Below are 129,808 nucleotides of genomic sequence, written 5' to 3' on the forward strand. Positions count from 1 at the left end.
TCCTGCATCCAGGTATTTTGGTGACATGTTTACTACTGTCTTTTTTTCCCCACATGATCGTTTTAAAGTTCTAACACAACATTCCACATTTAATTCTTGCAAATATAACTAAAAAATTTCTAACATGCAGCGTGTTAGGGTTTACAAATTGCCTTAAGGTCTATTATCTCATTTAAGGTGCTCAAGAGCTGCGTAATTTGCTCTTGAGAAGTTGCCTCCATTGTAACAGAGAAATTGTCACCTACTGTCAGTCTCACGGCTAGCCTAACCTGCGGCATGTTGGAATCCACGCCCAAGAGTTCCAACTCCAAATCCAATACATTTTCTCGAAGTAGTTGGCTGTGACAAAATGGCTTTGCTTTCCTTTGCCTCTGTCTGTGTCTGTCTCCTGCATCCACAGAGAGGTCATTAGCAGCCTGGAGAGCAAAAGCGATACCTGCTCCCATCCACCTGCCTCCCCCGCCAGACCTCACTTGCATTGACTTTTCTCCGCGTCTCGCTGTCAGCACACACGTTCCAGCCAGAGTGACTTAAGAGACTGACTTCATAAGCAAGTTGGTGCACAATTGACTAGGGATTCCTTCCAGCCTCCTCCTGACCTGGTCTTTCTATAAAGTTTGTCACTACAATCAGGAGGGCTGACTGGCCTACCTTGTCTATTGGGATATTTGTTCTTTGGTCTGAAATAAATTAACACAGCCCTGAAAGAAACCTTTTATCCCTTTGGTATCTCTCATCACCATCCTTTGAAGTGTTTGTGAAAGGAGCAGTTGAATCAGAACCTTTCATGCGATTGTCAGTCTGATTCCTTGCAGGTCCAGCCCTAAGGAGCGCATTCGGGAGCGCCCGCACACGTGACTCTCTGCCTCCGAGCCTTTCATCTTCAGCACACAGAGCTGTGCGCGGCCTCCTTCTTTGTACAAGGACACTGTTTTATTTTGGTCTGAGCCTCTGCAGCGTTAACTGATAATTTCATAAAAGGTTCTGATTCAACTGAATGAAGAGATAATTAAGCTACACCAGGTGCTCAGGATGTGGCCTGCTTCTTCTTCGTCTTCTTCTTTAGTTTGTAACTGTTCGTAGCTGATAATATTGGTGATTTGCAGTGAGCTCTCTTGACCACATCTCTGCGGATGTTTAAGAAACCCATCCTGCTGAGTAGCGAGTCGTGCTTTGTTATAAGTGAGCTGCTTGTGGAAAGCCAAGAAGAGAAAGACCTTGGGTCGATCAACTCCCTTACAGGTAACAAGCTGACCTCAGGTTCAGCAGGTATGGGAGGCGATGGAGACGCCGAAGTGATTCTGGAGAAGGCTTACAAACAGAGCACACTGAAGATGAAGTGGGAAAATGCCACCCCACTTCCATTTAACGCTTCCCAAAGAATTGACGCTCTTTCATTTAATAACAAATTCCCTTCCTACCGTGTTCACCTTCAGTTTCTTCTGTTTTTCACCTTTTCCTCCACAAAACTTACTTACTTTTTTCTCCGCTACCTCCTCTTACTTTGGTATCTCCAGAACTGAGAAAACACTCAGTGACTATTTGCCGAGTTAGTAAGCCAGCGGGTCTGAGGCCAAGGCATCTTTTCTGGCTCTGGTTCCTCTCCCGCCTCTTTCAGGTGCGTATCTTCTCTGTCCTATACTTTCCATCATTCTGTTTCTGCTGTTTTGACTCCTCCATTTTCAACGTTTAAAATGACTCATCTCTCTCCCACCTTGAGCAAAAGAAAGTGGAAGAGCTTTTGCTAATCGAATGAGCCCTCTGACTGTCACGCTACCACTCTCCTCTCCCTGTGGTCATATGTGCCCCAATGAACCCGACTGACCACTTGTCAATACTTACTGAACTTTTTTCTTTAGTAGCGCTTAACCCTGTGAGTCACTCCTTCAAACACTCTTTACCCAGTATCTTCTTACTTGCTTTTTTCCCTCTTCTGTTTCCTTTGACAGCTTAGCTCCTTTGCCCGATGATAGGCGTTGGTGCCCTCAAATACTGCTGTCCCTCACAGGTACCCTCCATACTCTCCCCAGCTAGCTTCCCTTACTCTCCTGGCTTCCGTGCTCTCTCTCCTGGAGAGCGCCCTGGACCTACTTATAGAACTGAATAGAAGTAGTGCCTAACGTCTGCACCCCAATGCCTGTCAGCCCTTCACTCTCAAAATGCTCAAATCTTATGTCATCTCTTCCAGAATTCAGTTTCTCATCCTTATTTCACAGCTTCAGTGAATGGTGCTATCATCCTTCTAATTCTCCATCCAAACCAGAAACGTAGGTGTCATCCATCACCGCTCCCTTGTCTTCGCCCCTCTACTGAATCACAAGGTCCTTTCATTTCTGGGAACATTTCTTCTTCCAGTTCCCACTAGCTCTGCGTAGTATGAGACACCATCACCTTTTGCCTTTGTTACAAAGACTTCCTCCCAATCTTCCCTCTCACGGGCCTCCAGTCCACTTCCACACAAGCCAGACTGATCTTCCTGTGATGCAGACTCCGTCACACCCCTCTCTGCTCAGAGTCCTTGGTTTCCCTTTTATTAAGTCAAGGCAAGCCCCAGCACCTGGTGCCGTTACACCCCTGGCACCTTACGCCTCAGACATGCTCATCTTCAGGTCCCTTAGCTGTTACTTCCTCCAGAAAGTCCTTCCTGACCACCAGAGGCTAAAATAAGAGTTTTCACTGTGATTTTCCGTAGCACACTGATAACCCATTTTCCTGTGCATTGCAATTGGTTCTTTATCCATAAACCCTCTGACGTACAGGTGCCTTGAGGGCAGACGTTGCTTTTATCTTGCTCATCACTTGTCCCCAGGATGTTTCCTGGCGTACACTAGAACTCGTTGAATATTTTTAAGACAAAAAGATGAGTCTGTCCAAATTGCCTGAAATAGGTCTGACTATTCAATAAAAGTCCGATACAACAATGTATGTATAAAATGATCAAGGTGGTCCACCAATACATATTATTTCTTTTCCCTTTCTTATTTGGCTCCTAGGAAATCTTTACTTAGAGCTGTGGAGTGGGTTAACTTAGTCTCACAGTGCTTTCAGTTTTTAGGCTAAAACCTATTGCTGTTTAGTGCCAACAGAAGTATAGAACTTAATGGCTGCAATTGTCTTATCTATAGTTCAATGCCCCGTGAAAGTCCTGGAATCCGATTTCTGGAATAAACTGAAGTCTATTGAGAATGAACAGAATGCACTAGTCGTAGGGTAACTGTTCCATAGAGTGACACTTGGATTGGTTCTCAGATTTCTCAGTTGGAAATTCAGTCAATTATCAGGTGATTTCACAAAAGAAAATAATAAGGATTGTTATTATCAACGATAAAAAATATCCCGTGGATGGATGCAGCTACACTCTTTACTGAACACGTGAATGCATGTGTAGATTCATTTCAATTAGTATTTACTGAGAGCCAGAGACCCAGTGTCAGATAATATGGCTATATAAACCATAGCAAAGCATATAGAAAATGCTGTTCTAAATAATACCTTTCTTTTTTCTTACGTTCACATTTTTAAATTGATGATAAAAATGACGCATATCTCTTGAAAAAGGATAACATTTATATAAGCCCTCTTTAGTTATCTTGTTTGATTCTTACAACAACCCTGAAAGGGCTGAGCAGGTATCATTGTCACTTCAGATATGAGGAAACAGAGGCAAAGTCTATTTATTCATCTGTTTATTTATTATGTCCTTTGTTTTAAATATTATGTCCTTTGTCCTCGATACCTTGCCAGACAGAGAGAGATGAAAACAAAAAACATTACTGCCTGCTTGATCACTTCTATTTTTTTTCTTTTTTGTTTTTTAATTGAAATATAGTTAGTTTACAATGCTGTGTCAATTACTGGTGTACAACATAATGTTTCAGTCATACATATACATGCATATATTCATTTTCATATTCTTTTTCATTCCTACAAGATATTGAATATAGTTTCCTGTGCTGTACAGGATAAACTTGTTTATCTGTTTTAGACATATAGAAGTTAGTGTTGGAAAATCTCAGAACCCAGTTTATTCCTTCCCACCCCATTCCCTGCCAGTAACCATAAGTTTGTTTTCTTTCCCTATGAGTCTGTTTCTGTTTTGCAGACATGTTCATTTGTATCTTTTTTTAAGATTCCACATGTAAATGGTATCATATGGTATTTTTCTCTTTTTGTCTTACTTCACTTAGAATGATGATCTCCAAGTCCATCCATGTTGCAGCAAATGGCATTATTTTATTCCTTTTTATGGCTGAGTAGTATTCCATTGTGTATGTACCACAACTTCTTTATCCACTTGTCTGTTGATGGACATCTAGGTTGTTTCCATGTCTTGACTATGAACATTGGGGTGCATGTATCTTTTCAAATTAGAGTTTCTTCCAGATGTATGTCCAGGAGTGGAATTGCTGAATCATACGGTGAGTCTATATTTAGGTTTTTAAGGAATCTCCATACTGTTGTCCATAATGACTGCACTAAACTACGTTCCCACCACTTCCACTTTTAAGATAATTTACCTCCTTCCCTCACCCTCACGTACCCCCATCCCCCAGTTGTCTAGTTTATGCTATAGAGATCCATGTCAGTGGGGGGGGGGGGGCGGCGGAGGGGAGAGATGAGGGGAAGAGCAGGAATGGGATAAAGCTGCACAGCTCTTGGGAAACAATGAGTGTCCCAAGGTCACTCACTGATGTTCCCTTTCCAGCCCTTACCTGCATCTGTCCAGCTACATCTTCCTCATTCCCTGTCCTTAAATGCCACAGAATTCTGAATCAACTGCCCCTGTCCATGCTCTCCAGTCTGGATGTGATGAATAGATGGCCACCTTCTCTTCTTTAACTCTCTCTGTGTGCCTTCTTAAATTAATTTCAGAGTCTGGAATCACCAAGTTCTACCCTTCTAGACTCTTGTGCAGCTCGTTCTGGCTGTTCTGGTATGAGGTTTAGAGGCCGGTAGCGAGGTGGATGCCTTCCCCCTTCTGCTGTGTCTGCTGGCAGTGTTGAGAAGCACTGTTTGGAAAAGCAGAGTGGTGTTGGAAGTGGGCGTCAGACTCTGAGCTCCTTTTCAGTCGCAGCCTTGGTGGGTGACAGGAGGCAGATGAGATGTTATGCGTTGGGGGGGGGGGGTGTCTGATCCCTGGAACAAAGCTATGGCTTAAAATTCTTGCACTCAATGGTTCCGTTGTCAGTCTCCTCATTATAGCTCTTTTGATGATTCTAGAGGCATTGAATTCCTGCATTAGATCCCTTTCTGTTTAAAATATCTATAGAGGTTTCTAGTTTCTCTATAGAACTGTGAAACATACACCCAAACTTTTGCATAAGTTAATACAAGGAATTCCTATTTTTCCAACCAAATTTGCCCTTGCTGAGACAGGGAAGAGATCAAGAAAATACCTGAAACAGAGACAGTCCTTAAAGAACGTGTGTTCCAGTGACTTGCGTGGGCTCATGCAGCTTGTAATAATGAACCCTGGGTTTGAATCCAGATCTTCTGATACCGGATCCCAGAGTCCTTTACTTATCTCACACTATCAATTTTCCAAAGCAGTTGGAATATTCCTTCTGTACATGGCAAAATGTAAAAACTCAGCGTATGGTTTTCCAATTGAGTTGAATTTTCAACATCTCACAGGACGTATTTTAAATACAAACACAGGGATCACCATGTAAAAAAACATTTTGTTCTTTTTTTGGAAACAAGTGAAGAAAATCCTCTATGTTTGGAAAAGCAGAGTAGAAGTGAGGAGAGAGTAGAAATGTAAGATTTTAACTATTAGAAAGTGGTGATAATCTATCCTATGAGAGTAAAATAAGTTTTGATTGTGAAATAAAACAATTCCATTTTCAAAGAGTTAAAATTCATGGGCATGTCATTCATGAAAATTACTTCGGACTCTTTATTTAAATTCCTTCTCATACCAGAGTTGATTGAATTGTTCAGCAAAACTTTTATTATTTCAGAGTGGTAAGGTCACTGGAATGACCAATGACCTGATAAAATTGTGTAAAATTGCTTTATGTACCCATTAGCCTTACAGAATTTCACTTATAGTTTGATATTTTATGCAATCTGAGAGCCCTAAATATAAAGATCTAAGATAAACTTTATCCAACACTTGTATGCAGTATAATACGGGTAATTTAAGTAAGTTGCTGTCAAAGATAGTAAGTGACATGGCGCAAGCACGAACAAATAACTGGATGGAGAAATGACAGATTCCACCCACAAGAGATGAGCAAAGCCTCTGTTCTAGGTTTCAAAATTAGGCAGGAGTGTGCCTGTCCTGGGGACTGGGAGCTGACGCATTCTAGTTAGAGTGACAGAAAACGGCTGTGCCCTGGGGAAGTGTTACACATAGGAAGGTTATGTGTCTGTTGATATGGCGTGAGGTCAAGGTGAACACATGGGGCCAAGTCCTGAGGGCGCAGAGTGGGTGCGTTTATCCCCTGGGTGTGGATGATCACAGAGACATAAATACGGGGAGTGCCACACGCACGTTTATGGCCAGAGGCAAATCTGGTGGCGATACTAAAGGCAGACAAGGAAGTTAAAAAGGAGGCCTGGGCAGAGACACCACTTTGTCATTAATGATAATGACAGCAATGGGTCTGGAGAGGAGGGGCTGAAGCTGAGAGAAACTTTGAAATAGATTTTACCAGCTTTTATGAATGGTTTAAGGTGTGTGTGTGTTTTGTGACGTCTGAAAGTTAATTCTGTGTCTCAGGTTTGTAGTTTGGAAGGATGAACAGATGGTGACACCATGGATCTGAGAACGAATGCAGGAGGGGGACCTGAGTTTCCGGAAACAATGACAGATTCACTTTTAATAAGTTGGATTTGAGGTGATTGTAGATGGTTAGGTTGGGCTTGTTCAGTAAGAAATTATATTTATTTATTTATATGATTTATATATATTCTACATATAAACTTGAAGCTTGACTTACAGACTGTGGGGGAAGCTAGATATTTGTTTTTAATCCACAGAAAGATACTGAAGAATTTGAACTCACCAGATTAAAGTGATTTCATTCAGGCCACAAAGGTATTTCATGACCGAGGGACAGACGTGGGTGAAGATCATAAAGGTTATTATACTTCTACACCTTGTTTTCCATGCTATCAAATCACTACAGGGAAGAAGCTGAACATATTCACTTCAATGAACAGAGTTGTTTTTGTCTTTCCTTTCATAAGATGTGTGTGCACACGTGTGTGTGTATTCACTGCTATTCTGCTATAATATTGATTGTAATGTCACTGGCATCAATCTGAAAACACACCTTAGGATATCGAACAAATATTGTCGTTTACCCATCACAGAGGTCAACAGTATTTGACTTCCTTGTTTGATTGGAATTTCATGATAAGGCATGTGCCACAAAACCTTTTAGCTCTACAGCTTTGTGATGTTTATCATCACTTAATAGATTTATGTTTGCAATTTTAGTTGGGAAAAAAAATGTTCTTTCTTTCATAGGTATAGTTAACTGCAATGTGAATAGCCAGAAGGGATGACTTGCAGTGAGTGAGTGTTATGTCTATCTTTGATTGCTCTGGGTGGACTGCAATCAGTGATCTAGCCAGGTGTGACCACAGGACCGTAGCAAGCTCTCTGTAGGGGGAGATGCTGGACTGACAAGGGGGGTAACATGGAAGGCAGCACAGTGAACAGTATGATCGGCCCCGGCTATGTTCTTACTAGAACGACTGCAACCAGGTTTATGTTCCCTCCTCCACTCCCAAGCCCAGGCGAGAGACACGTGTATCTGTTTCTGAGACCCTTAAGTGTCCCAAAGAAACATACTGCAGATTCTTAAATCTAAGATGATCAGCCTGGAGTAAAACCTACCAGTTAATGAGCTGTGTTCATGCAGACATATTTCTTAAGTAGCTTTTCAGAATGTCCTCAGTAAAAATGGACAGTGAAAGATCATGTGATATTTGAGGAAAGACTCTGATATAAAAAATAAGATACACTAAAACAAGTAAAAATAAACTCATAAGAAGTATTTAAACTTTTTTTATAGTAAACCAAAAAAGGGTAATCATTTATATCACTTATTCTATTATGCCTGAATTTGTTTTTTTTTTTTTCTATGTCATTGATTTGTTCAAAATAAGATATTAAAATGTACTTTAAATGCCTGAGGAATTTTTGCCATGCCATTTTCAAAAACTGAGACCAACTATACCTAACATAAAATGTACCATTTTAAGTGTGCAGATAAGACCATTCCCATTGCTGGGCAACCATTATCATCATCCATCTCCAGAACTCTATCATCTTCCAAAACCGAAGCTCTACACCCATTAAACACTAACTCTCCATTTTCCCCTCCTCCAGCCCATGGCAACCAACATTCTACTTTCTCTATGAATTTAACCACTCTAGGTACTGCACATAAGTGGAATTGTATAGGGTTCGTCCTTTTGTGTCTGGCTTATTTCACTTAACATAATGTCTTCAAGGTTTAACTATGTTGTAGCATGTGTCAGAATTATTTTCCTTTTTAAGGATGAATAATATTTCATACACACACACCCCACATTTTGTTTTTTCATTCATCCATCAGTGGACATTTGGGTTGCGTATTCCTTTTGGCTATTGTGAAAAATGCTGCTACGACCATGGATGAACAGATATCTGTTTGTGTCCCCGGTATATACCCCAAAGTGGGATTGCTGGATCACTTTTACTTTCTCAGGAAAACATCATACTGTTTCCATAGCAGCTGCACCATTTTACATTCCCATCAATAGAGCACAAGGGTTCTAAATTTTCTACATTCTTGCCAACATTTGTTATTTTCTGGGGTTTTTGATAGAAGTCACTCTAATGGGTATGAAGTAGTATCTGGTTATGGTTTTGATTTGCATTTAAATATAGAGAACATAAGAAAACTTCAAAGAAACTAAAATTAATATACTCAGAGAAATGGGAGGAGGTATTATAATAATTACACAACAAAGTATTTAATTATAAATCTACAAACCACTAGTCATAAAGATCCTAAGCAATATTTTTCAAAGAAAACAAACACGTCACATACCAAGGATCAAGAGTAAGAATAGCAGCAGACTTCTCATACGTTAGAAGCTGCAAAACAGTGGAAAAACAGCTTCAATTATGAGTGAAGATTATTGTCAATCTAGAATTCTGTCTCCAGCTAAAGTATCAACCTAGTGTGGAGACAGGATAAAGGTGTTTTCAGAGAAACATCATTGCAAAAAAAAAAAAAAAAAATTAGTCTCATGTACTTTTCTGAGAAATCTTCTCAAGAATGTGCTCCACCAAAGGCACAAAGAAAGAGAACGAAGATGCAGTTTACAGGATGCAAGAGAAGAAAAAGGCAAAGGGAATTCTCAGGATAAAAACTGCTCATTAGACCTAGAGAGCAGGTTGTAAAGATTAGAACAGAAGAAGGGAGTTCCAGTATGGACTCTTCCAGGACAAAGAACCAGCAGATCATCCAACAGGTCTGACTCCGTGGAAACGCTGTGTTCAGAGACATTTACAATGCTATTGGATGGTGTGGGAAACCTTAGCTGTAAGTTCAAAGAAAACTAAGAAAATGAAAATGGGTGTTGAGTCAAGGCTATTACTAGTTTGTCTGCAGGGATTTCATGTGTATTACGGTTGTCATTTAGCAGACACTTTTTTAAACAAAAGCCCTCCAACCTTTTGCCTGCGAGAAGGCTCAGCTGGTCACGGTGCTCCTTCACTCTCAGGGCTGTCCTGGCTTGGACAGTGAATTTTACAATCATTTGGTAAACAAGTTTTTTTTTCTTTTCGCTACTTGAACTGGTTCCTTAGACATTTCAGAACAGAATTAGCAACTCTTAACCATCAGTTATTGGAGAGGTTCACAGGTTATTGGAAAGAAGGCAGCTCCTTTGTACTTTTAACTCTGTATATCATCTCAAACTCTTTTGGAGGTGGAGGGAGTGGGTGGAGGTTTCTATGAGCAAAGGTCATATTTCATATTTGATCTTCCTAGATTAGCAGAAGAGTAAAATGGTCACAAGGGTAAAACTTTAATATCCTTCCCGATTACTTCCTCATGAGTCCTTTTCCAGAACTAGCAGAGATCCTTGGACCTCACCTCAATTGACTTGTGAGGTCCAGAATTACAGTAAACATTCATCTGCATAAAGATGACTATTCACTTAAAATCATAGCAACTCCTAACTCCTTTCAATTTTCTCATAGAGATTCCTCCTTTTTCTTTCTGAGCTATTTAAACAGACAGGACAGTTGCTTTTATTTCCCTCAAAATAGTAAATGATTACATCAAATAAGACTATGTATGGAAGGTCTTCTGAAACTTGAAGCTGTAAAGATATGTGTTATTACTTTATTATCTCTTCTCAAATACATGCAATAGAGCAGAGAGGAAAGGTCACTACCTCATCACATACTTTCCACGCCCTACACAAAAGGTTCATAGAGATTTCAGGGCAATCTGTGTACTGAGAAATCTGTTAAAGATTAATCTTTTAATCATTCACTACTATTAATTTGGTATTACTCATATGAATTCTGTGTGTTTGCCATATGAAAAAAATTGGTAGAAAAAGAAGACCATTGTCCAAAATGGGGAAAGAGAAAATATTTGATTTACTCTTAGAGGACGTCATAAATTAATGCGTTAAATCAGTGGAAATTTGGCAGTTAGCAGGATTTTTAGCAGACTATGATTTTAAGAAAATCTTTATGATCAAATACTAACAAAGAATAGTAATAAACAGATGGAATGTTTTTAGTTGAACGTCTCTCTCTCTCTCACAAGGTACATTTCATTATTTTTACATATGTGGTTCCTATTTACCAGTCACTTAAGAAGTTCAGCTGTCGTCTTTCAAACCAAATGTGAATTTTATTTTTGTAAATTTTATTGTATTGGCGATCTGATTTTTATTTTTAAAGTTCAAAAAATGTTCTCGTTTTATTTGAAAGGCATTTACAGAACTTCTTGTTTCTCTGAAAACGTACCCCTGTTCCTGTCACTTGGCTTAAAGCTCCACACATGTTTTCTCACTTAAACTTTGCCTCATTTGGCTGTGGTTTTTTTTATGTAGCCTTTGAAACCATCACTAATGGAAAAATGCAGCTGTGAGCAAGATTTCCTAAAATGTACATGGAATTAATTTTCCAGGCATTTCATGCAACGTCCCTGATGTATCTAAAGGAGATTTTGCCAAAAGGGGCTTTAACATAACCAAGTGAAACAGAAACAGCCAGAAAAGGGGTCAAGGAAGACACAAAGCCCTAATGCCAAAAGGAGAGAAGAAAAGGCAAGGAGGAAGAGAAGAGAAAAAGAAAAGAATGTGAATGATGGAGCAAAAAAGGAAAACAGCAAACCTGTTCTGTGGGAGGCAGGGAGACAGAGGAGGAATCGCACAAGCAAAGTGAGAGCTGGTGGGGCGGGATCTCGTCACGAGAAGGAAAACGGTATCTAGCACTTTCTAGAAACGAGAGCATTTGCTTAAGCTGATCAACATCTCAACCCTCTCACCCCACAATTATTTTACATCAGATCAGTACTTTTTACAGTCTCTGAATTTAAGTAAACTCATTTCAGCTAAAAGGACACATTGTTTAAAAATAACAATATTTTAAATATCACTGTTGAGAATTTTTTTTTCTATAAACAACCTCTCCCAGCCACATGTTGTGATTTTATTGACACTCTACGGTTAAAACCTGAAACTACAATGTTCGAATTTACTAAGGCACAGCCGGTGAGCTTTTCATGCCCAGGGGACTGTAAAAATGTAGAATTGTGTGGCTGACATCAGACTATAAACAAAGACTTGATTTTGTTGATTCTATCTCAGTTTCTTACCTCTTATTTACTCTAAGCTCCCAAGACAGATGACAAAAATCCAAAAATCACAGAAGAAACAAAATATATTTTTAATATGCATGTGAGTGTTTCAGTGATGTATTTTCCAGGATTGCTCCCAGGGAGAACATAAACTTCAAATGCATGTGTACCACATCTTCCTGGGTATAAAATATTTAACATATTAATATAATACAAAGAAACTAATAATTTGTAACCACGGGGACTGTAGGGGTCATTTATGCAAGTTTATAATCATTTAACACATACTCTGCTGATATAGACGGTTTTACGAATGACTAAATTAGCACAATTTCTTGGGTGCAGTGTGAGTAAAGAAATTATACGAATGAAAACAATATAATAGCTCCATAAAGAATGATTTCAGCATTCAAGGGTTTTTCATGCAGAACAGAGAATGAAGAGAACAGTGTGACATGACCTGTTTAATGTCAGACAAATAAAAAATATTAAATTTTCCAAATACGCTGAATCATTAAAACAAAGCATCACAAAAGCCTGAAAAAAAGAAAAAAAAAAACCTTAAAAATTTAACTAAGGTACAGCAGTATATTAATGTCAAATGTGAAACTATGATTCTATCATGTATGCACAGCAGTTAAAATAGGTTTTTAATAATCTAATATAATTAAATTACCATAAAATGTAATAGCCTGTCACTATATACAGTTTGAAAAAATTCAGAGATTGTGAAATTAGTTTGATGATCGTATGTAAAATAATCAGGCTGAAAACATCGTTTCCTTTACCATCTCTTTTCTTGTCTGTTACCGTGTTCTTCCTGAAACTTGACTGCGCAGTTATTTATTTCTCTTGGTGTGTGTGTATTTTCTTCTTGTTTGTTTGACTAGAATCTTGTTTTGTTTGGTTGTTTGCTTAGAAAACTGTAGTTTTTCTATGACAAAGGGATACATACAATCTTACCAGAAATGTGTGGAAACATCCTGGGCGTGACCCAGCCTCGTGAAGCACAGTATCCGATACTACAGGAAGAATCTGTGCTGTGCCCTTAGAAGATATCAATGCACCAGACACTATGTGGAGCCCTTTTTTATGTTTATTTTCACTTGGTAGAGAGAGTCAGAATAAGGGCAGGCCCCTGGGGCCACTGCTGAGTTTCCTTCTTCCAGGTTTACTGAGCTATAATCGACACGTAACACGGCAGTAGTTGAAGGTGGCCACTGTTGTTTACGGCCCTTGAAAGCCCACAACTGCTTTGCCAGACATCCTGGATATCTTGAGACGATGAGAAAACAGAAGGGACTCTTTTTTTTTTTTTAATTGAAGTATAGTCAGTTTACAATGTTGTGTCAACTTCTGGTGTACAGCAGAATGCTTCAGTCATACATATAAATATGCTGGTTTTCATATTCTTTTTCATTACAGGTTACTACAAGAGACGGACTCTTGATGGAAAGACAAGACACAGGGCTTTTATTCTACTTCTGCTATGTTGGTTAATTAGTTATTTTAGGAAAAATGAGAATAGGAGGATTTTTTGCCCTTAAAAAATTGTGCACATATTAAGAAATAAAAAAAGCAGAAAGAACACTGCTCCTATTAGAAGTGTATTTAATTTTCACTAGCCTCCAGCAAGATTGATGATCATAAAACGAACCTTTTAATTGCAAAAAGAAAATATCTAATATTAGAACAGTATTTGAATTCCTACACCAGTGGGCTCTCCTCTGAGCACCTTCTCAATTTCTGTGCTTAGGACTTGCCACCTGACATGGTAACAGCTTCATTCATTAGTTCATTGAATCATTCATTCACGTTCTCATTTGACTTCAGTGGCCTGCCAGGTTGTCCGTGGCCTGTCCTTCCTTACCTCTCTGACCTCCTCTCCTGCTGCTCGCTCTGGCCCCCGCCCACGAGGGCGCCTGCGGTTACTCCAATGCAGCAGCCACGCCCTGCCTCACTCCCCTTGCTCCAACTCCCCTCTTCCTGGGGGGCCCCTCCCGCAAGTATTTACTAGACACTTTCTCACCTCCTTCAAGTCCTTGCTCAAATGTCTTTTTCTCAAGGGTGCTGCTCTTGGTACCTTAATTAATACAGCTGACTGCCTTCTCTTAATTGTGTTTATTATTTCTCCCCCTCCCTCTTCCTGTATATAAACTGCATGAAAATGTTTTTTTTTTTTTTTCATCTAGAACAATATCTGGCTCATAGGAGGGACTCAAATACTTGTGGAATGCTTGAAGTTAGCAAATAAATAGGCACTGAGTATCTAGCCTGTCTCAGGATTTGTGCTTTCCACTGTGAATAAAATGAAGAACAAGACACAATCTCTAACCCACAGAAGTTTATGTGGTCTAATTCCCAGGACGCCCGGCATGGGTTCTGATTCAGCAGATCTTGGGTGGAGCCCAGACATCTGCAGCTCTGCTCCAAGCACCAGCGGCTTCAGAGGTCCTCTGTTCTCACTGTGTCCTCCTGGCAGGCAGTACAGTTGTCCTGTCATTGGCTCTTCCACACGTAATATGATGCCTGAAACATACTGGGTGTTGAATAACTCTTCTTCAGTGATGAAAGGAACATTGTGATAAGTAAGATGTACTTTTCTGCTTTCCAGAAACTCATAACATAGATGAAATTCCTACCCGGCGGTTGCTTATTGTTTTCCAAGAGCACTTCAGATTCAACGGGAAATGAACGCCCTACACACATACGAGTTAAATGATAGAGAGGTGAGTGAATATGGAAATTCAGAGGTAGCAACACACCACAGAAATACACCACTGAGAGCGCCACTGTTGTGACCTTCAGAGCCATATTTTAAAATTAATATCAATCTTATCTTTAGATATTATTCAAGAAGTCCATAAATTTGGTGTTTAATACATGTGGGAAAAATGATGACTTATTTGACAGTTTCACATTTATGTGGGGGCTGGGGCAGTGCCGGTGACACCGCAGGAAGAAGTGGTCAGCGGACAGGCTGGTATCACCAGATCCACAAATCACACATATTCATCACCAGATTCACATCTCTTCAAGAAAAATGTGCAGATGAGACTTATCTTGATTGACTGACAACAAATGCTTGAATTGCCCCCAACTGAGAACTCAAATCTCCCCTCTTATCGTTGGATACCTGAGCCAAGAATTACACTGATTGTCGCCGAAGGTTTGGAAAGGGACAGGTTTCACGCACCACTACAAAGTTTTACTATCACACAGAGCGTCATAGCACAGAATTCAGAATGAAGCTCATATTTATTATCGGGAGTAATGGAAAAGCCTTTTTGACGTAGCACAGATTCATTTATAATATGGTTGATGAGCATAACATGCTATTCAAAGACTAAAATCCCACAAGAATTGTCATATAGGGTAGTCTCTGAGACACAAAACGATTTTCAGACAAATAGTTAAAACAGATAAAACTCATTTTTGGTGGACCAGGTCTCCTCTATTTATGTATATCCTCCCCTCTACTTACTCTTTTCCTTCTTCAGACACTCAGTACCCTCATTTCTCTCCATGTCTTTTAATAAAGCACTTTTTTTTTTCTGGAAAGAGGCATCTATCACTAAATTATGCCTCAGTGTGAACTCCGTCTATGGGCTGCTTATCCCAAACGTAATTTAGCGCATGTGTGTTGCCTTGTAGGGTGTATCTCCACTTGTGGATTCAATGTTTTCCCCAAGTTAAGTGAATTTCAGTATCAGAGGTTGGAAACAATGCAGATTTTATAGAGTACGAGGAGTTGATTATGTACCAGGCCCTGTGCTGGACATTTGGTATTTGTTTTTCAACTTAATCATCATGAAGAGTCTTATGAGGTGGGTAATATTATGCCCTTTTTACAGATGAGAAAACTGAGCCTTAACAAGGTTAATCTCCTTGCCAAAGTTCATGGGATTCAACCCAAGTCTTCCTGACTCCAGAAATTCACAAGGTCCTGCCTTCCCAAACCCTACACAGCCATGGAGAGAGAAAGATGTGGGTGGCATATACTGATGGGAACTGGGAAAGAAAGCAAGAATTAAAGAGGAAGGGGAAACAGTGGAATGCATTACTTGACCGTGTACACTGTTAACTAAAGTTATGAGGCTTAAGTTAGTAGATCATTTGGAAGACCCTCTGTTGTTGTTAAAAGGGTATCTGGACGGTACGGCAGAAACATGAATGTTTGCCATGTATTATGCTCATTCTGGGCCTGACACTTTCCATATACTATCTGTAATCCTCATAATGAGCCGTTATCTCCATTTTGTCTTTTCAACTCACTGATTCCTTCTTCGACCACATCTGTCTTACTCTTTATCTCCTCTAACGCAGCCCTTATGTCAACGATCATATCTGGGATAACCACTCTCTCCACTTTGTTCCCCTGCATAATCTCTTACCTTTTTTCCACATTGCTGCCACTTCCTTTTACCTCCTTCAGCACGCTTGGCTTGATTAACATTCTGATCGGTCTGCTCTAATACCCGTGCTTCAGCTGGCACACACTGTTGAGCTGCTGGATTTCTTCTAGGTAGTGACACTCCTGAGGTGGTGAGCTACTTTAGCCTGTGAGTGTGTGCACCGGAGGCTCTCAGCTGCTTCGCAGGTAAGGGCCTCTCCTGTAATGTAAGTCAAAAACAGATAAATTTTTTAAAAAGCAAAATCTACCTTTTCTGGATAATTCCTTCTTATACTCACTTTCTAGACAATGAAAGTGGGATAGAAAATATCTTGAAATATTTTATGTTTTACATATAAGGAATGGTCTCAATGGTTTTGCAAAAGTCACACCTGAACTATTTTCATTGGATTTATTTTCAATGTTTAATAAGCACTAGAGTCTGAAGAAAAACACTTCCAGCTTTATTATTTTTTATGCTGTGCCAAATCTTGCTTCCATGTGCGTGTGCAGGAGCCACGTGCATGTGTACCTACACGTGTGTTTTAAGACCACTTGTTTCCTTAATAAGTTCTTTTTGAAGAGAAGGACTTTCAGTTCCATTAATGGACTCTCCCCCTTCCCTCAGGTTGTTAAACTTGATGGAGATGAATCAGTTCAAATGCAGGTGGCCATGAAAAATTTAAAAAAAGACTAAATCTTGAGGTCAATTCCCACCCAGGGTTGGCTGGCCCTTTGTTCAGAATTACAGGCTGAAAATGCTAAGATGATCTCATGCTCTTAAAGGTGGGCCAGAGTTCTCTAATGCAGGTGTAAAAAAGAATTCAGACAATCAGAGGGCTGTTGAAACCACACCTGTCCCCTTTGGTGCACACAGCTGTCTGAACATATATTGAAACTCTCAGGCCTTTTTTTTTTTTTTTGCAGTCACTTGCTTGAAATGATGGATGAACAAACCACACGTAGAATTCTGAGCTCCAGTAAACCTACTGAAATGGCTATTCAAGTCCAGGAAATCACCTTCAGAGTCCCCAGTGCCTTACACAGGCCTTGGTAATTACTGGGTGACCAGTAAATAATTGAAGAGTGAATAAAGCAAAACTTTCTAGGTCTACTAACTATGTGACTTTTCACAGATTCATCACTTTTTTGGTGTATCTTTTAGTGTAGTATGGAAATGAGGTAATCTTATGAGTATCTCATCACAAGACATCGAGAATCACAAGAAAGCAGAGATTAGAAACAATGCAGATTTTATAGAGGATGGAGGAGCTGATTATGTGCCAGGCCCTGTGCTGGACATCTGGTATTCGTTATTCAAGTTAATCATCATGAAGAGTCCTATGAGGTGGGTAATATTATGCCCTTTTTACAGATGAAAAAACTGAGCCTTAACAAGGTTAATCTCCTTGTCAAAGTTCATGGGTGAATCAAAAATTAGTTATTAATGTAAAAGGGTACTGAAATAATACAGAGGTTTTAAGTACAACATTGAAAATGGGGTGAGAATTCTAACATTATAAGTGACTCAATTCTGGCATGTCTCATTCCCTGAGTCCTTCATTTTATTTAATTGAACTTTTATAAATTCTCAGGAAGATGTCTTTACTTTGGATCTCAATGCATCCAACAGGTGAATCTTACAGGGTCTGTTTACAGAGCCGTAAGATGTTTCAAAGAAAATGAAATAAGGCGCCATCAGATCTTGGGCTCTTTATTTCATAACACTCAAACTTTACTTGGCAATAGGATCCTTGTTTCAACTTGGGTGGGAGGTAGAGGGAGTAAAAAGAGGCAGACTAAGAATAACAATTTAATTAGTTATAAATGTCTATGTCTAAGCGTTTCTCCTTGTGGTGAGTATTTCTCAACATCCTGCTCCGCCCACTGTCTATCCATTATTTGATTTTTCTCTCTTTGAGGGTAAGTTAGCTGATTGCTTGAAATATCCCCAGTGCTACAGGCTTAACAATAAAAATAAAAAGAACCACCACAGCATACCTTGGGCTGAATTCACTTCAGAGCAGGATGGTTGCCATGGCCACAGACACTGCTAATAATGGTCCTCGTCCTGGGTCAGTGTAGTGGTTGGGAGGAAGAGGGAGCTGCATGTTATTCACAGTCTTCAAGTCATTGATAATGCTGCTGCTTCTCTCTCGTTTCCATAATCTTACCTGGAAAATTAGAAAATCGTTCATTTCAGCATGTAGGTTCACCTGGGAATGACTGGGACTGGCAGCGCACTGTCCTTCATGATGGAAGGTGATGATGATGGGAGAAATAGTAATAATTATAATAGCTTTCCTTTCTTGAGGACTTATTATAAGCTGCTTATGAGTATTATTACTTGCTAGCACAATGTATGCCTTATATAATTTACATCCCAAACTTGCAAGAGTCGGGTACTAGACTGAGTTTCCCATAATTCTGTGATGCTAGCTTTGTGGCCACATCACGCTCATTATCACCATAGCGGTTACCAGCACTTCCCTCCCACTGCAGTCACCCCACCATTATATTCCTTTGAAGTTTATAATCCTATAAATTAGGAACTCTTATGCTTTTCTATCTGTAGCGCCCAGTGAACATCAGGGCCCTCAACACACGTTTGTTGACTGAACTATGCCAGTTCTGAACTACCCAGTAGCCAATTTTGAAGATTGTGGGTTTTCTGGCTATTTACTCTCTTAGTCACCAATTTATAGATATTATTCTACCATTTTAGTGCCTTGCATTGAATCTAAAAGAAACAAAAGATGAATATAAATCCAGTCCACTCAGGAAGCTAATAAAAAATACAGTTCTACATTATTTGTCAAGTTTTTTCTTCTGTGGGGGACAGAGGAGTGATATATAGATAATTCAAAATTTCTGTTTCAACTGTCAGAAATATTACCTTTATTTTGGTTCAAAAAGCATTTTTGAGCCAGTGCTTAATATTATGGTCTGGTATACAAAGATGAAGAAGCCATGGCCCCACGCCCTGGTGAGGTGAGTAATCTGATATTTGGTGATCACGAGAGATTGATGGCCATGTTTTCAAATCTCTTCTCTAGGTTTCCTTCCTTTAATGACATGCAAATTGTGATTATTAGCTGGACTTCCCAGCACTAATTAGTAGGCCAGAGTGATTTTTTTTTAGTATGATTTTATTCCTTTTCAGTTAACAACTTTCCAAGCCCTCCCTAACATCCTCCAAACCCCAGGCCTTCAGAGTAAATTCTCAGATAGATACCCTCCAGTCTCTTAAGGACCCTCTGTGTTGGCATCTACCAAATTTACTATTTGTCTGCCTTTCCAGATAATTATCTTGCAAAAGGAAGGAATCACATCTTTTATCTTTATATTCTCAGAACCTTAATGGCACTTAGAAGGTACTTAATAAATGTTTGCTGAATGAAAGATGGAATGAATTAAAAAACATAATATGCTGTAGATTATGAAAAGTCAGCCAAAATAGAATACTGTTGATGGGAGCAAGCAATACTGGTACATATAAGTGGTAATAGATGAGGCAGAAGTATTTTTGTTTTGGCCAGCTTTTTGGAAAATATTTACTAGGGGTGTAGGATACTTCCAGAAGACTGTCTTACTGAGTTGAAATATCAGTCAGCGGGGAATAGACTCATAGTCTGTGGTTAGACAGAGTATATTCAGAGCCCATTTGAAGTGCATTGTAAGGCACATGATGTGTTTATTTTCCCATCAAATAAATTCTAGGAATTCTGATGAAAAGAGTTTTACTAGCAGTGCCTAAGCAGACTATCTCAGATATTCAGAGGTACTGGACAATAGTATAGTTACACTTAATTGCCATGTGACACACATGCAACAAGGATAATCTGTTTTGTTATAGAGACTTCTCAACTATCTCTGGGTAGTTTTAGTTCATACAGTATAATATATACCTTTACAATATAATGTATTTTTAAATTTCTGTTTTAATACTAAAGAACAAGGAAATAGAATGCTACATAAACAGTGTGACTTAGTAGTAGTTGCTTAAATTTTACTTTTTGCAGGTGTTTGATTTCATTAAAATTCACTAACTTGTTCCTGGATGATTATTTACACAACCATTATTATATTTGTGTAATTAAAAGATCAAAGTGCAAATTTTTAGAAGGATACAAATAACACTGAACAAACTTTTTTTTTTCAGTCTTTCAGAAATTTGGAGAAAAAAAAACTTGTTTGCAAGATGGTTGTGAAACTAGCAGCTGGTTCTTACTTATCCTGGATTTTAAGAGAGATTTGGGATGGGGTACTTTTCCCAACAAGAAACAAGATCAACTCACTGAAGCTCACAAGACAAAAAAAAAAAAAAAAAAAAAAAAAAAAAAAGCAAATGGAAAGAGTAATATTTGAATACCTGAATTCAAGGGTCACTAAGAACCAGACACTCTGAAGCCAGGGATAGGATAATTTAAAAGTTCGCTATCTTTCAGCCCCTTTGTTTGATTTTTTTCCCCAGAAGAAAAATTCCAGAATATTTTATCAAATATAATAGAAATTTGTGGTGAGTTCACTGGCAGAGATATTTAGTAGAAATTTTTCAACTCAAGACATTTGAAAGCTGTTAGAAGAAACAGACAGTATTGCAATCTCTAGATTTATACTGACTTGGGTTTTTTATGAATCTCTCCCAAACTATCTTCCATACATCACTATCTATTGTTCTGAAGCCTTTCCTGTTAGCTTAGCAGCAGTCTTTCCAGAAATGGGAAAGAAGCCTGAGAAAGATTCCTTTATTTTAATTTTATCACCTTCAGTGTGGACATTTCCTTTTCCTTTGCATGTGGAGGAAGGAAATACAGAAAGAATTAGAGAGGGAAGGAACTGCAGATCTGGCCTGAGATCACTCACTCCCTTAATAGGAAGGAGGCACACCTCTGGGGGCAAGAAAAGACTAGTCTGTCTTCTTGTCAAATGGACGTCCAGGTACTAGTGAACCAGTGAGGTTTGCTAGGAGGAAGAGGTATGATGAGTGGGACATCTCTGGATAAAAGATTACTTGTAATAAATAAACTCATAATCTCCAAGGCACGACTTCCTAGAGAGCTTCCCCTAAGCTCTGTACCACATTCTGAGGTATACTATGGAAACATTTCATAAGTTAAATGTTCTGTGCAACGTGAAGAATGCCCCTGAAAATCATGGAGATGCGTCTGTCGTTCTTGTGTCCAGCATGGAAAAGATGGACTCACAGAGATGGGCGAGAGGCTCCAGACCTCTCTGCTCTGTCCGAGTCTCTTGATGGTCTTTATCCTTAAAGCTGTTAGTAAAGGTTACTACTGGGTAAAATCGCTGACTCTCGGGAGTGGATTGACAATGAACCCTTTGCATTAGTTCAGCAACAAAAATCACTCCAACTTTTTAGAAAATATCTACTACTATCTTTGATTTGATGTCATTTTCCAGAAGATCTTCAGAGACAAATAGGAAATTATTTTCCCTTCAGAAAGAATAACATGTTTAACTTTAATAAAATGTTTCTTCAAAATTAGCTTGTAATTTGAGAGTAATTCTAACAGCTCCAAAAATGTGCCGTCTGTAGACGACATCCTCTTTATGACCCCAGATGGGAAGGTGTTTGTAGCTAAGAACGTAGTATGTCAAAAAGATGACGTCAAATGTCTCCCCATTTTTCCTTTCCTTATATTTCCGTGTGATGGGTTTTAGCAACAATGTTTTGTGTTGGTTTTCACTGCTGATATCTTCCATATTTCTAAGTAGCAGAAATGTCCATGTGTCTCAAGTTCAGGGATTTGAGGTTTGAGTTTCCACTATGTTTTAAAGCTAGTTATAAAGCTGGATGTTTCAACTTTTGTCTCAGTCTGCAGTGAAAAAGGAAGCAAATAAATTTGGGCTTTTGAATAAATCAAGTTCTCAACTTGCTTTTGCCATTTGGTAAAGATTTTATAAAACCAGGAAGTTGCGATGTGTCAGTCACTTCCTCTGCTATTTTTTTCCTCCTCATTGGACTGGGAAGGTTCATCTCTAATCGGGAGACACCTCCTCTCTTAAACAAATCAACTCTCAAGTCATCTGGAACCAGTAGTCGCCAAGCGGCAATATCAGAATAAATTAGAATGCCATTAATTGTCCCCTCTGTATCGAATCTTGGTCTTAGTCTTCACTAGACTCTTTCTGTCTCTGTCTCTCTCTCTCTATATGATTTTCATTCTTACCAACATTTTCTCCTCATTGTCAGTGCTTGTAGATGATACATTGTTTAGTCCTGTCCTATTTGAATCCTGTTCTTTTTAGTATAGTTACTTAAGATACAGACATTTGCATTTCTACAGGATTTTTGTCTACACATAGTGGGGAAGGATATAATAATGTTGCAGCAGTGACTGATACTCTCACTGGTGTTCAGAGAAACAGTAAACAGTCCTACGTTCTCATTTGACATTATGAATAATCATTCTTGGAATCTTTGCAGAAATCATTCCAGTGGAACTATGTCTTCAGGTGTGTCTTTTTGGAGCCTTGAGGAAAAATTATTCATTCTTTTTCGTCTCACCTCATTACTGGAAAGTACTGCAGAATGGAAGTGTAACAGTGGAGAGACTTTCCCAGACAAGCTGGGATGTTCATTGTGAAGCTGTGCAGGTCACACAGGCACATTTTGAAAAGTTAATCCCAACCGTTGAAGTGCTGTGTGATCTAAGACGAAATATGGATCCACGAAGATAAGCTTATACTTTGCTCTCTAATGAATGGGATTTTTATTTCCTGAGTTATCTTTTTTCTAATTTGAAGTTTTAGATGAAGTCAATCAAGCACAAACATATTTGCAAACACCTGGAATCCGACCTGAACAATGTATGGTGAAATGCCAAGCTTTAGAGTGGTTCCTTGAAGATCGGCACCCAGATGTAAAGAAGTCATCAATGCAGCAAGAAAGTGTAAGAAAACTGATACTTATATTGAACAATAAAACAATTTTGAAGCATAATGCCAGGAGAAATTAGAAAAGATGATGATCTTTCACTGTCAGGAGAAATTTAAAAAGCGGTGATTGAATGCCTCAATTGTTTTCTCTAAAAATTGGCACTCGTTCTAAATCATTAGGTCCAATAAGTGGATGTTTGTATCTTTCAGCTGTTTTCTCTGATTTTTGCAGAAAGTCCCAGAAGCTTTTCCTAAATAGTCTATAGATTTATGATGAATGTCATTGTGAAAATAGTGGGGATTTTTCAAGTGTGGAGATACTTGGAAACTGATAGAAGAAACCAAAAAAAGGATAGAATTGAAATCTCTGAAACACATACCGCATAGGGTTTTTATGAATCGATACCAAACTTCTCATTATAGCTAGGTACTAGAAGGGACACAGGAGAAGATATATATAGGAGCTGGATTCAATAGGACTTATATGTGGAGAACCAGGGAAGGATCTAATATGACTCGTATTTATGACCTGGAAGATTGTCCGAACCTTAGAATCGCTGAGTGCTGAGTATACAAACAACTCAAGGGCATAAAGGAGGTAACAACGGAGGCTGAAGTGCTCGTCAGGCTTTACAGAGGACGTGAGCCTGACATCCTGGAGTCTGGGAGAGGACTAGCCTACAGGCGAGGATGTTGGATCACTGTGGGAAAGTGGGAGTTGAACCCACAGAAGCGTACGCGTTCACTGAACAGTGAGGAGGACGTGTGTGGGACCCTGAGTGAGGAAGGGCAGTCTTTATGGGGTGGGAGGAGCAAGCCATGCAAATAAAGATGATGTTCAACTGGATGCCAATGGAAGAAGCAGCCAAAACTGATTAAATGCCCCTGGAGGCTGGAGAAGTGACGCTGAGGAGGTCACTGCTGAACTGAATGGGACATGAGGAGGTAGGGACATAAGTGGCCATTACTCTTCCAAGAACTTAGCTTCAAAGGGAAGGAGAGAATAATTAGAGTAAGAAACAGATTCGGTCAGGGGTAGATTTGGTTTTTTTTTAATTGAAAAACTGTATCATACTTATTTTCTGATTATGAAAGTAGTACATGTTTCTCAATCCAAAAAAGTCTACATAAAAATGTGAGAATCATCAATCAGTCCAACTCCTAATAGTGCTATGAGTACTGGAAGCTACACCTTTTTCTTTAGCTTTTTGGCAGTTCTTTGAATGTCTAGGGTAACTTCACAGAAGAGGCAGAAAGGTTTATTCAAGGGGTTTTACTAAGGCATCTCTTGTGTCCAGTCTCAGCCAAGCCTGACTCAAGAGAGGAAAACTTTTACAAAGTTTCCAAAAGCACAAATGATACAACTCTCTGTCCACCACCTCTCAGTAATTGACACCTTCTGTCACCCTAAAGTCAATAGCAAGAGGTCCAGGAGAACAGCACTGTCCGGTGGTCTTGGCTCAGCCCTTGGAGAGTCAAGATTTAAGTCTGGATTTGTACTGGAATTTATTCCTACCTGAGAGCTACTATGGATGACAGGCACCAGAAGCCCTTTGACAGACCAAAGGCACAAAGCCAGCAGGCAGGGACAAGGGGCTTCCAGCGCAGCAGCCTGAACTTACTTAGCAAGAAGCATCTAACCCACACTGAGACACGCTCCACAAGACGACGGAGCAGCACTCTTACAAACGTCAGTGTCGTGGGGGAGCAGGGAGACTCTGGGACTGTTCAAGATAAAGGTGGGGCATAGGCACGCCACCTGACTAACAATGTGATCCAAGATCTCCTTTGGCTTTAAGGAACGTTACTGGGCCAATGAGGAGACCTGAAAAGGGTCTGCAGGTTAGATAATCAAGGCGTATCAGTGTTAATTTCCTGGTTTTGGAGATTACCCTGTGAATTGTGTAGATTTAGGGTTGGTCGTGATCACCCTGCCGACGGCCCCTCCCCCCGAGTTCTGTTTCAGCACGGAGGCGTATGATGCCATGCGCACCCGAAGAGGGGGTGAGACGGCTTACTGCTCACACAACTGATATATCTTGGGAGAACGGGGCAAGTCTCCTCAGCAGGTCCCAGGGAGCAAAGCTGGGAGGCTGGCTCAGGGTTTTCGTGGTGTCGGGGGTGGGGCCAGACTGGGGTTCCCACAGTCACGATGGGGCTTGCATGGTCTCAGTCTCCCCCAAGGCACTGAAGGAAGGCACCAGACTTTCCAATCAGATTGCTCAGAGGGGAGGAGGTGGGAGTGAGGTTTCAAAGCTGTCGACAGTCAATCAGAAAAATGGAGTTAGACCCTTTATCACAGGGTTAAAGAGGTATTATTTCTGCAGCTCACTCTCAAACAGAGCATGATACACACACACACCCACGCACACAGAGCGAAGAGAGGCCTTAATGTTTGGGTAATCTGGATAAAGGCTACATTTAGTTCTTTTCACTATTTTTGCAACTTCTCTATGAAATTATATCAAAATAAAAAGCTTTTTTGGAAGTAAGGGAACACTAGGCCATTTAAAAGTTTCTTCTCAAGAAAAAAATGACAGATCCCTAGTAGGGAAGAATCAACAGAGAGGCAAAGGAAGGGAGAAACTGGGAGTTAGAAACTTGCACCTCTTGGGCAGCGATGGAAATGTTAACTGATTGTGGTGGTGGTTTCATAGGTGTGTACGTCTATCAAAATTCATCCAGTTGTGTATCTGAGACATGTGTAGGTTACTGTACAGGAACACACTACAATAAAGCTGTTAAAAAAAAAAAAAAAGGAAAAGGCCTGCCCACCCATGGATATGGTCTCGGGGAGAGCATTTCTGTGCAGGTGCTGGCTGCCTGGCCCTGACGGAGAGCTGAGCCTCTCTCCTCTTCCCCCCTCCCCCAGTCTCTCTGTCCCTCTCCTACTCTTTCTTTCTTTCTCTCCCTCCTCCTCACTCTTTCTCCCTTCCTCATTCTCTTCTCTCTCCCCCTGTCTCTCTCTCCTCCCTCGCTCCTCTCTCCCTCCATCTCTCCTCACTCTCCCTGTCCTCTCCCTCCCTCCCTCTCCTTCTCTCTCTCCCTCTGCCTTTCTCACCCTCAATCTCTCCCCCCACCGTCTTTCCCACTGTCTGTCTCTCCCCCACCCCCCGCTCTGTCTGCTGTCTCTCCACTTGCCCTTTCTCTCCACCCCCTCCATCCCTCTCTCCTTTCCTTTCCAATCATTCTGTCTCCTTCATGCTCCCTCCTCCTTTCTGTCTCTCTCTCCTTCTGTCTGCTTGTCTTGGTCACTCTGCCTCCCACTCTCCCTTCTGTTTCTCTCTCTTCTATCTCCCCTCACTCCCTCTCTCGCTCTCTCCCAGTCTCTCTCTCTTTGCCTCTTTCTCTCTCTCCTTCCCTCACGCCCCCCTCCTCCCCATCTCTCTGCCTGTCTCTCCCTCCCTCATTCTGTCCTTTCTCTCCCCATCTGTCCCTCTGATTCTCCCTCCCTCTTACTCTCTCCTGCTTGTCTCTCTCCATCATGCTCCCCTCCATCTCCCCCTTTCTGTCTCTCTCCCCTCTCTCCCCATCCCTCTCTCTGCTTCTCCCTCTTTCTCTCCCTCATTCCTCTATCTCCCCATCTCCTGTCTCCCCCTCTCTTCTCTCTGCCTCTCTCCCTCTCCTCCTCCCTCACTCTCCCTCTGTCTCCTCCCCCTTCTGTCTGTCTGTCTCCCTCATTATCTACCCCCACTCCCATCTCTCTCCCTCTCACTCTTCCCCTCCTCTACCCACTCTGTCCCCCTTTCTCTCTCTCCCTCTCCCTCAACCTCTCCTCTCTTTTCTCTCCCTCCTTGTTCCTCTTTCTCTCTCCCGTCTCCTGTCTCTCCCTCTCTGACTCTCTCCCTCCTTCTCTCACACATACTCTCCCCCATATCTCTCCCTCACTCTCTCACACACAAAATATTAGAAGCATATTAATCTAATGCAGTGGTACCTTAAAAAGAACTGTATATCCATCTGTTTTCTTTCCTGGGTCAATAGAGTGCCTCTGGTTTTGACTTTAAAAAAAGATTAGTTCATTATCTTCCATGTCGATGGAACAATTCACTCATTTATTCATCTTTGCCATGGTCTACAGCCATAGACTGCAACCAAAGAAAGCTACCAGATACGGAGAATGCGTGAGGGAAGGAATAAATGAACTAACACACACCAAAGGAGGACACATCGTGTTTCACTAAAAAGTAGGTGATATACTACAATGTGGTTATAAAGGGAGGCTAAAAGTAAAAGTACAAATTAATTTAGAAATAAGATTTAGCTAACATTTTCCCCCCGTCTTTTAAAGGCCTTTGGTGTTCATGGAGTTAGAATGAGATTTTTTTGGCAGAAACTGATTTGCTGATTTAATTAGTAATTACTAATTAGTGTGAAGTTGCAGTTAATTTCAAGTTTGATGTTCCTCTGCAAAGGATGAAACCAATGCATACATTCGGATACCAATAATTAGCTTAAATATGCTAGCCAAGTGAAATATTAAATAGCTACAGCATTTTAAAACTTGAAATAATATTTAGATTCTCACAGTTCTTTCGTTCTATTCATATTTTATTTCCACAGTCAGAGAAACGTGAAGAAATGCTCATTTTGAAAGATGCTTCAACTTACTTCCGGCTCTAGATTTCCACGCTGAGGAAGGATTGCTGAAGTTAACCAATTCCAGCTGCAGTCCACTCGCATCAGTGGTATCCTTTTTTGCATAATACAAGTGGCACGTTTTCCTAACTTTGTGATTTTAGGGTAGATGACCTTCACTGAAAGGTTTACCATTATATCTGAACCATAATTTTAGAGACTGCCAGAGCAGAGTTCAGATATAAAATGTGTTGGCCAAACACATTTGCGGTGAACAAATTACTAGTCAGATGTGTGGGCCAAATCATGGTATCTGAAACGTAATGTACCCTCTACTTATCACACAGTTCCTGGCTGAAAGTGTGTGGGAAAAGTACAGAAACTTGTCGGGAAGCGCACTGAGGAAAGGAGACAAGGGCTGGCAGCGCTGCCTCACAGGCACTTTCTGAGGCAGAGATTAGGGGGCAAACAGCTGTCCACGCTGGATCTTGTTCCTTTCTCCTCTTACGGGCATTCGGCAAGGGGGTCTTACTTGCACGGTCATTTTTTTTTCCTCTACTGATTGCACTGCAACAGGTCCTAGAGAAAACAATCAAGGAGGCTCTGGCTCGCCTTTGCTCTGAGCTTCCATGAATCTTCCTAGAAACACAAGTGTTTGGATGATTATACTCTGCTACCTAAAATATTTCTGTTACTCAAGTTGATGAGGGAAAAGGAAGATACGTATTTCCTTATTGCTTTAGAATAAGTAAACTTGCTCCATCTCAAATCTTCCTAAACTGCCATATTTACACTGTGGGATATGAAGATTTTGAAAAACGAATTATCCCCTGTGATGTGGAAAAAGGATTTTCTAAGTTCAGTTTTAATACGTGTCTCTCTTGTATCTGACATGAATAATTCTAGTCATAATTTAATGCCTATAAGCCATGGTCAGTGTCTGTCCTTTTTATCAGATGAATGGTGTGTGTGGCGCATGTATGAAAAGGCATAAGTGTAATACAAAATGAAAGAATTGTCAGACTCGTTAAAAAGAACTTACAGTAAGACTAGATTTCCAGGCAAGATGGAGTGGTAGGACCAGGAGCTCGCCTCTCCTCGCAGCTACAACAAAACCACAACTGACTGCTAAACAACTATTGATAAAAAAAAAAAAAGACTGGAACCTAGGAAAAAAGATCTTCTTCAACTGGAGACATAAAGAGGGAACCACAGTGGGAGGAGGGGCATGCTTGTGATATAATCGGGCCCCACACTCCCCGCGTGGGCGACCCACAAGCTGAAGGATAATTAAGTTGCAGAGGCCCACCCACAGGAGAGAATTCTGAGCCCCATGTCAGGGTCCCCAGCCTGGGGTTCTGGCATTGGTTGGGGGAGACCCCAGGACATCTGGTTTTGAAGGACAGGGGGGCTTAACTCCAGGAGCCCCACAGGAGTGGGGGAAGCAGAGACTTCACCCTCTAGGGAAGTGTACACAGAATCCCTCAGGCACCAAGACCAAGGGGAGAGGCAGTGATTTCATAGGAACCTGGGCCAGACCTGCCTGCTGGTTTTGGAAGGTCTCCTGGGGAGGTAGGGGATGGCTGCAGGGGACATAAAAGCTAGTGGCAGACATTCCAGGAGTGTTAATCTACATGAGCTTTCTGGGAGGCTGATATCTTGATTGGATCATTAGCACCAAGACTAGCCCCACCCAACAGCCTGTAGGCTTAAGGACTGGGAAGCCTCAGGCCAAACAACAGACTGGGTGGGAACACAGCCACACCCATCAGCAGAGGTCCTGAGCCACAAAAATGCTTCTGGCCACAGCTCTACTCCCCAGAGGTCCAGGACCAAGCTTCACCCAGCAGTGGGCAGACACTGGCTCCTCCTACCAGGAAAGCTGCATAAGCCTCTATTCGAGCCTCATCCACCAGGGGGCGGATACCAGAAATAAAAAAACAACAATCCCAAAGCCTGTGGAAGGAATCCAAAAACACAGGCCAGATTCCATACTGGTACCAGCTAGACCCTGGCCCTTGAGTGACAAGAGAGGTGTGTACTGCTGGGACGCACAGGACGTCTCCCATAGACGACCACCTCTCCAAGGTCGAGAAATGTAACTAACCTACCTAAAAAATACAAATAGAAAGATAGACAGTTTGAGGCAGCAGAGGAATATCTCCCAGGCCAAGGCACAAGATAAAATCCCAGAAGAAGAAATAAGTGATGGGGAGATAGGCAATTTATCTGAGAAAGAGTTTAAAGTAATGATGGCAAAGATGTTCGGAGAACTCAAGAAGAGTATAGATGCACGGAGTGAAGTTTTTAGCAAAGAGTTGGAAAATATAAAGAATACCCAAACAGAGTTGAAGAATAAAATCACTGAAATGAATAACACACTAGAAGGAACCAAGAATGAGGCAGAAGAACAGATCAGTGAGCTAGAAGACAGATTAGTGGAAAGCACTACCATAGAACAAAGAAAAAAGAATGAAAAAAGGGATAATTTAAGAGACCTATGGGACAACATGAAGTGCACTAATATTCACATTATAGAGGTCTCAGAAGAGAGAGAAAGGAACTAAGAAAAATTTTGAAGAGATAATGATCGAAAACTTCCCTAACTTGGGAAAGAAAACACTCACCCAAGTCCAGGAAGCACAGAGAGTTCCACAGAGGATCAACCCAAAGAGGAACACACCAAGGCACATGGTAATAAAATTGACAAAAATTAAGGGTAAGGAGAAAATATTAAAATCAGCAAGAGAAAAGCAACAAATAACATACAAAGGAACTCCCATAAGGTTATCAGCTGATTTTTCAGCAGAAACTACAGGCCAGAAGGGAATGGCACAATGTATTTAATTTAGAGTGATGAAAGGGGAAAAATTACAACCAAGAATACTCTATCCAGCAAGGCTCTCATTCAGATTTGATGCAGAAACCAACAGCTTCATAGATAAACGCTAAAAGAATTTAGCATCATCAAACCAGCTTTACAACAAATGTTAAAGGAAATTCTCTAGTCATCAAACCACAAGAGAACAAAAAGAAAAAAAAAAACCTACAAAAACAAACCCAAAACAATTAACAAAATGGCAATAAGAACATACTTATTGATGGCAACCTTAAATGTAAATGGATTAAACGCTCCAACCAAAAGACATAGACTGGCTGAATGGATACCAAAGCAAGATCCACGTGTATGCTGTCTACAAGAGACCCACTTCAGAGCTAGAGACACATGCAGGCTGAAAGTAAGGGGACAGAAAAAGATATTCCATGCAAAAGGAAACCAAAAGAAAGCTGGAGTAACAATACTGATACCAGACAAAACGGATTTTAAAATAAAGACTGTTATAAGAGACAAAGAAAGACACTACACAATGCTCAAGGGATCAATCCAAGAAGATATAACAATTGTAAATATATATGCACCCAACATAGGAGCACCTCAATATATATGGCAACTTTTAACAGACATAAAAGGAGAAATGGACAATAACACAGTAATAGTGGGGGACCTTAGCACCCCACTTACACCAATGGACAGATCATCCAGAAGGAAAATCAATAAGGAAATACAGGCCCCAAATAACACATCAGACCAGATGGACTTAACTGATGTCTACAGAACATTCTGTCCAAAAGCAACAGACTACACATTCTTCTCAAGTGCACATGGAAGTCTCCAGAATTGCCCACATGCTGGCCCACAAAGCCAGCCTCTGTAAATTTAAGAAAACTGCAATAGTGCCAAGCATCTTTTCCAACCACAACTCTATAAGGTTAGACATCAACCACAAGAAAAAAAACAAACTGCAAACACGTGGAGGCTAAACAATATGCTACTAAACAACCAATGGATCACTGAATAAACCAAAGAGGAAATCAGAAAATAATTTGAGATAAATTAAAATGAAAACACAATGATCTAAAACCTCTGGGACGCAGCAAAAGTAGTTCTAAGAGGGAAGTTTATAGTGATACAAGCCTACCTCAGGAAACAAGAAAAATCTCGAGTAACCTAACCTGACACCTAGAGCAGCCAGAGAACAAACACACCCCAGAGCTGGTAGAAGAAAACAAATCCTAAAGATGAGAACAGAAATAAATGAAACAGAGACAAAAAAAAAAAAAAAAAAAGAAAGAAAGAAAAGAAAAGAAAAGAAAAGATCAGTGAAACTAGAAGCTTGTTCTTCAAAAAGATAAACAAAATTGATAAACCTTTAGTCAGACTCATCAAGAAAAAAGCAGAGAACCCAAATTAATAAAATCAGAAATGAAAAAGAAGTTACAACCAACCCCACAGAAATACAAGGGATCATAAGAGGCTACTATGAGCAGTTGTATACCAACAAAAAGGACAACCTAGAAGAAACGGACAATTTCTTAGAAAGGTACAATTTACCAAAACTGAACCAAGAAGAAGTAGAAAATACGAATAGAACAATTACCAGTTCTGAAATTGAATCAGTAATTTAAAAACTCCCAACAAACAGAAGTCCAGGACCAGACTGCTTCACAGGTGAATTCTACCAAACATTTAGAGAAGAATTAACACCTATCCTTCTGAAACTATTCCAAAAAATTGCAGAGGAAGGAACACTTCCAAACTCATTCTATGAGGCCATAATCACCCTGATGCCAAAACCAAACAAGGATATCACACAAAAAAGAAAATTACAGGCCAATATCACTTATGAATATAGATACAAAAAATCCTCAACAAAATACTAGCAAATCGACCCCAACAATGCATTAAAAGGATCATACACCGTGATCAAGCGGGATTTATCCCAGGGGTGCAAGGATTTTTCAATAACCACAAATCAATCGATGTGATACACCATGTTAACAAATTGAAGAATAAAAATCATATGATCATCTCAATGGATGCAGAAAAAGCTTTTGATAAAATTCAACATCCAGTTAAGATTAAAAACTCTTCAGAAAGTGGGCATAGATGGAAAATACCTCAACATAATAAAAGGCATATTTGAGAAACCCACAGCTAACATTGTACTTTATTAGAACACTTTCTAACACCATATACATAAATAAACTCAAACTGGATTAAAGACTTAAACGTAAGACCAGATACCATAAATCTCCTAGAGGAAAACATAGGCAGAACACTCTTGGACATAAATAGCAGCAATATATTTTTTGAACCAGCTCCTGGAGTAATAGAAATAAAAGCAAAACCAAACAAATGGGATCTAATTAAACTTAAAAGTTTTTGCACAGCTAAGGATGCTATTAACAAAATGAAAAGACAACCTATAGAATGGGAGAAAATATTTGCAAGTGATGCAGCCAACAAGGGACTAATTTCTAAAATATACAAACAGCTCATACATCTTAATATAAAAAAACAAGCAACCCAATCACAAAATGGGCAGAAGACCTAAACAGACATCTCTCCAAAGAAGACATACAGATGGCCAACAAGCATGTGAAAAGATGCTCAACATCACTCATTGTTAGAGAAATGCAAATCAAAACTACAATGAGATACCACTCACACCAGTCAGAATGGCCATCATTCAAAATGATAAATACTGGAAAGGGTGTGGAGGAAAAGGAACCCTCCTACACTGTTGGTGGGGATGTAAATCAGTGCAGTCACTATGAAGGACAGTATGGAGAGTCCTTAAAAAACTAAAAATAGACTTACCATATGATCCAACAATCCTACTCCTGAGCATATACCTGGAGAAAAATATAATTCAAAAAGACACATGCTCCCCAATGTTCACAGCAGCACTATTTACAAAAGCCAAGAAATGGGAACAACCCAAATGTCCATTAACAGATGACTGGATAAAGAAAATGTGGGGGGTGTGTGTGTGTACGTGTACATATATACACACCTATAGAAACACAATGGAATACTACTCAGCCATAAAAAGTAATAAAATAACACCATTTGCTGCAACATGTATGCACCTGGAGATCATCATTATAAGTGAAGTAAGCCAGAAAGAGAAAGAAAAATGCCATATGGTATCACTTATACATGGAATCTAAAAAAAGGACACAAATAAACTTATCTACAAAACAGAAACAGACTCACAGACATAGAGAACAAACTTATGGTTACCAGGGGGTAAGGGGGATAGGAAGGGATAAGTTGAGGATTAGAAAATTGCACCTCTTGGGGAGTGATGGAAATGTTAGCTGTCTTGATTTGGTAGTGGTTTCATTGGTGTATACATCTATCAAAATTCATCAAATGGTACATCTGAAATATGTGTAGTTTACTCTACAGGAACCATACCACAATAAAGGTGTTTAAAAAAAGATTAAAAAATAGCTTATGGCTATCATTTCTTGAACTCTTGCTGTGAATATATTATCTAATTGGATACTCATTTGATATTTACTTTCATCCTGCCCTCTGAGATTTGAGACCACCCCATCCTCCCCCTCCCCGGACCCACGCATCTGTTCTGCAGTTAGAAATCTCCAAGACTCACTCCGGATGTGCTGCAGTGGCTTCACAGACTCCAGACCATCCCTCAGAGTGCATGTTTCTTTTAATGCAACACTAAGGGTTAAAGGGGAAAACTTAGCTTTGTACCAACCCTTCAAAATTCACCTGGCCAGGATTTTCAAAGTCCTGCTCATATTTTCCCTTATTCCAAGAAATCAAAAGAAAATTATGAGCCCAATAAACTTGTGTTTACAAATCAAAGACATAAAACAATTAGCGCTGTCTCATACTAACTGATCTATAAAGGTTTTAACTGGATCGATCACCCGCATTCACCAATGCCATCTTTATCTTCACCTAAGTGTATTCACTATTCATTTTCATGTCGTATCTTTTATTCATGCATTCAACAAATATTTATTGAGTGCCTGCTGTGTTCTCAGCACCGCTCTCAATGCAGGGGATTCATTAGTGAAAAGTAAACGTACAAAAATTGCTTCTTTCATATACCTTACACGTCTTACCTGCCACCTAGCTGAAGAATGCTTAGGAAAATGAATTTTATTTAAGGTCATTCTTTAAAATGTAGAGGGTCTTCAAATGACAGGGAAGTTATAAAGTGTATTATGAAAGTTTATCTTTAGGTGATCATCAGAGTTAACTTCCCGCATGCATACACAATGTAAAATAATACAAGATCCTTTTACAATATAACCCATTAAAATGGAAAAGTTGATAAAATTGAATAATGAGAAATGTTTTAATACATATGTGTACTGGCTGAAGGTGTTCACAATAGGTTGAAACGTAAAGGAAGTGGACAGAAATACTTTAAAGACAGGAAAAGGACTTGGACACTTAACAGTCTTATGGTACTTAAATTGCTTGACTATGTCATTCTTACCTCACTTCTGAAAAGAGTGGAAGACAAATGAAGGTGAGAAGGAATAAACTATGGCAGAGCAACTGGAAGAAAAGCAGCAGAGACATGTAACGATCTGGAAGAGCAAAGGGAGGGAACTGAAGAGAGATGCTTCACTAAATTATCAATACCAGTCAAAAGCCATCATCATTAGCCAAAACCCTGGGTGGGTGGGTGGGTGACTGTAGTGGGACCGGATAAACAGCCTAGAACAATACCCGGAACATCGTGGGTCCTCAGTACGTATCTGTTGAATAAGCAAATGAATGAATCAATGACATTTTCACTTATTTACTGACTTAATGTTTATTGAACACCTACTGTGAGCCAAGAAGTATTTCAGATAAACATAAAAATTCTTGACCTCATGGGGTTTATATTCTAGCAAAGGGATGTAGACAATAAAGTTTTTCATTCACCCACTTGGCCTTTGTAGGAGTTGTGAACTTGGCATTTATTCATTCTTCCAACAAACAATTAATTATAAGCAGTTATTTTGGCCAGGCATTGTGCGAACCACTGTACATAGAGGTGAGGAAGACTTGAGTCCCAGTCCCCTGTCAACAAGTAAAGACATGAATCAACAGTCACAGTGCAACGGGGAAGTCCTGTGATAAAACAGGAGAGGCATCTGAACCACACGGGTGGACTCGAGGTCTTGAACCAAGAGAACATGACAGCTACATGAGGAAAGTAGAAACAGGAGTGCCTACGATTAGTTTCCGGTCTCTCTCGTTTGTTCCTTTGGTTTGAATATTTGTTCCTTTACTGGGATTAGTTTCCTTTGCTTTATTTAGTTGGTGATAGTTTTCCTCTCTTTTGTCGTGTTTGACTTTCACCTTGGTTATCTGATTCCAGTCAAGCAGCTTACACAACTATCTTTTAAGTTATTTTATAACTATGACATGTACTTTATTTCGGCCAATTTTTATAACTGAAAATTACCTTCATGTTCTTTCTAACCTTGCTTTTGTGACCTACTTCTTCCTCGGGAACTCCCTTCTAGTCTAGTCCATAGCTACGATACAAATAAAGGACGGTTCTGAGTTTAAAACTTTTAGGTAATTCCAAGAAATATGGTGATTTAGGTATCACGTGTTAAGCGATAAATTCCAAAAGTATGAAAATAGAAACAGTACCAGTGGAGAAAATTTTAAATATCACAGTTTTCTATGGACATGTTCACTTTCTCCAAAGCAGCCATGAGCCACTTGCCCAATCTATAGTTCAGGCAAATACGTGATCCCTGTATTTGGTGAATATATCTCACTCAGTTCTAACCTGTGGTCTTTGTTGTTTTTGCTTGTTTTAATACGCTTTGCAGTGAAACCTCCCACCGACAGGTGGCATTTGGACTCTAGAAAAATATCCAACATACCTGGATCCAGGAAACAGTCCTCTTTGAGTCGTTCAATTAATTTCCTCATTTCAACAGAAGCTTCAAGACATAATCTAATATGTGGCTGGTGGCGTCACTGTGGTTCATATCTGTCTGGTAAGCATTAATACATCCTACAATAGGAAAAAAATGATGGGGTAAATATTCTCATATCAGCTTCTTACATTAATAACTAACTTGTAATAAACTGGCCCCATATGGCTCCACCTTGTTGAAAAAAAAATAACTGATTTATTCACAGTGTTCTTCCAAACAATTTCATTTTCTACAGGGAGATGGAAAAAGGATGATCTAACATATGAGGTAACAAATACACAGACAAGCTGTCTGAATACGATTTTATGTGAAGCAGTTGAGACCGACGAGATCTGCTGGTCAACTCTAGGAAGGAACCTAATATTCTAAAAAGCCTCACACTACTGTACAATTAATTTTGCTCATATATTAAAATACTCTCCAAAGATACATAAATTGTTCGTGAAGTTGTCTCTGTTCTTTCAAGATTAAAGAAAAAATAATGGTATTACGGAGAGCTTCAAGAATGGTGTTTAGAAAGGGCCAGATGACTAAAGAAGAAGGTACATGCAGTGGAGAGTGGCAGTTCATGTGGATAAGAATTAGGTTGGCAAATCAAAGCTATTGCACGAGTGTTCTTTACTCAATGCAACCATAAAAATATAATTTTACTCACTATAACATTTTACAGAGAACAACAAAATTGTGATTCTAAGCCAACTGATGTGCTGTTTCACAGAAAATATTTTACTGCATAGAGAAGGCAGTTGATTTATTGTAAAATCATTGAATAAATTGAAAAGTTGATTTTAAACCTCCTTCTGTAAACCAACATATTGCTCTGAGATAATTTACCAATCTCCATATAAACTCGGTGTTTGGAAATGCCTTTGAGATAGGGAATCACTACTGGCCTTTGACAGAGGAGATTACAATTAATTTTGCTTTTTCCAGTAGGGAAAGCTGATATAAGAAGACTTAGCTCTATTACATTCTTAACGCATTCTTATCATTACTGAATGCAATGGACTGTTTTACAGTTTACGGACTACTATAAACATGAATAACTGGAGATATAATTCACTTCTAAAACAAGCAACTAGACATAAGTTTAGATCAGTTCATGTCTCCAAAATGTAGCTCTTCTGCACTATCTGTTGACCCCAAAGATGGACTATTTCCATATTTAGATTGATAATTTTTATTATCAATTAAAATGGTGGTGGTAGAGTCTTGCTCTAAAAAATGAATATATTTTGATAACTTTATGACTAGTGGGAAGTAAAAATGTGTTATTCAAAGACATTTTGTATTATATAATTATATGTATACATAGAATGTTATGTCACATTAACTTATGAAAGAGGAACAAGTTTGATAATTGAAAGATCTTGTTGATCTGATGATATCTAAAATATGCTTTGGTGCTAAATAAGATGCTGTTTTTACAGTGAATATGTATAGTGATCAGTAAATACTTATTTTTTTAAAATTCCCTAAAATTAGTACATTGCTATATTTGACATTCTGTGGTTTCGTTAATTTTATTAGCCATTTATTTACTGTACCAGATGGTATTACTGAGTTCTTGATTTAAATGTACAAGTATTTCATCATAATATGAATCACTATGCAATAAGTAATATCCACGTGCCATTAATAACCTTAAAGTATTTAATATATTTAAAGATTACCATGTAATGCTCCACAAAAACGATAGCTATTATTTGTTGTCACAAAAGAATTCCCTGATACAAAAATGAACTCCTAACAAAATTTAGCAATTTATTACATACATATATTAGTAATTTATGTAATTTACTTATAAATATTTTTGTTTTAAAATGCTAAACTGTTATTAGAAATTCAAAAAAGTTTTATTAAAAAATGGTCATCATCAAAAATCAGAAAGAAAACAAATTATTATAATTATTGAATAAAATTTTGGAAAAAAACAGATGGAAAGGTAGAAAAAATAAAATGTATTTCAGAGTTCCTAACCTGAGCAGAATGTGGCTAGTTAGGGCACAGATGAAACATGAGTAAATTTCCTGTATGTCTCCATGAAAGCTATTACTCCAGAATTTTAAGAAAAAACAGGAATAGAAAATCACAAAGAACTTATTATACTAAGCATGCTGTCTGCTGATCCAGGTTCATAGCCTAAATAAGACATTTCAGTTTTCCAAGAGATAGTATTAACATGATGTTTTCAGATGTTTATTGGACACAAATTCTTCAAAATGGTGGAAAACCCACTGCCCCCTATTTAGTTTATTATCTCTGATGACTATGTAATTTTCTTTTGTATATTTCAAACTCTTCAATTGATGGAAAAAGTAACTGGGGACTGAGACTGATTGTACAGTTATTGGCAGCACTTATAGCATTTTCACAAAGTACAATATTCATCAGTAGTAGCGTTTTTAAATTGAACTTATTTTTATGGACATAGTTATCACAATGATACAATGAAGACATTGTACACTGATGGTAAAAATACTGATGTGCTGTTTTTGAAGGCATGATACCCGATTCAGTTTTTGGCAAGGTGATACCCACCATCCAGAACATCATCCAAGAAATTTGATGTGCATGATAATGGGAATCTTCATTTAGCAGAAACCAAAGCCAAATTTGAAAGCATTATGGCAGAACTTACTTACATGCAGAATACAAACACTGACAATAAATAACTTTGCACATTATTTAGGGAATAAAAGACAAAACCAGATGCTGGCAAATTTTATATATATATTGGTAAACAAATCAATTTAATAGACTAAATTAAAAGAATAAATTTAAGTCAAAAACATTCTAGAAGCCTGGGACTCTAAAGTGTCCCAGTAACATGGAAAACAACGATTTGCTACAAAAAATCCTTAAAAAATATCTAAGGCATTCTAAAATGTTTGTCCTTTAACAATGAAGCAAAAAAACTCTTACTATCACTTCAGTTTTTTTTTTTTTCCTTTTTAAACATTATCCAAGAACTATATAATTACTACTCTTTGGCTTCAGTGAAATATTGGGATGTTTTGAAAACGCATTTGACAAACACAAATTTGAAACCACTGCAGGATCCACACTGAGAAATTCAAGTCATTGCAATCAGGCCATCTCAATTCAGTGAGATGCAGTTTGTGCTTACGGAAACTGCTGGTGATGTTACTAGTTTGGCTCAACATTTTAAGTGAAATGATGCATAAACCAAAATTTAATGTATGTATTGCCCTTGAAAGCATTTAAGTGATTCAGAATCTTTTATAAAGTTAGAAATGATGGTATTTGCAAAGTCCCTATTATTGACACCAAACAAATTGTGAGCATCTTTACATTAATGCCAATTTCTCCAATGTAGAAAAAGGCAGACTTATTTTGACCTCAAATCATATTGTCAGTTCAGGATTCAAAACTAAATTTCAAAATCAACTTTTAAAAAATTTTCTAGACAACAATATAATTTTGAAAAAATAGATATATGATCATAAAAATTTGTATGGCCTTTTAAATACTCTTATGATATTTAATGTGAAGAATTATGATGATACTAATCAAGAAAACATACCTCTGAGGCAGAGTGAGTGCTCTGCTGTGGTTTCTGTCTGACAGGACAGTGAAAATCTGACCAAATATGGAGACATCAGGTCGATAGGAAGAGGTCTTTGGATTAACCATCAAAGAATAACTGAGGCAATTAGTGTAAAACACTGAGGATTTATAGAGGGAAACACAAAATGAGGCAGAACCCATAAAAGCAAAAGCCACAAACTTCAGTAGGGAAAGTGATTTCTTGTTTTGAATAAAACCTCGGCATGTGATTTCAGAACTGGTTGGTTGCAGTGGTGCTTGGTGTGTGCCAAATGGCAAACCTCAAATCCTACTGTACATTTTTTAAGAACAATGCCATGAGACAGGCTGTCAAATCCCGTAGCCCTTTCTGTACAGAAATAGCGTAAGTGAGCACTAAAGCAGTGATGAAGGGTTTTGTTTCCTATGTAAGTAAGACGTATAATTATTTTATAGTTACATTTTATTGTAACTCCGAGTTCCTAATTATTGTGATTAAATTTTTAATTTTCTATAATTATATACTTCAATTTGTGTCATTTACAAAAGTCATTTTATGTTTTTTTATGTTATAGGTATATTAAACTATACCAACTTTAAAAATACTTAACTTCCAGGGAGCCCTCTTCTGATTCCCAAATGAAGCCCTGTTGGGGCCACAGTGGTCCTGCTGATGTGTCCTCCTTAGAAAACAGACCCCAGCACATTTTTAACATCCTTCTAAAACCGAGGTTCATCGTGTACTCACCTCAGCCTCCCATGTCGTCTACAATATGATTTCAAATTACTTTCCTATACATGAACTTTCAGATCACTGCCCTAAATATACCTTAAATTACTTGACATTTACGTATTGCTTCAGGTTTTGTCCATCATCTGGAATACCTCTGCTGCTTGCCCAAATCCTAACAGTCCCTTGGGACTTAACTCAAATCCCACCTTTTCCACGAAGCTTTCCCTGACCACTTCACTCACTGTGAACTCTCTTCTGATTCTTAAACTATTAATTACTATCATCAGTCACCTGGCACTTGTGCTGTTGTACAATATAACAACACAACTTGTGCTATTGGCCCTTAACTTGAACTGTGCCCAAGTAACTCTAGACAACCTCCTCAAAGGTAATGCTAAGGCTGAGTTGTCCAAGAGCACTTCCTTAGATGATGGAAACATTCTGTATCTGTGCTGTTCAATATGGTAGCCACTGGCCATGTTTGGCTATTAACACTTTAAATGTAATTTATTTAATTTTAATTAATTTAAGTTTATGTAGCCACATGTGCTGTCTTCCATAATGGATAATACAGCTCCAAGGCCTTTTGCAGTAATCCTACCCAACGGCTAGGGAAAGGGGTCCCCAGAACCCTGAGGAGAAGAAACTAAGACTTTAATGAGTAAGTTTACAGGAAAACATCGTAACTGTTAAGTTTTATTTTATTTCACTTAAAGGCTGCACATTAAACAATGAGTTGCAATGCATTTTAAGCATCTTAAATGAGTAATAATGGATCTTATGAAACTAATTTCTAACTGCCTTTGACCCTGAGGGGCTGCTGCTGCCTTATCCCCACGGTGGCCATAAAGACTAAGAGAGGAGAAAGAAAGGCCCAAAGGTCACAGAGTGGAGCAGTGGTCTCCTCTATATGTGTGCTCTATTGGCTAATTTCGTAGCCAGCCCATCTGTATGTTTCTACACAATGGTTCTGGTGTTCTTGAAATTATTTTCTATACTCTTTTGGTTAAAGAAAAACAAAAAATAGGCTTAAAGACTTAAACATAAGACACTATAACCCTCCTAGAAGAAAACATAGACAAAACATTCTCTGACATAAATCTTAGCAATGTTCTCCTAGGGCAGTCTACCCAGGCAATAGAAATAAAAGCAAAAATAAACAAATGGGACCTAATTAAACTTACAAGCTTTTGCACAGCAAAGGGAACCATCAGCAAAACAAAATGACAACCTACAGAGTGGGAGAAAATATTTGCAAATGATGTGACTGACAAAGGCTTAATTTCCAGAATATATAAACAGCTCATATAACTTAATAACAGACACAAAAAAACTCAATCCAAAAGTTGGCAGACCTAAACAAGCAATTCTCTAATGAAGACATACAAGTGGCCAATAGGCACATGAAAAAATGCTCAATATCACTAATTATCAGAGAAATGCAAATCAAAACTACAACAAGGTATCACCTCACACCAGTCAGAACGGCCATCATTAAAAAGTTCATAAACGATAAATGCTGGAGAGGATGTGGAGAAAAGCGAACCCTCCTACACTGCTTTGGAATGTAATTTGGTGCAGCCAGTACGGAAAACAGTATAGAGATTCCTCAAAAAATGAAAAACAGATTTACCATAAGATCCAGTAATCCCACTCCTGGGCATATATCCATAGGGAACTCAAATTCAAAAAGATACACGCACACCAATGTTTGTAGCATCACTATATACAATAGACAAGACACTGAAGCAACCTAAATGTCTATTGACAGATGACTGGATAAAGAAGCTGTGATATAGTTATACAATGGAATACTACTCAGCCATAAAAAGAATAAAATAATGCCATTTACAGCAACATGGATGGATCCAGAGATCCTCATTCTAAGTGAAGTAAGCCAGAAAGAGAAAGAAAAATACCATATGATATCACTCATCTGAGGAATCTAAAAGGAAAAACACAAATGAACTTATTTACAAAACAGAGAGACTCACAGACATAGTAAACAAACTTATGGTAACTGGGGGTAAAGGAGGTAGGAAGGGATAAACTGGGAGTTTGAGATTTGCAAATACTAACTACTATATATTAAATACGTAAAAAACAAATTTCTTCTGTATAGCATAGGGAACTATATTCAATATCTTACAGTAACCTATAATGAAAAAGAATATGCAAACAAACATACATATGTATATGTATGACTGAAACATTATGCTGTACACCAGAAACTGACACATTGCAACTGACTACTTCAATTAAAAAAAAAAGAAAAATAGAAAACAAAATATACATGATCTTTGCTAAAGCCTCCCTGCACATCTTTCTAAGACTGTAGTGAATCACCCAGCAACTAATAACTATGTGCCTGACACATGGGAGGTATTCAACAAATATTAGTTGCATAAATTCAAGTTTAATTTTTCTCTTGAAGAGAGATGAGTCTTCACTGTGACATCCTGTAGTTCTGAAGTTCAGACCAAAAACATTATGGCTTTTAGAATCTGCTTTATTTTAAATTTGCAGACGTCTTGATACTTTCCAGCACTGTTGGAAAATGCAACTTCTAACTCTTTGAGATTCACTGAGATTGATTTCAACTCTTCCAACTCTTTGAGACTGATTCGCTTCCAGTCCAAGAGATAAAGCCTAGTGTCTAATAATATCAGTTATTCTATACCGTTGACTTCTTCAGCCAAACATTTCATAAAGTTTTTTTTAAGTACCTATCAGAATAAAAGCTGTAAAATCAGTTATGATCTCATGCCAAAGTTTCCATAAGGCAGGTCAAAGATGAGTTATTTCATTTCTTCTATTGACTTTTATTATTGTGAAAATACAAGGAATTGTACAGCTATTCCACTATCCCTCTGTGTACATTAGGATTGTGTTTGCATCAGAACCAATAACTTTTGATGCTGGGAGACATTCTGGGAACAGGTGCATTAAGCACATGGATGTGGGAAGAGCTCTGGTCTCTGCTTCCTTGCTGGTCTGTGTCATCTGGGATGCACTCTCCTGTGAGCACATCTCTGCTGCTTGTCCCTGCAACTGCCCCCACCCAGAGCCGGCTCCCCACCTCCCGTCCCTGATCTGACAGATGTGGCTGCCCCAGCCCTGTGCTGACTCAAGGCTTCCTTTAGCCTTAATCTTTCAGAATATATGGAGCTAACAGTTTCTCAATTAGAGGAGTTCTCATGCAACACAAATCTTTGCTGAAACCCTTATATCTGCCCCTCAAGACTTTATTCCTCAAAAGTAAAATGATAGAGGGAGAAAGAGGAAAAAGAAAATAAAGAGAAAAAGGGAGGGGCAGCGAAATGTAACTTTCTCCATTCTCCAGCCGGGGCAGAGCAGCAGCAGCAGACCTGTGCAGCCCCAGTGAAAAGCAGCAGAAGTGACTCATCAAATCTCAGTGCACTTAAATTCAATGTAAGAGGAACTCACCATGGGGGAAGGATTACTGTAGGTCTTTGTAATTGCTCCAGATCTAACAGAGCGACTCACACACAGCAATTGTCAAATATTTGAGGATTAACTGGAGGGCAGGTATAGCATTGGTCCCCTCCAAGTCAGCATTCACAGGAATTCATAGTTCCATTTTTATATCTCAAACTGAATAGACATTTCAATAGAGTATTCTCCTAATAACTGATTTGATAGTGTCATTTAGAAATAATTTTAATCTTTTTGATTCAGTGAACTACTACCCAGGTAGCAATGCTGGTAAATGTGGGAGATGAACTTGTTTATATGGAGTGAGAGGAGGGGGCAGGTTTGTACACCTGGAAATTAGCATCAAGGCTCACTGCAATAAGACGTCTAATTCTAGATGAAAGCGGCATGTTCTTATTCACCCATCACCAATTTCAAAAGCATAAGAAAACTAAGTCTGTCTAAATGAAAGAGTTGAAAGGAGCACTTTGAAAGGAGGCTGCAAAATTTTTGATCAATTTTTTTTTAATCAAATGAAAGTTTGTTTCTTGTGTAAATGTTCCAAAGCAGGTGGCCATTTATCAAACTTCCAAGAGTTAATTTATATTGTCCCTGGTGTTCTGCTGTAACATTTCTCTATCTAAAGGAATGGACAGTGGTTTAATTCATGCTTCTAACTCATCAGTGCTTGCAAAAGCTCTATAAGGCACATCTAACCCTTTTCCTTCTTGCCTACACCTGCTGCAGAAAGGGAGCATTTATTTACCGGCTTTCATCTGTCATTGGTCCAAGGCTACCCCTTGGAGTATTAATTCTTATTCCATATGTTGTTCATGAACGAACGGGGACAGGTGTCCAAAGATGTCCCAGGTCACAGGGTTAGAGATGCCCAGGGGCTGATGACAAGTGACACATGATAAAGCAGAAGCAGCTGCTGTCAGATTAGACCTGTGCAGAACTGGCTGCCACCGAAAGGCCGGAGTAAAGAGTGGGCTGAGAGGTATCCGATACATTCATTTAGCATCTATGGAGAGTGAGACTGCAAAGAGACTACAGAGAGCACGAACACAAACAGGCCGTAACTAGAGTGTGGGGCATAATAATGAACTAACCTTCAGCATGAAGTTGTGTCTGCTACATGTGCTCTTGGACTTTGGCTGTAAAACAAAAACAAAAACAAAAACAAAAACAAGGACAGAGTAGTGGTGGGATGGAGGTGGGAGAGGAGCACAAACTAGCTGGAAAGAGAGTTCCAGTGGATGAGGCTGGGCTAGATTTGCAAAGAGGGAAACCCTAGCAGCAGAGCTGGGCTTGACCTGGGGACGGGAGTCGGGAGGGAACTGGCGGGGCTGATACATAGGAGCTCAGGGGAGAACTGGAGGAAGCTGATGCTCAGATGAGATACTAAGGAGGAGAGAAACAAGAAAGAGGATTTTAAGCGATTCTGCTATCTATGAATTGAAACCACATTTGGTGTTTTCAGGAAACTTTGGTAGCGATGCCATTTGTTTTTCTCAGTTTGAGTTGCCCAATTATTTAAAAAAAAGTTCCTACGCAACCCTGTACAGGGAAGAGTCCTAAGTTGAGGGCAGGAAGAATGGGAGTGAAATAATTAGACCAGGCCATAAGTCACCATCTCACCACTCTGTATTTGACCCCTTTAAGAGTGCTGGCAGCTGTGCTGGACTCTGCTGTGTTGTCCAGATGTTCCTCTGGGAATGGAGGACTTATTCCTCTAGGTGCTGAGACTGCTGCCAGAAGATAGCCCTCGCCGTCAGCTCCTTTCAGGTTAGAGAGCTTCCTTATCCAGCCACACTGCATTTCTATAGTGACCCATCTCCAAGGGTGGATCAGTGAGGGTAAAAAGGCCCGTCTATTATCCAAACGGGGACAACTCTAAAGGGTCATCCCAGGTTCAAAACTCTCTATAGGCTGGCTGAGTCTTCAGTAGAGACAGCATCACCACTCAACTCCATCCACTGTTCATCATGCCATAATTTGGTTTTAGTATTAACACGTGAAATATATATGCATTTTCCTTAAACATGATTTTTTATTCCATTGTTCTCCTCAATATGCAGTGACAACTTATTTTCATAGTAAATCGACATTTCTTCCTGTTTTTTTTTTAATCGTCTCCTCTACTGAGGATCAGCTTGCAGTTGAATAGGTCTCTGTCTGCTTCCCAAAAGAGCCCTCATGCCAGTCAGCCACCCATCACCTCGCCGCCCCGTCCACGCTGGGCTCTCTGCTTCCATGCTCTTGCTCACACTGGTCTTTCTTCCTTAACGCCTTTGCCTCGACCCAAACTTCTCCCTCAGTCCACGGAAATCCTGCTCACTGTTATGGCCCACTTCACCTCCTGCCTCCTCTGATTCCTTTTCTGATTCTATTTTCTTTGATCTTTCTCATCTCTGAAATTGGATAATAACTATTCCCTGTGCAGTGCAACAGCCCTGCCTCATTGTGGGTTTGGATTTTATTTACTTATGTGTACATCTTGCTTATTCAAACTAAATGGCAAAGTGCTGGGGGCAGAGCCCAAGATTGGTTCTACTCTGTATTCACCACCGTATCTCACTGTGCTGCTGGGTAATAACCATCACTTATTATGCATTTAGCCTTTGCCATGGCGTTTAGCACTGTATTAACCAACTTAATTTTTACAAGAACCTAGTAAGGCATATGCTATTATCATCCTCAGTTTGCATTTGAGGAAACTGAGTCTTGGAGAGATTGAGAGACTGCTAACGATCACACAGCTGGAAATGGCAGAGTTGTATCAATTTCACTGTAAGCCTTGGTTCTGAGCCACTCAATCACAGGCTTCCCATGCATTCAAGTGTAACAGACTGACAGAGATCTAAACTCCAAAGTATGGGATTTGTGAGGACCCAGAAGACAAGATGAAATGTCATCTTCCTAGGATACATCATTTGTTTTTTTCAATGACATGTTTAGTAGCACCAATGAGAAAACAGCTGTGAGGAATAATAGCTAATCATGACTTCTTTCAATCTCATCTTTGTACTGAGTTTGGTATCAAGTCATGCATTTACTCCCCGAGTATGATTTGGCATCACTACATGCATTTTAGTCATCATGAGGGACATCAAAATATTAGTCATGTCCCTCAAGGAGTTTGCATTACAAATAAAGGCACTATGGAGTGTGCAGTCGTCTGTGCTCTGTCGAGCTAATGTTTCCTAGCATAGATGTGATGCTGGGATCATGACTCATGCATACAGAAATCACAGATGGAATTAAATTCATCAGTGCTCTTTCACATTTGCTGTTTTTAACTGTTCAACAGAGATTTCCAGAGAATAAAATGCAACAAGCTGAAGAGAGCATTCAGAAACACATCATGCTCAAATTATCATATATCTGTGGACCACGTGTGATTTTGGGATTTATGTCATCTTAGCTTATAAAATAGATCTTGTCCTGTTCTAAATAATAGCTCAAGGCAGTCAAGACCAGAAAGAAAAAGTCTTTGAAAGCCCCATTTTACCTTAAAAATTCATATGAACTCTGCTTTCCATGTGTGTTCTTAAAAATAAACAAACAAACAAACAAACAAACAAACCACCACCAAAAATCAAACAAACAGACCCCAAATAAAAATTATACCCAAGTTATCATCTACTGGGTAATATGCTGTGTACTACATTGTGATCTATTTTGGAAAAATAAAACCCTAAAGAATAGAACGCAACTCACACTGCACATCATTAATACCTATGCAAATACTCTTTTTTTTACACTATGGTATCACAATATTTTTTAGATATATATGGATTTCAGTGGCAACATTAAAAAAAAAAATTGTACTCTTGTTAGCCACACCAGTTACCAGTGAGGAAGGAGTTCCAGCATGTCACAAATAGGTGGTAAGTTTCAAACTTTAGGGATACACTTGGTGGAAATTTTGATCATTACATCTCTTTGCTATGAGGTCACATCTCTTATCCATAGCAAGAACTGAAGGAGAGGGATCGATGGTGGAGTAGGAAGACCCTGAGCTCACCTCTCCCCATGAACACATCAAACCCACAACTACATGTGGAGCAACTCTCACTGACAACCACCTGAAGACTAGCAGAACACCTCTTCTAAAACCAGGGCTATAAATAACCACACAGAGTTTGGTAGGAAAGCAGGGGGAGAGCGGTCTCCTCAGAACCCACACCCCAACGAGTGACTCAGAGGAGAAGGGGTATATCAGTCGTCCCTTAGGAATGAAGGACTTGAGCCCCATAGTAGTCACTGCAGCCCTGGGGTCCGGCCCTGGGAAGATTAGCCCTCTCGGCTGACTTAAAAACCAGTGAGGCTTAACCAGAGGGCTGTGAGAAACTGAGACTCTCCTCTTGGAGAGTGCCCACACGAAGTAGCTTGCTCCCAGTCCCAGTGCAGAGGCAGCAGACTGAAAACTGACTGGTGTTCTGGCTGGCCTACCGGGACCACTCCAGCACAGTCCCAGCCCACCATGGGCTCCTACTCCAGCCCCTCCTCCTGCTCCAGCACTACTCCCTACTAAGGCAAAGACCACCCATCGTGTTCAATCAGAAAAAGTGGAGCCAGATGAGAAGTGCAGCTCCAGCCTCTCAGGCCCTGGACCCACTCTCAACCAAGGTGAAGCCTGAGATCACTCCTGGGAGAAGCCCAGCTCCCTCAGGGCTCCTTCTCCAGCTTATCCCCTCTGACATCAGCCCTACCTCCTACTGGGGCAGCTTCCAGCAGTGCCCCTGGCACAAGACATGTCCTGGGCTCACTTCACCAAAGCTGCTGGGCACACACACGCTGCAGAGGGATGCTCCCATACGAGGACATACCTTCAAAACCAGGATAGGTAACTGTTTCACCTAAGCTTGTAGGGAGAGTGAAAGTCAAACAAAATCAGAAAACAGAGCAAAATGTTCCAAACAAGAGGACAAGATAAAACCCCAGAAAAAACCCTAACACAACAGAGATAAATAATTTAACTGATAAGAGTCCAAAGCAATAATAATAAAAATGCTCACTGAGCTTGGGAAAAGAATAGAGGAACACAATGAGAACATCAACAAAGAACTAGAAAATATAAAAAAGAACCAATCAGAGCTGAAGAATAGAATAACTGAAACAAAAAATATAGCAGAAGGAATGAACAGCAGGTTAGGTGATACAGAAGAATGCACAAGTGGATACAGGCCTTCCTTAAAAAAGACAAGCAATCTCAAGTAACCTACCACCTAAAAGAATTAGAAAAAGAAGAACAAACAAAACCAAAAGTCAACAGAAGTAAGGAAATAGTAAAGATCAGGTAGGAAAGAAATAAAATAGAGATTAAAAAACAATAGAAAAATCAATCAAACCAAGAGCTGGTTTTTTTGAAAGAGTAAACAAAATTGGCAAACCTCTGGCCAGGCTCATCAAGAAGACAAGAGAGAGAACACAAATAAACAAAATAAGAAAGGAAAACAGAGAAATTACAACCAATACCAAGGAATACAAAATATCATACAAGAATACTATGAATGACTATATGGTATGACAAACCTACAGCCGGCATAGTACTCAATGGTGAAAAAATGAAAGCCTTTTCACTAAAATCTGCAACAAGACAAGGATGCCCACTCTCACCACTTCTATTCAACATACTCTTGGAAATTCTGATTTCCACAGAAATCAGGCAAGAAAAAGAAAAAAAAAAAGGGATTCAAATTGGAAGAGAAGAGGTAAAATTGTCACTATATGCAGACGACATGATACTATATATAGAAAATCCGAAAAGCTCCACACAAAAAAACTACTAGAGCTGATAAAAGAATTCAGCAAACTAACTACAAGGTTAACATACGAAAATCAGTTGCATTTCTTTACACTAACAATGAATTGGCAGGAAAAGAAAGTAAAGAAACAATCCCTTTTAAAATCACATCCAAAATAATAATACTTAGGAATAAATCTGACCAAGGAGGTGAAAGTCTTATACATGGAGAACTACAAAACACTGATTAAAGAAATTAAAGATGACTTAAAGAAATAGAAAGATACCCCATGCTCTTGGATATCCCATGCTCTTGGATTGGAATAATAAATATTGTTAAAATGGTCATATTGCCCAAGGCAATCTACAGATTTAATGCTATCCCTATCATAGTATCCAGGACATTTTTTCACAAAACTAGAACAAACCTAAAATTTATATGGAATCACAAAAGACCCAGAATTGCCAAAGCAATATTGAAGAAAAAGAATGAAGCTGGAGAAATAACCCTCCCAGACTTCAGACAATACTACAGAGCTACAGTAATCAAACAGCATAGTACTGGCATAAAAACAAGACATATGGATCAATGGAACAGAATAGAGAACTCAGAAATAAATACAGAGACCTATGGTCAATTAATCTTCAAAAAAGGACACAAGAAAATACAATGGAATAAAGACAGTCTCTTTAGCAAGTGGTGTTGGGAAAACTGGATAGCAGCATGTAAATCAATGAAGTTAGAACACTCCCTTACACCATCCACAGAAATAAACTCAAATGGCTTAAAGACTTAAATATAAGACAAGACACGATAAATCTCCTAAAAGAAAACATAGGTAAAACATTCTCTGACATAAATCTTAGGAATGTCCTCCTAGGGCAGTCTACCCAGGGAATAGAAATAAGAGCAAAAATAAACAAATGGGACCTAATTAAATTAATAAGCTTTTGCACAGCAAAGGAAACCATAAGCAAAACAAAATGACAACCTATGGAGTGGGAGAAAATATTTGCAAATGATGCAACTGACAAAGGCTTAACTTCCAGAATATATAAACAGCTCATACAACTTAACAAAAAAACAAACAATCCAATCCAAAAATGAGCAGAGAACCTAAACAAGCAATTCCCCAATGAACACATACAAATAGCCAATAGGCACATGAAAAACTGTTAAATATCACTAATTATAAGAGAAATACAAATCAAAACTACAGTGAGGTATCACCTCACACCAGTCAGAATGGCCATCATTCGAAAGTCCACAAATGACAAACGCTGGAGAGGGTGTAGAGAAAAGGGAACCCTCCTACACTGCTAGTGGGAATGTGGTTTGGTGCAGCCATTGTGCAAAACGGTATGGAGATTCCTCAAAAAAATGAAAAACAGACCTACCATATGATCCAGAAATCCCACTTCTGGATATACCCAAAGGGAATTCTAATTCAAAAGATACATGCACCCTAATGTTCACTGCAGCACTGTATACAATAGCCAAAACATGGAAGCAACCTAAATGTCCATCAACAGAAGACTGGATAAAGAAGTAGTGGTATATTTATACAATGGAATTGTATTCAGCCATAAAAAAGTAAAATAATGCCATTTGCAGCAACATGGATGGACCAAGACATTGTAATTCTAAGTGAAGTAAGCCAGGAAGAGAGAAAAATATGATGATATCACTCATATGTGGATTCTAAAAAGAAAAAAAGGACACTATGAACTCATCTACAAAACAGAAACAGACTTTCAGACATAGAAAACAATCTTACGGTTATTGGGGAAAGGGGGTGGGAAGGGATAAATCTGGGAGTTTGAGATTTACATATGTTAGCCACTATATCTAAAAATAGACTAAACAATTTTTTTAAGTTTATTCTGTATAGCACAGTGAACTATATTCAATATCTTTGATAAACTTTAATGAAAAAAATGAAAATTAATATATGTATGTATATGCATGACTGGGAGATTGTGCTGTACACCAGAAATTGACACATTGTAAGTGACTGTACTTCAATTTTAAAAAATATGTTAAGTGAACTGGATGACAGAATAATGGAAATCACTAAGTCAGAATAGCAAAAAAGGAAAAAAATTAAGATAGTAAGGGACCTTTACAACAGCATCAAGCATACTAACATTCTCATTATAGAGGTCCAGAAAGAGAAAACAGAGAAAAGAGCAGAAAAAGCATATGATAAAATTACAGCTGAAAACTTCCCTAACTTTAAGAAAATTATACCAAACATCTTTTCTGATCAAAAAGTATGAACCTAGAGATCAATTACAGGAAGAAAACTGGAAAAAACACAAAAATGTGGAGAATAAACAACATGCTACTAAAAAGCCAATGGATTAACAACAACAACAACAACAATAACAACAACAAATCAAAGAAGAAATCAGAAAATACCCTGAGATGAATGAAAATAGAAACACAGCTTAACAAAATCTTTGGGATGCAGCAAAAGCAGTTCTTAGGGGGAAGTTTAGAGCCATGTAGGCCTAACTCAAGAAATAAGAAAAATCTCAGATAAATAACCTAACTTTCCATCTAAAGGAATTAAAAGAGCAAACAAAGCCCAATATCAGCAGAAGAAAGTAAATAATAAAAATCAGAGTGGAAATATGTACCCAGAGACCAATCAACCAACCAACAAACAAAACAAAAAAAATCAATTAAACTAAGAGCCTTTAAAAAAAAAAAAAAGATAACCAAATTGATAAACGTTTAGCCAGACTCCTCAAGAAAACAAAAGAGAGGGCCCAAATACAATTAGAAATGAAAGAGGACAAGTTGTAGCTGATATCACAGAAGTATAAACAATCATAAGAAAATGCTATGAGCAGCTATATGCCAACAAATCGGACAACCTAAAGAAACAGATAAATTCCTAGAAACATACAATCTTCCAAAATTGAATCAGGAAGAAATAGATAATCTGAACAGACCAATCACTAATATGGAGAATGAATCAATAATTTAAAAACTCCTAATAAACAAAAGTCCAGAGAATTCTACTAAACATTTAAAGAGTTAATACCTATCCTTCTCCAACTAGTCCAGAAAAATTGAAGAGGAAGGAGCATTTCTAAACTCATTGTATGAGGCCAGCTGTACCCTGCTACCAAAACCAAAGATACCACAAAAAAAGAAAATTATAGGCCAACATTCCTGATGATGATAGATGCAAAAAAAATCCTCAACAAAATATGAGCAAACCAAATTCAGTAATACATAAAAAAGATCATACATCACGATCAAGTGGAATTTATTCCAAGGACATCAGAATGCAAATCAATCAATGTTATACACTACATTAAGAAAACAAATGATAAAAATCAGATGATCACATCAATAGATGTAGAAAAAGCATTTGACAACATTCAACGTCCATTCATGATAAAAATTCTCAACAATATAGAAGGAACAAATCTCAACACAAAAGGGCCATTTATGACAAAATGCACAGCTAACATCATATTCAATCGGTGACAAGCTGACAGCTTTTCCTCTAAGATCAGGAACAAGACAAGGATGGCCACTCTTGCCACTTCTGTTTAACAAAGGATTGGAAGTCCTAGCCACAGCAATCAGACAAGAGAGAAATAAAAAGCATCCAAATTGGAAGGGAAGAAGTAAATTTTTCACTATTTGTAGGTGACATCATACAACATAGAAAAAACTGTAAAGTCTTAGCCAAAAATCTATTAGAACTAACAAATGAATTTGGTAAAGTTGCAGGATACAACATTAATATATAGAAATATTTTGCATTCTATACACTAATAATGAACTAATGCAAAGAGTAACTAAGAAAAAAATCCCATTTCCAATTGAATCAAAAAGAATAAAATACCTAGGAATAAACCTACCTGAGGATGGACCTGGAGATTATTATGCTTAGTGAAATAAGTAAGACAGAGAATGACAAATACAGTATATTGTGACTTCTACGTGGAAGCTAAAGATTAAAACAAATGAAGGGATGTAACAAAACAGAAAGAGACTTGTAGACACAGAGAACAAACTGGTGGTTACCAGAAGGGAGAATGGTGGAGGAGAGGGGCAGAATAGGTGAAGGGGATTAAGAGGGACAAAATATTAGGCAAAATAAGTAAATTACAAGGATGTAATATACAGCACAGGGACTATAGCCAATAATTTGTAATAACTTTAAATGGAGTGTAATCTATAAAAAAAAATCTAATCTCTATGTAGTATACCTGAAATAATGTACTTCAAGTTCACTTCAATTAAAAAAATCAAATTAAAAAAAAGCACTAAAAGGTATCTGATCCATGGTCAGTCTCTTTTCATGTCTCATGGAAATATTCCCCAAATAGCTATTTTAGGGAAGAAATATGTCTGATGCTATTGTCCTTTATTTTATCTCTAACACTGTAATTTTCATCACAGGTAAGTGAACTGAGATTTTCAAATAACTTAGAGCTTCTGCAATCAAGTCTTTTCATCTGGCTCTCATGTTTCATTTACCTCACCACGATCCTGTCCGGGGCTGTGAAAACATTTAGGTTTTGCCTTACAGTTGTTGACTGAGAGCATTACACCCTGGGGGAAAAATGCTCCGTAGTCCAGCTTTGTGAACAAATCTTTATCATGAAGATAAACAATATATTCACAAGTACAGATTTTTGTCCTTTTTCTTGGTATCGTTTTGGTTAGGATCTTTCCCCCATTTGAACAGTAAACATCTCTACCACGGAGCAAGCTTCCAAAACCATTTCTATTTTATTTCACATTTATCTCAAAGATATCAGCAACTGTTTCCTGACGGTTTCATGTTAATCTTGTCTTCTCCCTTAAAATTATTTACCAATTCATGTAATGCAATATCTCAGACTCTTTACTGGATTCAGGTAGGTGATTCACACACACACACACACACACGCATGCACAAACATTGATAGAGATGTAATTTCAATTCAGATATATTTCAATATCAGTCATTTGATAAAATATAGATTAGCCGCTTTGTGGGAATCAAGGTCAGATGGCAAGAAAGACGATTCAGGTTGATTTCACTTTTATAAATTTGTGAACAATTTATCATCTATATTATCTCAGTCCTCCAAAAGTTTCAGATTTTCTCTGACCCCTCTAAACCAGCAACACTTCATGCACCATTTTGTAATTCTGATAAATGTCAATAGGAGTCCCCATCAAGATCCCCTTCAGTTCCAGGGCTTTACAGAAACACAGAACAACATTCTTCCATGTCAACAGATATTTCTTAAGTGGCTGATATGGCAGGCACTATCCTAGGTGCCCAGGATATGGAAAAAATAAGACAGATACATCTTCTGCCTTCAAGGAGAAGTCAATAAAGAGACTATAATATTTTTTATTCTATCGTGAAAATGGTCATTTCTACCATCAGGTAGTGTCTAGCTATAGAGTAAAGCAGTTGTTAAATATTGCCTGAAGTCAGTCTACAGAAATTCTACCAATATAATGAATGCCAATCAAAAAGGAAACTGTTAAATAAATTTTATGTTGATACTGCAGCATACCACACAGCAGTTAAAATCATTTACATTTCTACATACTAGTATAGAAAGATGTCACAGACTCATTGCTAAATGGCAAAAGCTGCCAGAAATTCATATAGTATGATGTCATTTATGTTATTCAAAATCATATTAAATAAATAAAGACTGATTAAGAATGGTTATTTTGGAGAAAAATCAAACTGGGGGTTAGGATAAGAGTTCTAATTTTATCTGATCATTTACATTTTCAGAATGAAAAACATTAACATACTACTTGTATAATTAAAAATACATTTTAGACATACAATGTTCATGGATTGGAATAATCAACCTAGTAAACATGTCAATTTTCCCCCAAATTGATATGTAGTTTTTATGCAACTCTTAACAAATCCCAGAAGGAATTTTTGTACATCGTCAAGCTTATTTGAAAATTCATATGGAAAGGTATAGACCCTAGAATGGCTAAAACAATCCTGGCAAAGAATAGAGTGGGGAGGAGTCACTCTCTGCCGTATTAAGGCTTACTGTATAGTCACAGTAATGAAGACACTGCAATAGGGTCAAGGGATGGACATACACATTAATGGAACAGAATAGAGAACCCAGAAATAGACATATATGAATATGCCAAACTGATGTCTGACAAAGGTGCAAAAGCAGTTTAATGGAGAGAGGATATCCTTTTCAACAAATGGTGCTATAACAATTGGACATCTATAAGAAAAAAATTAACAGACTAAACATCACATTTAATACCAAAACAAAACAAAACCAAACCCAAAAAACACCCTCAAGGTGGATCATGAACTTGTGTTAGATCTAAAACTGTAAGACTCTCCCAGTAACTACTAAATCAGAGGAGCAAGTCATGGGGTCGAGGACAGGATGTCAGGAGGCACATCTCCATCCCTTCTGTGCTGTGGCCAGTCAAAGCCCAAGGCAGCATCTGCCTCCAGCCTAAATGTGTCTGAGGCTGCCCCAGTTCTACAAAGGGCAGAGTCCTGCCAACACACACTGATGATGTCAGTCTTGTCAGGGGAAGGATGAGTACTCTGCTTTCACTCATGGTTGACAAAAAAAAAAAAAAAAAAAAAAAGATTTTCGTAAAAAGCAAAATAAAAACATCTTCCATAGATGCTCAGATTCCTTTCTACCTCCCTTCTTCCTTACTCCAGGCAAGGTGGAAGCATAGCAAATTTAAACTTTCCCTCATTCCTTTCACCTGAAAGATCTGCATAGGACAATCTTTCACACAGTGGCCAAAGGGTCAATCCTCAGTTTTCCTCTTACTTTGACTTTTTAGCAGCATTTGATATTTGTTGACAATTCCCTCATTCTTAAAACACTGTTTTTTGTCTTTAGTGCCCTCAAACTCCTGCTTTTCTTCCTTGCCCATTGGTCACTTTGGCACAACCTCCTTTGCTGGTTCTTCCCCCTCTTCCTGAGCTCAAATTGTTGCTTTCTCCTCTCCGCCACCTCTTCAATCTTAGATGATTTCACATCATCTCACAGCTTTCAATGCCATCTGTGCACTGCTGAATCCCACAGCTCTACCTCCAGCCCTGCCTCTCCCTTGAGCTCCAGACTCATATCTACAATGTTCAACACCTCTGCTTGGATGTCTAATTGGCTTATCAAACTTAACACATGTGGAAAATTGAACTACTAATCAGTCTCCCCTCAGACCCCACCATGCACTCAGCCCTCCTCAGACTTCCTGATCTAACTAAAAGCTAACACTGTCCACACAGATGTTCAAGCTCAAATACAAAGCCTCGTGCATAAATCCTTTGTTTCCCTAATACCTCACATCAAATCCATATAAAAGCCCTTTGGCTTTATCTTCAAAATATATCCTGAATTTGACCCTTCTTTGCATCATCGTGGTCCAAGGCACAATCATCTCCTGCTTGGGTTACTCCCAACAATTATTCTTTTGTTCTTACTCATCCCAGCAGTATCTAATTTTCACATAGTAGCCAGTGTAACTTTGGCAAATGCAAATGAGATCATGTAAAAACCTAATGATGGCTTTCCATGACACTTCAAATAAAATTTAAAGCACTTTCTGTGGCCAAAAGGTGCTACATGATCTGGCTCCTGCCTATATGTACTCCCACTCTTCTTTTAATTCTGTCCCAACCCCACTGTCCTTTTTGTAGTCCCTGAACACACAGTCTTTTTCCCATCCTACGGTCTATGTATTTGCCTCTTTCTTTCCTTGAGATACTTTTCCTCTGCTCCTGTAGGTGGATAACTCCCCTCACTTTAGTTTGCTATTCAAATGTCACATTTTCAGAGAAGCTTTCCCTATATTCCTTATCTATTATCCACTTTTTATTATACTTTATATTTCTTCATGGAACTTATCTGCATATAAAATTATATATTTGTTTATGTATTCCCTTATTAGAATGCAGGCTCTAGAAGAGCACAGACTTTTACTTTGTTCTTTATTTTAAACTTGTACGCTCAGCACCGAGAATAGTGCTATGTGTGTAGTTGTGCTCTGTGAATGTTTGTTGCATGAACAAATGAATGAGATAATCTACCTCAGCTTTCAGACACTGTCTAGGATTCCTTTTATGGAAATGACGAAAGGGAAGTCGATAGACATATGACAGTAATGTTTGGAAAAAGGTACCCAATCTGAAGAAACAAAACTAAAATCTTTCTATATTTCTTAACACAAAAAGAAAAATATATAGATAGCATATTTAATTCACGCAGTTATCAAGATATAAGAGAATATTGGAGAGGGGGAAATCATATGAAAAAGTATGATTCAGAAAAAGCACATTTTAGCTATTAGAGGGCTTTTGTGGGTCCATATGAATTTTAGGATTGATTTTTCTATTTCTGTAAAAAATGCCATTGGAGCTTTGACAAAGATGGCACTGAATCTGTAGATTGCTTTGGGTAGTGAGGACATTTTATCAATATTAATTCTAATCCATAAACATGGTATAACTTTCCAAATTTTTGTGTATTTTTCCATCAGTTTTTTTCAGTGTATAGATCTTTCACTTCATTGATTAAATTACTCCTAAATATTAAAAAATGCTATTGTAAGTGGAATTATTTTCTTAATTTCTTTTTTGGATAGTTCATTGTTAGTGTATAGAAACGTGAAACATAACTGATTTTGGCACAGTGACTACAGATCATAATACTGTATTTTATATTCAAAATTTGCTAATAAATCTTCAATGTTCTCACCACATACACATACACAAAGGTAACCATGTGAGGCGATGGATATATTAAGTAGCTTGAGTGTGGCAGTAATTTCATAATGTATATATATCAAAACATCATGTTGTACACCATAAATGTATACACTTTTATTTGTCAATTATACCTCAAGAAAGCTGGGGAGAAAAAAAGCATGTTTTTAAAACTTGTTATTATTTTCCTGAATATATGATTTTTCATGAATCCTTACATTTTAAGGGGACTACGATCCAGCCCTCCACTCTAGTTAGGTCCAAGCCTATTCTCTTCCTCCCACATGAGTGGAATCTCTAAACCAACTGAATTCTCACATGCTCTCTGGGGATCCCAGCAGCTTGACCACTACCTGTCTCTTTCAACTTGCGCTCTTGCTTGTGTGTGTGTGTGTGTGTGTGTGTGTGTGTGTGTGTGTGTGTGTGTGTGTGTGTGAGAATTTGGAGTGATTCACTCACTTTCCTGAAGGCTCATCCATTTATTTAAAACCTTAATTTAAAAATATGTTTTCTCTATTCAGCATAGTCTTGGAAGTCCTAGCCACAGCAATCAGGCAAGAAAAAGAGATAAAAGCGATCCAAATTGGAAGAGAAGAGGTAAAACTGTCACTATATGCAGATGACATGATATCATATATAGAAAACCCTAAAAGTTCCACATAAAAAACTACTAGAACTGATAAAAGAATTCAGCAAACTAGCAGGATACAAGATTAACATACAAAAATCAGTTGCATTTCTTTACACTAACAATGAATTGGCAGGAAAAGAAAGTAAAGAAACAATCCCTTTTAAAATTGTATGCAAAACGATAAAATACTTAGGAATAAATCTGACCAAGGAGGTGAAAGACTTATACATGGAGAACTACAAAACATTGATTAAGGAAATTAAAAATGACTTAAAGAAATGGAAATCCCATGCTCTTGGATTGGAAGAATCATATCATTAAAACAGCCATACTAAGGCAATCTACAGATTTAATGTGCTCCCTTTCAAATTACCTAGGACATTTTTCACAGAACTAGAATGAACGATCCTAAAATTTATATGGAATCACAAAAGATCCAGAATTACCAAAACAATACTGAAGAAAAAGAATGAAGCTGGAGGAATAACCCTCCCAGACTTCAGACAATACTACAGAGCTACAGTATTCAAAAAAATGGCTTAAAGACTTAAATACAAGAGAAGACATGATAAATCTCCTAGAAGAAAACATAGGTAAAACATTTCCTGACATAAATCTTAGGAATGTCCTCCTAGGGCAGTCTACCCAGGGAATAGAAATAAGAGCAAAAATAAACAAATGGGACCTAACTAAACTTATAAGCTTTTGCACAGCAAAGGAAACCATAAGCAAAACAAAATGACAACCTATGGAATGGGAGAAAATTTTTGCAAATGATGCAACTAAAAAAAGTTTAATTTCCAGAAAATATAAATAGCTCATACAACTTAGTAACAAATAAACAAACAAACAACCCAATCCAAAAATGGGCAGAGAACCTAAACAAGCAATTCCCCAATGAACACATACAAAAGGCCAATAGGCACATGAAAAAATGCTCAATATCACTAATTATTAGAGAACTGCAAATCAGAACTACAATGAGGTATCACCTCACACCAGTCAGGATTATCATCATTAAAAAGTCCATGCACAATAAATGCTGGAAGTGGTGTGGAGAAAAGGGAACCCTCCTACACTGCTGGTGGGAATGTAGTTTGGTGAAGCCAGTATGGAAAACAGTACAGAGATTCTTCAAAAAATGAAAAACAGACCTACCATATGATGCAGCAATCCCATTTCTGGGTATATATCTGGAGGGAATTCTAATTCAAAAAGATACAATGTTCATAGCAGCTCTGTATACAATAGCCAAGACATGGAAGCAACCTAAATGTCCATGGACAGATGACTGGATAAACAAGTTGTGATATATTTATACAATGGAATATTACTCAGCCATAAAAAAGAAAATAATGCCATTTGCAGCAAAATGGATGGTCGCAGAGACCGTCATTCTAAGTGAAGTAAGCCAGAAAGAGAAAGAAAAATACCAAATGATATCACTCATATGTGAAATCTAAAAAAAAAAAAAGAAAGAAAAAGGAAACTATGAGAACCATATGAGAAGACAAAGCATTCTCTCATACCTTCTCTAATTCATTTTGCAACATCCCTGTAAAGCAGGAAGAGTCAGGTATTCAGACAGGAAACCAAAACAGATGCTCAGTGACTTTCCCCGGGACACAGGGTTCGCCACAGACAGAGCCATAACAAGAATGTGAGTCCCCTGACACTGAGGTCAGCATGGGTGCCGTCAGCGTGTGCTTCTCAAAGGAGGATCTGTGAAGGCTCTCAGCTTATCCTCAGTCTGGGGGCTACGAAGTCAAAGTCGGCTGCCATGCCTCAAACATTTCCACTCACTGTTCCTCTTAATTCCATACAATGGACGTCCGGGATGTGATAATGGCTGTAATGTGGTTGCTGGTGTGAGGGCGCCTGTCCTTAAAAAAATAAAATAAAATAAAACAGTCCTTTCCCTGAACCTCCTTCCTGGGGTGCTGCTCCTACTATTCAGTTTCACCCCTTTTCTTCTTTCTTCCTTCCTCCCCTTTCCCCCATCAAGAACAAGACTGAGATACCACTCATATGTGGAATCTTAAAAAAAAAAAAAAAAAAAAAAAAAAAGAGGACACTAATGAACTCATCTACAAAACAGAAACAGACTCGCAGACATAGTAAACAATCTTATGGTCACTGGAGAGAGGGGGGTGGGAAGGCATAAATCTGGGAGCTTGAGATTTGCAAATGTTAGCCACTTTATATAAAAATAGATTTTAAAAAAGGTTCTTCTGTGTAGCACAGGGAACTATATTCAATATCTTGTAATAACCTTTAATGAAAAAGAATATGAAAACGAATATACGTATGTATATGCACGACTGGGACACTGTGCTGCACACCAGAAATTGACACATTGTAACTGACTGTACTCCAATTAAAAAATTTTTTAAACTATCTTTCTGACATTTATTTACATAGGTATGTATGGAATGGAGTGAATATGTTAGGGTCTGTGCATATTGCAGAATCACTTATCTAGTGTTATCTCTCTCATCAAAGGAAACATAGCAATATATTTTCAGAATAAAATAACCTTTTTAAAGGATGAAAGAAAAAAAGACATACTTGCACCCTACTTAACATTTATCCATAACAGAATTGTCTTCACTCCCAGGTATTCTGATCCTTTGAGACAGTCATGTTGCAAGAAAGGGGGATTTATTGGACTGTATAGGAGACTCACTCAGATCAAAGACTGAGGAATCAGACTTGGGACACCTGCAGAGAGTCTTGGTAGCAGCAACTGATAAACTGATTAATGCTGTGTGTCAGACACCAAACTGAATTAACTCTACTCATTTTTGGTTGCTTTATCAATTTGCATATTTCAGAGAGGGAGCATTTAATCAGTTTACCTTACGTTAATTTGCTAATCCCTTGATGTGGCAGAGAGTGATAACTGTCCCAAGCATCCATTTTCGCATTCTTTCTTTCCTCAGCAGAACTCCTGAGTTTCAACTGGGCACAGGCTAACCATCCTGAGACCACGTTTTCTCTGCAGCCAAGTGTGACCATGTGAGTTAGCTCGGGTCAACACAATACGAACAGAAATTACCTCACCACTTCCAGGTTCTCTTAAAGATGAAGCCACTTCCCCCAGGACTTGCTTTTTCTGTTCCCACAGGCGGAAACATGGACGTGTGGAACATGTTAGCTGTGGCCAGCCTTGACAGACCCAGTGATGACAGCAGCCGGGGGGATGGCCGAACAACAGTGTGGAGGGGCAGGGATCCTGGAATGATGCTCTGTAGCGAAGCAGATCTGCCAACCTGAAACGGCTACCATGTACGAGAGAGAAAAATAAACTCCCACCTTTTTTTTATTTCAAAGTTTACACCTGTGTACAGTTTACCCTAACGTGACTACACCAATCTAGGGAGGATTAGACACGAGGGTCACTCCTGTCTTTAACAGGAGATAACTATCTCAGAAAAAGAACTGAGATGCTAGAATCACCCCCCGCCCCGCCCCGCCAAGTGGAATCAATTCTGGGCAGCCAAAGCAACAAATGTCTAACACAGCTTTTATGAGGTAACAAATATATTGTACAGCTTTCATAGAATCAGGCAATTTAAACCTATTACTGTGTTTGCTTTAAGACTATTTTGAGAACTTTTTCCACTACATCACTCCTTATATTAAAGTGTCCCTTAAAATACTTTATTTAGAGCCAAATGCTCAGAAAAGCTTTTGTTCCCCAGGGGAATGATCTGATTGTGATTCTGACAGAAAAACAATGTGCATCAAAATGCTTTCCCCTTGATTTGGTGCCGGGAAGCTGAGAGTCAAGTTTATAGTTCCAATAATGCTTATATTGCTCCTTATAGTCTGCAAAATATTGTCTTTGTTGGGTTTTGCCCTCACTTTCATAATCTACTTTTTACTTCTTGGATTTTGATTTTTATATTTTAGTCCTTTATTTCATATGCTTTTACTGTCACTAGACTCAACTACTATATAAACTGGTAGACCATAAATAAATGAGAAGGTAATTCCATAAGCAGAATGTTCACGGTTCTAAAAGACACACGTTCAACTTTTCCTAATTTTTCGGGGAACTCATCTGTCTTCCATCTATCCTCGCCAAGTTCCTTTTCTCTTTGCAAGGTTTCTGTATATTTTCTCCACTCTCCTTTCCCTTGGGCTCCCAACCAAGTCCTTGTATCTTGAATTATGGCCATTTAGACTTATGTTAAGAATGCAGTGGGAGCTAGGTTTTATGGGTCCTAAGGCTTATACAATATTGGGGACCCTTCTTCATTAAATACACAACTAAGAATTAAAGTGAATATTTACTGGGAGGGGAGGGGAGGGTATAACTCAGTGGTAGAGTGCCTGCTTAGTATGCACCAGGTCCTGGGTTCAATTCCCAGTACCTCCACCAAGAAATAAATAAATTAAATAAATAAGCCTAATTACTTTCTCCACTGCCAAAGAAAAATTTAAAAAAATAAAGTGAACGTTTACTGAGAATGAGAAATTGTAAGAAGGTAACATTAAAAGAAAAGAAACTGACAAATACTAAAAACACAATAAAATCTGGAAAAAAGCTAATATTATTCAACTGCTGACATGCCTCTATAACACTTATTTCCCACATGTTTTGGTGCCATACTCTCCAATCATGTCTTCACATACCAACACATTTGTAGTAATATTTTCTGTAGGTAGAATCTGAAGATACTTGAATCTTCTTTATAATTGGTAATTGGAAAAGTTAATTGTGTCATTATAACCCACATTAGGAATATAATTTAAACTTGTAGGATGCTTGTTAAAATTTTTCTAGTGTAGTAACTAATCTTAAATATTTTCAGACTTCTTTGACAATTTGCCCTTTCTACACTATTGGTAGTGGCATATTGTATTTTTTTCCCATTAATGTCAGTATTTGGTGCCTAATCAATGTGAAATTCTAATTCATTAATTCACATTTATTCATTAACTATACTAACAAATAATATTAACAAATAAGAAGAGTCCACAAATTAATTTGAAATTTCTATCTTCATCTTAATAGAAGATTGCTTTTGATACAGTAACAAAAATTTTGTTATAAATTGCTTCCTGACATAAGAATAATTTCTATTGATTTCATGATTCATTTTTTATTACTTTTGTTTTATATTCTACTAATTTTATGATTTTTTCTCTTGGTATTTTAAATAACTAAATTTAAAGATAAATAAAAAGGACTTTTTATATATACAGTAATATGCAATTTCTCACTATTGTATTACAACATTCCAAAATATCTTCTCAAATTTTAGTTAGCAGTGCTTTTTGACCTTATTGAATACATCATCCCTATAAAAAAAGGAAAAAAATGATTCTTTTATAATATTATAGGCTGCACTATTTAGTATAATCTTGACAGAAGAGAATGTTTTTGACTGATAATTAATGAAAAATAAATCTTCAGCTTACAGTGTTAAGTATCTCAAGATTGCAACATTTCCCTCAGACTAGAATCTTGCTGCTTACATTTGAGACCTTAATTTTCTATCCCTGCCCATACTTCCAGGGCTGAGTGCAGGAGTTCATGTTCTTATCAAGCTGCCACTTGCGGCCCTTCACCCTGACCCACACAGCAGTGTAAGTCAGCACAGCAGGGACGAGGAGTACTTGTAGAAGCTATTCATTAACCGAGAGAGCTGGTAATAAGTTGATAATGGAAGCAAAGTGCACAAGTATCTTCTACAAAATCTAAGCTGAAGGTATCTCCAACATGACTTCCCTAAGCCAGATCCCAGAAATGTTGGTGGCCTCTCCAATGTCACCTGATGAAGGCAACAACAAAAGTCAGAGTGGAAAGAGACAGCAGGCTTAACGTGATTAAAATACGTTTGAAAATATACAAGACATATGGCCACATGAACACACTACTAGCATCCTTTCACAGATGCCTTGAAGCTTAAGCCTTTTTGCTTTGTTGTAAATCATTAAGTTGAGTGTAGTTTAAAATGTGTACAAACAGGGAAGTAAACAAGAAGCCCTTTTTTGAAAAGCCATTCTTAGAAAATTACTCTAAAGAATACTTTTAGCAGTAATTACTTCACTAAGTATAAGAATATATTCTTGAATGGAAAAAACGAAGGTGAAATTATCTTTTAAAAGAATTTACATTTGATTTTGTAAGTAAATAATACAAAACTTCACCTTGAGTCACATCTTCTGGAAAGAACTACTACCAACATTATAGTGTATCTCCTTGAAGTATTTTTCTTTAAGTATAAATTGTTGATATCTACAAACAATATCAGACTTGCTTTTCTCACTTAATATTGCATCATTATTTTTCCTATAATAGTTAAAATTTATTTTAGGCAGAAATGATTTACTATTAAAATATTTTGAAATATATTTACATGTTTAAAAATAAAATTAAAACTCATAAGAATTGAAAAAAATAGAATGAATGAATCTGGGTATCAAATATGTGTTATAACCATATCCTAAAGAGTAATATTGGTTTTCAACTTTCCTTAACTTGATTTAGCAGCCTAATTGTAATAGCAACATTAATTTATTATTGTAAAGCTATCATATATTATAGAACAATGCAAACAAAAAATATGCTAACATTTTAGAAACCAAGGTTTTCACTGTAAGAGGAAAGAGATACAAGAATAAAATTAAGTTAATTAAAATTAATTTTTAGGAAGTTAATTAAAAAATCTTAGACTGGTAAAAATTTAACTATAAATATCCATATGGACTAATTTTTTTTTCTTTTTGAACATATGTATTTCCCAACTCTGTCCACTAAAGGCCTAAAAATACAAAAACCAAAAACATGAACACACCTAGCACCCAGACTCTGGATTTCACATCGTACCAAAAGGAACCAGATCTTCTTGAGGAAACAGCTAATTCTAAGTCTGGGATAGAAAACATACAACATGAGTCTAAGACATCTTGTGCCAGGACTAAGCAAGGACTAAGCAAGGACTAATGGGGTTTGGTCAATTGGTCATAGGAACAAATATGAAAGGGCTTCCACTGACCAAAGATGGGACAATTTGAACAAAAAATAACAATGTAAAGTGATTGTCTGAAACCTATCAAATATACCAAGCCATCTGTGTTTATAACTATGCAGAAAGAGAGATATCAAAAGTAAAATTCACTGGAGACCATGGCAGTAACCAGAGTACCAACTTCTTACTTGGAGAACTGGTAACTAAAAGGAAAGAACTGAGTGTTTATCCTTCTTTGAGTATGAACTATATTTCAAGGAAACTAAGTAGTCCTAGCTGATGAGAGAAAGCTCTTCTTTATTGCAGAATTCCAACTAATACACTTTTAAAGCATAAAAGAATTAGAGAATTACCATTTTCAATCCCCTAAAGGAGTAATTAATCTGGCAACCATCATTCATAGGTACAGGCAGTAGATCAAAGATTGACGGGGGATCGGCCAAGATGGCGGAGTAGAAGGATGCTCTAGCTCACCCTCTCCCACAAATACACCAAAACTCAATCCAGACCCACCCAGCCAACCAGAGCACTTGCTGAACTCCGACAGAACATCGCCCTCTTCGAAAGACAAAGATGCCGCGAATCTGGCAGGACAAAAGGAAAAAAGAAAGAAGAAAAAGCAAAACAGTGTGGGACCGGTCCTGTGGGGAGGGAGTGGCAAAAGAGAAACAGCTCTTGTTTGCTGGGTCTCCCCCTTCCAATGGAGAGGTCAGCGGGATAGAGGGGGAACCTCCGAGGCTTGGATCTGTACGGAACAACCCTTGACTGACAGAACTAAGTTAAATGGGCACAGAGGGTCTCTACAACCCCCCAGCCCTAGAGGCAAAGTGGCAGGTGAGGGACAGGACAGGATGCCCAAGCCGGGCAGAGGACTGGGGCAGGCTGCACAGAGGCAACCCTGGGGCCAGAAGGGAGTGGCAAGATATATTCAAAGTCCTGAATGAAAAAATGATGCAGCCTAGGATACTTTATCCAGCAAGGTTATCCTTTAGAATAGAAGGAGAGTTAAAGAACTTCACAGACAAGCAAAAACTAGATGAGTTTAGCAACACTAAACCCATGCTAAAAGAAATATTGAAAGGTCTACTCTAAATGCAAAAGAAGCAGGATGCTACAGAAATGAGACAATCATAATTGGGAAGGTGATAACTATCATGCATTACAAATAGAATAAACATGAAATTGTAAAGGAAGACATTTAAATCATTAAGAGTGGGAGAGCGAAACAAGAAAATAGAGTGGTTTTTTTTTTCCTTTTTAAAATTTTTTGTTCTTGGTAGGATGAGTTTGAGCTTAAATTACTATCTGTTTAGTACAAACAGTTATTGTAATGGGTTAACAGACTTACAAAAAAGGGTAACTACAAGCCAAAAATTTACGAGTCACAAAAACTAAATAAAATACAAGATAATACAAAAGAAAATTATCAAACCACAAAATGAAGAAGAAAGGAACAAAGAGGAAATACCAAATCAACTGCAAAAATAAGTTTAAAATGGCAATAAACACACATCTATCGTTAATTACTGTAAATGTCAATGGATTAAATGCTCCATTCAAAAGACACAGAATGGCAGACTGGAAAATACAGCAAGAACCTTCAATATGCTGCATACAAGAGACCCACTTCAGAGAGAAGGACACATATAGACTGAGATGGAAAAGGATATTACATGAAAATGGAAAAGCCAAGAAAGCAGGTGTAGTAATACTGATTTCAGACAAAACAGACTTTAAAACAAAGGCCATAAAGAAAGATAAAGAAGGACATTTTATAATGATTAAAGGAGTAATACAAGATGAGGATATTACACTAGTTAATATGTATGCACCCAATATAGGAGCATCTAAGTACATAAAGCAATTACTAACAGAGATAAAGGGGGAAACTGATGGGAATACAATGATTGTTGGAGATTTTAACACCATATTAACATCACGAGACAGATCTTCCAGACAGAAAATAAGGCAACAGAGAAATTAAATTATACAACAGAAAAATTAGACATGGTGGATATGTTCAGAGCATTACACCCCCCAAAAATAGAATATACATTCAAGTGCACATGGGACACTTTCTAGGATTGATCATGTACTTGGGCACAAAAGAAGCCTCAACAATTTTAAGAAGATAGAAATTATTTCAAGCATCTTTACTGAGCACAATGCCATGAAACTAGAAATCAACTACAGAAAAACAAAGGAGAAAAAAATGACAGCATGGAAATTAAACATGCTATTAAAAAACTAATGTGTCAATGATGAAACCAAAGTGGAAATTTAAAAATACCTTGAGACAGATGAAAATGAAAACACAACCACACAAAATTTATGGGACACAGCAAAGGCAGTGCTAAGAGGGAAGCTTACAGCGATGCAGGCCTTCCTCAAAAAAGAACAATCTCAAATAAACAATCTAACCCACCAGCTAAAAGAATTAGAAAAAGAGCAAAAAACCCACAAAAGTCAGCAGAAGGAAGGAAATAATAAAGATCAGGGAGGAAATAAATAAAATAAGAGATTAAAAAAAAATAGAAAAAAAATCAATCAAACCAAAAGCTGTTTTTTTGAAATAGTAAATAAAATTGACAAACTCCTGGCCAAGCTCACAAAGAAGAAAAAAGAGAGAACACAAATAAGCAAAATAAGAAAGGAAAATGGACAAATTACAACAAATTATATAGAAATACAGAGTATCATATGAGAATATTGTGAAAAACTATATGGAAGCAAAATGGCTAACCTAGAGGTGACAGACAAGTTTCTGGAAACATACAGTCCACCACCACCAAATCAAGAAGAAACTGACCACTTGAACAAACCAATCACTAGAAATGAAATTGAATTAGTAATAAAAAAACCTCCCTACAAATAAAAGTCCAGGACCAGACGGCTTCACTGGGGAATTCCACCAAACATACAAAGAAGAACTCATACCAGTCCTTCTCAGGACTCTTTCAGAAGATTGAAAAGGAGGGAATACTCCCAAACTCATTCTATGAAGCCACCATCACCCTGATACCAAAACCAGGCAAAGACACCACCAAAAAAGAGAATTACAGGCCAATATCACTGATCAACATAGATGCCAAAATCCTTACCAAAATACTAGCAAAAAGAATCCAACAACACATGAAAAAGATTATACATCATGATCAAGTGGGTTTCATCCCAGGGACACAAGGGTGGTTCAACATACACAAATAAATCAATGGAATACAGCACATCAACAAGAGAAAGGGCAAAACCCACATGATCATCTCAATAGATGCAGAAAAAGCATTTGATAAAATTCAACACCCATTTATGATAAAAACTCTCACCAAAGTGGGTATAGAGGGAAAATATCTCAACATAATAAAAGCTATATATGACAAACCTACAGCCAGCATAGTACTCAACAGTGACAAACTCAAAAGCTTCTCACTAAAATTTGGGACAAGACAAGGCTGCCCACTATCACCACTCCTATTCAACATAGTCTTGGAAGTCCTAGCCACACCAAACAGGCAAGAGAGAGAAATACAAGGGATCCACATTGGAAAAGAAGAGGTAAAAGTGTCACTATATGCAGATGACATGATACTATATATAGAAAACCCTAAAAGGTTCACACAAAAACTACTAGAAATAATCGAAGCATTCAGCAAGGTAGCAGGTTACAAGATTAACGTTCAAAAATCAGTTGCATTTCTTTACACTAACGATGAATCAGCAGGAAAAGAAAGTAAAGAAACAATCCCCTTTAAAATAGCACCCAAAGTAATAAAATACCTAGGAATAAATCTAACCAAGGAGATTAAAGAGTTATATACAGATAACTATAAAACATTGATTAAGGAAATTAAAGAAGACTTTAAAAAATGGAAAGATATCCCATGCTCCTGGATTGGAATAATCAATATTGTTAAAATGGTCACACTGCCCAAGGCAATCTACAAATTTAATGCAATCCCTATCAGATTACCCAGGACATATTTCACAGAACTGGAACAAATCATAATAAAATTTATATGGAACCATAAAAGATTCAGAATTGCCAAAACATTACTGAAGAAAAAGAAAGAGGCTGGAGGAATAACCCTCCCAGACTTCAGACAATACTACAGAGCTACAGTCATCAAGACGGCATGGTATTGGTACAAAATCAGGCATACAGACCAATAGAACAGAATAGAGAGCCCAAAAATGAACCCACAAACTTTTGGTCAACTAATCTTCCACAAAGGAGGCAAGAATATACAATGGAATAAAGATAGTCTCTTCAGCAAATGGTGTTGGGAAAACTGGACAGCAGCATGTAAAGCAATGAAGCTAGAACACTCCCTTACACCATACACACACACAAAAAACTCAAAATGGATCAAAGATTTACACATAAGACAAGATACAATAAACCTCCTGAAGAAAATATAGGCAAAACATTATCTCGCATATATTTCAAAAATGTTCTCCTAGGGCAGTCTACCCAAGCAATAGAAATAAAAGCAAGAATAAATAAATGGGACCTAATTAAACTTACAAGCTTCTGCACAGCAAAGGAAACCATAAGAAAAACAAAACGACAACCTACAGAATGGGAAAAAATTTTTGCAAAAGATGAAACTGACAAAGACTTGATCTCCAGAATATATAAGCAGTTCATATGACTTAATAAGAAAAAAACAAACAACCCAACCCAAAAATGGGCAAAAGACCAAAACAAGCAATTCTCCAAGGAAGACATACAAATGATCAATAGCACATGAAAAAATGTTCAATATCACTAATTATCAGAGAAATGCAAATCAAAACTACTATGAGGTATCACCTCACACCGGTCAGAATGGCCATCATTTAGAAGTCCACAAATGACAAATGCTGGAGAGGCTGTGGAGAAAAGGGAACCCTCCTACACTGCTGGTGGGAATGCAGTTTGGTGCAGCCACTGTGGAAAACAGTATGGAGAGTCCTCAAAAGACTAGGAATAGATTTACCATATGACCCCGTAATCCCACTCCTGGCCATATATCCAGAAGGAACCCTACTTCAAAAAGACACCTGCACCCCAATGTTCATAGCAGCACTATTTACAATAGCCAAGACATGGAAACAACCTACATGTCCATCAACAGAACACTGGATAAAGAAGCTGGGGTATATTTATACAATGGAATACTACTCAGCCATAAAAAATGACAACATTTAACACCATTTGCAGCAACATGGATGTTCCTGGAGAATGTCATTCTAAGTGAAGTAAGCCAGAAAGAGAAAGAAAAATACCACTGAGATTGCTCATATGCAGAATCTAAAAAAAGAACATAAATACCAAACAGAAACAGACTCATAGACATAGAATACAAACTTGTGGTTGCCAAGGGAGCAGGGGATGGGAAGAGACAGACTGGGAGTTCGAAATTTGTAGATAATGACAGGCATATGTGGAATAGATAAACAAGTTTATACTGTATAGCACAGGGAAATATATACAAGATCTTGTGGTAGCTTACAGTGAAAAAGAATGCGACAATGAATATATCTATGTTCATGTATAACTGAAAAATTGTGCTCTACTCTGCAAATTGACACAACATGTAAACTGACTATAACTCAATTAAAAAAAAAAGATTGATGTGGAGTATTACAACAGAGGGGCCAGACTGGCACCACCTAAAATCACTGATCAACCTTAACATCACTAAAAGTAGAACCAACAGATTTTTCAAGCCCTGGATGTGATGCAAATTGAAGCACGAGATTTTTTCCATTTTTGCAAAAATGCTAAATCTATATCTAATCAAGATTCTAGAGAATAATTTCCATTTAGACTAAAAGGTAGGCACAACCAGATCAAGACTAAAACATAAAAGTTTTGATGAAAATTTTTTTTACTGTTAGGAATTCACACATCACACGGTAATACACAAAAGCTAACTTCACATTATTTTATCAGGTTGTTCATGTATTATTTTCTCATCTTTAAAATTGAGACAGTAGAGTATTTTTATATCCACTCCTCGGGAGAAAGGCAGGGATAGATTAGAGAACATGATCAAGTATGCCAGAAACAGTTAGACAACCCAATAAATGCATGCCTGAGATCACTATGTTCTGCAAGGAGAGTTCTAGAGGCTTTCATGTCTGATGGCTGATGTCCATATGGCACCAACTAAAGAACCAACAGAACCATTAAAGGTAAAGCAAGCTTGCAGAACCTCCCTTTTAAGTCTCACAACAGACTTGGGATGTCAGTTTTGTTATAAAACTGAGTATCTTTCTTCTCATAGGCTAAATCACTCATTTGAAGAAAGGATTAAATTGCATCAGAAGGAAAAAGTCACTGCAGAAGTCCAAAATTACAAAATACTTGTTTTCCATTTTGTTGCTTTTACATCTGTTTCTCTGTTTGAAAACAGAGGTGGTCTGTTTTGTAAAGCATTCTGAGGACTCGCAGAGGCACGTGGGAATCTGATCAACTTCAGCTTGCTAGTCAAGTTTCCAAAATGTTCAATTTCTTAGTCCTATGATAAATCATCTCATCCAATACTAGCATTTTCTCTACTTCCTTTTTTTTTTTTGGAATTAGGGATGTTGGATGCATAAAATTTTGTTTATTTAATATCCAATTTTTTACGTTTTCAACTTTAAGAAAGTAGCTTCTATACCTCATTCTTTTTGAAAAGACAAAAAAATAGTTTTGTTCCAAGTTGACGGAATGTTAAACTATCAATTCTAGCGTTCTCCTTTCTTTTAGGTTATGGAAAACATCACTTCAAACAAATTGCACAGGTCGTCCATTTAAATGACAGATAGATGTCTCATTTCCAGAGACGAAACAATCTTCCTGCAAAGCTAAAGTATATATTGTGGAAAAATACAATGCAAACCTTCGTGGCATCAAGTACACAGAAGTGCAGCTCATACCTTGGAACTACTCCATGCTGTAGATCAGAATGATTATGCTGTCATGTACAATCTATATGGATTCCTTTTGATCCAGCAATTGCAAAATAAATTGTTGTCAGACCCTGGAAATCTTTTGATATGCCCTCTTTATATGAAAAATAATCAGAGATCACATATTTCTGAAATAGCAACACTGGACAAGGTAAACTACGTGAAGAAAAGCAAATGGAAAAATACACTGCGAAACAATTTTGAGAGAGCAAAGAAATTGCCAACTACATCTTGTTAGAAATGTGTGTGAAGTTTCTCCCTTATAGAAGCTTCATGAGCATTTCCAAAGTTCAAGAAGTATAGAAAATGGTTTTTGAAACCTTTAGACGTAGTGGAATCTGCAAGCAAGACAGTGACAACTGTGAGTAAAACAAAGACAATAGAAAATTTTGAACACTTTCTTTTGTCAACCTGGCAATGAAACAATAAAGAAACGTGTCAAACTTGATTCCCTATTTCAGGAGGCATCTGTGCAACAATTAGAATAAATGTAAGAATGACTGACAGCTTTGTATAGCCACTCTGAAACTTTATCTGCCTCATCAAATATACATTTTCAATAAAAACAAAGATACTGATGCTAAGTGTCCTTTCCCTGCAATACACATGTGCACCTGCACACATGCTGTTAAAGATGCGATGTCTATCCCACTCTGTGCTGCTCTTTGCACAAGCTAGAGTCAGCTTTACTTACTGCTGCTGGCTGCATTCCACAGTAAACCTCTGAGGACTGGCGCATGAAAAGGAAAACCTACCTGTTACCAGGATACCAAGGTCCTTTATCTTCTGACATTCAATAGTAAATTGGAAGCAAGTCAAAGAGGCACTCACTGTGCAAGAAAGCAGCTTGAAAAGCAAGCTGCTTCCATATACATTTCATTACACACTGGCTTACAGAACGTTGCCCATATTAAACGCATTGCTAGAATCTTCCATAAAGTTAAAGAGTCACTAAAATGTAGATTAGAAACAGTGGAGAGATTTAATTTGAAAAAGCTGCATAAAGTTTGTGTCATAGTGCCAAAGCAGAATACACCATGCCTGCTTTCACTCTCTGGGGTAAGGCTTTAAGCTGAGCTAAGTGAGAAAAATGTCTGAATACACTCCAGAGCCTGGAAATAATTTTGTCCTTTACATGTGCTCTGTTATTATACCTATCAGGTAGGGAGTATACGAATGTTATATAAATGTAGTTATTAAATTACATTCCAAACTTGTCTTCCCCATCCTAAATAATACAATTTCCTTAAACATATACTCCTGTCCCTCAGCTTTTTAATTATTGTTATGATGTATCAAGATTTCTCCAGTCTCTTTGCCACTTCGAGTTGCCACAATGGAAAACTTTGCTCAAAAGGCTTTGTAACTTAGCTATTAGTATTTCAGTCTGTGAAAGTTTTACAGAGCTGTCATGGTGATTTTCATATGACATATTGACATACATAGAATATTAATGTTTTCCACTTCTTGTTGCATTTATGTGAGGTATGTAGGGAATTTCTATATGATTAATTAGAGCATCAGTATAATTTGAGAGTCATAACACAGTCTTAAGCAATTATTTTATCATTGTAGTAAGGTGTTATATAATAAGGTAAGAGCAATCAAATTTTACATTTTCTGCAATATTTCAAATGTAGTCATCATGAGCGCTGAAAACGCATCCACTTCGCTTTCTCTTCTTTTCAGAGAAATAAGAAAACACGTTGCGGGTGATTTCAGCCATAAGAGTACAGCCAGTTATCTTCGCCCTGAGTTGTCTTTCTGTCCCTAGCCGTCTACTCTGAGCATCATAGCACCAAGAGACTACCATTTAAAAGGACTCTGGAGACCAGGTCATTCATGTCAGCACAGTGCTTTGTGAAATTAACACATTGTACTTGTCAAAGGGCTATTGTAATAGAAATCTTCTTCTGCAGTTGACTCCAGAGACCACAAATCATTTTCCCTGCCTGAAGACATGTCTTCAAGAAAAAAGCCAAGAGATGGCTCTAGGTTGTTAGGGAGGTGACACTGCTGGCAAAAATATGCTTAAATACATGAAACAGAACCCTAGTCAAGCTCACTTTCTCTCTGAAAGTGACAGCTACAGTCATCAAAAAGATATTATGATAAAGAAAGAAAAAATCCCTGACTTTTCCACACTCTTTATCTTAGTACTTTTGCAAGAATGAGCTGAAGGACTTTGGATCTGAGAGTCAAGAGGCTTTTAGTGGTTAGTGTCTCTTCCAGAGGCTATGATGTGGTGTCATGGAAACAGCCCTTCCCGAGGAATCAGGAAATCTGCATTTGATTCCAGCTCTGACATTAGTTGGCCTTGTAACCTTGTAAATGCCACTTTATCATTACAGGCTTCAAGTTCCTCATTTGCAAAATGAAGGGACTGGAGTAACATTCCCACACTACCATAAGAAATCAATTTTATTCTATAATTTGTTGGTTTCTACTCCTTATTGTTAGAACATATTTAGGTTAGTTCAAGAGAATAATTGATAACAAAGCTACACACCTCACATCGTGGGAGGCAGAATGGGGGGGGGGGGTGTTGCTTGAGCATTTGAGGGTTTCCCCAGAGCATAGGCCTTGGTACAGGCTTTATAAAGCCCTCCCAACGTGACTCAAGGACATAACGCCTCCGATTGCTGTAACCAAACTTGTGTTCCTGCTTCATCTCCACAAATCTGGTTTGCAGAAACCACACAAAGCAGGTTGGCTGAGGAACTCACAAGTGCGAGTGGTGTGCTACACGCGGGGCACATGTTTTGCTCAATACCGCAAGGGTCTCTGGCCCGGTGAGCAGAGCTTAGTGATACCTGTTATAGTAAGAGTACAGTAGCACCTGCTACAAGGATGGAAAACACACTATACAAAGTCAATTCATTTCAGCTGCTTTTAAGGGCAGAGATAATACTTGGGGGCAGTTCATTAGTAACTGCTTGTGAACTGGTCACTATTACACCTGTAATTAGAAAAAATAGACAATTATATTTAACATAAGATATGGACATTATCAAGTAAGAGCAGTTACTGCAATCTGCATTCTTATGAATTTCTGTCACTGACTGATGTTCAGATTAGTTGGACAAAACTGAACTCACCCGTGCCCTACCCTCACCCAATCTACACACCATGTTGCTTGTAATTGCCACTACAAGACCTCACAACCAGAGTGTAGTAATAATTAATGTGCTCACTTATAATATAGATTGAGAGAAGTTAATCATTATTACTAACTAAATAATAATGTTAGAACCACTCAAAAGTTGCTTATGAACAGCGGAAAACTGGAAATGGGTTATGCAAAAAGGCACCAACAGATAATCCTGTAGAACTTCAAACTGTCTTGTGATGACTGCTGTGCAGGGCTTCGCTCCCTTCACTCCTGACTCTGCCTGACCTTCATCCCAGGTTAACAAACCAGTGGAGTTTGCCAGCTTCTTTCACTCTATTCACCTAGGCAGTGTAATCTTTTTTTTTTTTTTCAGTATAATTTAATATTTTATTTTTCTGATTATTAATTTATTCTTATAAAACTTTTAAATAATACAGAAGTGAATAAAGTATCAGGCATAAGATTCTTATAGTTGGGAGGAGGGTTAGGGATGGATTAAAACTCAAGAATGTTTGTTGCATGTATATGACCTGTAAGATACCATGCCCAACAAAAAAGTGAAGCATCTTTGGCTAGAAAATATGAAACTGAGTAAGAGTGTAACAGTGTGTCCTTTTTCCACATATGGTCATTCAAATGGCAAACAAGCATTTCTGAAATATTAAGACAACCATGAGAAGTCTGCGCCATGGCACACCAAATATCTGGAGAACAATCCTAGTTTTGTATTTTATTTCCTAACAGAACACACACTTAAACATGTCCTTTCATGGTCAACAAAGTAGAGTGTAGCCCGGCAAAGCAGTCTGCCTAGTGCTCTGAAACCAGACTTAATAACAAGTAAAATTAACAGAACATGAATCAAGAACACATGTGAACAAAATACACACCCAGAGACTGACTTTTTAAACACATTTACATTATAGAACTAAGAAAAATTTATGACTACAATGTCCTGTTTTTGTTTTTCACAAAAACACTCTTGTAAGTAGGCAATGAGAAGGTCCTTTCCTAATAAAGAAAATATATCTACTTTAAACCAAAAGTAATTATAATTAACCATGGAGCACTAGGGGAATTATTACAATCTGTTAAAGAGTAAAACAAAAATTAGGCTGCTGAATTTGAAGGAAGGATATAAATGTTAAATTAATGTTAATTTTAGTTTCTTTTATCTTCATTCAATAGAAATCAACACTAAAAAATTATCTATTAGGCTCTAACGACATGTCAGGAAGTTACTGAGGGTTTTGGTGATAAGTAAACATAGCTGCCATACGTGGGGAGTTCTCAGTGGAGAGAAGAGACAGACAAGCATGCAAGCGATTTTAGATGGTTATGACACCTGCTGTGATAGAGGTTAAGGATTAATTGCTGGGGAAGTATTTAAGGAGGGTGGCCTCTCCACTAAGTCCTAACAAACAAGTAGGACTCAGGATTGTGAATCACAGGGAGTGAAGATTACAGATAAAAGGAAAGGGCCATGAAAAGTATTGGCATGCAAGACAGCACGGTGTATTCAAAGAACAGCAGAGAGTCAGGCACCGTTTTCAAGAGCATTGTCGAAACAGTCCCCAGTATGTCAAATCTCACTAATTTTGGATTTTGACATGTTTTGAAAGTAACCAAAATATTATAGGGCTGCTTTCCTCACAGCTATGTGTTGGTATGAGTTATACCACAGGAGAACCCTTTCTCTTCATTAGTCTGACTTGATTGCTAATCACAGTGGAGCCTCCTTATGCACCAATTCTTGCATTGTCCATTGCTTTTTAAAATCCAGTTATTCAAACATCAAGACCAAATCTCTGTTTATATTTAATATCTGCCCCAGAACTCAGGCATATTTCCAGCTTTCTCACAACCATGGGGCTAAGCCACGTAGGACGGTCTTGGGAAACCTTACACAATTCATTATTTATAGTAGACGTGGTTGATTAGGTCATGTCTGGAAGCCAGATAGGGTTCATATCAAATCCGGAAGTCATCTTCATAAAGTTGTTAATTTCCCCCCTCTCACCTCCATTTTTACACCTTTCAAACCTTTATCACCCCTCTATGTGCTTTAATGAGATGAAACATTGTGTCCACAAATGAGTTACCACATTTCATTTCAGCAAGATAGCTTTACATCTGAAATAAGCTTCATCTTTTGTTTGTAGATAGAAGTCCATGGAGTGAGAACAGAGTTTCTATGGTGGTGTTTAACTGGGAAGCTTGCAATCTTTGACTGTCGACTTTAGAAACTAACCCATCACTCAGCACCTATGTGTAGAACATCTTGAGCAGTCAATAAATATGTATTAAATAAATAAACGAATGTTGATGGAGCTGCATTCACATTACAGATTAGACAGTGCCTAAGGGCCATTTCAGCTCTGAATTTTAAAAATTCTGCAGGGGAAAAAAAAAATAAAGAATTCACATCTCCTTGGAAATTTTCAGAAGAGGAGGAAGAAGACAAGAGAAGAAGTTGGAGGAGAGAATCTGTAGCTGGGAGACACAGCACAGTGTGGAGTTTCTTTGTGATGTGCTGGAGCGTTCCCTGGCATGCAGATTCGGACAACACGGTTGAAATCATTACCGTCTGCTCCGTTAGGCAGGAATTCGATCCCTAACAGGTAGGTAATGGTGAGGTCTGTTTAATTCATTTAGAGTGCACCTCCCAGCTAATGCAAGTGTCCTGATTAGCTAGAGAGGTTTTGAGGACTCCAAAGCTGATTTGTTTAGTTGGGCAATGTTATTTGCCTAATGTTGAAAAAGCCTGGAAAATTCATTAAAAAGGAAAGATTTCCTTTAATGAAATACTGTAGCTTGACAGTGAAACAGAAATTGATACACATCTGGGGAACTTTCACTTCCTAGGTAGGTTCTTCATAGCGCACGCACAGAGTATTATTTTTCCAAGACACGGTGTGAAGCTTAGCTCATGCCTATGTTTAAACACAGCTGCTGTTCCTACCGAGGCTTTATTCAGACTGTAGGTGAGTGACATGATAGGGTTGATGGAATAATTACAGTTCTACACAAATATAACCAGAGGGAATACCTAGCAGTGGTACACTGATGGGATAAAAGTACCCACGACCTCAATGTTGGGGAAGGGGCTTCTTCTGTCCAAAACAGTTCTGGAAGTGACTTGCCCTGCTGAAAACTTCGGATTATAAGACCATGCTCCAAATTTTGCAGCAGAACAGAGGCACAAGAAGCAAGAAAACCCAACTATAAAGTAACCCTTGGAAGAGAGAGAGAGGAGAGACAAAAACTGCTCGTCCATTCCTTCGCTCTTCCATTCATTCATGTATCAAACATTTGAGTGCCTGCTCCCTGTCGAGTGCTAGCCTAGGCTCGTGCAATGGGGTAGTGCAGGAAATAAACTACCTCTGCCCACTCGCATTTTATGTTCTTGTAGAAGATAGTAAAAATAAATAAGTAAATAAATAAAAATAAACCAAACTTGACAGATAAATAAGAATAAATAAATAAATCAGAACTTGAAAAATGCCTTAGAGAAAAATTGATCTGAAAATGAAATTTAGGATTGGGGAGTTGGGGGAAAGGAGCAGATATTATGATTTTAAAGGCAGGTCTGGAAAGGCTTCCCTGAGAAGATTAATTTAAGCAAACTTGGAAGCAGGTGAGAGGGAGGGTTAAGACTATCTGGGGAAGAAATGCTGGCAGAGGAAGCAGCTCTTTTATGTAATAAGATTTGGCTTCCATATTTTATTTAGCAAATTGAAGAAAAGCCACTGTCCCTTAGAAATATACACGATGATATACATGATTCTCAAGTGTAAACTTTGAGCAGTTTCAGATATTTGGAACAGTTGGTGTGAAACATCCTACAATGAGGAAACGACTGGTTGTCAAAGACTAGCATGAACTCAGAAGACCACAGAGCCCTGGGTGAAGCAGGCAGGTTCTTGTAAAAGATGACATAGAACGAATTCCTTTAGCTGCATCCAACTCAGAGCTTCATCAAGCAAGCTCTGCATAGATTAATACCAAAACCGCTTGGTGGAGAATTACTGGTTTATTGTGACTAACATGTAACGAATGCTCATTATGTGTTACCAGATAAACCAAGTACTTTCCAAGCACCATCTCATGTAATCCTCATAGTAACCTTAAACAATCGACTACTGTCTTCATTGTATAAAGAATAACATAAGGCAGGGGGAGGGGTTAGATAATTTGCCCAGAAAGCTAGTAAGTTGTGGAGCCAGGACTCGAAACTAGGCAGTTTACTTTAAGTTATAGGCTGAGAAGAAAACGTATTTGTGTTCATGTGTATAGAAAAATAACATAACATTCTTATTCCTGCTGTTATTTTTAATTAAATATATCTAAAGGAAATACATCAAGAATAAGAATCTAGGTAACTTCAGATATTATTACAGACACATAAATAAGGTGGAAGCCCCAACTGTCAGTTGGTAGCAAGATAAACATCTTCCAAAACTCTAATTCAAAAAGACACATACACCCCAATGTTCATAGCAGCACTATTCGCAATAGCCAAGACTTAGAAGCAACTTAAATATCCATGGACAGATGACTGGATAAAGATATGGTGTATACATACACAATGGGATACTACTCAGCCATAGAAAGGAATAAAATAATGCCATTTGCAGCAACAAGGATGGTCCTGGAGATTGTCTTACTAAGCAAAATAAGTCAGACAGAGGAAGACAAATATCACATGATATCACTTATATGTGGAATCTTAAAGAAAATGACACAAATGGACTTATTTACAAAACAGAAACAGACTCTCAGACACAGAAAACAAACTTACGGTTACAGAGGGGAAAGGGAGGGTGAAGGGCATAAACGGGAGGTCGGGATTTGCAGATACAAACTACTATACATAAAATAGATAAACAAGGTCCTACTGTACAGCACAGGGAACTATATGCAATACCTGTAGTAGGAAAATGAAAAAGAGTATGAAAAGGAATATAAATCTATGTATAACTGAACCACTATGCTGTACACCAGAAATGAACACAACATTGTAAACTCACTATACTTCAATTAAAAAAGAAAGATGAACATCCTCCCCCAAAAGAAGCTGTGCTTTAACACAGCATATTCCTGTGTGGGCTATTATTCAGGACACTTGACTGTGCATGTCGAACTGGCTGTGGAAACTGAACGGGGAAGAGGAAACCAAGAGAAACCCCTTCTTTATCGCTGCAGGCGGCCAGCATACAGGTCATTATACATAAAACACAAATAAGGACCACAATCTCCCAGGAGAGGGGCAGTAGGTTTCTGTCTAATAATTACTGTGAATCTGCAGAAAGTAAACTGCAAACACCTGCTGTTTATTACTGCTACACCCCTTTAGCAAGTTTCACCTAATTTTTCTTTCCACCCTTATCCCCTTTTATGTACCATTATTTCCTGAAAACCGTTTGAATAAAATCTGGAAACAATGCAAAGACTTTGGAAATAAAAACACCGTTTTCTCATATCAAGTGTTTCAAACCTGATAAAAGCTCTCTCCTTTTAAAAGAGCAATGTTAACCATCAAAGGTAATTTTTATCAAGAAGTATTTTCAAGCATTAGAATATTTTCTAGCTAAATATTCACATGAGGATCCTCTTGTCATTGACAATACAAATAAAATTAACGACATTACGGGTCTACTTGGATTTCTTCCGAAGCCATTGTACTGAACTTCTTAAGCAAGCTACCATGTCTATCTTCTCCTGAATTATTTAGCCAATTACACCTAACTTTTACCTAACTCTGAAAGATAAAGTCTTGATACTTTAGTTACTTCAAAAAGTAAACACTGATTGAAAGCTGTTAGTTGTAAGATTTTGTTTGTTGTTTCCCTATTTTTCTTAACTAGTGAATCTTAGTTATTTCAGGTCAACAAACTGGGTAATCCCTCATAAGCATACTATCTATGTTCATGTCTGTATATAAGAATATTACCTCCAGTTATCTCAGTTTTGAAATGGCTTTGACACACAGAGCATCCTTTACCATTTCCAGGAAGCGAGGGCTTCTGAGTGATGGGGATATCACAAAGAAAAGGCTCCATCGCTTTCTGATTTTCTTACCTCTTTTTAGTGACAGAATGAAATCACTAAGTTACAGGACCTTCCCTTCCCTGCTCAAACTGACCCCTTCTAATGGTTTACCTAACTGTCTCAATCTCAGGTTCTTTAGAGTCATCAATGACTTCATGGGAAATAGCATGAAACTAGGCATGATTAAGGCTCAAAGAGTCGTCACCTTAGGGAGCGATCTCTCAGTCTTCCTTCTGACTGGGAACTCACATGTCCTTGCTGTTCTTTACACAGGACACCTCTGGGCTTTGTTACGTGGACCACAATTACATAACTGAGGCTGAAGTCTCACCAGACCTAAGGACTAGCCCTCTGATGGCCCCTTTCATTTGAAAGGCCCATGTGTTGGTGCCCCCGAGGTGTGCTTCAGTACTGCTCCTTACGCTGGGATATTTGAGCTTCTCCCCCCTTTCATGCCCAAGACGCAGAGACCCTTCATGAACACTTCTCTCTGCATCTACTGAAATACTCTTTGCACCTACTGGAATATTGAATGGTGGCCTGGTTTCCACTTTATTTCTCAGTGTATTCATTTATATAGTGATTTTCCCCTATAACACTCAGCCACTCAAACTCTCTGAATTTGCTATCACAGTTACATTGTTAGTGCTCTTTTCTTTTATGATGAAAAAGGCACTTGGCTGAATAAAATGGGACTTTGTTCCTCTCATGCGTGAGCTTGGAATTTGTACTAGAAAGCTTGATACCTTGGCTCTTTCACGTTGCTTGGCAGTCATCATCCTGTTTGGGCTTATTTTGGGTGTTGGATAAGGTACAGACTGTAGCCCCAATGTTTACTGCTTAACTTCAAGAAAATTTCAACTAATATTTCCAACATTTAAACCCAATTTTGCCTTTCTGCTTTCTTTTTGTTTAACTTTGTGGTCTAGGTCAGTATTTGCTCAAGTTGGTAGAAATTCCCTTCAACTCATTTTCTTTGGTCAAACAGGTCAGCAGTTCTTCAATTGTTCCCACCCAATCCTTGAAAGTCTTAGAGCCAATACCAGTCGCCAGCACTGTCTAGTTACTGTCCCCCCAGGAGGCTTAGAAGTCCCTCACACAAATGGAAGCCTAGGCACTCAGTCACTCTACGTCTCGTTCATGGATCCATATGGAAACTCTGTGTGACATCAAACTCCCAGAGAGCAAGCACTATGACTATATTTACAAAAACAATCCTCAAGCAGCAAGTTGATTTTGAAAGATTTGATCAACTAACCAACTGTTTAATTCAGAGCCTGTCAAATAATCATTTCAAATATTTACTCCAAATTGACTGCATAGACAGTTTTTTTTTCCATAATGTATATAACTAGAATTTTAACTGACTATAAAATCCTATGACAGTTCATTAGTAAAGACAGGTGAACTGATGTAGCAATCCCCAACTCTCAGTAATTTACCACAGTGAAAAGGAAGGGACCCAGGCTCTTACTCTCTTGAGCTTTCCACTCTTCTAGGTCCATGCACGCCTCTCCCTTAAGCTGGAAGATAGGGAAAGAGCACAAGAATTATGCATGGGAGCATTTTAAAGTCCAGACTTGATAATACGTTACATCATTTCTGCACACATTCTGTTGTCTAGAATTTGACCACACGCATTTCCTAATTGCAAGGCAGCTGAGAAATGTGGTCTAGCAGTGTGCCCAAGAGTAAAGGGAATTATTTTGTTAAATGCCTATCGCTGCCTGCCACAAATGGCACCATGTAACAGTGGGCCTTTCTTATATATTCTTATACAAACTATTGGGACGGTAGTGGAAATGACCATTGTCAAACACATTTATGAAAATCTCAGGTGGGAATATGAAGATTGGTGCCCACACTCCCGACTCGCTCCCAATATGTTTACAGAGATGCATTAGACCAGTTTGTCTCCTTGTTTCTTATTCTCAGCCTTTAACAAGATTTTCAGTTTTGCTAATTTCTCTCCTTTACAATACAAGTATCTACAACAATATTTCATGTATGTGTAGCACTTTGATCTTCAGATTTTCCAGAATATCTCTGAAGGTACTGTTATTTAAAGGAATAATTAACCTGTTAGATCAGCATCATGTAATCTACTAAAGAAGAAATCTATTGAAGTAGAAATGCAAGTCTGGAACTCGTTTTCTGACATTCTGTTAGATTTTTTTTTTTTTAATAGTCCCTCTATTCAGTAGTTATACCATAAGACAAGGGATGTAAACCGAAAAAAAACACCCAGCTCACTAGTTCACTATGCCTCTATTTTCCAGATCCTGTAAGTAAACATGAGGAAATTGGCTAAGTTGAGATTGGAAACTCATTTGTAATTTTTTTCTTCTCTAAACAGCTTTATCATTGTGACTATAGGAATGTGCTATTTCCCTCAAAACCTTCTGACTTACAACGAAAGAAATTTCCAGAATCAACAACAACAAAACACTAATGTTTCATTCAGCGCAGTCCTAAGGACCTAAAGAACCTAGCTAGGTTGGACCAGCACTCAAATGTAAGATTGCAACTTACTCCTTTGAGGATTGCTCATTTATGGTTTGGAAGAGAACACACAAGAAGAATTCAAACCTTAATAACTGCATAAACTGTTTTTGAAAGAATTAAAGTAAGTCTAACCACTAGATCTCTCAGTGAAATGTCAAAATTTTCTCGTAGTATAAAAGTATTTATTTTGCAAAAAAATTTCATGGGCCAAATATTCATCTTGCAATAAAAGCCAGAGAGCAAATAGATTTTTACTTGGGTGACAATAACGATGCTTACCATCAGTGGGGGAATAGGATTAAACAGGATGTGAGGAGACAGTATCTGCTGGCCCACCCACTGTGTGAAGAGGTTCAGCTGGATCCAACAGCAGTAGTCTAAAACCAACATGACAAGAAACAGAAAAAGGAATGAAAACTTGGACTTCATTCCTGCCCACACACATGCAGCTGCAGTGGAAAGAATCACCAAACTAATTGGCATCTGATAGTCTGCATATTAAGGGAATCGGCAAATGCTTTCTTGCTTATGTTTGGTCTGAAAACTGTTTTCTAAGCTCACAATATAAAATTATGAACGTATTAGTCAAAAGAACATGTGTGATTTGTATTCATGGAGAAATGCTAGAAAGCATGGAAATAAATAAAAGCAGTAAATAAATATCAATGGAAAGGTTACATTTCTCTTGACATTGTTGTAAAAATTATGTATATTATGTTAGAAAATGAAAGCTGTAATGCAGAAAATCTTAATCATTAGGACTTGTCATATATTTCTTTTACGACTTAAGCAAAAAAGGCACCAGATTTATTGACTTATTTGTAGTAATAAATCTCATATGTTTAAATACTGGTAACTGATGACTATAATGATTAATAGCGTAATGAAGTTTGTTGTATTAAATTGTAAATGTAGTCTTATTTGCTTTGTAATTCTCCCCCAAAATAGTATTGGACATTTCACATAGCAGAAGCTCAATATATAGTTGTTATAATCAATAATAATAATCATAAAATAATGGTTACTGTGACTCAGATCATCTTTTTTTTTTTTTTTTTTTTTGACCTAATGGCTTTCAAGCCAATCTATTATTTGGAGACCTCTGTGTACCAAGATGTTGTATCTAAAAGTTGTCAAACTCATTTGAATTCCATGAACATGGCAAAAGTGTTATTTTTTTTTTAAAAAGTTTCAACAAGTCTTTCTCAGGAACAAAGAAAATACACATACAAGGCTGCTCTAAAAATATTTGGTGTGTTACTATAGTCACTGACTGTAACTTGTGTCAGTAAAAACTTCTGAAAAAGAAAAAGATCTTCTCAAGAATTGATGCTGAATGGCAACATGAATGGCAAAGTAAAGACCAGCACAAACCCTCTCTCCCATAAAAGCAAGAACACTGGCCAAAAAAATGGCCCAAATCAACTTTTTTTTTAAAACTCTGGAAATTAACCAAAGGCTTGCAACAATCTGGGGATCATTTATTTAAGAAAAAAGGCTAAATCTCAGAACAGAAAGCTTTGTGGCATCTACCTTGTCCCAGTCCCACCCACCTTCCCCAGATCTGTGAGAGTCTTAAAAACCAACAGCTCTACAATCATGGGGAAACCCAGCAACCCAGAGACCCTGAAGACCAAAGAAAGGGCAGGAGCTTCCCCAAGGCCTCCTTCCCAGATAACTGTTACTATTTTATATATTTATATGATATTTGTAACTATTATAAAGCAGACTTCAATACCCCTCTTTTAATAATGAATAGAACAACTAGACAAAAGATCATTAAAGAAGTAGAAGACTTAAACATTACAAATCAACTAGAATTAACATTTTTTGAACAATTCAACAGCAGCAGTATATACATTCTTTTCAAGGACACAGGAATATTCTCCAGACTAGACTGTATGTTAGTCTATAAAACAAATCTCAATACATTTAAAAGGAATGGACTCACACAAAGTATGCTTTCAGCATCACTAGCCCAGATGCCTTCGTTCAGAAATCCCTTCATGTAGAGCCTTCTTTAGTGGCCTTCCTCCATCATCTCTGCAGAGATCACCTTTTCAGGGAAAGGATAAGGGGAACCCAAAAGATAATTTTCTTTGCTCTAACTCAGTACTTTTCCACTCCTTGCCTTTCCTGCTGTCTTTCATCTGGCTCCTGGGGACATAAGACCTCAGGAGCCTTTTGTACAGGGCTCCCTCTATAGTGAGATGACTTCCACATCTGTGCTTATTACCCTAAGCCTTGGCCAGTGTCATTCCACAGGGAGAATGAAACAGGAAAACCAGCACTTTCTGCAGTTTAGCTTCTTCCTTATTCTATCTAAGTGATCAAAGACCTGATGGTTACTCTGTCTTGTTACCTTAATTGGCTAATCCAACATCTGGTAGCTTAGCTCTGTCCAGCTCTCCGGAACTCATATCATAAAGGATACCAAAACCAGCAAACCTTTAGCTAGACTGACCAAGAAAAAAAATAATGCTCAAATTACAAAAATCAGAAATGTAGGAGGGAACACTACTACCAACGTTATAAAAATAGAAGAGGATTAGAAGGGAAAAGTATAAAAATTATATGTCAACAAATGAGATAACCTAGACAAAAGGACAAATCTCAGAAAGGTACAAACCACTGAAACTGACTCAAGAAAAAATAGAAAATCGAAATAGACCTACAAGAGATTCAATCAGTAATCAAACAACATTCCATAAAGAAAATCCCAAGACTCGGTGGCTTCACTGATGAATTCTACCAACATTTAAATTCAAGCAACATTTAAGGAGAGTAACAATAAAACTTCACAAACTCTTCCAAAAAAAGAAGAGGACGGAACACTTTTCAAATCATGCCATTAGGGCTTACTACACTGATACCAAAAACATACAAAGACATCTCAAGAAGAGCAAATTATATAGACCAATATCCTTAACGAATATCAATGTAAAAACCCTAAACAAAATACTAGAAAACTAATCCATAGTGCATGAAAAGCATTATACATAACGACCAAGTGGGATTTTCCCAGGAATGCAAATTCGGTTCAATCAATGTAATACACCAATAGAATAAAAGTGAAAAAAAAAAAAAAACCACATGATCATCTCAATAAATGCTGTAAAAGCATTAGATAAGACGCAACTCAATTTCATAATAAAAACATTCAACACACTAAAATAGAAAGGAATTTCCTCGGCTTGATAAAGGGCTTGTATAAAAACCCCACAGCCAACATCATGCTCAATGATGAAAAAATGAATGCTTTCCCCTAAGATTAGGAAAAAGGCAAGGATGTCCAGTCTATTCAGTATTTTACTAAAGGTTCTAGGCAGGGAAATTAGGCAAGAACAGGAAATGAACATCTCCCATATTTGAAAGGAGAAATAAAAGTATCTCTACGTATAGATAGAAAAATCCTAAGAAATCCCTGCCCACTCCCCCAAAAAACTATTAAAGTTAATAAGTGAGTTTAACAAGGTTAAGGATAAAAGTTCAATATAAAAATTCAATTTTATTTTCATACACTTGCAATGAATAATCCAAAAATAAAATTAACAATTCAACTTACAATAACATCGTTAGGAGTAAATTTAACTAAATAAGTGTAAGATATGTATCTCAATACACTACAAAACTTCGCTGAAAGAAATTAAAGAGATAAATTCAAAGACATCTATGTTTAGGGATTGGAAGACTTACTACTGCTAAGACAATAGTCCTAAAGTTATCTACAGATTCAATGCCATCCCTATTAAAATCCTACATAGTACTTTGGCAGAAATTGACAAGCTGATTCTAAAATTCATATAAATATGCAAATATCTGGAATAATTAAAAAAATGTTGAAAAAGAAGAATAAATTTGGAGGACCCACCACACCTATTTTAAATCTTACAAAACTACGGTAATAAAAATTGTGTGATACTGACATAAGGATCAATAAATATATAGATCAATGGAAAAGAATTGAGAGTCCAGAAATTAACCCTTACATCTGTTGTCAATTAATTTGCAACAAGTGTTCCAAGACAATTCAATGCAAATGCAGAGTCTTTTCAACAAAGAGTGCTGTAAAAACTAGATATCCACATTCACAAGAATAAAACTGGATGCCTGCCTCACACCATCTACAAAATTAAACCAAATGGATCAAAGGCCAAATGCACAGCTAAAGCTGTAAAATTCTTAGAAGAAATCCAGGCACAAGTCTTTGTGACCTGAGATTAGGCAATGTTTTTTTTAATGTTTAACACCAAAAGCACAAGCAACAAAAAAAGATAAATTGTATTTCATCAAAATTAAATTTTTTGTGTGCTTTGAAAGACACTGTCAAGAAAGTGAAAACATATACAATGAGAGAAAATATTTTTCAATTTTCACATATTCAATAAGGAGCTTTTATCTTGAATACACAGAGTAGTCTTACAACTCAGTAACACAAATTTAAAGAGGGCATAACATTTCTTCAGAGATTATCAAATGCCCAATAAGCACTTGAAAAGATGCTTAAAATCCCTGGTCATTAGGGAATTGCAAATCAAAAACCACACTGAGCCCACTCACATTTGCCAGGATGGCTATAATTAAAATAAAAATAAAAGACAACAGCAAACAGAAAATAGTGTGTTTGGTGAGGATGTGGAGAAACTGGAACCCTCACACATTGCTGGTGGGAATGTAAAATGCTACAGCCACTGCGGAAAACAATTTGGTGATTCCACAATATGATAAATAGAATCACCATATGACCTAGCAATTCCTCTCCTAGGTATATACTAAAAGAACTGAAAACACATGTTCACACACAGACTTGTCCGTGAATGTTCGTATCATTCATAATAGCCAAGAAGTGAAACACTCCAAATGTCTACCAAATGAATGAATTTTTTAAAAAAAAAATGTATATCCATTCAACAGAATATTATTCAGCCATACAAAGGAATAAAACTTTGAAATATGCTACAACATGGATGAACCTCAAAACATGGTAAATGAAAGCAGCTGGACACAAAGGTCACAGTGTATGATTCCATTTATATGAAATGTCCTAGGCACACAGAGACAAAACAGTAGTTACCAGAGGCTGGAAAGAGGGAGGGAGGAGTGAGGGAGTCATGGCTAATAGACTTGGGGTCTCTTTTGTGGGTGATTAAAACGTTCTGAAATTACCTACTGGGGATGGCTGTACAACCTTGTGAGTATACTAAAATCCACTGAGTTGTACACTTTAAAAGGGTGGATTTTACTGTGTATAAATTATAGCTCAATAAAAAAAAAAAAAAAAGAATTAGTGCTGGTTTTCATCCGACGTCATGTTACCATGATGTAATTGAGACAAAGCTAAGAAATTTTTATTTTACATAATTCGCATGGTAGGCATCTTTCTTGTGCTTGATCTTCTGTTTTTTATAAAAGAACATATTTAATGTTATCACTGGCATCATCATTCTATAGTTCTCAACATGAAGAGGTTTAAGAAAACCTTTATAGAGGATTTTAAACAGACAAAACTGACCAAGTAAAGCAATGTAGAATAGCTAATTGGAAATTATAAAAGGTATGAAGCAGAAATGTTTACAGATATTAGTGATCTTTTGGGGGTAGGATTGTGTGTAGAAATAGTAATGAATAAAATGTGGCTTTCTCATTAAGTTGAAGGATGTATGCAACCAGAGATCTACTGGCAGCATAGTAACTGGCAGATTAGTTCCAAAGCAGAAGAATCTTTGGTGCTGCTTTTAAAAAAGGATCTACTGTGATTAATAAGTTTCCCATCATATGCCACATTTATAGGGGTCCATAAGCTCATGAAAAAGGAATGGTGACGAGTAGTAACTGCTAAAATTTTACACTGAATTACCTAGTTGTATTAGGAAAGACTTTCATTTTTCTTTAACGATTCTTTTAAACACTTTCTCCAACAATGCTTGATTAATATATTCATACCAATTATCTCTATACCTTTTCCACCCACATGATGCCAATTAAAACAATTAGCTAACTTGAGTTAAAAGATTCTTTTTAAATAATCAGTCTTTATTTTCAGCATTATATTTAGATGAAGAAATATGACTCATGGCCATTGTAGTTCTAAAAATGATGTTATCTATAAGGTAATACAAAATTTCCATATTGTTACAAAGATTTCTCAATAATTATAGAACATTTTAAAAGTTTTCTTATTAGATTCAGTTATATAACATGCTTCATTCTTAATTAAATTATTCTTACTTATCCATGTTAAATTTTTGGTTCTAAGTTGTTTAGGTTTCTAATATTTATTGTGGAGAAAATTTTCAGTTCTTATATCTAATTCAACCATGTGATTATTTCTACTGTTATCTGTTTTGAAAGATAGGTTTTCCTATTTCAATGCTCTGGGATACCTGCATTTGTTCTTCTTAGAGAGTCGTCTGGTTACTGTAAAGGACTAAAACTGTTAGAGTGCATTATTCACCTCAGAGAAGAAATGAACTAAAACTTGCATCTTTATTTTTACCTAGGCTCTAAGGTTTGACTTTAGTCACAGCCCATGTTAGTACTTTTTATTATATTGTACTTGCCCTTGGTTCTTGCATCCTTTATGGTTGGGTATAAAATTAATGAGAAATAAATGACCATTATCTACGGGCAGAAAAGTAGGAAAAAAAGAAACAGCAGGTAAGAAATGAAGGAAGAAGAAAGAAGGGGGATTGAGAGGCAAACTAGGATTAGCTTACATTCAGTTAAAAGACAGAAGTAAAAATACCTCATAATTTTAGCTTTGAATTAAAAATTTAAAAACCTGTACACAGGACATGGGACATATTAATGTGTGCTGGACTTGGAGGGGATTCCCACAAGTCTTTGGACAGCTAATAGAAATTTAGTCACTCAACATTCCAGCAGCATATGTGAAGGTGAGCATAGGTCAATAATAGATTGCATAAATTTTATTAGGTTATTTGATCTATGCCTAGAGGTCATAAAACATGGATATTTAACTTAATCTCTTTTATATTTGTAACAGTTTAAGTTTTTCAAAAGTAACAGACAATCCAGGGAGCGGGGAGAGGAGGGATGAGTGGAAAAACCAGAGGATTTTTAGGGCCATAAAACTACTCTCGTGCGATACTATAAAGATGGCTACATGTCCTTGTACATTTGTTCCAACCCAAAGAACGTAAAATGCCTATTGTAAACCATGGAATTTAGGTGGTTGTGATATGTTAATGTAGGCTCATCAGTTGTAATAAATACGCCACTTTGGTGGAGGTGTTGATAATGGAGGAAATTGCATGTATAGGGGCAGTGGTTACGTGGAAAATCTCTGTACCTTCCACTCAATTTTACTATAAACCTAAAACTGCTCTAAAAATACAAAGTTAAAAAAAGGCAACTCATACTAAAAACAAACTTTTGCTCCAAGTTATTTTTATAGGAAAACATGTGTTGTTAATTGAGTGAATATGTATGCAACACTCTAGATGTCTGTTTTGCGATCTCTACAAAATGATAAAGTTATTAATAAAGAGCCATCTGACTTCTCTAAGTTCACAAGATCATGTCTTCATTCTTCAAATGTATATTGGTTATCTTTCACTATATTACAAATTATCCCCAACTTAGCAATTTAAACAGCAAACAGTCTAGCTCGTTCAGAGTCAAAAGTGAGCTAAGGCAAGGTTTAATTAGGGCTGAAAAATCTACCTCCAATCTCACCTATGTGGTCATTGGTAGGGCTCAGAGAAAGGGCAGTGGTTCTGCGAAAGACCTGCCAAGAGAATGAAAAGACAAGCCACAGACTGGGAGAAAATATTTGCGAAAGACATATCTGATCAAGGACTGTTAACCAAAATACGCAAAGAACTCTTAAGACTCAACAATAAGGAAAAAAAAAGAAAACCTGATGAACAAAATAGATCAAAGAACTTAACAGATGGCAAATAAGCATATGAAAAGATGTTCCACTGGGCAAAAAGCTAAGTAAAACATCAGTGAGATGTTTATCATTCCCCAAATGCCATTTACAATTAAAGCCATCAGTTCCTTGATACATGGGCCTTTTCACAGGGTTTTTCGTGACCTCGTGACATGGGAGCTAGTTTTCTCCAGTACAAGTGAGGGGAGAGAAAGAGAGAGAGAAGAAAGATATAAACCAGTCCTTTTGCAATTTAATCTTAGAAGTAACATCTCATTATTTCTGCTATATCTCATCTATTCGAAGTGGATCAAGTCCAACCCACACTCAAGGGGAAGGTATTCACAAGAGTGAATCCCAGGCTGCAAGATCACTGATGGCCAACTTAGAGGTTGCCTACCCAAATGCGCCAAAGTCACCTTAAACCTATAGGATATCAGGCCACATAGAACTATGCTGTTTTCTTTAGAGAAAATGTTAGATCCTGAGTTTCTGCTGTGAGCAGATAGTAGTGTCCTTTGTTAAGCAAGACAACACTGGCAGAAGGCTGGGATTGAGGAAGGAGATCCTGAGCTCAGCTATGGTGTGGTTAAGCTGGTTAAGCTTGTGTTTAACTTGAGACTTCCAGCTGGGGGTGCTGAGTCAGCAATTTGTTAGATGTGTCTTAGCTCAGAGGGGAAGTTTGGAATGAAGATATTAACTTGAAAGCATTCATAATATAGATAATAATTAATGATATGAGCATGGAACAAGTCATGAGAGACAGAATACAAAGTGAGAAAAGGAAGAGACCAAGTTCAAAGCCTTGAATAACTCAAGATTAAAAGCCAGATAAAGGGCAGTGATCCAGCAAAGGACGCTGAGAGGAATCAGTTTCCAAGGTTAAAAAAACAGGGAAAGTTTGGTGACAGCGAAGCCCAGCGCAGAATCAGTCAAGAAAGACGGACAAGTCTCCAAACTCCAATGCTGCTGAGGATTCCAGTAACAGGAACACAGAACAATGCCCATTGGCTTAACTGATGGAGAACTCACTGGTGCCCACGGCAGGAAGCATATGGATAAAGGACAGGAGAGGAGCCTAGATGGGAGGGAGCTGAGTGGCAGGTAAGTGAATCAGTACAGGCAACTTTTGTCAAAGCTTTGTAAAGGAGAGGGGAAAAAAACCCAAAAAAACAGAAACAATCAAAAGGGAAGCAGAGTTCTTTTTAACATGAAAGTGAATGTTTCCTTACTTTGTAAATATGTGTATATATTTAAATGATGATGAGAAGGGTGCCACAGAAAGAAAGAAACAAGAATGAAAAAAATAATGACCGATGTCAGGTTCTGGGGCAAGTGTGGGGACGTGGGATCTCTAACAAAGAGGGAGTGGTATCTCCTGAGCCACAAGAGGGAATGAAAGCAGAAGAGATGGACGGTACGGATGCTGGAAGGTTTGATAGACTTAATGGCAGAAAAGTGAAGGCTCTGGCAGTCCACTGCGGCTGGGTTTATTCTCTTTGTGAAGGAGATGTCATGTGTGTATGTGAGTGTGTGCCTGAGAGGACACTGGAGAGACACAAATACAGCAGTTGTCGGGCAATCTTCAACTACGTTGGAACAGGAGGAAATGAATACAATGCTTCACTGACACAGCCAAATCCTTTAGAGAAAGCCAATCCTGGGCTAGGGGAACATGGGTCACTTTACTCTCATTTCTAATCACTGCTTCTCCTTCCGTGCTTTTGTGCATTTCCTGCTCCTTCTCTCATAAGGAAGGGGATCCAAGGCAGGAAGCCCACCTATGTGTCAGGGACTCGAGTGACAGTGCCTTTCAGAGTGTTTGCATTTAAAACAAAGATGACCAAACAGGGTAGTGATCTCTGCCTAACCCAAGAGACTGACGTGCTACTTGAGAAAAACAATTCAGAGCATAGTTTGGGGTAGACATTGGCATCACTTGCAGGCTATGCAATCTAACTGGGCCTCAATTTTCTCAGCTGTAAAATGTGGATAACATTCCTTAATATTAAAAGTTTTAAAGATTCTTGACACTTTATATATCAAGCACCTGACACTCAAATACATTTAAAAAAAAAAAAAAAAGTCGTAGCTGCCACTGCCGCTATTAGCAACGTGGTTATTGTTATTCCTGCTGTATTTCTGTTAAAGGAGCTTTTTATGAGATTAGGCCGCATGTGTCAATATCTACAGGGGCGGAATCCGTTGATACGTCCATTAAACAACTCTCTCTGCATGCCTGTGTGCCTCCCTAAATTCACCGTCAACGTGAGAGGGCAGGAAAGCAGTCACAACACCACTTACCAAGCGCGACCCCAGAGGCAAACCAGCGTGCTGGAGGAGCCCAGCGGAGGCCTAGGAGAACTGGAGCAGCCTTCGTTAAGATGAAATGTTTAAGGCGGTTTTGGGCTGCACCCCACAGGCCTATGAGGCCTGTACTCCCAGCTGCGAGACCGAAGAAGCCAATGACAGAGACAGCAATGGCTTAAAGGACACGGGGAGCTTCCATGCCTGGAGCAAGTTCCCGGAGCGACTCTCCCGCCACGGATGGACAGCGGCCAGCAGGCGGAACATGGCGGCAGGCTTCGCTTCCGGGGCAGAGGGCAGTTCGCAGTTATAGGGCAAACTGACGTCCCATTGGCTCGTTGGTTACCATGGAAACCAGCGGAGGGGCACATCTCTCACCACCCCTTTGATAAGAGGAATCGCTAGCCCAGGCAGGCGCGATTACGTAGGAAGGTCAGTCACACGTGTTTTCCAGATAGAGGTGAAGCAGGCCCTGGTACTTTATTTCAGCTAATATACCAACTAGCAAATGAAACTCCACTGCTTTTGTAGCATTTTAGATGGATTATATATTTCTAAGTTCTTATTTCTACTCAAAGGGTTTTTTCTTGTTTTTTCTTTCGTTTCTTTTTTAATTTGGGGGGAGGTAATTAGGTTTATTTATTTACTTTCAGAGGAGGTACTGGGGGTTGAATCCAGGACCTTGTGCATGCTAAGCTTGCACTCTACCACTTGAGCTATACCCCCCCAAAGAGTTTTTTTAAGTTGGTAGATTTTTTTTTCCTTGTAAAGGACATCATGATAATTATTTGATAAAAGCAAATAAATAGAGATTGTCTTTTAGTTCAACATGAAAAATTAAATAGGTGGGTTTTTTCAACCCTGAATTCTCTAAAAGTATAATTAACTGCTTGGCTACCTACTCTGAATCTTCCAGTCTTTGGGTTAAGTTCTTCCAGTGGATTAACTCATTCTATCTTCCCAACAACTCTGTGAAGTAGCTGCTATTTTCAGCCCCATTTTACACCTGACAGAGGTTAAGTAATTGACTAATGCCTCACAGCTGGAAAGGCTTTCAGCCCAGGCAGTCTGACTCCACAGTTTAACTGTTAAACACTACTCAAGCCACTCCACAGATACGGATAGTACTTTAAATTCTATGACCAGGGCTTGTCCTTGGTAGAAAAAAATATAACCAGAAACAGACAAGTAAATGACTTAACATGAGACACTCTTGTTGATCTGTTTCTTAGTTCTTCTTAGGTTCTCTTCCTTGTTCCTGAGATACTAACAGACTGGATTCCTATTTTACTCCCGGTGACTGAAGTTTCTATTGCTGAACCCAATGTGAGTTTTCTGTCACCCTGCCCTGTATCGTCAGGCACATGAGGCATGGACATGCTCTGGACCACCTGCTGTCCATAATTGTCTTCTTTGTAGTCTCCTTGGGCTACTCTGTCATTTTTGGTCCTAACTTCAGATCATGTTCTTGTCTCTTTCACTTTCTCTCCGGAAAAGACAGCCTCTGACTTGGAACCTTTGTTCCAATTCCGTGTGTAGCCTGGCTTTTGGAACTGTCTAGACTTTCTGTCCCTTGACCTTATTTCCAAACCGAAATTTTAGATACTTACAACTGAGAACATCGAATTTGGTTGATAGTTTGATCCTACAATAAAAGTCCAATTAATTTTAGCATCATTGGCCACAGTCTAGACATCCACTGACTGGCGCCATTCACTCATTTGTTCAACAAGCATTCATTAAGCCATAGCCATCTGCCAGGCATTGAACTCTGTGCTAAGACCCTGAATGAGTTGGTTCCTGCACTTACAGACTAGTTATACAATAGTAAAAAATAGTTACAAAATAAGCAATAGTTACAATAGTAAACAGTAGTCACAATAGTAAACAACGGTTATGGAAATGGTAAACAAAAAGTTACAAAATGGTGCAATGAGCATGGAACCAAGGAAGTCATCCTCTGTCTGTGGTAAGCGGAGCCTAAGCTGAGTTTTGAAAGCTCTGTGGTTCGCCAGGTTGACAAGGGGACAAAGGGTATCACAACCAAGGGAGCAGAATTCACAAAGGCATGGAAGAGAACTGAAAGCCTAGGAAAACGAGGCCCAGGGAACAGTCAGAGGTGATATGGAAGAGGGGTTTCAGGTAACATCAGGAAATGCCTCATCTGCCAGGCAAAGGAGTTTGGGAAGGGATTTAGGCAAGCCAGTAAAAGGATGAGATCTGCCAGGTTTTCCCACTCCTGAAGGCTTCTGCACATCCACCTGCCGCCAGGCTAGCGAACACAGACCAGTGATTAATGAGCCCTGTGACCAGCCAGAAAACATTCCTGGCAGCTGCAGGCCCCTAGATACATCTAGGAATCTGCTTTTCTGGCAACATTTCGGTCAGAAATAAGTCTGTTTTTGAGACTTCTGCTGCTGCCTTAGTCACATCTCTTTTTATCTGCTTCCTTGCTATTACCAGAACTGACTACTTCCTCCACTCGGTTATTTTCCAGGGTTGATATAAAGATTAATTGATACAAAGACGGTTTTCATGTCCTCAGTTTTGAGGTGAATTCCTGTTAGTAAGAAGTGCAATCACATATTATTCTCCTGTGAAATAACAATATTAGATTAAAATGGAAAATGACAGTACATTCTTGAGAATGGCAAGCTGACAGCCTTCTGACCCTTCAGCCTCGTCCTCAGTTTCTGTGATTCCAGAAGGGGCATTTGTAGAGAGGTCCTGGAGTCCCACTTCCTGACTCCAAATTTAAAGGTTGATGGATAAAGACAATGTCACTCAGTAAACCCATCAGCTCTATTTCCATTACCATTTAACTTCATGTGTCATTTTATATCTTCTGATGGCACTGAAATATGCAGCAGATTAGTACCAGGAACTTATCAGAGCAGTGCTTTTTATTAATCAGAATTCTTTGGAGCTAACAGGAAGTATCCAAGTCTAATTTTTAGAAAATAGAGAAATGGTGTGGTCCTGAAGTCAGCAGATAACTCTATAATATTCTGCTCATTTGTGGCTCTCTAATCTAGTCTATGGGAGCCGCTTCATGTTTCCATCTTTTTAAACATGAGAACAGTGTTTCCCTCAAATTTTACAGTGATTGAAATTCCCAATACTGCAACTCAGTCCAAAGCAAAAGAGCACAAGCAAGAGGAGAATGTTCCAGGGACAGGATACACATTTTTGCTCGATGCAGCAATACCAGGAATTGAGTATCAAGACAAGGATATCTCCCTGGATTAAAAACAAAATAAACGCTGAGGTGGTTACAAGAAGAAATGAAATGTTGGCTAGCAGAAGCAGCAGGGAAGATTTCATATTGAATAGTAACTAATTCTGAGGCACTTTGGAGGTCTTCTTGCAGACACATAATTGGAAATTAAATATTTCCTATATAAAGGAGAGGCTCCTGTTTGAAACTTTGTATTCTATTATTCCTGCTTTTCTCCTTTGGTGCCTGATTTCCATGTGCTAGGAATAATTCATGAGAATGACTTTAAAATTTCAGGACAAAAGCAATGGGTAAAAGCATGCTACCTAGACAAATATTACATAGCTGATTTCTGAGTTTAAAAAGAAATGTGGCAATCTTTCCCTGCACTGTCTTTAGGGGGAAAAGATAGACCTGGGATCATAGAAAGTAATGAATTTACAGTCCTGGGCTCAAGACCTCACTTCCATTGCTAAGTAATTGCATATCCTTGGACAAATTCATTCACCTCCCTGAAACTCAGTCATGTGGTCTATGAAATGATGGGAGGGGGTGTTTGATACTCAGTAAAGGCCCTACGAGCTTTAATGTTCTGTGATCATTTATTATGTTTGAGAGTGAACACAAATGAGCTGAGAAATGGACACCGCCATTGAATGCATTTAGAGGCATGGGGATCACACGTGAAAAAAATGGAGTTGCTCTGTCCTCACGCTGGAAGCAGCAGCCATGTATTTAAAAAGGAAACTCTGGAACACAGTGCCGCTAATGGATAAGACTGGAGCCACTGCTTTGGGGGCGGTGGGAGCCCCAGTACAAACTGTACCCTGTGGCCCACGTGCATCTGGCACTTGGAGAGTGAGGCTGTAGTTCACAAGGGGGAGCCGTTCCTCTCTCCTGCAGACCTGTTTCTCACTGCTGTTCCAGATCAGCGGGAGTCCACTGTGTCTGCCTTAGACAGCCAAGTCATTTCCGGGCTGGGAAGGAATAGGTATTGAAATTGAATGCTTGAGTAATGAAAGAAAAACACAGCCTCTTAGGTCAGGAACACAGGCCCCCAAAGAGGTCCAAGGATAGGATTCAGGGTAGTTTTAAATGAGTTTCCTTTCATTTTGTTTTTATTACATTGAAAATTGTCCTTTGGACACATTGTTGTCAAATTAATAAGGCTGAATTATTGAAGTATTTATTAAGGCAACCATACAGTGGCTTGAGGCTGTCAACAGTCAAATGGCATATGTGTGTCAGTGTTGCCATGTTATGATGTCTAGAATAATGTTTCCCTTTAAATTTTCTTAAACATTAGGAAGAATATATCCTTACGGTTATGACTATAAATATCTCGTTACAGACTGCTCATATAAGGCGTAGCTCAAGTTAGAAAAGGCCCAAGGAGAAAAATGGGACAAGGAAACTTACGGATTCTTTGGTTTTACTTTCATTGCAAAACATCATGGGACATAAACAGTGCTTCTTGGGCAGCAGTGCTTCTGCCAAAAGAAGCATCAAGTCAATTAAGCATGTTTCCAGCGTATATTTTATAATAATGTGGATTTCAGTAGAAGAAAGCTCAATTTAAAAATATTGGAACGTTATCCTTTTTTTCATTTACAACCATCAGCAATTTAACTCAAACGACTTCAAGCACAAAAAAAGAAATTACTACTATGATATTAGGTTATCTCATTGAACTGAAACAGGAGAACTACCTAGACCCCAGGAAGAAACTAGAACAAGAGATATTAAGGCTGTTTGACCTCTTTTTTTCTTACAGTGCTCATTTCTGTCCATCTACTTCATTCTATTATCTCTGCAGATCAACTTCCACTATTTTTCTGAGCTATGGTTTACATGATAGTAAATAAGCCCCCCCGCAACATACCCAAGGTTTTCATAGCATAAGGTCAGCAACCTTATCAGAGAGGATCTAATTTTTTCATATAGCACTAGTTCCAAAATTCCCAGGCAGGGATCCAGTTGACCCAGCTTGGGGCAGATGTGTACCCAGAGACCGAGCATTGTGCTTAGGGTTAAAGTTGTAGAAACACAGCTGTTCCTGCTGCTACCAGTGGATAAAAGGTGGCGTATAAGGAACTGGGGAGGTGTTGATGTTCCTCAGTATCACCGTGTAGAAATATACCATACACCCTAGGCCTCCCGTGTGGATTTACAGCGTCCTTCTCTATGTATAACGCCCCAAGTGTTCTGCTTGAAATTCTCCAGCTTTCCCAACTGAAAATCTAAACAGTGGCTTTTTGACCCCAAGTCATACCTGACCCCAAGTCATACCTGACCTGCATTCTGATATTATGACCTGGGCAAGAATTCTCTGTGGCCAGGTGTTCTGTGGGCTACCCAGTCCTATTCTAGTCAGTCCCAAATACTTATTTATATGGCTCCTTACAACATGTAACATGTCCAGTCAAAAAAATGGGGAGAAATGTGGAGAAAAATGCAATTTAGTTATGATGAAACATATCTGGTTAAAAGAATGAAAAAAGTTGTAATTTAAATTGGTCACTGCTTCAGTGCATATCTTGATGGAAAGGAACATGAGGTATATTACAAGATGAGCAAACACCTTGAGTATCCATCTGTTAACTTTCTTCTTTTGGAAGTGAATTCCTTGATTATTCCATCCATTCATTGGGAGGGTTTCATGTGATGAGTTCTTCAGGAGCTACATTTGAGGATGGGACTTCCGAGGTTCTCTCTGTGGGAGGCTGAATCACCTTTCTAATTCATTTCTTATCAGTGCCTGTACTTGGGACTTGCCTTACTGGGTTTTCTGGGAACCCAACATCTATAAGATATTGGTTGGTTGTCAATTTCATTTGAGAGAATTCTGTTTTTCAATAACCAATGGAAAAAATATTGTTGAGTTGTTCTCTCTGAATCTCTAGCCTGAACGGAACCTTGTTTTCTCGGATTCTGCTTTATAGAACCAGGCATTAGTTTTCTTCCCATCTGTTTCTTTCTCAGTTTAAGCGTCTTTCTCATGGACAGAAAACAATAGCTTAGGACAGGGAAGTTTGTGCCTTTATTCTGCAATGAGCCCCCAGTCCCAGGCTGTACACCAGTTCCAGCTGAATGTGCTGTCCAAAGAGAGGGGTGGTCAATGTCTCCACCCCTGCTGTATTGGTGCTTTGGAGGGACACCTTACAGTCTCTGGGACTTCCCAGTTATTCCCATTCTGATTTCTAGAATCCAATTGATTTGTTTTAATCTCAGAATAAAATGCAAGTGAGGATTTGGTTTCTGTAATTCAGCAAGGTGAAAGATCATCTGGCCTCCCAGCTGGTCAAAGGCAGAAGTTATACATATTTGCTATTGTCCTCGAGCTGTTTTTGGTTGAATCACTCTGAACTGAGCATTATTCCTTTAGTGAAAAACCCCCAATGAAGCCTGAAGGAAGTGGCCAACATACTAAAATATTCCAACATTTGACATCACGCCCCCTAAAAGTCCTGAAAACAATATATAAAAGAGGATGGACAATCAACTGGTCTACTATCACAGCTGTATCAATTCTTCTTATTGTCCTGGATAGGGATTCTCACTGTCCTCACCCTGCTTTCACCTGGCCAATAAGCAGTGTCTGCACTTAAAGCTCTTTCTTGGATAAGCAGGTGGTGTACAGCCATACAATGGAATACTACTCAGCAATAAAAAAGGAGTAACTTAATGAAGCTTTGACTCAGTGTAACAAAACATTGCACTTTATAGAAGATGTAAGACATGGAAACACATACTGAATGACTGCATCTATATTAAGATCAAGCCAAACTAATCTATGGTAACAGCAGTCAGAAGGTGATTGCCTCTGAGTTGATGGTGGAGAACTTCCCAAAAAGGGACACAAGTAAATATCATGAAGCAATGAAAAGGTTCAATATTTTATTTGAGGTAGTTGTTATCTTGATGCTTACAAGTGTGAACTTAACAAACTGCACACTTAAGATGTGTGCATTCTATTAAATGTAAATCATACCTCAATTTAAAAAAAAAACACTTTGTTTTCATTAGAGGTAAGAGAAATCTTACTCAAATTAACTTCAGCAAAAAAAAGGGAGGGGGGGATTGATGACAGGGATTTTACAGAAGACAAGAGGAATGCATATGAGACTAAGGAATGAGTTGGAACCAGAGAATCTGAATGCTCTCAGGTCTCCCACTGAGGCTGATCTTAGCACACCTGCTTCATTTCTTATCCTTCTCTGTATCTTCCTCTACTGGTAGAAAACAAAGATGACAGACGTTTCTAAGTGTTACATGTTACAGGGTCATTCAATCCTTCATTCATTCAGCAAATATTTGTAGATATGGATTACTGATTGCCACAATGTGCCAGGTATTCTTACAGACCTTGGGGCTGTCCTAACGGACTGGTCAGACAAATCAATTAGAAGAGTGCATTCTAATTGAGGGAAAAGGAATAGGAAGTAAACAAATACACCAAGATACAACAATTTCAGGGAGTAGTAAGGATGCTAAAGAAAAGAGTAGCGCACATCAAGGTGACCTGGGGAGGGGGCTGCTTTAGATAAAGTCATGGAGGAAGACTGAAACTTGAACGATGAAGAGTCCATCATGGGAAAATTGGAGCACCTGTTTTCCCCAGTGTTTAGGAGAAGACTAAATATAAAGTGTTGGAGATTGGGTTGAGCGTGCCATATTTCAGAGAGAGAATTGGGAGGGTGAGGGAGGAGTAGAGTAATAAAAAGTAAGGTCAAGAAGATAGGCAGAAGCTGTCCTGGAGAGCCGTGCAGATCCAGGTAAAGAGTTGGTTTTTATTTTAAGAGCAATGGCAAGTCATTGTAGAATTTTAATCAGGGGAGAAATAGGATCTGATTTATATATTGAAAACAAAGGTAGTAGACTCTCATTAGGTAATTCTGATCTCCCTTTCTTAAATGTATGCTTTTCTTAATGTCTTAATAATAGATCCAAATACCCCAGAGAAAAGATGTATTTGTCCAGTCTGGTTTAGGTGTCCAGCTCTTAGGTGAATGGGCTGTGGCCATGAATTAGATCATATTGAGGAATCACGGTGACTCCTGTTTAACTATATGTTTAGAGGAAAGAAGAATTTTTAGAAAAGGTCTGAGAGACACTCCTGTAAAGGCTCACTCTCAGTCTCAATGCAAAAGCTGAAGTTCTCTAAGTTTTTTTTTTTTTAATTGTACTGCCAAGTAGAGATGTGACACAGATTGGAGAGGCTTCAAGGCATCTATGCTTTGGAAATCGGAGAAGTGGTTTCTGCCTTGGTTTGTGGTTTGTGCCTGTCTGTATCATCCACCCTAGAAATGTGGCTATTTCACTTAATATTTGGAAGGCGGTCTCAGAGAAATTGGCAGACATGCCCTTGCTCTTCTGTGTGAACTGGATAGAATTACTGATGTCTCCAAATGCAGACTGTCCCTAGCTCTCTTTCCTCACGGCTTCCTAGAGGGCGTGGGGTCGGGTCGGGATTGTTTATCACTGCATTCACAGGGAATGGCATTCAGTAGAGACTCAACATAGTTGGTGAATATATAAATTATGATGCCATCGAAAATATTTTTCTATCTTGTGTCTGTCCTGGAAACGTCAAGGAAGCTGATGTCTCTGGATTGTTAAGAAAGGAAGGAAGGAAGGAAGGAAGGAAGGAAGGAAGGAAGGAAGGAAGGAAGAAAGGAAGAAAGAAAGAAAGAAAGAAAGAAAGAAAGAAAGAAAGAAAGAAAGAAAGAAAGAAAGAAAGAAAGAAAGAAAGAAAGAAAGAAAGAAAGAAAGAAAAAGAAAGAAAGAAAGAAAGAAAGAAAAGAAAAGAAAAGAAAAGAAAAGAAAAGAAAAGAAAAGAAAAGAAAAGAAAAGAAAAGAAAAGAAAGAAAAATACAGTGTCTTTGACTGGAAGAAAAATCTTGGGACATTATGGTTAGGTGGAGCATTTGAAGGGTTTAGTAGCACATCGAGGGTTTTTTGTTGTTGTTGTCGGCTGAAGACAAGCTCTACACATCACAGGGGCTCATTGTAGTAATCATCCTTCCTATTCTCCGCTATATCTCACAGGCCTAAGAGAGGTCCTGATATATAGTTGGTGCTTAATAAGTGTTTGCTAAATTAATTATCACAAATGCATCAGAATGTAGTAACATCAAAGCTTTTGCCAATTGCCTTGAAATAAGCCAAGTCTATTGCTATGGTGCCGTCATCTTCATGAAAAATTGAATTTCTTCAAGATGTTTGTTTATAAGAAATGAAAACAGAACATAAATTTCTTTTTCACTATGGGCAAAAATCTATGATTTTCCAGAAAAGTCTCAAAAACCTTGATTGAACCTCAGGAAGAAGCTTCACTTTTCCTGAGGAGTAAAGCAAGCTCGTCCTAAGCAGGTTGACAAGGAGAGGCTCCTTACCGACCTGGATGGTTGGGTGGATGGTTTCAGCCAGGCTAATCCGGGAGCTTTCTGTTTCAGTGCCCCGCGTTGACCGGAGGCCTGTAATCTCTTTTGACCAAGCTGCTCCAATGGAAAAGAAAAGGGAGGCAGAGTGAGCTGTCTAAGACCAAAATAAATGCTTCTGTCAAGTGCAGGCTCTAAAGCAACAAAATAAACTGCAGCAAAATTCTCTGTGTTTAAGTCCTGCCCACTTCAGGGGAGGCTGCGGATAGCTTTCAGAGGATCCTCAATGAGCCTTTGACTCCAGAATGCTAAGCACCACCGTTATCCCAACATTCAATTTACAGATGAACGCGCAGAAGGGTTAAATCTTGTGCTGTTACAGCTTCTGTGGGTAATGTTGGTTTTCCTCTCTTATGAGAGCCTTTAAACGAGGGTAAAGGAGGAAGAAAAGGAGGCTTTGAGCTTCAGATACATTATCTGATTCATTTACTCATCTAGATGTATCTCCCTGCTGTCAGGATCCAGTTCTGAGGCCCCGGTTAGAAGCTGGTTAGTTCAGTTCACACCCCATGGCTACCCTCAAGTTCCCACACTCCGGGCCACTCGTCCTAACCACCCTGGGGCCAGATACCAGACAACAGGGGACAGACTCTATGCCCTGGAGCCTGAAAATTATTCAGATTAGCCAAACCACAGAAAGCCTGTGACACCGCCCCCTGCCCCCCTGCTTCCCACACAAAAGCTGCCCTCTGCAGCCCTGCTTGCTGTTACCTTGTCTCTGGGAATGACCCCTGTGCTACCTGGTGAGTACCTAAGACCCCGCCTTTCACCTGTCATTGTGTCGTGTCCCACCACCAAGAGTCTTTAAATCTTATAGGACACTCTCACGATAATCCTGGGAAATGAACATCATGGTTTCTGCATTGCAGACGAGGAAACAGCCTCAGAGAGGTTAGTAAATCGTCCAGAATTAACAGTCTGCTCGCCGGTAGAGCTGATATCCCCGTCCACATCTGTCATTGATACTGCTACATCTCGCCCCGAGAATAAGCTTTAAATTTGCAAATTCGAGTAACCTCAAAATATTACACATCTCAATGATTGTCCAAAATTCCTTTGATCCTTAAACACAGACAAGAAAGAGAGAGACACAGACAAATGCAGAGAGAAAAAGACTGCCAATAATTTGGTTAAGGAAAAGTGAATGAAAGTATGTGAATATCAATAATCATCACAAGTGATAATGACTCTTCATGAATGATGAAATAAGTTAACATACATCACTCATTGGTTATTAAATAATCTTGAAGTGTTTTCTCCTTATGAAATTAAAAACAAAAATTCAAAGATATGAGAAAGGTTTAGCCAAAAGGCTACGCCTCCTGGCTGTGCAGAGGTATGCCAGAGCCGGTGCTCTCAAGTTTGCAACCTCTTGTTAAGTTTTTAGAAAATTTCCAAGCCAGTTGTTATACAGTTGGAAACTTGAGATCGGCCCTGGTGGAAGTACTTACAGCATGGAATTTGGCAAACATTACAAATCAGGGCTTTTTTTTTTTTTTTAACTCAGAGAAACATATCAGTATGCCACTGCCACCATATACATATTGGCAGAAAAGATGGTACCCAACAATTGAAGACTGGTTACGTGAACTAAAAAATTTAGGTGCATTCTTTTAAAAGAAATATTGCAGCCTCAAAATCACACAATAACAAATATCAATATAAGGGAATGTATGAAATACACATTACTGATTTTAAACTGCAATTTGCAAAGTAGAAGTATTATATAATCCGCCTTTGTAAAAAAAAACCCAACAAGATGTAGGAAAAGAAGTCTGAAAGTTTATATATATATATATATCTTACAATTAGTTACATCTGACTGACGCCATTGTGGGTGATTTTTGTTGTCTCTCTAGATTTTCTATATTTTCTGCATCTGACATGAATTACTTTTGCAAAACTTCTCACGTTCCCCCGACAAGTAGGGTCTAGGGGCTGTGAATCTGATTCCTTTTGCCTGGTCATCGATCTTGGAGAACCGATGGAAGGTCAAGCATGTTCAGAGGTGGCAGGTGACAGGCAGCGTGCTGTCACGCAGTAGACTCCTAGTGGACTTGAAGCCGGAAGACCTGAGTTTGAGTCCCAGCATTGTTCCTTAGTAGCTGGGCCACCTTCAAGACAAACCTACCTGTAAAGGCAGGAGGGCCATTTTTGCCCAGACCATCCCTGCAGGGCCCCTGCGAGGACAAAGCAACCTAAAGAATAAGCAATTCTGTAAGCACCAAACACAGGTGGTCTGAACAGAAGGCATTTTAAAGGGTCTCTTGTGTGATTTTAGACTAATTCATGTTAGCTATCTGTTTTCCCAGCTCTAGCCCTCCAATTAGAAAACCTCCTCTGTCTTATCACCTTAATTTCTTAATTACCTATTACCTTAATTAACTCTTTTCTGGTTTCCTATATTCCTCACGTGCAACTTACAAGTTGTTTTAATTTTATATTTTTGAAATATTTTGTTAAAATGAAACGGAAGCAGAAAAGATTAGGTGATTTCCCAAAGTCTCACAATATTATGAAAGAGAAGTGCTTCAAAAGGAAACACTCTCCCCAACACAAGAGACTTACTATGAAGTGCACTGATTTATTGTGGTGATTGTCATTCACATGTTAAATTGAAATTAATTCTTCATTTAACGTACAAGCTTCTCACAATAGACTGTAAACTTTCTGAGATCAGGCACAGAGCTTTTCCCAGCACCTAATTCAGTGAAGGGTACCTAGCAGGCACACATAAACGCATAAATTAAAGGAATACATGCATCCTTAACAATTCATAATGGATTCATAGAAATATGGATATAGGTCTATAGAAAGGAGAGTATTTTTGTTTGCATGAATACATTTAGTGATGTCCTTCATGGCACTGAGGCTGTGCCATCTGCTCCCTTTCAAAGAGAGAAGGGCTAAAGTTTGACCTGTAGTAAGAGGAACTGATGGGCAGAGGACATGCCCAATCAAATTGACAAGTGGACATTGAGTGGTTCTCAAACAGAAGCAGCCGTGTCCAGCTGAGAGAGAAACAAGGGCTCTGTTTGTGGTGGTCCAGAGTCTCCAGGATCCGCTGCCTCTGCTTTCCCTCCGCGTCACATCCCGGACTGCCCTGCCCCACCCTGCCACCACCAGCCACCACCTGCAGACTCTGAAGGGTCATCATGGAAAATCCCAGTTCTCTGACGTGCCTCCTGTTTCTTTCTATATCCTCTCCCCTCACCACTCATTCTCCTGAAAATCATTTCATCTGAAAGTATTTTTCCATTTCAACCCATGCAATGTGGCCTCCCTCAAAAGCCAGACTGCCCCTGTGTCCCTACCAGAGGCATTTTCTTAGCAAGAAGAGTCTGCATACCTGGATGTTAATGACTTGATCATTTTCTCGGTAAGTTCTGTCCATCTGTCACATCGGAAGAAGAGTGCCCTTTAGAGAGCACTAAAGAAAACAAGGGGAAGGGTAGGAAAATGAGCAGCTATTTAAAAAGGAAAAATGCTGCCAGTGAGTCTAGCTGATAAAAGCAAATAATTAAGCATTAAATGTAGAGTGGGGAATAGATGGCAGGGCAGAAATGATAGCCACAGTTCATGGGTTTTGTTTTCTTTTGTCCCTAGAAGTTAACACACAATACCCCATGGCCTTCCAAAACGACGATCTCAGCTCCTTTTATGATACCCGTTTCCTCGTGAAGGTAGCAGATGTCTCTCCCAGTGACTCAACTGCTTGGATATGATTAAAACTGAATCACAAAGAGCTGAGGCAAACGGAAGCTGTAAGTAGGAGGGATGAGGTGCAAGGGTGTGGAGGAAGAGGATTTGGGCAATTAGGAGTGAAGAAAGGTTATATATTTCAGGCTCTTCTGTCTTTCCTAAAGCATCTTAATGTTTATCAGCAAAAACTCTCTCTGCCAGTTCTTTCATATAGCAATGAAAGCAATTTCGTAATCTCCGGAGAATGCTAGTATCTTCTAAGGCGATAAAACCTGTTCTAGAATGAGGTTATGGGCTTGCAAAACACTTTTTCTAAGGCTTCCTAACAAGGCCATCTCAAGAAGTTTCCACTTTAGCAATGATAGCATGCCCCACGTGTTTGACATATCTAAGCAGAGCAGGGCTTTAAAGCACTATTTATTTCCGGTGGAGACAAAACAGAAAGTGTGTTACATATTGATTGGAAGGCAGCCATAAAAATAGGTTTGTTTCAGTGCTTTTTGTTGTTATTATTAGAAGTCGTAAAGCTCTGAAAAAAAAAAAGATATCTGATATTAAATCTGAGTAGGGCCAAATAAATCTGATGGCTTTCTCTAAGCAAGAGGGGAGGATATGGCCTAGAAACCTATTTTGTGTGACGATGGTGAGGGAGATCACACCAATTTAATTGGTATAAAAATGGAAATGGGGTTGCAAAATTATTCCTGTGGGGTGGTTTTATTGCCAAGATATTATACTAGGTAAAACTTCTTGAGAAAGGGAAATTTCCATCCTGAACTCAGTCTAAAAAGAGTTAAGAATGGATTCGTGCGAACATGCAGCTGACAGTTAGAAAATGCATTTACAGCTACCGAGTATAAAGTGATTCTTGCCAACTGGATACAGATTCCGTACACCTCTCACGCATGAATCTCACCTCGGTCAGCTACGAACACGCACGATTATACAGAAATAAAACAGAAAAGGGATCTTGAAGGACTTGTATTCCCTCGGGTAGTTTGATGAGCCTCTCAGCGTGAGCCAGGTTCGTTCGCTTTGCATAAGATCGGCCGAAACTATGGAAGGAATGTGAGAGATTAATGACATTAGAATTCAATGTTACACGGTTTGCCAACCATATTTCGCTCTTTAGCCACTGAATTAGCGATGCAAGGATTGCAAGCAGCAAGACAATGCAAAGGGAGATAAAACCTGGGCAGTGGTGCTTGCTTGCTAATTGCTCTAAAAAGAAACCTGGTACCGCACAGCTCAAAACAAACAACATCAGGGCGAGGCGCTTTGCCAAAGAATCCTAAAAGGAATGAAGACACAATACATTTTTACAAAGTACTACTTCCCATAGGAACGGTAGAGATTCTTTCTTTAATCACGCACAGGACAATGATGGCAGCCCAGTCCGCCTGGACTTGTTCCCTCCATACCGGGAACCAATCAATTTCCAACCCTTTATTTCATTTCACCCCCGGCAGCAGCTCTCCTAGGTGAGAATTGTTGCCCTTGGTGAGAGATGGAAACAGGTCTTAGAGGAGTTCAGTGGCTTCCCCCTGGTCCCCAGTGGGCAGGTGGGGAGCGGCAACCCAAGTTCTATCAAGGCCGGGTCCCTATGTAGCAGGTGCTCTGAAGTGGTGCTTCTCAAATTATTCATGATGAAAGAATTTTTAAAACTCCAATTCGCCATTTTTGTGATGGGAGGTTTAAAAAACAATACTAGAAAAATAAGATTTAAAAAAAAGAGAGCAATGTACAGACTTAAATATTTCAAGATTAGGTTCCAAATATATAAAGACACTTCATCAGATGGCTATAAAAATACACGCTTACGTGTACCATAGCAGACTGGTAACAAATGGTTCCTGGGCCAACATCAGTCCAAAGTCCACATTTTGAACGGCATTGTGCTGAGGTTCTGGTTCAATGGATGCATGTTTGATGGGAATATGTGGAAAACTGGTACCCACTTCAAAATGAGTGGAAAGACACACAGGGCCGACTGGCAGTCTGTCAGTCGTGACCCTCCTCCAAGGAACATTTCCGGAGGTCATCAATATTTATTTAGACACGACTTGGTGTCCAAGAAGGCTCTGAGCCCTGCCTGGTTCCGGAGACAAATGGCCTGCACATCTCTCTGCGCTGCTGCTCCTCGGACTGGCGTGAAATGGAGCCCGAAAGGGCAGGGGGCGAGGGGCGGGCCGGGGCGCATCTGCCCCCAGGGCCCTCGCTCACCTGCCTTCCCCCAGGTGCGCGCTCCGAACGCCAGTCCCAAAGCTGTGCTTGCAGACAAGCGCTTTGTCTCTCCCCAGCCAATGTGTCAGAGATCCAGAAAAACTGCAGTTTTCAGAAGGTATTTTTATTCACATCTTACATAAAAATTTAAAAAAATTTATTGTTTATATCAAAGTATGGGACTCCCATTATTTTTATTTGGGCTGACTGGAGAAAACGGGTAGATATGACTTGGAGCGAGGCACTGAGTCTTTTCTCTCTTCTTGTATCTTCAAATTAAAAAAAAAAAAAGTCCTTCATCTTTACGTTCTTCTGCTGCCGTCCCGTTTTGTCTCTGCATTTCAAAGTCAAACTTTTTGAAAGAATTGCTTACAGTCTTATCACTTTGTATTACTCGTAAACTCATTACATTTTCTCTTTTTAAAATCCCTGTCACTTTTCTGCAACTGCTGTAGCTAAAATGACCAACTACCTCTTTACCAAATACAGTGGATGCAACTTAGACACTTTCTTATTTAATATCTCTGAACTATTTGATAGTGTTGATCAGTACCAATTTTTAAAAATTGTGTGGAATAGAAAGAATGCAAATAAACAGCAAAAACCTGGGTCCATTTCTCATGAGCCATTTCTCTGTTTAGTTTTTCCTAAACTAGTTTCTAAAAATACTTCACAAACTCTTCTACAGCATTTATAAATGTAAGATGCTATTCTAAGCACTTTACAAATGTTAACTTAGTCTTTGTAATGACCTTATGAACTAGTAGGGACTGTTATTATGGTCATTTTAAGGTAGAAGAAATTGAGGCTTCTATTGAAAAATTTTGCTTTTTACTTGCTCCAATCTACACTTTAACTCTTAAGGGTACATGAGAAATAAAGATTTTATGACTCCTTGCATGTCTGAAAATATCTTTATTTTGCCTATATACTTGAGGGACAATTTGGCTAGAAATACAGAAATTAAATACAGAAATTTGGTATTGAAAAAAAATTCCCTTTGAAATTTGAAAGCATTATTTTATTATCTTCTAAAAGCCATTATTGCTGATGATAAATCTGATACTGGTCTGTTTCTTATCCCATGGTTATGTGATATATTTCTTCTATGCTAGGATCTTTTCATCACTTTGAGGTTTTGAAATTTTGTATAATAGGTCTAGTTTAGGTCTGTGGTAGGAAGAATTCTAAGATGTCTTTTAAGGTTTTCCACCACCCTGATCTACGCGCCCTACACAATCCCAGGGTCTGCGGATGATATGGGCTTTCCTCCCATTAACTTGGGGACATTTATGGCACAGTTGACCTTAAGATAGGGAGATTACTGGGGACTTGAATTCCATGGGCCCTTTAAAAACAGAAAGGTATTTTTTTGTTGTTGTTTACAGACAAGACAGCCAGAGAGTGGAAACACAAAAATAATTCAGTGCACCATTGCCAACTTGAAGATAGAGGGGGTCACTTGGTAAAGAATGCAAGTGGCCTCCAGATCCTGTAAACTGTATTATCAGGATCTCAGTCCTACGACCACAAGGAACTGAATTCTGCCAACAAGAATGAGATTGGAAGCAGATTTTTCTCAAGAGCTCCCAGACAAGAACTCAACCTGGCCAACACCTTGTTTCCAAGCCTTGGGATACCCTGAGCAGAGAACCCAGTCAAGAGTGCATTTTAGATTATTAAAACAAAAAATTTGTTTTACTCTTTCATTTTACAATTTTTCTCACATGTCTGGTAATCCTTTTAATGTTGTAAATTACAGGAGAACAGAGAGTTTGTTTTTTTGCCATTGCCTATTAAACCCTCAGCAAATATTTGTTAAGTGGAAGAATGAATAAGGTGATGGAACTTTGTGTACAGGGCAGGGCTTTAGTGAAAAAGCTCTGCTTTATGGTGAACCATCTAGGGGAAGGCTTCTCCTTTAGAGACTGAATCATCCAATGTTTTGCATGGATTAAGTGCTTAGTCATTATGAACACAGAGAGGATTAAAGGGAACCAGGAGGAGTCAAGGTTCTGCATACATCTTGATTCTGTCTCCTTGTTCTCAACCTTCCTTATTGCTTCTAGTCTTCATTGTACCTAGCGCCCCACCATGCCTAAGTGCAAAGCCTCTCCAAGGCTGTGCTGGCCATGTGGGTGCCCTCCTTGCACACTACAGCCCTTCCTTCACGTGCTGAGGTGACTCTATCTTCCTCTCCTGTGGTCCAACAGTAAGAGCTTTTTAAACCTACATTCCAGAAATTTGTTCATTTCTTTACCTGCTGAAGATTCTCTGCATTCTCCTCACTGTTGAGGATTTAGAACCATTCTATTACATTATTTTCAGTTCAATATAGTATGGAGATGGGGAGAGGAAGGGAGGAGATAAACGCATGATCAGTTCGTAAACTTGAACCTGAAATCTACTCTCTGCTTCTCACTACTTGCCTTTATTTCCATGACACCACATACCTCTTATCAGAATTAAAAAAACAACCAAATTAAATTGATATATATTAAGCTATGAGTAAATATTATTCCTAATTTGGAAAATGGTGTTTGACTTTTCATCCAAATGGACCCAATTGGTGGAGTTACAGATTATGCTGAGCGGAAAGCCTTTCCTTAAAAGAACTCTCAAGCATGCTTTCTTACAAAAGTCTTGTAAAAAATGGGCAAGAAAGAAAAATGGGCAAATGAGGGTCAGGGTTCTCCAGTGCCTCCTTCTATTAGAAAAAGGCAAGAGGGAAAAAAAAGGTTGAGAAAGCAGCTCAAAATTCTCCGAAGATCTCTAAATTCTTGGGCATGAGTCTGGGGCGAAAGAACAAAAGAGAATTGCTTGCAGCCGAACAGATTTCTCACGTGTTTCAGACATTGTCAGAGGTAAATCCCACTTGCTCTAAGGCAGGGGTCAGCAAACTATGGCCCATGGGCCAAACCCGTGCTGCCAACTGTTTTTATAAGTAAGTTTTGTTGGAACACAGCCATGCCATTTGTGTATGTATGATATATGGCGGCTTTTGCACCATAGCAGCAAAGGTGAAAAGTGCATCAGAGAATGTATGGCCCACAGAGCCTGAAATATCTCCCCTCCAGCCCCATCCAGAGAGGAAGACTGTCTACCTTGGTTTAAGGCAAAGGGAATAACCCCATTCCCCTTGCCAGTCATTGGTTTAGGAAAGGGCACATGGCCGATAATTGCCAGCGAGATGGGAAGGGAAAACAGCTGTGAGACTTGGGGACAGGGTCCCACCCTCTAAAAAGCACACTCTTTTTTCTCCTGCCTGGTGCTGTGTCTGGAAATGTGGAAGGGGCCTGGTTCCTGGATGATGTATTTGAATCATTAAATTAACCAATTTAGGAGCTGCGCTCCCTCAGGACTTCTTGTTTTGTGAGATAATAAATGTTCCTTGTTTAAATCATTCTGGGTTGCTGTTACACGCAGCTCTTACATGCAGTTGGAAGTCTCCTGACTGTAACACCGCCCTCCCCACCCTGCTTCCAGCACCAGGGCCGGCAGCAGGAGAGGGAAGGAAAACGACGCCTCCGTTCCCATTTTCTCCCCCACAGTGCTTTGAGGACTGTGCTTTCCTGGTTACGTCGCCACCCTTTAAGAAAGGGAGACCACTTCTGTGACTCAGGCTCCTCAGAACGGCAGCCTCGTGTGGGTGCAGCTCCTCCTTGGATCCTTTTGTCTGCTGGAAGCTTCTAGAACATTAGTGCCGCAGAGGGAAACTCACTTTAGAAGTAAGGAAATATGTCTATCTGGGTTCTTTAAGACATCTCTAAGTCCTTTATTTACTTAAAGATTTTTTTTTTAAGAAAAAGAAAATTTGGTATTTAAATGCAAACATCAAATGTTTCAGGTTTTCTAGTTTCTATAAATTTTTGACAAAGTTACAGATTTCAATTCATATTACATATATTTATATGCTTTAAATATTTTATTCTTTTTTTCTCCAGGTAATAGTATAAAATCATGATAGTTTCTAGAAGCATAAAGTGATTATTTCATTTTGTCTTACTAATACATACTTAGTGAATGAAGTGTTTCATATGCTGTTTCAAAGCAGTACCCTTAAATTGAATTTAGTAAATCCAGTAACTTAAACTCCTTTGATTCATCACCTAATCTACACAAATCTAGGTTCTTCAGAGAACTAATTGAAGCTGTTTTCCCATTTATAGCTGAAACAATTATTTTTACAGTGCAACCCCATTTCATAATAAAATCCTCCTGGCAAGGTCTTTTCTGGTATGTAATTGTGACAGTCCTGAAGGCATTTTTAATATTGTTAGGGGCAAACTGTTCATGCTACTAGGTGCAAAAATCACAAAATAAAGGTGAAATTCCCAAAACAACACAGAAAAATTCAGATCTCTTTATTTATATTGCTGTGTTTTGTCTGTTAAATCTTTTATAAAGTTTCTTTTTGCTTCGGGGGAAAAACAGACACTGACACAGAGGGGATTTTGAAGCACAAAGTAAATGCAAGTTAAAGAAATATATTCTTCTGTGAAAATGTTCCCTTTTTTTTTGCATTGTTCCACTTGAGTACTAATTATATCTATTCCTCAGTCTGATTTGGACAATAAAAGAGCAGTAGTCACAATATTACATTATTAATCTCTACTTAAAATGAAATACCTAAATTCATTTCAACTTGATAGTAATCCCACCACTGTTGTTATCATTTTTTATTACAGAAAAAGAAACTGGGGGTTTTTAGAGTGAATGGCCAAGGCCATACAGCTCATAAGAGTCTGTTCCATCCAATAAAGTCTGTTCTGTCCAAGCAGAGACCACTCTGCAATATTCATAAGGCATTCAAGGGTAACAAAAAGAAATGAATCATTGATAAGAATTGTTAATAAGAATTTACTGTAAAAACTCTATAATTTTGTCATGAACAGGTCATAAAATGTCTGGATGAGTCAGTGTTGGAAAGGAAAATTGAGTTACCACTTAATAGAGTTTCCACTCAATTCTCCTGTTTTTCTAATTAAAAATAATAACAATGGTAAAATAACAACACCTATTCATTCAGGAAATTGAAGTAGACAAAGCTCTTTTGCTTCTGTGGAACTCAACTTCTCCAAAACTCATAGAAACTCATATAACTCAGTAGCAAAAAAACCCAAAAGCCAAATGTTCTGATTTAAAGCTAGGGAAAGGACCTGAATAGACATTTTTTCCAAGGGAGACACACAAATGGTCAATAGGTACATGAAAAGGTGCTCAATATCATTAATTATCAGAGAAATGCAAATGAAAACCACAATGAGATATCACCTCTTGCCTGTTAGAACAGCTGTCATCAAAACAAAACCAAACCAAAACAAATCACAAAAGATAACAAGGGTTGGTGGGGATGTGGAGAAAAGAGACCCCTTGTGCACTACTGTTGGGAATGTAAATTGTAACAGCCATTACAGAAAACAGTATGGAGGGTCCTCGAAAAATTAAAAATAGAACTAGCACATGATCCAGCAATCCCACTTCTGGGTATAGATCCAAAGGAATCAAAATCACAGTCTCAAAGCAGTATCTGCACCCCCGTGTTCACTGCAGCACTACTTACAATAGCTGAGACACGGAAACAACCTAAATGGCCATCTACCGATGACTGGATAAAGAAAATGTGGTATACTTATACAGTGGAGTATTATTCAGTCATAAAGAAGGAAATCCAGCCATTTGCAACAATGTGGATGAAACTTGGGGACAGTATGCTCAGTGAAATAAGTCAGTTATAGAAAGACAAATACTGCATTATCTCACTTATATATGGAATCTAAAAAATTTTGAACTCCTAGAAGCAAAATGGATTCGTGGTTGCTAGTGGGGGGGTGAGGGGATGGAGGAAATGAGTGAAGGTGATTAAAGGGTACAAATTACCAGTTATAAGATGAATAAGTTCAGAGAATGTAATGTATGGCATGGTGACTAAAGTTAACAATACTGAGCGATGCATACTTGAAAGTTGCTGAGTGTAGACCTTAAAAATTCTTATCACACACACACAAATGGTAACTATGTGAGGTGATGAATATGTCAACTAACCTTATTGTTGTAATCATTTATATATATATATATATATATATATATATAGTCATGACCTTAAGTTGCATACCTTAAACTTACGTAATGTTACATGTCAATTATATCTCAATAACTTGGGAGAAAATAAAATGAGCCATTGCACAAGAAACCTGCAACGCTGTGATTCTTACAGCTCACAGATGAAGGGAACTACACAGAGCTTATCACAAATTTGATAAAACTCTAAAAAATTTACACGGCATTATAATGAGTTGGAAGTCAAAAAAACTTTTCTAGCAGACTGAATTTTCCTTCTCATCTCTCTATAGACAAATTATAGAAAAAACTTATCACACAAAGAGAGCTAAAATTTAGAATGTTACAGAGATGTGGTAGGCAGTTCACTAGTTTTGTCATTTTCTTCTGGATTTTGTTATGTTTGTGGTATTTTTCAGCATTTAGAATTTGGTATTTTATTATGAGTTGTTACTGTATTTCAAATAAGTGCTCAATTTTTACTAAAAATAATACAGCACAGGTTGTAAGTAAAGAAAGAATTACAGGGAACATAAAAAACACGATCCATTTTATTCTCCTGAGGCTGTCAATACATATCGCCCACTGCCTCTTCAGAGATCTGTCATGTGCAAAGAAAAGAGTCAAATTGGACCAGGGTTTGTATATTTAAAAAAAAAACAAAAACTTTTTAAAAGGCTGCAATTAAAGTGAGTCGAGCATGAAAGAGGAATAAATCAGGTATAAGATGTTAAGTAAGGTTATTCTACCCTATAGATCTTTTACCATTCAGTTTAACTTCACGGGGATTTAAAGGCGACGCCATCCTTAATCTTGTAATGTGAATTTAGTACATGCCGTTTAAGTAGATATGCTTCGCTTACCACTCATCCTTTTATCTTTCTTGGGGAAAAAAAATTGGTCACCTCCTCCCTGCTAAACCATTATGATTTAAAAAAAAAAAAACAACCCAAAAACTTGCATTAGCTTTCTTGATCAGTGATCCAGAAAAAAAAAAAAAAAGGATGCTCCTGATGAGCAAATTTTAGGAAAATATCTTAGTTCTTCAAACTCGTTTTGCTGTTGAAGTGCTACACAGCACAAAGGCATGCATGTCCTAAATGTATAGTTGAGTGAAATTTCACAAGCTGAATGCCTCTGTAATCAGTCCCTTCTGTGCTATTCAGTAGAACCATATGTGATCATTTAAATTTAAATTAATTAAAATGAAATACAATTTAAAATTCAGTTTCTTTTTATTTCCAGGCAAACTAGAGTAACAGGGACCGGATTCACCTTTTCAACTGCAACAGCTGAAAGCCAGAAAAGTGTAGGAAACAGCTTTCGTGATACTGAACTTCAGGCAACAGAGGCACGTGGTCCCCGAGACATGGAAAGCAGCAAGGGGGGCCGTGCCGTTGCCTCAGCTTATTTCCGGGAGGCCTGCAGGAAGCAGCAGAGCAAGGCGACCACCAGGCAGAGCCTGGCGAGCTCCCTGAGATCCGGCGGCAGACCTGGGACTCCTCAGAGTCTGAGACGATGAGCGTCCTCGATACCGGAGGGGAGAAAGCTGCACAGAGAAGGCCCCTGGACATTTGCACATGTTCCTCTTTGGGTGTTTGGCCGAGGACTTATCAGTATATGAGTGTGAAGAGATTACCTAAAGCTGGAAAAAGAACCACCTGCAAGAATTAGAGGGAACAGTGCCTCAGACAGTTTCAGAAATGGCGTTTGCCTCCAACAGTCGGGGCAGAAACTTCGTAACTGACAGGGCATGGGTCAGAGTACCAGAAGGCCGCTGGGTAAGTAGTGGGGAAAAGTGACTGGACCAACAGAGATCACCCCTGACAGTCCTACACGGCTAGAAACGGGACAGGAAGTCCTTCAAGCAGAAGAAAGATGACTACCAGATGAAAACCCAGCCCTACACAAAGGAATAAATACCACCATAAATGGCACCTACAGAGACAAAGTCTTTTTCCTATTACTTACATCTCTATAAAAGACAGCCAACTATTTACAATAAAATAATCACAATGTATTGTGGGATTATAATATACATAGTAGTAAAACAAATTAATAACACAGTAACTGGGAGGGGAGAAATGGAAATTTACTGTTGTACGCTCCATATGAAGTGATGTACTATTATTTGAAAGGAGAGCATAAGTCAAAAATGTACATTATAAACCCCAAAGCAACCCCTGAGGTAATACAGCAATTAGTCATAGATAATAAACCAATGGCAAAGATAAAATGGAATCACAAAGAAGAATAAAAAGGAAACAGATGGACAACCAGAAAACAAAAAGATTTAAATCCAACCATATCAATATTCACATTAAATGTTAATGGTTTAAATATCTAAAAGACAGAAGAAAGATTTAATTAGAAAGACCCAACTATATGCCATTTACAAAAAACTCACTTTAAGTATAAAGACAAAATTGGTTAAAAGTAAAAGGATGAGAAAAAAATGTACTGTTAACAGTAAAAAATAAAAGCTGAATTGGAGTTTTTAATATCAGACAAAGTAAATTTCAGACAAGTAAATTATCAAAGAAAAAGAGGGTAATTTCCTAATGATAAACAGTTAATTCATCAAGAGGAGATAGGAATCCTGAATGTTTACACACCTAATAACTGAGCTCAAAATAAACGCAGCAAACCAACAGAACTGCAAAGAACAATGGACAAACCAAAAATACATTTGGAGACTTTAACACTTCTCTCAATTATTAATAGAATGAGTAGACCAAAAAGAACAAAAAAGTGAGTACAGAATATCTGAAAAATACAATGAACTATCTTGACTTAACTGACAACTAAAAAACATCCCAGCAATAATACAAGAATACACAGTGCGTTTTCACATGAGACCATATTCTGATCCGGAAAAGAAGTCTCACGTTATGCAAACCTAAACCAGGCAGACTGAGCTTTCTGATCACAATGGAATCAAAGTAGAAAATCAGTGCCTGAGAAACATTGGGAAAAGCTCTAAAGCTCTTGAGTCTCAGTTGCACACTTTTAAATAACTTGGGGAATCAAAGGAAAAACATCAAAAAGGAAATTAGAAAGTATTTTTGAAATGAATGAAAATGGAAACAGAACATATTACAGTGTGTGGGGCGTGGCTGAAGCGGTCCTGAGGGGGAAGCTGACGGCACTAAACGCCCGCAGTAGAAAAGGGGACAACGCTCACCTGTGCCTCCACCTTAGGGAACTAGAAGGAGAAGAACAAACTAAACGCATAGGCCAAATAAAAGCGCTAGTAAAGGCACAGTGAGAATCAATAGAATGGAAAAAAATAGAGAAAATTAATGAGACCTAAAGATATTTTTTTTGAGAAGCTCAATACAAGTGAAAAGCTGCTAGGCAGAATCACCTGTTTCCCTGCTTCCCTTTTCAGCCGCCCTGCGTCAGTTGCTCTCCGGGCCGTGGCTCCTCCTGTTCCTTACCTAGACATCCTTTCCTTGTCTCTTTACCTTGCTCCCTTCACTGTCACCCCACAGACACATAAACATTCCATGTTCTCAGTACCTCTGAGAAGCCTTCCATTATATCTTTTGCAACTTTGGGCCTAAAAACTCCTTTTTCTGTTTTTCCGGTTGCTCACCCCACATGGCTGTAAAGTCCACTCATTTCGAGACTGTCAGGAGGGTATGGATTTTAGCCACCACTCATACCACATTGGGAACACAGCAAACATTTTGTGTTAAATGCGAATAATATAGTTTTGTAATTTATAAAGCATAGATAAACGAGAGTCTTTATTTAAATTGCTGATCGTGAGCCAGGTATAGAAATTTAAAGTATCTTTGGGGCGAACTTTTCTGAATAACTCCAAAGATGTAATTATATACTTTAGAAATACCAATCTTCAGCGCAGTTTGCAATATATATTGTGTAATATTTGAAGGGATAATAACATTTTTAAAATTACATGACATCGATTAACTACTTTCTTTAGAATCCTGGATAGACATGGCTTTCATTACGTTCATTGTGCCCTGTGGGAGTTCTACACACATTTCAAAATACATTTACCATTTCATATACATTTTACCCTTGGATCTGTTCAACAGCACTATAGCAAAGCTAAGGCAGGTAGTGCCGTGTTATATTGTATCTGCCTCAAGGAACTGTGAAATTCCTGCCACGACAGGTGTTGGAATTGAGGCTGGATGACAGACTCTCCCCACTGGGCCATACTCCATCTTCAAAAAAATACAAATTGACCACATAAAAGTCAGTGTCCTCTTGGCTGCTGACAACGACCTTTTAGGAGAAGTTACTGTTTATATAGGTCACATGTAACATAAAACTTAAAGCTTTCGTTTTGGTCTTTAAAATTACAGAGCTATAATTTTAGCCAAAGAAGCCCTGTTCCACCAGGCACCCTTAATGGAGTTATTCATTGTTCTCCTTAGTAATTTAAAAAAAAACATGATTTAGTTTTGTTTTCACGTCTCTCTTCTCCCATCTTTAATAACTTCCTGTTTAAATGGGCACAGATTACAATATAAGTTGCTGCCAAATGTGTGAACAGCTGGTAAACACGGCAAATCAAACACTTCTGGTAGCAGGTGTCCAGCCTAGCGCTGCAAAGCACGGGCAAGTACCACTCTGCGTTAGCCCCCTACTCTTCACAGCTCCCGTTGTCACACAGGCAAGAGTCAATACAAGCGGTGACAGTGAGAAACAGCGATGAGCATCTCCTGAACAATAGGTGTCACTCTGCCCCCCTGAATCTGGACCCCATTTGCTTTGGATGAGCTAAGGAGTTTAGTTTCGCCATTCACTGTTTGTAGATGCTGCCTTCACAAGTCAAGTCTTTTATTAGCATGAATAGAAAATAGTGTCTCCCTTGTCACTTATAGACAATAATCACCCACTTTACAAATTGCTGATGGAAAAGATCATGGCCATTAACATTTGTTGCGTAGCCCCTGGGTACCAGGGGCTAAAACAGGAAGTTGAGAAAGGAGAAATGAATGGCAAAGTGAAGGGCAGGTTCCAGAGAGAGTTTTTAAGCTGCCTATCAAGACTCAGACATACTATGTATGCTGGGAAGGCAATTTAATTAAGTAAATATTTATTTAGTACTAGCTGACGCACTGGGATAGTTTTAAAAGATGATTTTAAAAGGCCCAGACATAGTATACACCCTCAAAGAATTAACGGTCCAGCTACATGGACAGGACATAAACATGCAAAAGGTACCTGACGATAGCGTTCAGGAAATTGGGTTCAGATGAGTAATGAAGAGCTGGGACACGGACAGCCGTATAAGGAAGAAGATAGGACTTCTCAGAAGAAATTGATTTTGAGGTTTAAGACTGGGCAACACTGGCTACGTGGAGGAGAAGGAGGGAGTCTACGCAGAGATTCAGTGCGAGGCACCCACACCTTCTGCTCACGAGGGCTGTGCTGAGGAGAATGTGGGAGCTGTTGCAGAATGATGGGAGGGAACCACGAGAAGATGATTTGGGGCATGACTGTGGCAAACCTGGAGTAATAGTAAATAGATTTTTCTTTAATGGATTCTGCATGCCCAAACCATGAAGGAGACAGAATTTTTTTTATTTTCCTTTTTGTGCTTGGAGAATTTGTTGTCTTATGTTTTTAATAACTTCCACTGACTTTTATTTCAACCAGCTCACATAGATTGGGGACGTCCTCTATGCTTTCATCCAATGCTCTGGGCCAGGTAACAAAACTATGTCCAAGAGCTTACTCTGGGAAAACAGAGGTCTAGAACACAAGTTAATCTAGGGCAGCATGTCCTGATCTGTGTGAGAGAGGTTTCAGGTGAGATGAGGATCAGATAAGGAAGAATCTGCATTGGGCTGAAGGCATCAGCACACATATAGCCTAACTTTTTTTCTTCTCCTTCTTCTTCCCCTCCTTCCCCTCCTTCTTCTCCTTCTCCTTCCCCTCCTTCTCCTTCTCCTTCCCCTTCTCCCTCTCCCTCTTCCTCTTCCACTCCTCCCCCTCCTCCTTCTTTTTTTTTTTTTTGTCATAGTGCCTTGGATTTGAAGGCTCTTCCAAAGGTTCTTTGCACAACCAGAAGAAAGCTGTCAAAACCCCAGAAGTGGAGCAGTTTCAGGCTCTAGGACCCCAAATTAAGGACTAGCACCAGGATATTCAACACCTTTCTCATCAGGTGACTGCCACTCTGTCTGACTTGACTCACTGGAGCACAAGTGGTCCTGAGCTCTACTGAGTGTAAACAGTGGGTTGCAGACAAGTGAGCAAACATGTGAGCCTCTGAGTCACACGCATGGGTAAGACCACAGGGTCTTCGACTCGCGAGAAGGGGGAGTCTGCACACACCTCTCAGGGCTGGTCATGATCTGCTGGTGTCAATGTCTATCCATTTGGGGACAATGTCCACATTCACTTTCACAATCAGAAGAAAAGCACACATCTGGCTTCTCAAAGAAAATCATGCTTAAAGAGAGAAAATGGGGAGACCTGATTGTCAGACAGACACGGGGAAGGACTTGCCCCTGAGTGTCAAAGGGTCTTCCTTTCTCACAAAGAGTGAACCTTTGACCTGGTTGAGAAGGAGCAGTGCAAACTAAATGTGAATTGACAAAACAAGTTCTCCTTTATTCGAGTTCATTTTAATAAGGAACTTTTTTCTAACATTAATGTGTTAAAATGATGATTCAATGACTATCACATACTACAGCAACTGAAAAATACCTACATAGTAGTTTTTGGCTAATTAAATATTTTTTCATTAAAAATTTGTTTTTACTGCAAAAGAACGTTAGCTATAGATGGAATTAATATTATGCTTCCTCCTTATTTTACCAAAGAAAGAGGACCAAAGAGAAGTTTGGCTAGACTATCTAGTAAGTCCAGAAATCCGTGTTCTTTTCAAATCACAGCACTAAAAAACCCATAAAGTGTCGCTTTGAAATATGCCTTTCCAAAACTAAGGGAGGTTAAAAACCCAGAAACAGATCTGGGTAGACACAAGAATTTAGTGTACAATAAAAGAAACATTTTATATCAGCAGAAAAGAAACGGATGGTTTAACAAATGGTCCTGGTACACCGTTAAATCATCTGAAAAAAATTTAGGCCCATTCCTCACACCAAAAATACATTCCAGATGGACCAATAATTTAAATGTAAAAGGTGAACCCCTGCAAGAACCAGAAGAAAATATAATGGCATTTCTATACCGCTGGTTTAAAGATGACTAAGTACTGCAGCAAAGCAAAAGCCATGGAAGAAGTAAGTGATGTATTTGATTGCAGAAAATATAAAACTTCTTTAGCCAAATTACTACATACAGAATTCAGACAAGTGACTCATCTGAGAAACACCTGCAAACTGTATCACAAAGTATTTTTAGAGTTAATGTATAAATATTTCTTACATATCAATAAAAGGTGAACACCCTAAAAAACAGTGGAAAACGGCCTTAAATAGTAAATTTACAGGAGAAAATGAGCCAATAATTGTATGGAAAGTCATAGGGATTAAGGAACCGGGCTCAAAGTTAGACTATGCGTGCTCAAATCCAGGCTTGGCTACAGCTACAATTATTTTAACTGAGGGTACATTATTTAGTTTAACATTTCAACCTATGAAAAAGGACTTAAGTTCTCTGTGCCTAGCTTTCCTTGCCTGTCTTATGATGGTTATTAATAGGACTTAGCTCATTGTATCTACTTCATAGGGTTACTGTGAGGATCACATGATGTAATTCGCTTTGACTGCTCTCAATGGTGTTTGGCATACAGCCAGCAATAAAGAATTTTTAGGTAAATTAAAGTAACAAGGAGAATCCATCTCTCAATTCTCAGACTGTCAAATGTTTATGGACATCATAATACCTCTGATAAGAACCGGGAACGATTCTCCCTTGCTATTTGAGTGTCAATTGATGGCGTCTTTCAAAAGAACAAAATATGGCAAGCTGTAAAATGTACACATCTTTTGATCTGCTTTTTCTTCTTCCAGGTATTTGTTCTGACAGATGAGTAACATTTATCAATGTGCTACCTTCATTAAGGGAAAATTAAGTAACTTAAATGTCCAATAATTTAAAAATGGGTAAATAAATCGATATACATATTTCAATTGAGGTGTAATTGACACATAACATTATGTTAGTTTTAGGCATACAAGGATTAGATATTTGTATGTACGGTGAAATGATCACCACACTAAGTCTAGTTATAGTCTTTAAAGCTATGCCTGTATCATGCATATGTGTGTGTTATATTTAATGCTATATAATTGAGAATATGGTGTTTTACGTAGAAGATAAGGTGTAAAAGTTAAGATCAGGTTACAGGTAGAGAAGATATGAAGACGATGAGCACACAGGTTTATCACTGGATGGAGGGATGACAGATCATTTGAGTTTTCTTTTCTATCTTAACTATTATCTCTAAAGCTTTACAGGGATTACTTTTGTAATAAGAACAATAATAAAAGTGTGTTGTTGTCGTTTTCTTTAAAAAGGCAAAGAAGGAGTGGGGAATGGAGAACCCCGGCTATAGGCACTTCAGGGGCATTGGTTCCAGATATCCACATGGTCCAGTTCCAACATGGTAAATGGGGATTGCACCTCATCTCAGGGATGCGTGCCAGCTCAGATTTTGCTAACATGTTTGTAACAAACTAGATTGAATTGTTTTTAAAATTGAGGCAGAGGCTGTGAACATCCTGAGCTAAATCAAAAAGCCAGCTTCTCGTCTTTCCCACTGACATCATTTCAGCTTTAGCAAATCATTCATCTAAATGCATATAAATTAGTAACTCATGTGGATAAAAGAAAAATTGCCTTCAGTTTTCAGACAAATGTTTATTCAACATCTAATTTTGTGCCAGCGCTCCGCTAAGCCTTGGGGATACTGCAGGAAAGAATGGGGACTGATTCTGCTCCAGCGAATGGCTCCCTTGGGCAGGGGAGAGAGAGAGAGCTAATAAGCATGCCCCATAGGGCGCGGCAGACGTTGTGATACGGGGAGTTCGGCGGGCTGCTGCTTCACAGGCGTTTATTAAGTGCCCACCGTGTGCAGGGTACGGTCACACACATTGAGGAGACAGCCAGGAACCGACCTTCATGGAGAGTACATGCTAGCGAAGGAAACGAGAAATGCACAATAAATAAGTAAAACACAAGGTAGGTTACACGGCGGGAAGTTGTAAGGATAACAAAGACCCAGGGGAGTGAACCATGAGACTATTTAGGGAGGTTCATTTCGGAAGAGGAAAAGGGAGCGGACGGAGAGGTAAGCAGAAGCTGAGGGCCCCGCAGCGGCAAAGGCTCTGAGATGAGAGCATGGCTGGTGCTCTCCAGGAGCTGCAGGCGGTCCACGTGGTTGGAGGTGGTGAGGGAGGAGAGAATGTAGCAGGTGATGGTGTCAGGGAGGTAAGAGTAATCCAGATCCTATATGGCTCTGCAGACAATTTAAGGTCTTTGTCTTTCTGTGTTTTCAGCATCTGACCTCTGTGTTATAATAGTTTCACCCTGGTAGTTTTGTTGAGAATAGACGGAAGGCTAGCAACTATAAAAGCAAAGGTACCAACTACCAGTAGAGAGCAGTAATTCAGGTGAGGATGGGGGTAGCTTGGAATAGGCAGATGGTAAAAGATAAGCTGAGAAGTTGCTGGATTCTGAATATATTTTGGAAGCAGAGTCAATGGAATTTGCTCATGGACTGGAAATAGTGTATCATAGGAAAAGAAAAGTTAAAAGTCACTATATTTTTTAACACGAGCAAGGCACGAATGGAGTTGCCATTAAAAAATGAGAAAAACTACAAGAGGAGCAGCTTCTGAGACGGGAAGATAAGGTGTCCAGGGCTTGTTACGTGAAGGCTGAGATGTCTAATAGATGCCTACATGGTCCATGTGAAAGAGACAGAGGAACAGAAGTTCAGGAAGGAGGCTGGAGATATAGACATGAGCATCGTCAACATCTAGATGGTATTTAAAGTCATATTTATAGAGACTGGGTAGAGATAGAGATGATGAAAAGTTCAGGGACTCCAGAGTTAATAGATGGAACCTCCAATGGAGAGTGAAAAGGAGCAGTCTAGGGTAGAAGGAAGGCCAGAAAGATAACCTGAAAGCCAAGAAAAGAAAATGTTTTAAGGAGGCAGAGTTGATCAACTGTCAAATGCTGTTGGTAGGTCGGGTGAAGGTAGGACTGACAAGTGACCACTAGACTTGGAAACACGGAAGTCACAGATGCCCACAACAAAAGAAGTTTTCAAAAACAGGTGGGGACAGAAGCCTGAAAGGAGTGGGTTCATGAGAGGATAGATGGTGAGGAATTAGATACAACTGTCCCAAGAGTGTTGTGGATTGAAAAATAGGAAAAACAGAAGAAAAGTGGAGCAGATAAAGAAATGGCATCCAGATGGCATTCAGATTTTTATTTTTAACACGAGGGAAATAACACTAGTCTGTACCCATATTTTAAAAATCAAGAATAGAAAGAAAAACTGATGATGCCAGTGAGGGGAAGTTACTGGATCAGTGGCCTAGAGAAGGCAAGGGAGTATCTAATGCATGGCCGAAGTGTCTCCGTGTGGTTCCCTAGAGAAACAAGGCTTCGTATAGCATGAAAGAGGGAGGATGCAATCAACATGGAAGCAGAGATGAGGCTAAAGGGAGTATGGTGGGAGAGGAAGGAAAGCAGCTCTAAAAGAATCTTCCTCACCTGATCGTAGCTTTGTGACCAACTGATTGCTCAGTCTTGCAGGACATCTTCAGAGATGCCATATCAGAGACGTTAGTAAGACCTCCAACAGTCCAGAAGCTACTCAAGTTCACGTCTCCCATCTGTCAAAGTTGTCTCCTTCAGGGATGACCAGAGAGGGAAGCCGGAGACGTGTGTGTCTAGCAAATGAGTAAAGGGGTTGCCCTTGGGTGGTGCTCACAGCGACTCTGGAGACTGGAGCAGTGCCCAGGATGTGCCCCTTGTCCCCTAACAGCAGTGGCAGGAGCAGCCTAAACCTTGCTTTCTGATTGTATGAACTGTTGTTAGGTTGCCCCGGGGAGGAGGGCAGGACAGTGCACTTGATCTGCATGATATATAAACTGGAAATAGTACAGAAGGATCAAGCTCTTGGTTGAAGAATTGATAGTTCATCTGAAATAAGAGAGATGGCAAGTTCTCTGGACATAGGTGCACACAGGTGGGTAGTGGTAGAGTTTGTGAAAATTCTGTCTGCTTCTATTTTCTCAGTAAAGTCAGCTGAGTGAGAACAGGAGATAAGGGGTTTGAGAGGCTTGTGGAGAGAGGAGGTTAAAATAATCACCTAGGAGAATGGAAGGCATAAAATGACCAGGGAGCCTGGGATTTGCCTTGTCTAGAGATTCTGTAAAAGCTTCCTGGAAAAGGGGATCTTGAAGCTGAGACCTTGAAAATGAGCTGGAGTTAACAGAATGGACAGGGGACTTACCTTCTAAAAAAGGCAAGATAGTACTGAGGTGGGAAGCCCCTTGAAAAGACCGGCAGGACCCCCAGGCAGGGCCACTACTTTCCTGCCAGCGCCATCCAGTTCCCTGGCCTGGCAGTATCATCTCGCTTTTTGCCTCTATAAATGGCTTGTTTCTCAGAAAGTGGAACTTACTGCTAAGATTCTATTGGTTCCCTGAGCTCACTCCTGATTGGTCCATTTGTAATACCTCATTTGCATAAATCTAACTCCTGATTGGTCCAATTGTAACACCTTATTTGCATAAAACTCACTCCTGATTGGCCCATTTCTAAAAAGCTCATTCCTGATTAGTCAACTTTGTTACACCTTATTTGTGTATGATGTTGCAAAATCTAGACTGGCAGCCTATAAAAGCCTATGTAAACCTACAAACGGGGTCCAGAGCTTGGAGTGTTAACCCCTCTGGGCCCGCTGGCGTAATAACCCTGAGTTCTCCAGCCCTCGAGTGCTGCTTGGTCTCTCTTCTGGATCCAGGTTGCTGTCACAACTGAGCTGTAACATACTTTGCTGCAACAGTATGTGCTAAGGCCAGGGGGCCAGGAAAAGCAGAGCACAGCTGAATATAAATATTACTGAGTGTAATGAGCAAAGAGCAGGAGTTGAATTTGTAGAAATAAAAGTGTGGAAGGTTTACTCTTCACATCGTTTATTTCCTGGGCCTATATAGATAATGTCCACAATAAGAAAAAAAAGATTAAAATATATTAACAATAGATAAGTTTTCTTAACTACTTAATTACCTTTGATTAGGTAGAGATTTGGTCTTATCCAACAACATTGATATTAAAAATACTTGGTGAATTAAGATTCTTGAAGTGCAAACCAAGAGTTAAGGAATTTATAAATACTTAGGAAATTCAGATACACTGGGAATGACTGCTAACCCCAATGAAAGTCACAATTAGTACCATGAATGGAAAAGTAGGCGTAATTGTGATTCACGAAAATGAAAAGTATTAATCATTTCACAGACAATAGACTATTATCTTCGGCTCCTCTGTACTATCTTTCTAGCTATTACGTCAGAGAGGAATTGAATGGTAATACTCAGTATCTTTGGTAGAAGTATCCTAAGAGCATGCTCAGAATCACACCAACATACATCTGTACACACACATAGATATTCGTAATTTTGGCAGAGAAGCTAGATAAAATGTGAAATGGAAGAGCATAAAAATAAAATCAATTACTATCTTGGCAATGAGAGTTCCTTCACTCTGCTTAGGCATCTCTCTGAAAATAAGAGTATGCATTGGCATCAATTCAGATAGTAATATGTTTTGATACTTATAGCTCCATACAGTTTTTATTCTTCCCATAAATAATCAAAATATACTTGGACATAATGACATCTAAAACTATAAAGAATTAAGAGCAAATTTGACAGAGTAATGAGACTCCAGTTTAAAAAAAAAAGTCATACTTGTGGTATCTTCAAATTTTAAGTCTTCAACTAAACTTGCTAATATGCCCTACTTATCTTGTGTGTCCTGAAATAATGTATCTTTGTGGACACGCCTCTGATCTTATTCATTCTTCACTGTAGTATTGGCACGCCTGCTGTGTGCTCGGAGT

At 38.5% G+C, this 129,808-nt stretch overlaps 1 long non-coding RNA gene across 1 annotated transcript; it reads right to left on the reverse strand.

Moving 5' to 3' along the window:
* Positions 1-34,422: 34,422 nt before the first annotated feature.
* LOC141579500 (uncharacterized) lies at positions 34,423-95,909 on the reverse strand. Its single transcript, XR_012511045.1, has 5 exons — positions 95,125-95,909; positions 85,203-85,300; positions 83,893-83,941; positions 36,424-36,557; positions 34,423-35,292 (listed from the first exon to the last, which is right to left on the reverse strand). It is a non-coding gene; the product is annotated as an uncharacterized LOC141579500 (long non-coding RNA).
* Between the last annotated feature and the right edge of the window lie 33,899 nt (positions 95,910-129,808).

The sequence above is a fragment of the Camelus bactrianus genome, chromosome 12 (genome assembly GCF_048773025.1).
Source record: "Camelus bactrianus isolate YW-2024 breed Bactrian camel chromosome 12, ASM4877302v1, whole genome shotgun sequence".
Lineage (NCBI taxonomy): Eukaryota > Metazoa > Chordata > Mammalia > Artiodactyla > Camelidae > Camelus > Camelus bactrianus.